The 135,922-nt window shown below is 33.6% G+C and overlaps 10 protein-coding genes, 1 long non-coding RNA gene and 1 pseudogene across 13 annotated transcripts; 7 read left to right on the forward strand and 5 right to left on the reverse strand.

Annotated features, from left to right (window-relative positions):
* The first annotated feature begins 585 nt into the window (after positions 1-585).
* Positions 586-1,817, forward strand: LOC125576434 (annotated as a pseudogene).
* An 841-nt stretch (positions 1,818-2,658) lies between these two features.
* Positions 2,659-3,632, reverse strand: LOC125576374 (cysteine-rich repeat secretory protein 1-like). The gene is made up of 2 exons (XM_048736308.1): positions 3,628-3,632; positions 2,659-3,411 (listed from the first exon to the last, which is right to left on the reverse strand). The coding sequence occupies exons 1-2, from the start codon at positions 3,630-3,632 to the stop codon at positions 2,706-2,708; spliced, it is 711 nt and encodes a 236-aa protein (XP_048592265.1). The 3' UTR covers positions 2,659-2,705.
* A 9,341-nt stretch (positions 3,633-12,973) lies between these two features.
* On the reverse strand, positions 12,974-13,959 carry LOC106414008 (NDR1/HIN1-like protein 26). The gene has a single exon (XM_013854726.3). It carries the CDS (start codon positions 13,766-13,768, stop codon positions 13,097-13,099), a length of 672 nt encoding a protein of 223 aa, XP_013710180.2. The 5' UTR covers positions 13,769-13,959; the 3' UTR covers positions 12,974-13,096.
* Positions 13,960-19,772: 5,813 nt separating this feature from the next.
* Positions 19,773-22,126, forward strand: LOC106376868 (chaperone protein dnaJ 50). The gene is made up of 10 exons (XM_013817001.3): positions 19,773-19,983; positions 20,069-20,131; positions 20,196-20,262; positions 20,570-20,629; positions 20,719-20,769; positions 20,854-20,934; positions 21,177-21,289; positions 21,379-21,496; positions 21,586-21,712; positions 21,785-22,126. The coding sequence occupies exons 1-10, from the start codon at positions 19,865-19,867 to the stop codon at positions 21,886-21,888; spliced, it is 903 nt and encodes a 300-aa protein (XP_013672455.1). The 5' UTR covers positions 19,773-19,864; the 3' UTR covers positions 21,889-22,126.
* Positions 22,127-24,944: 2,818 nt separating this feature from the next.
* LOC106376870 (probable dolichyl-diphosphooligosaccharide--protein glycosyltransferase subunit 3B) lies at positions 24,945-26,237 on the forward strand. Its single transcript, XM_013817003.3, has one exon. The coding sequence runs from the start codon at positions 25,062-25,064 to the stop codon at positions 26,106-26,108; it is 1,047 nt and encodes a 348-aa protein (XP_013672457.2). The 5' UTR covers positions 24,945-25,061; the 3' UTR covers positions 26,109-26,237.
* An 11,488-nt stretch (positions 26,238-37,725) lies between these two features.
* LOC125576438 lies at positions 37,726-40,705 on the reverse strand. Its single transcript, XR_007314786.1, has 2 exons — positions 38,036-40,705; positions 37,726-37,943 (listed from the first exon to the last, which is right to left on the reverse strand). It is a non-coding gene; the product is annotated as an uncharacterized LOC125576438 (long non-coding RNA).
* Positions 40,706-45,937: 5,232 nt separating this feature from the next.
* On the forward strand, positions 45,938-59,410 carry LOC106376869 (probable dolichyl-diphosphooligosaccharide--protein glycosyltransferase subunit 3B). Of its 2 annotated transcripts, none has more exons than XM_048736528.1 (2): positions 45,938-47,096; positions 58,610-59,410. In XM_048736528.1, exon 1 carries the CDS (start codon positions 46,055-46,057, stop codon positions 47,093-47,095), a length of 1,041 nt encoding a protein of 346 aa, XP_048592485.1. In that variant the 5' UTR covers positions 45,938-46,054; the 3' UTR covers position 47,096; positions 58,610-59,410. The 2 variants fall into 2 exon arrangements, with proteins under 2 accessions (XP_048592485.1, XP_048592483.1); XM_048736526.1 differs by lacking the exon at positions 58,610-59,410 and adding an exon at positions 47,472-47,944.
* A 12,434-nt stretch (positions 59,411-71,844) lies between these two features.
* On the forward strand, positions 71,845-73,074 carry LOC106374844 (CRIB domain-containing protein RIC9-like). The gene is made up of 4 exons (XM_013814782.3): positions 71,845-72,195; positions 72,282-72,379; positions 72,502-72,562; positions 72,759-73,074. The coding sequence occupies exons 1-4, from the start codon at positions 72,135-72,137 to the stop codon at positions 72,920-72,922; spliced, it is 384 nt and encodes a 127-aa protein (XP_013670236.2). The 5' UTR covers positions 71,845-72,134; the 3' UTR covers positions 72,923-73,074.
* Positions 73,075-73,493: 419 nt separating this feature from the next.
* On the reverse strand, positions 73,494-75,466 carry LOC125576439 (putative nuclease HARBI1). Its single transcript, XM_048736536.1, has 2 exons — positions 75,310-75,466; positions 73,494-75,116 (listed from the first exon to the last, which is right to left on the reverse strand). Exon 2 carries the CDS (start codon positions 74,627-74,629, stop codon positions 73,712-73,714), a length of 918 nt encoding a protein of 305 aa, XP_048592493.1. The 5' UTR covers positions 74,630-75,116; positions 75,310-75,466; the 3' UTR covers positions 73,494-73,711.
* A 45-nt stretch (positions 75,467-75,511) lies between these two features.
* LOC111215232 lies at positions 75,512-77,082 on the reverse strand. 2 transcript variants are annotated; one of them, XM_048736541.1, is made up of 4 exons: positions 76,754-77,082; positions 76,367-76,561; positions 76,148-76,285; positions 75,512-76,042 (listed from the first exon to the last, which is right to left on the reverse strand). In XM_048736541.1, the coding sequence occupies exons 2-4, from the start codon at positions 76,559-76,561 to the stop codon at positions 75,983-75,985; spliced, it is 393 nt and encodes a 130-aa protein (XP_048592498.1). In that variant the 5' UTR covers positions 76,754-77,082; the 3' UTR covers positions 75,512-75,982. The 2 variants fall into 2 exon arrangements, with proteins under 2 accessions (XP_048592498.1, XP_048592496.1); XM_048736539.1 differs by having other exon boundaries at positions 75,512-76,285.
* An 18,849-nt stretch (positions 77,083-95,931) lies between these two features.
* LOC111215868 (glucose-6-phosphate/phosphate translocator 2, chloroplastic-like) lies at positions 95,932-97,871 on the forward strand. The gene is made up of 5 exons (XM_022720068.2): positions 95,932-96,534; positions 96,635-96,860; positions 96,952-97,174; positions 97,265-97,478; positions 97,598-97,871. Exons 1-5 carry the CDS (start codon positions 96,046-96,048, stop codon positions 97,607-97,609), a joined length of 1,164 nt encoding a protein of 387 aa, XP_022575789.2. The 5' UTR covers positions 95,932-96,045; the 3' UTR covers positions 97,610-97,871.
* An 11,728-nt stretch (positions 97,872-109,599) lies between these two features.
* Positions 109,600-113,793, forward strand: LOC111215871 (beta-glucosidase 46). The gene is made up of 12 exons (XM_022720073.2): positions 109,600-109,809; positions 109,908-109,977; positions 110,661-110,719; positions 110,844-110,919; positions 111,425-111,499; positions 111,891-111,978; positions 112,049-112,301; positions 112,382-112,497; positions 112,591-112,849; positions 112,956-113,058; positions 113,139-113,247; positions 113,392-113,793. Exons 1-12 carry the CDS (start codon positions 109,663-109,665, stop codon positions 113,588-113,590), a joined length of 1,554 nt encoding a protein of 517 aa, XP_022575794.2. The 5' UTR covers positions 109,600-109,662; the 3' UTR covers positions 113,591-113,793.
* The last annotated feature ends 22,129 nt before the right edge of the window (positions 113,794-135,922 follow it).

Consider the following 135,922-nt stretch of genomic DNA (forward strand, 5'->3'; position numbering starts at 1 on the left):
TTATATCTAAAAGGAAATGATAATTCAATTACCACTTTCCAAATAATCTACATAATATTAAAAATAATTATTTATGGTAACTAAATGTTGAAACTATGAAAGAGTAATAATGCGATCAATTTTTTTATATATTTATAAATTACATAAAATAATAAACAAAAATGTTTACTTGACTTGATATAATGATTTTATATTCATATAGAAAGAATTATATTTGTATATAAAGTATCATAATAACTATTAATGTCTAATAATTCAATGCATGCTTTATAAATCATTTATAAAATTATAAATACATTTATAAAATTATTTATACTGGCTTATCAGATGTTTTAAATTATTATAAGAGGTTCTAAGTCATTTATAGAAGCTTATACATTAATTTATAAAATGTATTTTGAAAATTTATCCTCCTATTACAATATTTTGAATTTTTTCATTTTTAATGGTAAAATTTCTCAACTATGTTTACTTAGTATAGAAACCCCTAAACTAAAGATTTAATGGTAGTAATGGTAATTATGACATGTTAGAGTTTAATTCATTAAATAAAGTTAGTTTAGGGGGTTTTTCGTTAAATACTTAGTTTGAGGTTTTTTACCAAAACAAACTTAATTGAGGGGTTTTAACGTTAAAATTTCTTATTCTTTCTCTTTTATATTTCATGGCTGATTTTTTTATTGGAGTTATGCGTGAAATACTTGTTTTTTTCTCAATTATATTTTTCTGATGTTTTAAGATTAGTGTTAAATATGATCGTTTGAAGCATAATGCATTCTCAGAACACACCTCCATGATAAACACTTCTATGTAAATTGTGACAATTATGTTAGTGATTTTGCATCTGAGTATTGTGACTGATGTTCCAAGAGAGAAAGTGTATCATCTCAAACCGAGATTGTTGGGAAAGGTAATTAGTTTATAGATGTAATTGGATAATTGACATCTAAAGGATATATTTTATTAGATAGTACCAAATAGTCCTTTTAAACTTTTTGATCTCTAACTTTTTGAACTAACAGAATAATCATGCTTAACTTATAAGCAGTTCAAAGAGTTATGTATCTAAAGTATACTATTTATCAGATATAAATGATATATTTTATTAGATAGTACCAATCAGTCCTTTTAAACTCAAACAATGTCATGTTCTGAGTTGTACACATTGTATTGACCTTTTTTTTCCTTGCGGTGTGTCTTCAGATAGCAGTAGTGAAGTGCAGATACGAAGTAATATCAACCAAAATTAACAAAAGTCTTTTAAAAGCAGAGATAATCACATGGGTCTCTCTTGAACATGGCAAACAATCAGCAGTTTTGCCAGACCCGAATTTCTTAAACAAGTTTTCTACTTTTTTTTTCTTTTTTTTTTAATTTTACCTGATGAGAAGTTTGAATCACAAACTCTTGACATTTTAAAATTTATATTATTTGTTTGTGTAATGGTGCAGAGGTTTCAATGAGACCGGCTTATCGTTCTTCCAAGAAAGTAAAGGACTATGAGAAGCTTGAAGCTGAAGTGAAGAAGAATATAAGGATGATAAGTTTGAAGGAGACGCTGCTTTGAACAAGTTCTTCCGTGAGATATATTTGAATTCTGATCATGAGGATATGAGGAGTGCTAGAGCAAATCATTTGTGAGTATCTATCTATATTCTTATTTAGTCTTTCTTCTCTCATGGAGATTACAATGTTTTTGGCATTTTGATTGACTCTTTTGCAGTTTTGCACAATCAACAGACTGGAAAGATGTTGGTGCTAAGAAAATCGAGAGCACTTTTCATGATGATATGGCGCTCAAGACATGGAAAATATGATCTTATATGATGTGTAGGTTTTACCTTAATCTAGACAGAACTCGAAGCCTTGGTCTTAAGGTCTGTTTTTTCTACGTTATGGACTTAAGGTACTTTGTATTTTCTATAATTCATATTGTTTATATGAAACACTTAAATTTTTAATCTAAACGTTTTAATGTATTTTTTGTTCATATGAACATAGTATCAATATTAATATGTAACATCGAATCTTTCATATTAACCACATACATGTAACATAAGTATTTTATAGTTGTAAATATGTAATTATCAATTTAATTTTAATGTTAATGCCCGCACATGCGTGCGGAAGGTCCACCTAGTAGATGTTATGTTTAAAGTTACAAAATTTTAAAATATTTTTTTTCTAACATATCATTAAAACTATAAATTAAAATAATTTAATCAGTCATAAAAAGACACTAAAATATAATTTGTTGAAATTTTTTCAATAAATTATAGTTAACACAAAATATCAGAACATCTTAATTACATTATGAAACAATAAAAACTTTCTAAGACATCATAACAGTGCTGTCTCTTACCCATAGTAACATGGGCATTTGCCATAGGTCCATAATTTTTTTTTGTATTGCTTTAAAGGTCCATAAATTATCAAAAAAGACTCATAATTTAAATAAATCTAATTTATTGACTAAAAAACAAAACAAGAAGAAATTTGTACTTTCATCATTAGTTTTGAGATATTTTTTTCTATTTGTTTCAGGTCTTAGAGTCAAATTAAAAGAAATGCAGTAAAAAAAGAATAAAAAATATTTATAGAAGGGTCTATATTCCGTGTTTCGCCAAGGGCTATTATATTGGTTAAAGATGGCACTGCATCATAATATCATATATTATGAAATGGAAGAGTATATAGTTATATATTTAGTTCTCACCTTTAAACTTAAACGAAAATGAATCGTCGGAATCGGGGCTATTATTTCCGCGAGAATGACGCAATGGCGGTGGCGGAGGTGGAGGAGGGGGTGGGGGCGCCAAGAAACTGGCTTTATACGTCAACATACATTTAGTAGTATAAACCAATGCAAAACTGTTTCCATAACAACACTTCTCTGTCTCATTATATGCCCATTTCAAGCATCTATAGCAATCGTACTGATCTAGATCGGGTGTGCACTGCACCAACCCGTGCAGATCGTAAACCTCTCCAAGATAATTCACTTGATGTGTCTCTTCTGAGAAATACGAAGAGCTCGAGTAGGCTTCTCGTATCAGCAGGTCCATACGGTATTCCACAGTATTAGTGAAATAAGATTGATACATGGCATACGTATACGTCGTCTGTCTAATGGACGGTCTAAAATCAGAAATGGAGAGAGTCTGACGGTTGGTGTATGCAAGGAAACACTCTTCATACCATATGATAGCTTCTTTTTGGACAGGACATGCTATAAGAACGTTTCTCGACGCTCTTGTAATGCATGTTTCACATGTTGAGGATGAGACGTCTCCGCGACATAGATAGTTTCCATACACGGTTGCTGTCGAGGAAGAACCCGAGACGTAGCTGTGGAAACCTTTTGTGTATGATTGAGAACGGAGAACAGATATGAGAGACTCTAGATTGGATCTGTAAAGACCGTTTGCCGTGTAATTACCAGATTTGTAGCAGTAGCTGTTAAACTATAATCTAATCTCTCCTTGATACATTTACATAAGTTAGTTATTTATGTTATTACACAAAGAGTTGTAACTCTTCATGTTGTGTCCTTTAGTATAAAGAGTTGTGTCTCTTATACTTGTATTGATTCGATCTCTATATAAAGATCAATCATCTGTTGTAAACATCATTACCGAATCTCAATAATACAAAAGTATTTTCAGAAAAGTTTATAAGCCTGAAACGTCTATCTTATTCTTTCTCTCAAACTCGTGTGTAACACATTGTGATCGTTGTGTAACACAAGCGGTTGGTAAAAGATTAACATGGTATCAGAGCTTTACGTTTGAGAGGACAAAGAAAAAATCACTAGTAAGAGAAACACTTGGCGTGGAGAAAAGGAGGCTAGAGGATTTTGTCATACGATTTCGGAATCACTCGAAACGATGAAGAATCAAGTAATCCCCATATTTGATGGAGAGAAGTACGACTTCTGGAGCATCAAGATGACAACCATTCTCAAGACCAGGAAGTTATGGTCTGTGGTTGAAGAAGGCGTAGCAGCCCCACCAGCACAAATGGATGAAACCCCTGAAACAGCAAGGGCAAGATCGCTTAGAGAAGAAGCGATGATGAACGATACATTGGCTTTGCAAATCTTGCAAACTGCTGTATCGGATCATATATTCTCACGGATTGCAGCAGCATCAACATCCAAAGAGGCGTGGGATGCATTGAAGGAGGAGTATGAAGGCTCTCCTCAAGTTCGTTTGATTAAACTTCAAACATTGCGAAGGGAGTATGAGAATCTGAAGATGTATGAGAATGAAGACATTAAGGTCTTCACAGATAAGATAGTTGAATTGGCAAATCAATTAACTTATCATGGTGAACAGAAGTCAGATGTTCAACTCATACAAAAGATACTCATCTCTCTCCCAGCCAAGTTCGATAGCATAGTCAGTGTGTTGGAGCAAACAAGCGATTTGACTTCAACAAAGATGACAGAGTTGATCGGGATCTTGAAGGCTCATGAAGCAAGGCTGGCTGCAAGAGAAGAAAGCACCAGTGAAGGAGCATTCGATGCTCGTGTTAAACACAAAAATTCTGGTGTTACACAAGACAACTCAAAGCGCCAAGGAGGCAAGAAGTGGTGCGGTTTCTGCAAGAGAAACAACCACAATGAGAGCGAGTGTTGGAGGAAACAGAAGAAGGAAGATCCAAAGAAGGATCACAGAAGTAACAAGGAGTGTTACAATTGTGGCAAGTTAGGCCACTTTGCAAATCAGTGCTACTCAAAGAAGAAAGAGAAGGCACATGTGAGTCTCGAAGAAGACTCAAATGAAGATCACATGTTGTTCAGTGCGAGCGAAGCAGCAACAACAGTGATGGAAGATGTCTGGTTAGTAGACAGTGGAGCAACTAATCATATGACAAAGGAGGAGAGTTACTTCTCAAAGCTTGATAGGAGTATCAAGGTTCCAATAAAGATTGGAAATGGAAGCACAGTCATGACAGCCGGTAAAGGAGACATTACCGTCATGACTAAAGGTGGCAAGAAGACCATCAGAAATGTATTCTTGGTTCCGGGTTTGGCGAAAAATTTGTTGAGTGTTCCACAAATTGTTTCAAGCGGATACCGGGTGAGTTTCCAAGAGAAGAGATGCATCATAGATGATGCAAAAGGAAGGAGGATAATGGATATCCCAATGACTCACAAAAGCTATCGAATCAGGATGAGTTCGGCTCAGGTAGAAGAAGCCTTGAGCGCTAGTGAGCAAGGAAAGATGGAGACATGGCACAAGAGACTTGGTCATGTAGGCGACAAAAGGTTGCAACAAATGCAAGACAAAGACTTGGTAAAGGGATTACCAAAGTTTAAAGTCAAGAAGGAAGCATGTGAGGCGTGTAGACTTGGAAAGCAATCACGCAAAAGCTTCCCAAAGGAATCTCAAACTAAGACAAGAGAGAAGCTTGAGATTGTACATACGGATGTATGTGGGCCGATGCAGCACCAGTCTGTTGATGGAAGCCGATACTTTTTGCTATTCTTGGATGATCATACTCACATGTGTTGGGTATACTTCATGAAGCAAAAGTCAGAGACATTCTTACTGTTCAAGAAGTTCAAAGCAATGGTGATGAAGCAGTCGGATTGTACCATCAAGACACTGAGATCAGATGGAGGTGGTGAGTTCACCTCACGAGAATTCAACCGGTTCTGTGAAGAAGAAGGAATCAATAAGCAAGTCACCTTGCCTTATTCACCACAACAAAATGGTGCAGCGGAGCGCATGAATAGGACCTTGGTGGAGATGGCTAGATCGATGTTGGCAGAGCAAGACTTACCGCTCAAGTTATGGGCAGAAGCGGTATACACTGCCTCATATCTTCAAAACCGTCTGCCATCAAAGGCAATAGAAGAAGATGTCACTCCTATAGAGAAGTGGTGTGGACACAAGCCAGATGTGTCACACATGAGAATGTTTGGTAGCATATGCTACATACATATCCCAAATCAAAAGAGGAGGAAGCTAGACGTCAAGGCAAAGCGTGGAGTCTTTGTTGGATATAGCAACCAATCCAAAGGCTATAGAGTTCTCATTTTGGAGAATGAGAAGATTGAAGTATCAAGAGATGTCGAGTTTGAAGAAGGAAAGAAGTGGGATTGGAAAAGGCAAGAAGAAGTGAGGAAGACATTGGAGTTGTCTATGGAAGACTCTCACTCGCCTGAGGATCAAACCGAAGGTGCATCCAGTCCTGAGGAACAAACCGAAGGTGCATCCAGTCCTGAGGAACAATTTGGAGGTACTTTCAGTCCTATTTCTTTTCAAAATGATGATCATGATACTAGTAGTGGAGATGAAGAAACTTCTGAGGCACCAAGGAAGTTCAAGTCCATGGTTGATATCATGGAAAGGGCACCGAGAGTAGAGCTTGATGAAGCGGCTCAAGCTATAGAAGCTTGTCTTCATGCAAATGAAGAACCATACACTTATGATGAAGCGTGTGGTACCAAGGAATGGAGAGAAGCAATGAATGAGGAGATAGCCATGATTGAGAAGAACAAGACGTGGGAACTAGTGGACAAGCCAAAGAAGAAGAATGTGATAAGTGTGAAGTGGATCTACAAGATCAAGACCGATGCAAACGGCAATCACATCAAGCACAAGGCGCGGCTAGTTGCAAGAGGGTTCTCTCAAGAGTATGGTGTTGACTACCTTGAGACGTTTGCCCCTGTCTCAAGACATGATACAATACGAGCCATACTTGCCTATGCGGCTCAGATGAAGTGGCAATTGTATCAGATGGATGTGAAGTCAGCTTTTCTCAATGGCGACCTCAAGGAAGAAGTGTATGTCACACAACCGCCTGGGTATGTGACACACGGGAAGGAACACAAGGTGTTAAGGCTACACAAAGCTTTATATGGTTTAAAGCAAGCCCCAAGGGCATGGTATGGAAGGATAGATTCATACTTTCTTCAAAACGGTTTTGAGAGGAGTATGAATGATGCGGCCTTATACATCAAGAAGCAAGGAGGAGATGTGTTGATCGTGAGTCTATATGTGGATGATATAATCATCACAGGAAGCAACATCCAGAGCATCAACACATTCAAGGAGAACATGAAGAAAGAATTCGAGATGGTGGATCTTGGATTGTTGAACTACTTTCTTGGAATGGAAGTAATTCAAGATAATGGAGGCATATTTCTTTCACAAGAAAAGTATGCAAACAAACTTGTAGACAAGTTTGGGATGCGAGACAGCAAGAGTGTAAGCAACCCACTTACACCACAAGGAAAAGGAGTTGAGGATGACAAGGAGTATGGAGATCCGACTAAGTATAGAAGCATCGTTGGAGGGCTTTTGTACTTGTGTGCATCAAGACCTGATGTGATGTATGCAAGCGCTTATCTCTCAAGATACATGTCATCACCTCGCATGAAGCACTACCAAGAAGCCAAGAGGGTGTTAAGATATGTCAAAGGAACATCAAACTTTGGAGTGTACTTCACAAGCGTGAAAGAACCAAGACTTCTAGGCTACACAGACAGCGATTGGGGTGGTTCTAAGGAAGACAAGAAAAGCACTTCCGGTTATGTGTTTACTCTTGGATCAGCCATGTTCTGTTGGCAGTCAAGCAAGCAACAAACAGTGGCGCAATCAACAGCTGAAGCGGAGTACATAGCCGTGTGTGCAGCAGCAAATCAAGCAGTGTGGTTACAAAGACTATTTGAAGACTTTGGTCAAAAGTTTGAAGGAGGCATTCCGATCTTATGTGACAACAAATCAGCAATAGCAATTGGGAAGAATCCAGTGCAACACAGAAGGACGAAGCACATAGAGATCAAGTACCATTTCGTGAGGGAAGCTGAGCAAAAGGGAATCATTGAACTGAAGTATTGCAAAGGGGATGATCAACTCGCAGACATTCTCACAAAGGCATTGGGCGGTTCAAGATTTGAAGATCTAAGGAAGCAGCTTGGAGTCAAGTCGAGATATGATTAAGGAGGAGTGTTAAACTATAATCTAATCTCTCCTTGATACATTTACATAAGTTAGTTATTTATGTTATTACACAAAGAGTTGTAACTCTTCATGTTGTGTCCTTTAGTATAAAGAGTTGTGTCTCTTATACTTGTATTGATTCGATCTCTATATAAAGATCAATCATCTGTTGTAAACATCATTACCGAATCTCAATAATACAAAAGTATTTTCAGAAAAGTTTATAAGCCTGAAACGTCTATCTTATTCTTTCTCTCGAACTCGTGTGTAACACATTGTGATCGTTGTGTAACACAAGCGGTTGGTAAAAGATTAACAGTAGCTATAGATATGCGTTGGTTGTGCATTTAGGGTTTTGATGAGAACGAAGAAGAACAGAAAGGAGATGAATTTTGATTGATGAAGGAGGGAGATCAACATCTTTCAAATAACCTTGTTTTTGATCATCAACTAAGATCGAGCCTTTCTCTCAAAAGGAAAGAACAATTATTGAAAACACTGCGATTGAGCCATATATTGTTTGTACCGACTCTTCTTATAACCTATCGATAGGTACTATTTTGGTTGACATATTCTCATTTTAATATATATATATATATATATATATATCCATAGTTTTGTAACCTATGTTTCTCTAAGTCAACTTTGGGCCAGGCTGTCTGATTTGACATGTATGATTACGAAAATTTATGTTACGAACTTAAACTATAATAGCATATTAGTACAAAGTTAGTTGTGGTACCAAACCTCTAAAAAATATTTAGGGTATGATTGGCAAATTCAAAGTAAATGGAAGTAATTAAAATAGAGTAACTGAAAGGAAAATGATGGAGTAAATAAAATGAAAATGACAGAATAATAAATAATAAAAAATAAAAAATCAAGAAAAAGTCATAAAAGTAAATCAGGTACCCTAAGTTAAACAGTATTGCACGTAAAACTAATAAAATATAATTAGATGCTAGCTAAACCGAGCGAAAACATTTTCTCGCCATAAAATTCTAGCTATTAGAGCATCTGTAACGCAGTTGCTTATCATGGGATTTAAGTGTAGGTCCTACAAAACAATATAAGCCACGATGCTTCCAACTCCAAAATAAGCAGCGTTGTTTTTCGGATGTTTGTACTGTTGGCGGGTTCCACTGACACGTGACGGGCCGCGATTGATTAACCTTTTTAATTTTTTTTATTTTTCTCAGACAAAAAAATGAAAAAATAAAAAAATAAAATAAATAAGCACCCCACATTAGGGGTTGTGCGTTAATGGTTCTCTTAGTACCTCACAGCCAGAACTTTAGTAGAAAAAGTAATAGTGAGAACTACAAAATATTGAAAAATTGTGCAAGGAGATAAATGATCTTTGATGTTTTCAGTATCATTAATTGTTATCACTTTTGTGATTAACCATAAAAAGAATACTATAAAAATAAAGGAGGATTTACCAAATATGACTAAAAACTTGATTTTGATTGCAAAAGTATACCAAAACTTGAATCAAATGTAAAAGTTATCCAAAATTTTTGTGAAATCACCGTCAGTCCCTTGTGACCAAACAAATAAAACAGAACTCATTTTTACGAATATAGCTCCACTAAATCTTCTGAGTCTTCTGAGATTCTGTTAGTCTCTCTCTAATCTCTTTGAACTTATAAAATCCAAACTTTATATCAATTTATTGCTTTTGTCTCATGTCTTTCTCACTAGTTTATCTTGTTTTTCATCACATGGTCCTCATGTTCCACTCATTTAAAGGTAGATTTATTAATTTTAGATATGTATTTTTGTGTGTTCTATAAAGGTAGATCTATCCAATCTTTCACTCATTTGAACGTTTTTGGAGATGCAGGTTTTTCAGATCTGGATTTGGATATGTAGGTTTTTCAGATGTGGAAGACTTCCAGGCTAGAAGACTTCCAGACAACTTCCAGGAAGTCTTCCAGACGACTTCCATGAAGTCTTCTGACAGAGTCTTCTCCCATGTCTCCCTTTCATAATAGATCTGAGTGTTTTGGTAAGTTTTTATGTCTGATTTTTCTTCATTTGGTAGCCTCATGTTGCATAAAGTTCATACCTTTTTCCCAGACTAAAACTTTCCAAACCCACTCTAATCTCTTTGACTTGAAAACACTAAACTCTATACGAATTTTTAATTTTTTGTCTCATGTCTTTCTTACTAATCTATCTTTCTGTTGCAGGTTTTTAATCAGATGGTTCTGAACCATCTTCCACTTGGATATGTACTTTGTGTGTTCTATAAAAGTATGTCTATCTAATTTTCCATTCATTTTCTCTGTTTTTAAGCTATTTGAACGTTTTTTGATATGATATGCAGGTTTTTCAGATCTCGGTTTAATATACATGTTTTTCAGATTTAGATCAGACTTTGGAAGACCTATGGGAAGTCTTCTTGGAAGTCTTCTAAAATATAATACAGTAGAAGACTTCCAAAAGTCCTTCAGACGACTTCACAAAGTCTTCCAGACGACTTCCAGGAAGTCTTCTGATGGGGTCTTCTTCCATATCAAGTGGAGTCTAAGCTTGTCTTTGTAAAGGAATGATCTATAATAGTTTTTGTTTGTGGTCTGTTTTGTGATTTGCATGTGTACTTCTTTAGTTGTGACTTTTTTTTTGTAAATTTTAAGAGATATTAACGAAAAAGTTTGGTAAATATGTTCATTTTCCATAATATTATCTTGCCAAAATTACTTGACATAATTGAAGTTATTGATACAACTTCAATAGAAAAACACAATAACACAAAAAAAATTAATCAAATTTATTACAACTAAGGGAGAATAATTCTCAAGAAAACTTAGTCAAATTCACAAAAGATAAAACATTACATAAGTTCAAAGCTGGAACACTTTCATTAGATACATAAATAAAAAAGTATATCTTATGATCTAAGAAGACACATTAAACGATGTTACTTGATATTCGTGAAGTTACTTAATATTTTTGAAAATTAAATAAAAATATCTTAAAGTTACTTAACAGATTTACAAAAACTAGCATAGAAGACTTCCACAAAAGTCTTCTCAATTAGCTAGAAACTTTACTAAGCATGAATGTTGGTAACCTCATAAATATCACCAATTAACTTATAAATTTAATTCAGTAACTCCAATATTGACTAATATACATGAATTAACAAAAAACTATTAAAAAGTCTTTATAGTTTTAGAGAAAATGAAAATTTATTAAACATTGATGCATACGACTTCCATGGAGGTCGTCAGGTAGACTTCTACGAAGTCGTTAATTTAGGTTAGTTTTGCAATTGATTTTTAACCTAGACGACTTACATGGAAGTCATGTCCATCTTTGTCTGTTAAAAAATATTTTTTTGTTTAATATTTCAATTGCAAAACTAACCTGAGACGACTTACATGTAAGTCGTCTAGGAGAAAAATAATAGTTTTTTTAATTTAATACTCGACGACTAACTTGTAAGTCGTCCAGGAAAAGTTAAATTTCTAACACATTCCGGTCAAATACAAAACTAACCCGTTTTTCCGAGATGGCTTACATGTAGCGCGTCTCAATTTTTTATCAAACAAAGGTGGACGACTAACCTGTAAGTCGTCTAGAAAAAATATATTAAAATTCAATTGCAAAACTAATCTCTGCATTGACCAGACGACTTCCAGGTAAATCGTCTACAGCCAGAAGACTTACCTGTTAGTCGACTGGACGAATAGATCTGGAAAAAATCTCAATTTCATAGTTTCAACCAGTGAGATAACTTGTTTAGCACACATAAGTCTTTTCCAAGCACCCAGAATCTTAAACAAAAGTGAGCCACCAAGAATCACAAGCTTTAATGGCTCTATGAACCATAAAAAAAATTAGAATCAAAATCTTGAGATTTTTTTGATTGATTATGGAGAGAAAGTAACAGAAATGTTGTTTTTAGTTGATAAGAATTGAGAAAGAAAAGTGTAAATCGATTTAAGGTTCATGAAGAGTTTCAAATTGGTTGTTCATGGTGGTTGATGTATTGATGGCAATGACAATCTTATAAATACGTGAAGATTATCAGGTTGAGAGAGTAAAAGTTTCATTTTGAAAAAAAAAAAAAACTAATGGCATTTTCGTAAATAACGTGAACTTGTGGGGTGAATAGAGCAAAAAGTTCAAAAAAACATAGGTTAGTTTTGTGGTTGACTTCATGTTTTGAGTCTATTTTAACCAGTCCAATAAAAATGGTTACTCAAAATTTATATTTGTTGCATGTTTCCTTACATATACTAATTTAGTTTAATTTTTCAAAATTTCACATCAGATGTATTTTGTCACATTTTCTATACCAAATATCACAATTCTAACGTTACCAGTCAGTCTATTTTATATATTTTCTGTTATTTAATTTGTTAGTAGTTTTAGTTTCGCATTATTTTGATTTGATGAATACAAAAAAATATTAATTTAATTTATAACAATAAAAGTATAATGAAAATTATTTTAATTTTGAAATATTTTAGACACCTTGTATGGAAAACTAAAAATTATAACCATCAGACTCGTTTGACCAGTTGTTTTTAGCGCATGCGTTGGTGTTGTTGCGCTCTGGTTTGAAATCTAGTGAAAAAGAGACTTATACTATGTTTTGGGATAAGAAATTATTCATTTCCCTGGCGTAGGGGATCATGTCCAGAAAACCTCTAGATAACAAAAAGAAAAAAAAAATCTAAAAATTAGAGTTTTTTTTTGTCACAACCAATATAAATTTATATATTCGTTCATATTACTTATTTAAGTTAGTCGCTGTCAGTTGAATATTTCAACGTTTGTAAAAAAAAAAAATTCAATCTTGTAAAATACACATAATTAAATTTAATTATGTCAAACAACATGACACACATAAACATAAATATAAGCACGCAAATAGTTAGGTACGGATAATTATGTAAACCTTGACGTTTAATTATAGGATTACTAAAAACAATTATACGGGTCATCATGTGCCAATCAAATTGTGACACTGAAATTAAATACACATGAAAACATCACTTTTATGATAATTTTTGGAATAATTTAAAAAAAAAATGTTTAGAATACAGCCGATATGTTGAACTAATCAAATTGGAATCACATTATAGAAAAGAAAATGGTTCACATCATAAATGCGACAAATTGAGTCAAGTGAAATAAACCGGACATCTCTTGTCTTTGGTCCTGCTCAACAACATGCCATCCCAGCCGACTTCGATATAACAGTTTGCGTGCATCCTATGCATCTTACTGTGCCACGAGTACACCTTAAACCGTATCACGGAAACCACATCCAAACGAAACACAACCTTCCCTTGATTCCTGTCTCGTCCCATCTCCTTCCAACGGTCCTTATTCACCGCCATTGTGGGCCCACGTAAGTCTCCTTCGACCAAGCTTGTGTTCTTTGGGTCCTGGTATAATGGGTGAGTGAGTTTAGTCGACCCGACCCGTTTTTCTTTGTAGTAAACGGATCCTTCCATGGAGTCGTAGTAAACACCAACTTTTTGGTTTGGGTTATGAACCGTTATTTTGAAGCTTATATGAGAGGTTTCAAACCCGTCGGTTTTTCCCAAACCGGGGAGAGAGAACTCGCGCATGTGGACACGGGGTCGGTGAGGACGTAGACTGATCCATAATATGAAAAAAACAATGCCTAAACATAACAAAAGAGATAAGAAAATGGCACATATGAATTTGGAGACTCTTGTTGTGAGGCTTTCTTTGACCCTATCAATGTAACTCGTTGAGTGGTGACGGGATATGGGTCGGGCTGATGGTTCGGATCTGACCGGTAGAGAGCCAATCTTGTTATGCATTTTAGTGGAATTAATAGGCAAGTAATGTGATTTGTGTTGTGGCTTGTGAGGTTTATGTAGTAAACTAAAAGTAAAAAACGTATGTGGTAGCTAAGTACAAAGCAAAAGATACCTTGGAAAATTTAATGGGTATTTCACTTTGGGAAGAAAAGAATTGACACTAAAGTATCTAATTGTGTACTTCTTTTCTTTATATGCATGTGCAAAGATTTCAAATTTGACCACCAAGTTAGAATTTGTAGATATTGAGGTACCTGACTTTGGTATGACATGCTACAATGCTTTATGTAGTGTTTGATGTGGTTTATTAGTTCAAATAGACATGGGTAAATACTATGCTATGGTTTGATCCTAAACCATGGCTCTTATATAATAGTAATGCAGATGAATTATTTCTTTGAGGGAATTTTTTAAATTGGTATAGACTGGTTAGGAGGATTTGAGGTTTCTTCCTGCAAAAGTGTATGTATTAAACAGATTTTTGTAATAAAATTTTAAAATAAACTGATTGTTAACTACACGAACAATACATTACATATCTGGTCAAAATAATATATTAAAAACTATACGAACTATATGAATCACATGATAACATCCCTGAACTATTGTGTGTAATCTTGTAAATCATCAGCATAATTTTGACAGCCATAAAAGTCAATTGAATAACTTGAGAATTTTTCATGATGCTTAACATATTTTAACATGTTTGAACATGTTATCTCATATTTTATTGATGTGTAAAATTATATTATCATTCGTTTCTCAAAAAAATTTGCACTGGTGATGCCAAAATCCAATTCTGACACATTTTTCAGATATCAAAATTATATTTATGATATTAACAATATAACATATACTCCATATGTTCCACAAAGATATACTTTTTAGTATTTTCACACACATTAAGAAAACACATTAAACTACCATAATAAATATATTTTTTTCTGTAATTTTCAATTTTCAATAACTTTTAACCAATAGTAATTCAATAAAGTCAATTAATTTTCTTGAAGTTTACAATTTTTCATAGAGAACACAAAAAAATACATCTTTCTCAAACAATTTTTTTTCCTAAAAAATCTATCATTAAGGAACGGATGGAGTATTATTTTAGAGATGTCATGTGATTACATCGTTCTTGTAGTTTTCGATACATTATTTACATCTAGATGTGTGGTTATTTGGTGGTGTATTATTCATGTTGAAAATCAATTTTCATAAAATAAAAGAAGTGCAAGAAATGTTTGAGACAAGAAACAAAGCTAAAAAGACAAGAACCGGCAAACTAAACAAAGCCTTTCCCTAAAAGAAAGAAGCTCTAACCTCTATCTTCACAACGGCAAAACCCTAACTTTGGCCCGGCTATTCGGGCGCCTGAGGCATCTCCCTTTCCCTCATCTTAATTTCCTTTTACTTTCCTAACCTTCGTTCTGACCTAGCCGACATGCTTGCCACTATGGGTTCGGGGAGCCCACCCGAGGTTTCATCTCGAGACTGACAGTAGTGAATCCAGCGATGCTTTGGAGTTGCGGCCAGGCCATCAAGATGATGGGGGTGAAGAAAGTCGGCTTTTAGGGTTTGGAGAAGCCATATCTGATTTTCCTTTTTAAGATCTCCGGGAAGTTTGGTTCGACGGCGGCACATGACTCTGGGAGACGACTCCTTCCTCATAGATCTAAGCCCCTGTGCGGTGGTGAGATCTGAAAAAGATTTTTTAATGGCAAGTGGAAAGATTTTGGGTCCCGGTTATCTGGATCCACACGAACCTTAGGCTACGCCGACAAAGCGGTCAAACAGGGAAGATATATAATCTAACGGCGGTTTGTGGCAGAGGAGCTACTACCCAGAGCCATAACAGAATTGATTTTTCCAAAGAGGTGGTATGAACTCTGCTTCTCGGGAAACTTAGATTCACTACACCGGATACGCTCGATCATTGAGACCCGTCTTTCATTTGGATCTAGGTATCCGGTTTAGGCTGAGGGGCGCAGCCTTGAGCACCAGCAGGATAACGCTAGTTCGATGTTGCGCCTTTGGTGAAGGTGTTGACGGGTCAAGCACGTTAAGGATTATTTATTTAGATTCATTATCTAGTTTAAGACTGATCTCGGATGTAGTTGTTAGTCTGTTATGTTAGTAGAGGTTGTTGGTACCATTTGGTCGAATGTAGGTGGTTTAAGAGGTGGTCCCTCTGAGTAGTGGGGGTGATTCATTCTCATTGTGGTTCAAAAATGTATTGAGTTAAAGACTAGGTTGCGTTGGATCCATTTAAGTAATTCAAGGTGTTACTAAATCAACTTAATGTATTAGTTGTATAAGTCTCGTGCGGTCAAGTCTTTGTATCAATGGCATTGGTGAAATGAATGTTTGAAGTTGAGTTAAAAAAAAGAAAAAAAAAAGATAAGAACCGGCTAGAAAGCTCAAACTCGAAAATGTAAACCCCATTTTATCAGAGTTTTGAAAAAGCCCTTGAATCCATATTGGATCAATTAAAAACTGTTTGAATAAAGCCCCCAAAAAAATTAAATAATCTTTTATATCTTATTAAAGCATTTTATAATTTTAATTAAGATTTAGTGTATATCTTATTTTTTCAAAATCCTTTGACTGTTAAATTTATTATTATAGTCTTTATTGAGGTCCGTGAAAATGTTTTAACTTTCATCTTTTAAATCTTTTGGTAAACGGTTGTGAAGATTCAAAATTTAAAATTCAATATTTTCAGTATTAAACGATATAATATTATAGGTTTTTAGATACCATTTATTAATTTTCAAAAATGCAAGAAAAAAGTACAATATATAAACAGAAGAAATGAAATAAAAGCAACAGCAAAAGATAATAGTGGGACAAAAGGAAATCATTTGCTTGTGATTTGCTAGGTAGGAAGAATTCACTGTCATGATTGGCGGGTATTGAAGATGAGGCTCGAGATGAGAGGACACGATCAATGCCTAAGAGCTTTTGCTCGAAGGATGGTTCTAATTAATTTGACATTGACTTCTGCTGACTGAGAGAGGAGTTCGAATGTAATCTTTAATTTGTTTCTTACCGTCTAAATTTTATATGCCACTGATTGAAAGATAAGTTTGACAATGATGTTCAGCTTTTTACGCGGAGCTAGTGACCTCAGCCAGCGAATTACATCCTCAAAAACGACATGCGCAGAGAAGAGATTATGATTGAAGAAAGCAGTCCATATGTCTTTTGAAAGTTCACATTCGAAGAGCATGTGTTTTCTACTCTCTAGATTTTATCAAACAAAGGAGACAATCATGAGGGACATACATACCTCACTTCTTATTGTTCCCAAGTAGTTAGTCAATTTCGAAGAACAAGCCAAACGAATAATGAATGTTAAGGAATTCATTCTTTGAACCAAACAACTTTAAACCAGTCAACTAACAAACCGAGTCAACTTAAAGGGTGCAAAGAATCCTAAGTTTTTGATATTGAGAATAACCTAAGTGGATGATTTAATGAGTTTCTCCAAAGGTAATAATCATATGAATTTGAGTCCAGTAGCGTTGGAAATGAGTGGATACACTCACTTAGCAGCTTAACTAGAGGATGTTTGAGCTTCTATCACCCAAAATTCTATGCCACAAAAAAATGTTCCTATAAATCCATGCCACCTGAAGAGAGCTGTTTCTAGAGAATATAAGCCATATTAACTTCAGTCCAAACACCTGATCGAGTCTTCCAATTTTATGATGCATAAGCCTCCCTCCTTTTCGCGCAGATGGAGTCCCAAGAAACCTTCGCTCATTTATCTGAATGTGAAACTCCATCCCTAAAACGGCGTTACAAATTCTCTCTCAAGCTCTTGAAAGTAGCACTTAGGTAGCAAAAGTTAGAATTACTGATTGTATCAATTGAAGTCTTTATGTGAAGGAGAGGCGTCTAACCGTCCAAGATGAAATACGATTTCGGACCTTATCAATCAAAGGTTGGTAATCACTAATATCTAAGCCCTACTTCTGAAAAAATAGAGGAAGTCCAAGATATTTTTTTCAGAAGAGCACCTTGTTTAAACTGAACCGAGTTGCAATCTCAGGAGAGGCTATATGGTCATTCTCATCTAAAAATAGATATATGTTTTAGAAAGACTAAGAGCAAGACCCGAACGTTTTCAAATTCTTTCAACAGTTGCAATAAGGGCTGGCATAAAATCCAGAACCCGCGATTCGGACTGAACCCAAACCGAAAAACCCAACACGTTATCCAATCCGAAATATAAAAATATCTGAATGGGTCTTGTAGGGTGGTAAGTGTTATTAACCAAACCCGAATAGGTAACCTAAAAAATCCAAAATTAATAGTCAATATAAATTTTTGAAACATATAAGCATTTCAAATACTCAATTCAATGTTCATGTTGATATGCTATATAAAAATAAGTATTAAAATTAAATAAATACCTTAAATACTCAATTAGTCATAGATAAATACTTCAAAAATTTGCTCGTTTAAATAACAAGTCTACTCTATCTATAAGTGAATGGATATTGTTTATAAATGATGTTTGATTTAACATTTTATTATTATTATATCAATTTGATGTGAGATGGATTAGTTTCTGTTCAATTTAAGTAGTTTTTTTTATGTCGTGCTTTCAAAATTTGTCTTTTACTTTGGATATATCCGAACCAAACCGATATAACTCGAATCCGAATGATATATAGTTACTTTATGGGTTTTATGATATGTATAACTAATTCAAACCGAAGCTGATCCATACTTATAGAATATTAGAATAAGACCTAGGATGATGAACCTGAAATACCCGATCCAAATCTGAACGGATGTCGAAACATCCAAGCCTAGTTGCAATATGCCTTGAAGCGATCTCTCTCTGTTCCGTCAAAAGATGATAATGATATCATAAAAAAGGACAAGTGTGTAATTAAAGGATCCTTACACATGGATGAGGAGTGAAGACGTCAAAGTTGGCTGCCAAATCGTGATCCCTAAAAGAATATCCAAAGCTAAGACGAGTTTAACGAAGATGAGATAGAATATATCCTGTCAAATCTGGAAAGAAACTTACAGCTCTCAGTTCAGTGCAATCGAATAGTCAAAGGGAAAAAAAATACATATATCCTGAACAAAACAAGGCAGCAAATTAAAAGCTTCAAAAATGTTTACATATGAAAATGGAATAAAATGCAAATTCGTTGTAAATATATAATATCTTAATTTATGAAAAAAATTAAATTAAGAAAAGTAAAAACTAAACTAAGAGCCTGACTGGTTCAAACGCAGCGGTTGCGGTTGCGGGAGTTTGTGGATGCGGACGGTTGCGGTTTCTAGCGGTTTTAAAAGTTTTGTACGACTGGTACTGTAGTTAAAAATTGGTGCGTTTGCGGGTGACTTATGACTGGTTAACTACCTAATACGGTAACAGTCAAAGAATAAATTAACAATATTTACATTAATATAATTATAAAAATATCAAAAATCAGAAAATTATAATAAATATAAAATTATATTTAGAAAGCTATAATTTTAATTTTTGAAAATTTATTGAAATTGTTTTTATTATAAAATTTTATAATATTAATTAAAATATAATAGATATATTTTAATATTTCTATAATTTCAATTTTAAAATTTTTATTAAATATCTTTACTTTTGTATATATATTGTTTAAAAAAAAAGAAATTTTGTTTGCCCTCCCGCAACCGTCCGCAACCGCAAACGCTAACTGAAGCCCGCTTTTGAATTTATGAGATTTAGAATGGTTTGAAGTAGTTTAGAGCGATTTGAGTGATTGTTGCAAACCGCTGACAACCGCTACCAACCGTAAAAGCTGCGTTTGCTGGTGGTAGCGGAAAAAACAGTTGCCTCTCCTAAATAAAGAGAACTTCCAAATTTAAGTCAAAGTAAATAAATAACGCAAACTTGTAGTAATTTTGAACGTTTCATCAACTCGTCGAAAAGGAAAAAAAAATGTAAGTAAATAGCTTACAGTATTAAATTATATATTAAAATAATCCTATTATTTAGCACGATACTCTACAGTAATGAAGACTATATAATAATATAACCCTCTCTCCATTTCAGTTTCCCAATTCGCAGCGAGAGAGAGAGAGATGGCGCCGCCGGCAACGGAGCGGTGGTTCTGGGCATTGATAATCGTTTTGCTTTCTCTGTTCGTCCGATCGTCTACGGCCATTTATTGCGGCGAAGATGATTGCTATGCTCTCCTCGGGTTCACCTTCTTTTCTTCAAATTCAGATTTTGATTTGAATCTTATCTCTCTCTCTCTATCTATCTTAATCTGTGTGCATTTTCAGAGTGGCTCAAGATGCAAACGCATCGGATATAAAGAGATCTTACTACAAGCTTTCTCTCGAACAGTAAGTATTTGATTTTGGATTTGATTCATTCGATTCGGTCTAATTGTGCGTTTTGGTGGATTAGTCATCCAGATAAGAATCCAGATCCTGAATCCAAGAAGCTCTTTGTTAAGATCGCCACTGCTTACGAGGTACTTACCAAATCCTTAATCGATGAATAGATTTTGTAAATATCTCATTATACATTATCTTATGGATTTAGCAAATTCATGATCATTATATCAGAAAATAGATTTGATAGTCTTCTGTGAGGAAATGTTATTTGGATCTATGAGATTGTTGTGGTGGTTTTCGTTCTAAATTACCAATTAAAGATACGATTTAGTGGATAAACTACAAATCAGAGGTTGATCTTGATTTGTGAAGCCTAGAGGCATACTAGTTACTATTTCTCAAAAGGGTAGTTTTTGAATTGTTTGTAATCTCTTCTTGTTGCAGATTTTGAAAGATAACGAGACTCGTGCACAGTATGATTATGCAATTGAGCATCCAAGTGAGGTCTGTCTGTCCAACATTTTCTGCGAAATGTCATTCTTTGTTTTCTACATCTCTTAAAACCAATCACCTTGTGTTTCTTGTGTGTTTAGGTATTTTACAACACTGCTCAATACTACCGAGCCAAATATGGACATAAGTCGGTAAGATGTTGTTGGATGTTACTGATTACTTCTCTTGCAAAAGTGGCATTTTGAATTTTACACAACTGCCTAATGTGTTTCCAGGATCCTCGTGCTGTTCTTGTTGGTCTGCTGGTAGTTTTGTCTGCGTTTCAGTATCTGAACAACGTTGCAAGGTATAATGAGGTACGTATCATAGACAGGGGGTTTCTCTCACATTGCTAAGCCTATCTTATTATATACTAAGCCTCTCTTGAACAACAGAACTACTCATCTGCGTAACTGTATCATAACATGTCATTAAACGTACGAAATGTGATCTGTCTTAATGTTATTCATATACTTTTATGCTTGCAAACAACATAAGAAAATCTACGGACTCTGGGCACTTTTTCTTAATGGGACCTGCGCCTTTCGTTTTGATGCAGGCTTTGGCAACAGTTAAGCGAACTCCTGCTTACAAAAACAGGCTCAAGGCCTTAGAACTCGAACGCACTGGTGGAGTGTCTAGCAAGAAGAAGGGTCCGAAGCAGATCGACCAGTATGCTCTTCTATTACTCTTTTGTTAGCTCTGAGAATGAGTCTCTTTAGGGACTGTTACTGTATCATATTCGTTTCTTCTTTTGGCAGGAAACTACAGGAAGAGCTAAGCAATGAACTCGACCTACAAATCAAAGGAGCTGAAAAACCGTCCGTCTGGGATCTTCTCGGTGTTCGATTTGTTCTCCTACCTTACACTATCATCAAGGTTTCATGCTTTGAATAATGTCCACGTTTTTTTCAGACTCCCGTTTCAGTTTCTCAAGATCACTGATTCAACTTTCTATCTCCTTGCAGCTTCTAGTTTGGTACAGCAGTTGGGTATGGAGGTATAAGGTTAAGAAAGCTCCTTATTCATTTGAAGACGCATCTTACCTAACCCGAAGATCACTTGGGGTGCCTCTCGACGCATGGACTAATCTCGGTATCCTTCTATTCACCTGAACCAACACATGAATAAAAGATTTGATTCTAATGCAATGTGTTGATTTATCAGATGAATATAAGAAGGAAGATCTGGTGCAGAGAAGGCTATGGGAGAAGCAGAACCTTGAGAACTACTATGCAGAGATGCGTAAAGAATCAAAGCGGAGAAGATAGGTCCACTTACCACTTATCACTTACCATGCAAGGAGGGGGATACACATGAGAAGTCAAGTTTCGAAGCACTTTTGTTACCATTATTACTTTTAATGTTGCTAAGATATCTGAACAAACAAACCAGTTACAAGGAGAGACAGTATAATTGTATGGTACACGGAACCAAATCTCAATTTAGCATATACAAGTTGGATCATGTCTGATAATGGGCTATGGGCATGGTCCGGTTTTGACTCAACTTTTGTTTAACCAAGTTTTCTGTGTGGTATGTTCAAAACTATCTTTCGTACTGAAAATTGGATGGTAACAGAGGAAGGTGATAACTTCGTGTTCACCCAAGAACATAGAGAAACAGCATGATTAGGAAGATGTTAACTTCCTGGTGTTCGGCTTCCGGTCAAGCGATTCTTCTTGCCTAAAAAATAAATGAAAATCTTCTTTAGAACATTTTTAATCCCATTAAAAGAAATACTCCAACCCATTCTATTTTTCTTGGCAGATTTTGCTGAACAAAAGTCTCTTCATCTGTTCAAATACCTTATTTATGGGAAGGCGTATCATTCCTAACTTAAAGATCACTTTGGATGCCTCTCGATTCATGGACTAATTAATACCAGTATTAAGCCTGGGCAAAAAAAAAACTGAAATCGAAGAATCGAACCAAAATACCCGAAACTCGGAGCAGACAAAAACCCTCAAATACCCGAACAATTATTATATTTGTTATATTCTAAATAACTGAACCGAACTGGGAACCGTATCGAGAACCGAATGAATACCCAAATATATAAATATATTAATTATATATAAATAACATAATTAAATATATATATATCTATAATTGAAAAATCTATTTAATGTATCTGAAAAAATTTAAGGAAAACTAAATTATTATAAAGTATACTAACTAGTCGAAAGTATCCGAAAATATCCAGATAGTTTTCTTCAAAATATCTAAAATAATTTGAAATATCTGAGATTTTATCTAAATCATCCTAATTATTCGATATTTTATCCAAAATATCCGAGATTTTACCTGAATTACCCGAACTACCCGCAATAACCAAACCATAACTGAAACAAAATGAGAACAAATTTTTTTTCTGAATATTTTCCGGTTCCTAGTTATACTATCCAAACCGAATCCAAAACTATATGAACCGGACCTGAACCAAAAATAGGTCAGGTAGTAAATGAATCTTCTAGTCCCTTACGAACTACGCGATACCAGGAATACCCAAACCAAACCGAAATCAAAATACCCAATCTTAATCGGTATCATTCTATTCACCTGAACCAATGCATGAATAAAAGAGTAATTAATATAATGTGTTGCTTTATCAAATGAATATAAGAACGAAGATCTGATGCAAAGAAGGCTATGGGAGAAGCCGAACTTCGAGAATTACTATGCAGAAATGCATAAAGAATTAAAGCGGAGAAGATAGGTGCACATAGGCCTGGACACATTTATTTAGAACCGAAGAACTGAACCGAATTGAACTAAATCGAATAGAAAAACGAAGTTTAGTTTGAATTTGGATATTATAATTATCGGAGCGGAACATGTAGGTACACTTAGGGTTGGACACATTTATTTAGAACCAAAGAACTGAACCGAATCGAACAAAAAAAGAAAAACGAAGTTTAGTTCAGATTTGGATATTATGAATTATCGGAGCAGATCATATTCCTAAAACCAAAAACTATAAGATATCTACACAAATGGACCAGTTACAAGAAATACAGTATTACAAGTTGGATCCTGTCCGATAATGGGCATGGTCCGTTTTTTACTCAATCTTTGTTTAACAAATTTTATCCGTGGCTTCAAATCTATCTCTGATTAAAATTCGAATTCTAACAAGCAGGCGCACAACATCATTAATACGAACGATAAAGACTTCTTCATGATCACCTCATGACCTCAAGGGAGGGTAACTTTTTTTTTTTGTTATTACTAGAAAAGGAAGAGACAGGTACAGAGAAGGAAGCTCAGGCTAACACGAGATAATTCGTCCTGATTATGCAAGCTGACATCAAAGTGATTGAAACTAAAATGTGAATGACGGCTATCAGGTTTTGGTTATACATTGCTTTGCTTATACATCTTGGTATCTAATACTTGCTTCCCACACATGGCACACAATCCTGCACAACAGATAGGTAGAAGTATTTACTACTGTATGACTATCTAATTAGAAGTGTTATAACAGATAGGTAGATGTGATTACTATATTTACCTTTGCTATAGGCACATGTGTGACAATGTTTACCATCTTGATGCACTTGCTGCTTGCAGATCATACACTTTGTCGTAGCGGTACCGTAAGGTGAGCATCTATAAACGAAGAAACATCATAAGACAAGATCAGAAGCAGCAAGGAAAAGACAAAAAGAAAAAAAAACCGAAGAAGAGAAAAATAACAATGAGAACGCTAATCCTCTAACTCGTCCTTATAGATAGTTGTAATCAGTTCTCCGATTACGAGTACTATAACTCTACACCGCAATCAGATATTAGAGTATTAAAATGTCGTTAACATTTTCAATGCATTTATTTATTTAATTTATTTAAAAAATATTATTAATTAACAAAATCAAACAAGATACTAAATTAAAATTAGAATAATAAATTTAATTATATAATATATGTAAAGAAATTGAATGGCATGTTCGATGAAAACTTAGGAATATGATTTAGTATAAATGGATTAAAACTAAAAAAATGACTAGCATTCACAGTAGACTATAGAGTTTAATGGGTTTGAAGATCTTTGTAATATTTTCCGAGATGTTAAAATGAATTTTGAGCCAAAAGTTGGTAATGAATTCGTCGTAAAAAAGAAAAGGTTAGTAATGAACAGCAGATATTTTTACTAGAAATGCACACGATGTAAATTAACAGCAGATATTGGCAGATGAATTAAACTTGACCACGAGGTGAATTAACATGAGAAAGCTCTTAAGCTGCAGACTCTAACCACGAATCAAAATAGCCCACGTGGATTCAGTAGCCAATAAAAACCTTCCATCGTGGATAACCAGCGAGATGGCAAAATGAAGAGCTTCGTAGACCTTCTTCTCCAACTAGAGGCTCTCCGGTAAACGGGCAATACCCTCGTCTTTCACCTTTCTCTTCTCCTTCCGAATTTGAACTCACCCACCTGGACATGACAATGGCGATCAATAAAAAACTCTTATCTCTTGTACTCCTCGTATCCTCCCTATCATCAATCGCATCAGCATCCTTCTCAGATCCAGATTCCGATTCAGATCTCACCAACGAGCTCGTTTCCCTCAGATCAAACTCCGAATCAGGCGTAATCCATCTCGACGACCATGGAATCTCCAAATTCCTCATCTCCTCTCCCACACCTCGTCCTTACTCAATCCTCGTCTTCTTCGACGCCACTCAGCTCCACAGCAAAACGGAGCTCCGTCTCCAAGAGCTCCGCCGCGAGTTCGGCCTCGTCTCCGCCACCTTCCTCGCCAACAACAACGGATCCGATCTGAACAAGCTTTTCTTCTGCGAGATCGAGTTCTCGCGGTCCCAGTCTTCCTTCCAGCGATTCGGCGTCAACGCTCTCCCTCACATCCGTCTCGTAACCGCTTCAACAGCGAAACTAAGCGACGAATCTGGTCAAATGGATCAGTCTGATTTCGCGAGGTTAGCCGAATCCATGGCTGAGTTCGTCGAGCAGCGAACCAAGCTCACCGTCGGTCCGATCCAACGTCCGCCGTTTCTTTCCAAGGCGCAGATCAGCGTCATCGTGGCGATGATCGTAATCGCGACTCCGTTTGTCATCAAACGGATTCTGAGAGGAGAGACTCTTCTCCATGACCATAGGCTTTGGTTATCAGGCGCTATCTTCATCTACTTCTTCAGCGTCGCGGGAACGATGCACAACATTATCAGGAAGATGCCTATGTTTCTTCAGGATCGTAACGATCCGAACAAGCTTGTTTTCTTCTACCAAGGATCTGGGATGCAGCTTGGAGCTGAGGGGTTCGCTGTGGGGTTCTTGTACACTGTCGTTGGGTTGCTCTTGGCGTTTGTTACTAATGTGCTTGTTCGGGTTAGGAACCTTAATGTTCAGAGACTGGTGATGCTTGTGGCTCTGGTTGTGTCCTCCTGGGCTGTGAAGCAAGTTGTTTACTTGGATAATTGGAAGACTGGTTATGGGATTCATCCCTATTGGCCATCGAGTTGGCAGTGAGGTGATGGGGGTTTAGTTTTCAAGACATTTTCTGGAACTGAGTTATTATGATATGTTGGACTTTTTGTGTTTTGAATCAGTGTAGTACAATTTCAGATGGTTTTAAACTCATTACTGCTTTGCTACTTCCTTGTTACTCTATATAGTCAGTGTCAACCATTGCCCACTCTTCTGTAGGCTCTGTATAGGAGGAGCCATACTCAGAAATTCAGATACTTTTGGGCTCTCTATCTGCATATTGCCAAATTGTTAGGATAAGTGAATTTAGAGTCTGGAGATCACTCTAAGATAGTTTTTATAACATTCTACTTATCGTTCCCGATTGTTTGTGTGCATTGTGCGTTTCCATGTTATAATATTTTACTTATCATAACACTAAAACGTACAGCAGGCCCCTTACATAACCACGTAGAGTTTATATGTGCATCTAGTCTTTCGTAGAAAAAAATGATTTTGCTTAGAAGATGATGTAGCATTATGGGATCTTTTGGCTATGTTTTTTGATCTTCCTTGGTTTCATTTCTCTGAAAATGTATTTCCATCTCATTCTCATGTTTCTATCTGTTTGAAGAATCAGTCTGAGTCGAGATTTGTTTGCTGAGTATGAATTCTTTGTACAATTTAATATGATAGAGATAAAACTTTCGGTTTGTGTGCGTGGGCACCATGCTCTTCTCGTAAAAATTGAGAAAGGGCTTTGCTTTATTGACACTCGCTGTTTATCTGCTTCTAACACAGACCTTGACCAATTTGGTACATTAGAATAATATCAAAGAGTCGCAAATTAGTAAGCACATAGCTTGTCTGGCGATGAGATCAGCCATTTTCTTTGTTTCCCTTAGGTTCTATTGATGATCAGCAATGCCAATATCAAAACCAGAATGATATACCTCAAGAAAGCAGCTTCTGCAGATTAAGCCAGACATCCGGATCAGCTTCTTCACATCTACCTTCATGACAACCATCGTATATCCCACATTCTTTTGATACTCTACATAGCCCACCATAGCCCACATTCTTTTCCTTCGGTTCTATTGATGATCAGCAATGACAAAATCAAAACCAGAATGATATACCTCAAGAAAGAAGCTTCTGCAGATTAAGCCAGACATCCGGATCAGCTTCTTCACATCTACCTTCATGACAACCGTCGTATATCCCACATTCTTTTGTTACTCTACATAGCCCACCATAAACCAATACTTTCTGTGGTAAGTTGAGAAATCTGTCTTGGGACTGTTCTCAATCCAAAACAGATTGCATTAATTACCCTTCTCTTGCCTTTTATTTCTTTTCTTTTTGAAACACCCTTTTCTTGCCTTTAAATCCAGCAAACACCACTTGTGTTCTGTACTTAAATCTCCGTATGTGATGAATTAGGTTCAACAATACCTTGAATTCTTGATGGGAGATGGCGAAAAATTGGTCCCAATAGTTTGTTGTTTAGTACACATGTTCAGTAAAATATTGAACACAAACAAGTTGTCTTTTGATTTGTAATTTGCAATGTAATTTCTTTTTTCTTGTGGAAAACTTAAAATCTTTCATATTAAAAACGGAAGATTCTGTTTTTCTGAAGCCAGACATTGAAACTAATGTTTGAAACAATTGAAGCCTACTTTTTTGAAAAGAACTTATGATTAGGTTTTTGTCCAATCAAATGATTGGTAAATATTCCCTTTTCGCTTTGGAATGGGTTGCATAGTCGACTTACTTCATTTAATCCGTATCCATTTTTCCAGCATACATTTTTTTTCTGCCATTTCCAGCATACATTAAACAAATGTTTTTGAAAAAAAACTTCTTGTCACTTTATCCAGATGAACTTCTCCTTATAATTTAGAACACTATTTACTATTTTGAGGTTTCCTCTATCTGGACCTCGAGTTTTGCATATACTCAATAAACTGTGTATTAAAAATTATAAGATTAATTTTTTTTATATAAAACTTCAATTTGAATTACTTAATATGAGAAAACTTATTCAAATAATTATGTAATTTTTATATATGTATGTTGATGTGGGATTTTCAACATATTTTGCCAAATCGATTTCATGGGTTGAGGTTGGTTACTTTCATTATGGATTGGATCGACTTGTGTCTGTCTCAACATCAAATTCATGTAATGATTTTAACTCAAAATTAATGTATATCAATCCAGATTTCAAATATTTCAGATTTTCCTATGTAGACTCCAGTGTTTGTGGTAACAAGTTGGGAAGCCTAAGGCAAACTTTATAAGCATTTTTTTAAAACTTAATATAAAATAAATGTATTTGTATCAGAATATGAGTTTTTTTAACAATTGTATTTTATGAGATTAAAGATATACTAAATAACATCTATCATTTTTCTTCTAAAATAATCTATTAATATTTTTAAGTTATGCAATAAAATTACTATAAATGGTCTACATGCAACTACATTGCACTAAAATAAATACTGTAAAATTCAAATAACAAAACCAATATAAAATAAAAAGAAGAAGACATGAATACTGAACAAGTAGAAGAAAAAATAAAAATCAAAACTCAATGAAAAATATCTCTCAGATAAGCAAAACCCCACTATATATTGATATAAAACATGAAAATCTCACATAAATCATTAATTCTTGTGACCTGAAATATAAACATATATTTTTTGAATTAGGGGCTCTCAAATTATCACAATATATAGGGGGCTTAAGGCAATTTCCTTTTTACTCTAACGGTAAGCACGACTCTGGTGGATTTTATTTTTTCCACAATAAAATTTATCTATCCGATTTTTACTATTTTTGGTAAAATTTTCAAATCTAAATTACCTCTGAAAACTCATATTACCTAGTTCCCACCTCCGACTCTCGTCCTCCGTCCAAATTCTCCCTGCCTCTAGACGCCGACCCTCTCGCTCGGAGCTCCTTATATCCCCTCACCCCTCCTATTGAATAAAATGGTGGTCTAGGTGTTGATGACTAAGCGGTTTCTCCTACTGGTATCTCTTTCTTAAACTGTTTGTACATCCTCCTTCTAGTATGCTTATTGTTGATCTTCAGAGAATCCCTAACTTGGTCTTGTACTTTGTAGTGAAATTTTCTTCGTTTTCATACATTGCATACCGGTTATATGCTCTTCAGTGGTATTTTCTCTTGGTTGATACTTTATGTTTGAAGTTATCTTGCTTTCAAAATTTTGCTGCGCCTTAAGTGCTTACTACAATGAGTCATTGTTACACCAGAAAAAAAAAGAGAAATGGAGTGAGGCTCCCAACCAGCCCAGACGAAAAGCACCAGTCTGTATCCCAAAATCACACTGCTGCTCAACTAGAAAAGAAAAACAAATTTACCCTTATTGGAAGAGTTACAAACCTAGTAGTCCAAAACACTAAGGCTCTTGTTGAGCTCTTTCTACAACATTATAACGTCACAAGGAGATTCACATGAAGAGATTTGGAGCCCTACTTCTCTCAGTTCCGTTTTGATAATGAAAAGGACCTCCGTACCATTCTAAAAAAGCTCTCTTCCATTTTAAGAAATGGATGCTAGATCATCTAGCAATGGAAGGCAGTAATCTCAAAAACGTTCCCAGCCTACTTATTTGTTTAGAAACAAATCTATGGAATTCCCCTCCACTAACGATTAAGGCAATAAGAAATGAACTAGGTCTGGTATAGGATTGTGTCCTAAACCATGCGCGAGTCCAAGTGTCTATTAATGTCCTTAATTCATTGGAGATGATCGAGTATATCCACCTTCCATCAGAAGAAATAAAACAAGTGAACTTTAAGTATAAATGATCGTAAATGTTGTTTCAAGTGCATATCCTTGTCGAATGAAGAGAAGGACTGAATTTTAACAGTTAGCTTACGAGAAGCCTGAAGGAATCCTAAACATTTGGGAATCACTCAAAACAATATTCTATCTCGACTGGAAGAGGGATAGAAGAAATATGAAGAAAGACGAATAAAACCCCTAAGAACAAGACTTATAAGCTCTACTGAGAAGACATGTGAATACTATCTCATTTCATTGAGTAATCCTTAAAAAGAGAAGAATTACACATTCACAGAATTTTCCAAGGAGAAAACTCCAAGTGGGTACAAGCAGCAATCCATCAATGCATTCAAGGGTTTAGAAACTTTCGATGATACCAGCAATAATAAAGGAAGGAAATTTTTTTTGGGTGACTGCAAATGCTCTTCCTAAGCGCTGAAACGGCAGAAATTTCAAAGGATTCGGAGCACCCTGACACACTAGCGTACAAGAAGAATTAATTATTTTCATGGAAATGATGAACAAGGATGAAGTGGTGCTCCGACTATTCTAGCATACAAAATATACAAATCACTTTATAGTACCCTCAAATGGAACCGGCGAAGGTGTCTATTTATCATGAAAATAAAGTGTTCAGCTGGATATTTTATCTTCCTCCCCCAATATTATTGACAATTTTATTACACTGGAACATATGTCTATGTATATCTCTTTCATCTATGGAGCACCTCGATCGGACGATATAACCAGATTTTGGAACTTGTTAACTTCGATTGGTCTAGGAAGAGATGAAGAAGATTTGTTTCTTTTGGGAGACTTTAACAATCTCCTAGGTAATTCGAAAAAGTTAGAGGTCCTCTAAGGTGGGAAAAATCTTTTCTAGCGCTAAAAGCTTCGTTTCGCAGATGTGATTGTGGGATCTCCAACATTCTGGTAATTCTCCCTATTGGCGAGGAAACTGTTACAGTCATTTCATTCAGTCTTCCCTTGATTGAGCTATGATCAACTATAAATGGCTGAATCTTTCCCAGCCGTAACCTGTGAATACTTGAATTTTGAAGGATCGAACCACCGATAGTCCTAGTCCATTCAACCATACAAAAATAAGAAACAAGGACTCTTTCATTTTGCAAAATACTTGAAGAAAAATCAGATATCAAGAAACTAGATGAATAACATTGGACTTCAATTGTCATAAGAAACTGTTCTTTCCAAAATCTGTCAAATCTGTCGAAAAATCATGGAAAGGACCAATTCTCATAATACCAATAATAAGGATCAAATTCTGGATTCTCAAGAAAAATTGGAAGAAGAACTTAGTAGTAATACTCCTGGTCGAACTCTCCAATGACCATCTCACACGGAAAGTAGAAGAAGCATATATGGAAGATGAGTTTTTGTAAGCAGGGGAGTAGAATCCAATGACTTCATATTGGAAACCGGAACTCCGAATTCTTCCATGCAGGGACTAGGGAGAGGAAAATTATCAATAAGATTTCAGTGATTGAAAATCCCAGAGACAAGCTACTTTTGTGGAACAGCAAATTGCTAACACCATTGCTGATTATTATAGGGATCATTTCTTGTCCAAAAACCTTAATAACTTGCATGTGGTCGATAATTCTATTTCCCCTATGATCACCTTGGAGATGAATGCTGAGCTAACACAATTCTGGAGAATGGTGAAATCAAGAAGGCAGTCTTTACCATCCATCCGGTTAAAGCTTCAGGACTAGTCAGTTTCTCTGCTAGTTTTTACTAAAGCTGTGGGGATATTATAGGAAACAATATGACATCAGACAATGTAAGCTTCTTTACTTCCAACAACCTCTACGGGCGATATAATGAGACACACATCAGGTTCATACCAAAGACGAGGATAAAAAAAGTCCATCGACTATCGGGCCATTTTCTTGTCTAGTATCCACTACAAAGGTTATTGCAAAATTTCTCACAAACCATATTCAACCGATGGTCCAATCAATAATCTCGAGGAACCAGTCCGCGTTCGTCAAAGGAAGAACCATATATGATAACGTCTTGATATCAGGAGAAAAGGTTATATTCCAGTGGCGGTTAAAACGGATATGAGAGAAACATACGGCATGATGAATTGAAATTTTTAGAGAGAGCCTTATCCAAACTTGGTTTCCATGATAAATGAAATTATTGGATCATGGAATGTGTGTGCTCAATATCTTACTTCCTCCACATTAACAAAACAACTAAGGTAAAGTATTTCCAATGCGTGGGATAAGACAAGGAGATCCTTTTTCTCCTTACCTATTTGATCCTATACACAAAAGTTTATCAACTCTAATCACAAAATCGACGCAAGAAGGAAAAATGGCAGGCATAAAAGTGGCCATGTTGTGTGCCTATTAATCATCTTCTCTTTGCAAATGATATGATGTTCTTCAAGAAGATGAAAGTAATGAGCTGTGAGTCTCTTAAGAGAATTCTTACCACACACAAATCTGGCTCGATTGAAGTATCAACTTGGATAAATCAGCTATCACCTTTCCAGCAAAGTCTCAGCGAGAAGTAAAATGTGTGTCAAGAACTTCTTCAATATTAAAAAAAAAGGAGGCTTGGCAAAATATTTGGGACTCCTAGAGAATTTTGGAAGGAAAAAATGCAACATTTTTATAGCCTTGTTGACAAGATCCGTCAAAGATCAATTAGCTGGTACACGCGCTTCATGTCGTGGGCAGGAAAGCAAAATCTCTTACAAGCTGTCCTAGCAGCCGTTCCAACATGCACGATGTCATGCATCAAGCCCCCACTTTCTTTATGCAAATAGATCTAAAGCATCTTACCCGCTTCTGATGGAATTAAAAATTGGAGGCAAACTCTGCTGGATTTCATTGTTTAAACTCACAATACCCGAAAGTTTTGGAGATTGAAGTTTCAGATAGATAGAGCAGTTTAACTGTGAGATGTTGGAAAAGATGATATGAAGAACCATTAAAGAACCTCAATCACTCATTTATCAAACCTTACTGGGAAAATACTGATGTAAATCTAATTTCCTGGATAGCCTTGTCCTAGTATCTGCTTCTCATGGATGGAGGAGCGTCTTTGCCGGTAGGGAAGTACTGAGACATGGACTAGAATGGGTTGTCGGTAATGGTTTTTTTTTTTTTGAATGAATGTAAAATTATATTCAACCAAAAAACTGTGTTACATCTAGTGCTTCTGTTTTTATTTATGTACTCATAAGACTATAAAAATAAAGATTCTATACAGCCATTATGCGGGTGTTGGATCATCTCTTGTGCCAAACCAAATACGCAGACTTTTCTCCAGATAGGCGTGGCCTCTTGCTTTGACTGCAAGCAGATGTAACCGGATCGTTTTATCAACGAGTTTGCACAGCGTAATGGCATCCTTTGGTTCTTCACCATGCCTCCTCGAGTTTCTTTCTCTCCAGATACTGTGAACTGCAGCCTGCAAGGAGTATCTGATAAGGAACATTTTCTGTGGCAGGATAGCTCGAGCCAGAGATTATGGTGATAATGGTGTTCCAGTCTGTGGTGAAGCGGTCCTTGAGAAGCCCTTTTACCAATGATTTCCAAACTGTAGATGAGTAGGAACATTGGAAGAAGAGGTGATGGCAAGTCTCTTGCACTTCATGACATAGAACACACTCTGCGTTTATGGTAGCATTCCAAGCTTGCATTTTATCTCCTGTTTGCAACCTGTTCTTTATTGCAATCCATATCATAAATGAGTATTTCGGGGTGGACTCGGGAAACCATATGGCTCTGCTCCAAGGACAGATAGTGTGCCTCGTCCTCAGCTGTAACCATGTCTTCTTAGTGGAGAATCTGTTCCCAAATTTTCCTTCTTCGCTTCTCCATAACGGGACATCATCCATGTCACTTAACCCTCCAATACGCAGTTTATCTATCTCTTCCTCAATATCATTTAGAATGCTCACTCTATGTCTTCGCCTCCTGTGATTTGAGAGGACATCTGCCATCGAAGCATTCTCCGCAATACCAAGCGCTATTTTGCCTCTATCACCAACAACTTCCTTTAGACAACCAATCTGCGACCAGACTTCATACCAAAAGGAGGTGTGATTCCCATTTCTGACATCTACACGCAGAAACTGCCTTGCTACATCTCTCATTCGTAGAATCTTCTTCCACATCCAAGACCCCAAATTTGTGTTAACTGAGATCGACCAGAAAGACCCTTTCCTTATCAAATAACAATGTATCCACTTGACCCACAATGATGATCTTGCAGATGCTATTCTCCAGATTAGCTTCAAGCAGTGGACTTTGTTTATTTCCTTTAAAGACCTGATTCCCAAGCCCCCTTCATTCTTTGGTAAGCAAATGTCTTGCCAACTTACTTTTGCTTTTGTGGTTTTTAAGTCAGGGCCTGACCAGAGAAAGGCTGCACACAGACTCTCTATTTCCTTCAAACAACTGCCTGGGAGTCTAAACGCCGCTAGCCAGAAGTTTGCTAGGCTCATGATTACTGAGTTGATTAGCTGAAGCCGTCCTGCATGGGAAAGGAAACGACCAGTCCACGAGCATGTGGATTGACCAATGCTTATGTTTTGATAAGCCAACATTCCCATCGAACTCTACACGGGAAAACATGAATCTCCGAGTTAAAGACTTCAGATTGACTTCATCTTTCCTGTGAAATTTTTCTACTATTAAGGAATATTTATCTATGAGAATATAATTAAGGAGATCATTCCTAGTGATAGCGAAATGAGCAGTGAACTTGTTTTGTTAAGACACAAGTCAAGAGTCTATATGACTAAATCCGGTTATGCCATTGGAACGATCAACTCAGACTCTGAGGAAAATTACCAGTTCAATTGGAAGAAGCGAATCTGGCAGGTGAATACTAAGAACGCCAAAGTAGTGTATTTACAAGATAATGTACATAGGAAGCCACATTCTTTTTTTGTATTTTCAAGATAGAGTATCAAATTTAGCATACGAGTTCTTTTCAAAACGATGGTTCGTCCTCTAGGCTCTTATATGAGAGGTCTTAGCATTAAAAGCTATAATTTTGGCAGTAGCTCTCTATAGCGTCTTATCCATCTAATTTTTTTCTTAATGGAAAATGCTCATTAACCTTCTTTCAGTTTTTGACCCAAAAAACCCTTCTTTTAGCAAAAGTAGATTCATGTTTAAATTCAAAGAATTTTCTTTGTCATCTGGTATATTTCTATTTCTTTTAATTTTGTGTCTTTTCATTTTGTTCCACATTAGAAAATAGGGACATTAGCCACCATAACCTTACAAATATATAAAATTTCTAAAATAACCTATAAATTTTTTGTTAAGATTTTTGAAAGATACATTCCTATATTGCCCTTGATCACATGATTGAATCAAGATTAAAAATCATTTTAAAAAGGAAAGAAATCATTAATATACAGTAAATTTAAAACAAAATTAATAATAATTAAATAAAAGGAAACAGGTATTTAAAAAAAGGAAATATTAGGTTATGGAAAAACACACCATTGTTGACACATCCATCTTCTTTTTCACAAGCCATATATGAGAAGTTCAAAATTTAATATAGAGATAAGGACAAGAGTTAGTGATAACGATATACTTTGATGTTGTAGTTATCCATATTTACTTATACCTAGTACTATTAGGAGATGATACCATGTATATATACGTAGTCATGAACATCAATACAAACAACACTTTCACATTATTTTATGGTATCAGAGCAGAAACGATTCTTGACCTAAATTTCTCAATTTTTTGCTTCCGCATTAAGATTCTTTCTAAAACGTGATTGATAAAATAACAGACATGGCTACTACTCCTTCTTCTACTTCATCTCCTACGTCTTCAACAATTATTCCATCTACTACCCCTACTTCTACTACTGAAAGTAGTTCTGTAAACCCTTATTTTCTACACCCCTCTGACAATCCAGGCGCGTTAATCACGCCAGTAATACTTAAAGGCGAAAACTATTCAGAATGGGCAACAAAATTCTGGAATTCTCTCCAGGCTAAACAGAAGATTGGTTTCCTCGATGGTACTACACCTAAACCCTCGATGAACCCTGATCTAGCTCGATGGACGTCAGCCAACTCGATGATCGTTGGATGGATACGCACGACGATTGATCCCCTTGTGCGATCTACTGTTGGTCATATTCCTGATGCCGGTTTTGACTCTCAACTTTTGTTTAACCAAGTTTTCTGTGTGGTATGTTCAAAACTATCTTTCGTACTGAAAATTGGATGGTAACAGAGGAAGGTGATAACTTCGTGTTCACCCAAGAACATAGAGAAACAGCATGATTAGGAAGATGTTAACTTCCTGGTGTTCGGCTTCCGGTCAAGCGATTCTTCTTGCCTAAAAAATAAATGAATATCTTCTTTAGAACATTTTTAATCCCATTAAAAGAAATACTCCAACCCATTCTATTTTTCTTGGCAGATTTTGCTGAACAAAAGTCTCTTCATCTGTTCAAATACCTTATTTATGGGAAGACGTATCATTCCTAACTTAAAGATCACTTTGGATGCCTCTCGATTCATGGACTAATACCAGTATTAAGCCTGGGCAAAAAAAAAAACCAAAATCGAAGAATCGAACCAAAATACCCGAAACTCGGAGCAGACAAAAACCCTCAAATACCCGAATAATTATTATATTTGTTATATCCTAAATAACTGAACCGAACTGGAACTGTACCGAGAACCGAATGAATACCCAAATATATAAATATATTAATTATATATAAATAACATAATTAAATATATATATATATCTATAACTGAAAAATCTATTTAATGTATCTGAAAAAATTTAAGGAAAACTAAATTATTATAAAGTATATGAACTAGTCGAAAGTATCCGAAAGTATCCAGATAGTTTTCTTCAAAATATCTAAAATAATCTGAAATATCCGAGATTTATCTAAATCATCCTAATTATTCGATATTTTATCCAAAATATCCGAGATTTTACCTGAATTACCCGAACTACCCGAAATAACCAAACCATAACTGAAACAAAATGAGAACGGATTTTTTTCTGGATATTTTCCTGTTCCTAGTTATACTATCCAAACCGAATCCAAAACTATATGAACCGGACCTGAACCAAAAATAGGTCAGGTAGTAAATGAATCTTCTAGTCCCCTACGAACTACGCGATACCAGGAATACCCAAACCAAACCGAAATAAAAATACCCAATCTTAATCGGTATCATTCTATTCACCTGAACCAATGCATGAATAAAAGAGTAATTCTAATATAATGTGTTGCTTTATCAAATGAATATCAGAACGAAGATCTGATGCAAAGAAGGCTATGGGAGAAGCCGAACTTTGAGAATTACTATGCAGAAATGCATAAAGTAAAGCGGAGAAGATAGGTGCACATAGGCCTGGACACATTTATTTAGAACCGAAGAACTGAACCGAATAGAAAAACGAAGTTTAGTTTGAATTTGGATATTATAATTATCGGAGCGGAACATGTAGGTACACTTAGGGTTGGACACATTTATTTAGAACCAAAGAACTTAACAGAATCGAACAAAAAAAAGAAAAACGAAGTTTAGTTCAGATTTGGATATTATGAATTATCGGAGCAGATCATATTCCTAAAACCAAAAACTATAAGATATCTACACAAATGGACCAGTTACAAGAAAGACAGTATTACAAGTTGGATCTTGTCCGATAATGGGCATGGTCCGATTTTGACTCAATCTTTGTTTTAACAAATTTTCTCGGTGGCTTCAAATCTATCTCTGATTAAAATTCGAATTCTAACAAGCAGGCGCACAACATCATCAATACGAACGATAAAGACTTCTTCATGATCACCTCATGACCTCAAGGGAGGGTAACTTTTTTTTTTTGTTATAACTAGAAAAGAAAAGACAGGTTCAGAGAAGGAAGCTCAGGCTAACACGAGATAATTCGTCCTGATTATGCAAGTTGACATCAAAGGGATTGAAACTAAAATGTGAATGACGGCTATCAGGTTTTGGTTATACATTGCTTTGCTTATACATCTTGGTGTCTAATACTTGCTTCCCGCACATGGCACACAATCCTGCACAACAGATAGGTAGAAGTATTTACTACTGTATGACTATCTAATTAGAGGTGTTATAACATATAGGTAGATGTGATTACTATATTTACCTTTGCTATAGGCACATGTGTGACAATATTTACCATCTTGATGCACTTGCTGCTTGCAGATCATACACTTTGTCGTAGCGGTACCGTAAGGTGACCATCTATAAACGAAGAAACATCATAAGACAAGATCAGAAGCAGCAAGGAAAATACAAAAAGAAAAAAAAGCAGAAGAAAGAGAAAAATAACAATGAGAACGCTAATCCTCTAACTCGTCCTTATAGATAGTTGTAATCAGTTCTCCGATTACGAGTACTATAAGTCTACACCGCATAAAGATATTAGAGTTTAACAATCAAATATTCTTTTACTAAACCTATATAAATGTATTTTAAAACGGGAAGAGTATTAAAATGTCGTTAACATTTTCAATGCATTTATTTATTTAATAATTTTGTTTATTTTTAAAACTATTATTAATTAACAAAATAAAAAAATACTAAATTAGAATTATAATATTAAATTTAATTATTTAATATATGTAAAGAAATTGAAGGGCATGTTCGATGAAAACTTAGGAATATGATTTAGTACAAATGGATTAAGACTAAAAAAATGACTATCATTCACAGTAGACTATAGAATTTAATGGGTTTGAAGATCTTTGTAATATTTTCCGAGATGTTAAAATGAATTTTGAGCTAAAAGTTGGTAATGAATTCGTCTGTAAAAAAGAAAAGGTTAGTAATGAACAGCAGATAATTTTTACTAGAAATGCACACATATCAGAAACCATGCTAACTTTTATTTGAACCGGAGTCAGTGTTATGTTAAGATTTATGAGAATAAGAGATATTTAATGAGAGTTTATTGTTAAATAATGAAAAACAAAAGAGAGAAAAGGAGAGAATAATTTTCTTTAGAACTAAAAAGTGTCATTACAATGGGTTATCAAGAGACATAATCAGAATAGAACATGCTTACTCTAGTAGCCAAACACCCTTGGCTTACTAGGAAAGCTAAAATAAAATATCTGTCTGTTTTTACTGTAGTTCCGCGGGTACTGTTCATTCTGGCAAGCCTTACTTAATTTCCTTTGGCAAGTCTTGCTAACTTTATTTCTTCATGTCAATACTCCCCCTCAAGCTTTAACATATGGTTAAGCTTGGAACCCATGAAAACATCCCTCATTAAAACCTTTTGTGTGAAAAATCCAATGGGACAAAAACACACAAAGGAAAAAGAGTAGATGCTTCATGGCTTAAGGGGATCATGATCTAGTCATGTCTATGAGTCCCAATTTCGGATGAATGAACTCGCAGACCTTAGTACTTGCTCCTTTGGTGAAGATATCAGCTAGCTGGTCTTCACTTCTAGTGTAGCAAGGTAGAATAATCTTCTGCTCCACAGCCTGTCTCACTTTGTGACAGTCCACTTCAATGTGCTTTGTCCTTTCATGAAACACTGAGTTTGAAGCTATATGAATGGCCGCCTGATTATCACAGTGCATGGTAATTGGTGTTGATGTCTCTATTCCCAAGTCTCTTAGCAAGTTTCTGATCCAAATGAGCTCACTAGTCAGCTTCCTCATTGCTCTATACTCTGCCTCATCACTCGAACATGATACCACTTTTTGCTTCTTGCTTTTCCACGTAACTAGATTGCTTCCAATGAAGGTGCAATAACCTGTAGTAGACCTCCTATCTACTCTATCACCAGCCCAATCTGCATCACAATATCCCACAATCTCTGTGCTCTTGTTGCAGCCCATCCAAACACCTTGACCCGGGGCCTCCCTTAGGTATCTCATGATCCTTTCTACCATATTCCAATGATGAACCTTAGGTGCTTGCATATGCTGGCTGACTTGGTTCACAGCAAAACAGATGTCTGGTCATGTAATGGTGAGATAGATCAGCTTCCCAACCATCCTCCTATAGAGTTTGAAGTCTCCAAATGGTTTGTCTTCAAACTCCCCCTCACGCAAGACTTTATAGCCTTCTTCAAGTGGTGTTTTAGCTACTCTTTCTCCAAGCTTTCCTGCCTCATTTAAAATATCAAGTGTGTACTTTCTTTGGGATAAGAAAAGCCCCTCCTTATAGCGGCATATTTCTATCCCTAGAAAGTACTTTAGCTCACCCAAATCTTTAATATCAAAGGTGGATTTAAGAAAAGCTTTAGTAGAGATGATACTTTCCTTGTCACTCCCTGTGATGATAATATCACCACAATTCCTTGCTTGCTTGTGAGAGTGAAGAGTGTATGATCAGCTTCTGATTTTACAAACCCTTTTCCATTGAGAGTTGTACTCAGTTTGTGATATCAAGCTCTTGGTGACTGTTTTAATCCATAGATTGCTTTCTTTAACCTTAGAACATTCCCTGGCTTGACCATATCTTCCATACCTGGAGGTGGCCTCATGTAAACTTTATCCTCCATCTCTCCTTGAAGAAAAGCGTTATTGACATCCATCTGCCATAAATTCCATTCTAGGTTCACTGCCAAGGAGAGTAGAATCCTTATGGTGTGGAGTTTAGCTACTGGTGCAAAGGTATCCAAATAGTCTTCTCCATAGACTTGAGTGTATCCTCTTGCAACCAGCCTTGTCTTCTTCCTTTCTGGTTTTCCATTGGCAAGATACTTGATGGTGAAAAGCAGGCGGCTTGTAACAGCTTTCTTTCCTTTGGGAAGCTCGGTTTCATACCAAGTATCATTCTTGATCATGGCACCAACTTCATCTCCAACTGATTATCTCCACTCTTCATGCTCCATGGCTTTTTCATAAGTCTTTGGAACATACTCTTGATCCAGATTGTTGATGAAGACTACATGCTCTTGAGGATAACTCGCCAAAGAACAAGTTGCTTGGATAGGGTTAGCTACTGCATTGCTGTTCAAATACACTCTGGTGTCAACCCATTTGGATGGTTTCTTTACTCTTGTATTCCTTCTCAATGGTTGATTCTCTTGACCTTCTACCACTGCATCTTCATGTCTTTAGTCTCCATTAAAATGATCTTCACTAGGCTGATCAGATTCATCTCCATCTTGATCATGTGTGCTTGCTGAATCATCTCCTTTTTGCGGTTGTGATTCATGTTCATTGCCCCCCTCAGGATTTGGATGGAATGTTTCAATAACTGGTGTTGCTTCTTCATTGTTTCCAGCAGTTGGTGGTGAGGGAGAAGTCCTTAGCACCTCACTGCTCTGAGGCTGATTGATGCTTAGCCTTTCTAGAATGATTCTCAAGTTGTTTGCCCTATCTGAAGGTCCTTGTGAGAGATCTTGAAGGCTTTCCCAACTCTTCTCCTCATAGTACCCCTTAGATTCCACAAACTTAACATCCCTTGAAATCAAGACCCTTCTTGATATTGGATCATAGCACTTATACCCTTTTTGTGTTGGAGAATACCCAATGAATATAGCTTTTGAGCTTTTAGCATATAGCTTGTTCCGCTGCTGTCCTGGTATCATCACAAAGCAGAGACACCCAAACACACGCAAGTGGTCCAAAGGTGGCTTGGTCTGGTTAAGAACCTCAAATGGAGACAGGTCGTTGAGGACTTTAGTTGGAGTCCTATTGATCAGATAGCTAGCACATACCACAACATCACTCCAGAACCTTTTTGGAACATTGGTGTGAAACATCATTGATCTTGCTACTTCTATTAAGTGCCGGTTCTTCCTTTCAGCAACTCCATTCTGCTGAGGAGTGTAAGGAAAACTTGTCTGGTGAATAATCCCATGCTGAGTAAGGTATTGTTTACATGCCAGACTTGTGTACTCTCCACCATTGTCTGACCTGAGGATTTTCACCTTGGCATTAAAGTGATTGGAGACATGGGCCTGAAAATTCTTGAAAGCCTCTAACACCCTGTCTTTAAACGAAAGCAATGTCACCCAAGTGTATTTGGACTTCTCATCAATAAAGGTAACAAAGTATTTGTGATTCTCCCTTGACAGACACGGTGCAGTCCATACATCAGAGTGAACCAAGTCAAAACATTTCTCATAAATTGTACCAGACCTTGGAAAGACTGTCCTACAATGCTTCCCCAATATACATGCTTCACACTCATCATTCTTGAACACCACCCCAGGAAGTATCAAGTTTAAAGCTCTAGTATGGGGATGCCCGAGTCTAGCATGCCAAATGTTGCTGTCAACCCCATTCGATATACTGGCCAGACACTGAGATGAAGATGTTCCGAACACCTCTGTCTTCTGAAGATGATATAGTTCATTGTGAGTGTGCCCTTTTCCAATCACATGGCCTGTCTTTAAGTCTTGATATTCAACTTCATCTGGTCTGAAGACAACCTGACAGCTAAGATCAACCGTAGTCTTCCTCACAGATAACATATTTGATGTAAACTGAGACATATACAAAGCAGTTGATTATCTATCAAACAACCTAAGGTTCCCTATCCCTTCTATCTTAACCTTATCACCATTTGCTATAAGAACATTCCCTAAGGCTGGCTGGATATCACTAATCAAGTTCCTATCACTAATCATGTGATGGCTTACTCCTGAATCTATAATGATAGGTTTAAAGTCAAGAGAGTGTGTACCAGCCTTCTTGGATGATATAAAGGCTTCGATAAAGTGATGAAGGTCACTCACGGTCGCTGGACCATCGGTGGTAGCTGTACTATCAGTACTTCTCCACGTTCATCCTTTATTACAACCACCAGTGAAAGAAGAATACATGGTTTTTCCTTGTATCGCTGGATGCTCAAACTCCTTAAGCTTAAATATATTTGGCTGGCTTCTCAAGGAACAAACATCTTCTAAATCTGGAATTTTCCTTTCTCTAAGGAAATAATTTATCAGATGGTTGTAGGGTGAATTCAGGTTTAGGAGTAAGCTGAAAAACTTGTCTTGCTCATAAACCGTTTGAAGACTCTCCCATAGATTCCCATAAACAGTTTGAAGATTTTCCCATAGATTTGTGGCTGTTTTACAGTGGGAATGAGCATCCAAGATTGGCTTAGACAGAGATTTGTGTATGATTTCTAGTGCTTGCTGGTCTTCTTGAACCCACTTGTTGTCATGCTTCAGGCAAGTAGCCTGACTATCCTCTTGAGCCATCCTCTTTAAAGTTTCAGCCTCCATTATATGGCTGTCTCAAAGTCCATGACTTCCCAAAGTAACTCTGGCCACTCTTGACCATAAAAGATAGTTAGGACCTTCAAGGGTCACTGAAATAAGGTTCTTCTTCTCCATTTCCATGGTTAGAATTCTCTTACCCAATGGGTAAAACAATAGACCAGAGAATAAAGATTGAAGAACACAAAGATTTTGAAAAGAAAAAGATTGATTTGCGGAATGATATGAGCTTATTGCTCTGATACCATGTTAGATTTATGAGAACATGAGATGTTTAATGAGAGTTTATTGCTGGATAATGAAGAACAAGAGAGAAAGAGAAGGAGAGAATAATTTTCCTTAGATCTAAAAAGTGTCATTACAATGGGTTATCAAGAGACATAATCAGAATAGAACATACTTACTCTAGTAGCTAAACACCTTTGATTTACTAGAAAAGTTAAAATAAAATATCTGTCTGTTTTTAGTGTAGCTCCGCGGGTACTTTTCATTCTGGCAAGCCTTGCTTAATTTTTTTTGGCAAGTCTTGCTAACTTTATTTTTTCATGTCAATACTCCCCCTCAAGCTTTAACATATGGTTAAGCTTGGAACCCATGAAAACATCCCTCATTAAAACCTTTTGTGTGAAAAATCCAATGGGACAAAAACACACAAAGGAAAAAGAGTAGATGCTTCATGGCTTAAGGGAATCATGATCTAGTCATGTCTATGAGTCCCAATCTCGGATGAATGAACTCGCAGACCTTAGTACTTGCTCCTTTGGTGAAGATATCAGCTAGCTGGTCTTTAGATAGTTGTAATCAGTTCTCCGATTACGAGTACTATAATTCTACACCGCATAAAGATATTAGAGTTTAACAATCAAATATTCTTTTACTAAACCTATATAAATGTATTTTGAAACGGGAAGAGTATTAAAATGTCGTTATCAATGCATTTATTTATTTAATAATCTTGTTTATTTTTAAAACTATTATTAGTTAACAAAATCAAAAAATAATAAATTAGAATTAGAATATTAAATTTAATTATTTAATATATGTAAAGAAATCGAAGGGCATGTTCGATGAAAACTTAGGAATATGATTCAGTACAAATGGATGAAAACTAAAAGAAAATGACTAGCATTCACAGTAGACTATAGAGTTTAATGGGTTTGAAGATCTTTGTAATATTTTCCGAGATGTTAAAATGAATTTTGAGCCAAAAGTTGGTAATGAATACGTCGTAGAAAAGAAAAGGTTAATAATGAACAGCAGATATTTTTACCAGAAATGCAAAATAGTTAATATTAATTTTAACTATATTACATTTAATTATTTAATTTAATATATTTACATTAGAATTATTTCAAAATTAACGAGTTTTCTTTTTTGCGGTTTGGGCGGGAAAACAAGATTTTTCGGTTCTGGCGAGAAAACGAGATTTTTCGGTTTTGGCGGAGAAATACAAATTTTTCGGTTTTGGCGAGAAAACGGGTTTTTGCGGTTTTGTCGGGAAACACGTTTTTGGCGAGAACACGTTTTTGCGGTTTGGAGGGAACCACGTTTTTGCGGTTTGGAGGGAAAGCGCATTTTTGCGGTTTTGGCGGGAAAACGTGTTTTTGCGGTTTTGGCGGAAAAACGCGTTTTTGCGGTTTTGGCAGGAAAACATGTTTTTGGCGGGAAAACGCATTTTTGCGATTTTGGCGGGAAAACGTGATTTTGCTGTTTTGGCGAGAAAATGTGGTTTTGCGGTTTTGGCGAGAAAACACAGTTTTGGCGGGAAAGCACGTTTTTGCGGTTTTGGCGAGAAAACGTGTTTTTGCGTTTTTAGCGGGAAAACAAGTGTTTGCGATTTTGGCGGAAAACGCATTTTTGCGATTTTTCCGGGAAAACACGTTTTTGGCGGGAACACTTTTTTACAGATTTCGCGGGAAAACAAGATTTTTTGGTTTTGGCGGGAAAATACAAATTTTCGGTTTTGGCGAGAAAACACGTTTTTTGGTTTTGGCGGGAAAACACGTTTTTTTTGGTTTTGGCGGGAAAGTACGTTTTTGCAATTTTGGCGGGAAAGTACGTTTTTGCAATTTTGGCGGGAAAACACGTTTTGCGACTTTGGCGGGAAAACATGTTTTTTTGTGTTTTGGCGAAAAAATGTATTTTGGGGTGTTGGCGTGAAAACATTTTTTTTGTGATTTGTGCATGAAAACATGCTTTTCGGTTTTTGCAGGAAAACACATTTTTGCAATTTTGACGAGAAAATATTTTTTTGCAATTTTAGCGGAAAAATGCGTTTTGGGGTTTTGGCGTGAAAAAATAGTTTTTAGTACGGGAAAAAGTGTTTGTAGTTTTGTCAGTTTTCGTTTGTGACAAAAATGATTTTATTTTTAGGTTTGTAATTTGTGAATTACATTAGGGGCATAATAGATTTTATACCATTTTGAATGAACTATCTCCATTCAAATGATCCAAATTGGTTCAGCTGAATGGACTTTAAAATTAAGCTTAAATTTCCAAAAGTCATCTGGATGATCTATTTGAATGAATTGCACTTTTAGTGTCTAAACAAACAAAACTCTCATCTTCATCCAGATGATCTATCCAAATGGAGAAACAAACAGCAGATATTTTTACTAGAAATGCACACGATATCAGAAACCATGACTTTTATTTGAACCGGAGTCGGTGTTATACAGGTAACTGAGGTAAGATGTAGAAAATCAAATGGCAGATGAATTAAACTTGACCACGAGGTGAATTAACATGAGAAAGCTCTGAAGCTGCAGACTCTAACCACGAATCAAAATAGCCCACGTGGATTCAGTAGCCAATAAAAACCTTCCATCGTGGATAACCAGCGAGATGGCAAAATGAAGAGCTTCGTAGACCTTCTTCTCCAACTAGAGGCTCTCCGGTAAACGGGCAATACCCTCGTCTTTCACCTTTCTCTTCTCCTCCCGAATTTGAACTCACCTGGTGGACAAGACAATGGCGATCGATAAAAAACTCTTATCTCTTCTACTCCTCGTATCCTCCTTATCATCAATCGCATCAGCATCCTTCTCAGATCCAGATTCCGATTCAGATCTCACCAACGAGCTCGCTTCCCTGAGATCAAACTCCGAATCAGGCGTAATCCATCTCGACGACCATGGAATCTCCAAATTCCTCATCTCCTCTCCCACTCCACGTCCTTACTCAATCCTCGTCTTCTTCGACGCCACTCAGCTCCACAGCAAAACGGAGCTCCGTCTCCAAGAGCTCCGCCGCGAGTTCGGCCTCGTCTCCGCCACCTTCCTCGCCAACAACAACGGATCCGATCTGAACAAGCTTTTCTTCTGCGAGATCGAGTTCTCGCGGTCCCAGTCTTCCTTCCAGCGATTCGGCGTCAACGCTCTCCCTCACATCCGTCTCGTAACCGCTTCAACAGCGAAACTAAGCGACGAATCTGGTCAAATGGACCAGTCTGATTTCGCGAGGTTAGCCGAATCCATGGCTGAGTTCGTCGAGCAGCGAACCAAGCTCACCGTCGGTCCGATCCAACGTCCGCCGTTTCTTTCCAAGGCGCAGATCAGCGTCATCGTGGCGATGATCGTAATCGCGACTCCGTTTGTCATCAAACGGATTCTGAGAGGAGAGACTCTTCTCCATGACCATAGGCTTTGGTTATCAGGCGCTATCTTCATCTACTTCTTCAGCGTCGCGGGAACGATGCACAACATTATCAGGAAAATGCCTATGTTTCTCCAGGATCGTAACGATCCGAACAAGCTTGTTTTCTTCTACCAAGGATCTGGGATGCAGCTTGGAGCTGAGGGGTTCGCTGTGGGGTTCTTGTACACTGTCGTTGGGTTGCTCTTGGCGTTTGTTACTAATGTGCTTGTTCGGGTTAGGAACCTTAATGTTCAGAGACTGGTGATGCTTGTGGCTCTGGTTGTGTCCTCCTGGGCTGTGAAGCAAGTTGTTTACTTGGATAATTGGAAGACTGGTTATGGGATTCATCCCTATTGGCCATCGAGTTGGCAGTGAGGTGATGGGGGTTTAGTTTTCAAGACATTTTCTGGAACTGAGTTATTATGATATGTTGGACTTTTTGTGTTTTGAATCATTGTAGTACAATTTCAGATGGTTTTAAACTCATTACTGCTTTGCTACTTCCTTGTTACTCTATATAGTCAGTGTCAACCATTGCTCACTGTTCTGTAGGCTCTGTATAGGAGGAGCCATACTCAGAAATTCAGATTCTTTTGGGCTCTCTATCTGCATATTGCCAAATTGTTAGGATAAGTGAATTTAGAGTCTGGAGATCACTCTAAGATAGTTTTTATAACATTCTCCTTATCGTTCCCGATTGTTTGTTTGCATTGTGCGTTTCCATGTTATAATATTTTACTTATCATTGTAGAGGATGGATTTAATCATCTCACAAGGCCCAAGGAATAGAAGGCCTGGCCCAGACCAAGGAAAGCGATGGCTCGAATAGTCGGCTTAAACCGGTTGATTACTCGGCTTGCCTCTACAGTATCTCGAGTCGAGCGACGCCGACTAAGAGGCACACAGCTCGGCGACCGCTCGGACGAATGCGGGCCTCTCGGCCCAATAAAGAAGGCCCACGAAGACGACTTAAGCTAGGTCAAGAACGACACATCAGAGGACTATATAAGGAGAAGGAAGAGAAACGAGAAGGGGATCCGAAATCATCTGACTAACATCTGGCGGCTAGATTAGGGTTTTCACCTTTGCTTCATCTTGCCGTTATTTGTATTTTTCCGGTAGCTCATCGAGTTGCCGGCTTCTCTTCTGTCGCATTCTCTTTACTTCTCTTGTAACCGACTGAACATCTCTTCCGACCGTAATAAGACGTCTTTGTTAAACCCACATCCTTTTATCACCGTTTTCCGATCAAACGCCTGGCGCCCACCGTGGGTCCTTTTTAGCAAAGTAACGTTAGTACTATGGTTGTCAGCAACGACAGTTCTTCGTCTGGCGAGGAGCGCGAAGCCCTCGAGGTGATGCCGGCTCCCGAGGTAACACCTACGCCTACACCAGTAACTCCGCTACCCCCTCCTGCGTCCATGGAAACCATCTTGGCACGCCTCGCCCTGCAAGAAGCGGCGCAGAAGGCGGCGGTCGACCAAATCACAGCGATAGCAAAAATACTCGCTCCTATCGCTGCAAACGCCGAAGCTTCAACGGCGCAATACCGTCGACACCTGTTCGCCACTGAACGAACCACCAACGTAGCACCTGCGCGGGATAACAACAACCAGAGCGCCGGTAACAGCAACCAGAGCGCTGGTAACGACATCAACGCAGACACCGCAAGCGAGCTAGCCGCGTTGAAACAGTCGGTCCTCGACATCAACTCAAAGATCCACCAGGTGACGACCTCGGCGCCCCAAATCGAGCACGTACTCGCGGAATCTCTTCGCACACCCTTTACGCAAAGGGTCACCGGCGTACGGCTCCAGAAGATGGAGAAACTTCGTCTTCCAACCTTCAAGGGTCTCTCCGACCCTTCTACTCATGTCACGTCCTTCAACATAGCGATGCGACGCGCAAATCTGACCGACGAAGACAAAGACGCCGGCTTTTGCCAACTCTTTGTCGAAACCCTAGAGGGACCGGCCCTTACTTGGTTCACAGGCCTCAGAGAAAACTCCGTCGATTGTTTCCACGACCTCTCGACGGCCTTCCTGAAGAATTATATCATGTTCACCAACCAAGAAACGACCGTGTCCGACCTGTGGAACCTCACTCATACCAGCGGCCAAAGCCTCCGCGACTTCATGGAGAAGTTCAAAGCTATCGTCTCGAAAGTGGATATTCCTGATCCTATCGCTGTCGAGTCTCTGATGAACACTTTGCACGTTGACTCCACGTTCCGTCAGGATCTCTACCGATACCCGACGAAATCTGTGTCTGACGCCATCGCTCGCTCAAACAACTTCATCCGCATGGAAGAAGACACAAGAGCAAAGTTTGCGAAAGAAGCAGCAGCGAAACAGCGACCCGCCCGAACAAACGACACCCGCCCTGAGCCCCGCCAGCACTCATCCGGTGGGAACACCACTCAGAAGCGAGGCTACGTTAGCTCGGTCGACGACGAGGAATCGCCAAAAACAGCAGCCGTCACGCGAGAGAAAGCCTGGAACCACTGGGATCGAGACTCCGCCTCGAAGCAATCAAAGTCGTCCGAACCAGCGAGTTCAAACTCCGAGGAGCCAAAGAAATGGTGCCTCTACCACAAAAGGGATTCCCATGATACGAAAGAATGCAAAGTCCTCATCGGGCAATTTTTCGACGGGATCACTAACGGGACAATTCAAATGCCCACCTCTCCAACGACACCGAAAAACACCAAAAGTTGGAGTAAGAACAAGGAGAAGAAGGCACAGAAGTCTCAGCAGAACACGGCCCCTAGCGAGGAAAGAGCGAGCCCTGAGCACACTCCTGTCAACAACGTCGGCCCCGCCAACGACTCATCAGAAGACGAACATCCGCGTCGCCGGCGACGAGTGGAAGTCATACTCTCTCACCCTTGTGACTCCTCTGACGACGACTCCTCGACAACGCAACCAGATTTACGCGACAAACTGAACAGCAAAGTCGAGCAATCTCTCACTTCCCCGACAACAGACAAAGATCTGCGCACCCTATTGAAGCGAAAGAACGCTACGAACGAACACGTCGGAAGCGCCGACCTCCGCGCGACCATCTCAAAATCCAGCGCCAGGAGAATAGGTCAACACGGCGACCTTCGCGACCAGCTCAATTCAAAGGCCGATGACCTGCGAATCCAACTCAACCGTTCAAAAGGGTCCGATCTGCGACGACGTCTCGAATCAAAAAAGAAAAAGCCCGCAGAAACTCTTCAATTCGAGAACACAACCGATGACTTAAGGAAGCAACTCGAATCAATGCGAGCTACCCGCAATCCGCACATTAGCGTAATCATGGGAGGATCACCTCCTTGCGGCGACTCAGTTCGAGCTGTCAAAGACTACAAACGACAAGCCACCACCTCCAAGAACTGCCCGCCTCCAGTCGAAAATGATCACCAGATCACTTTTTCGGCACTGGATACCAAGGGCATCCATACGCCACACAACGATCCCCTCCTCGTCGACCTCGACATCGGAGAATGCCTAGTCGCAAAAGTCCTTATCGACACCGGCAGCTCGGTCGATCTCATCTTTCGCGACACACTGGACAAAATGGGAGTCGATTTGAGAGATATGAAGCCTTCCTCTCGCACGCTCACTGGCTTCAACGGGGCCTCGGAGCAAATGATCGGAACAATTCGTCTTCCAGTATACGCAGGTGGTATAACCCGTACCGTCAAGTTCTCCGTCATCCGAGCCAAAGCACCCTACAATGCCATCCTCGGAACACCATGGTTGCATTCCATGAAAGCCGTTCCCTCGACGTACCATCAATGCGTCAAGTTTCCCGGCAAAGACGGAAAAACACAGACGATTCGGGGAGATCAACAAGCCGCGAGAGAACTGCTGATTGCAACCGTAAAGATGCAGCAACAGGCTTCCCTCGTCAACTCCGTCAGTAAACCACTCAGCAAGATATACCCCCAGAAGGAGGAAGTTCGCGAAGTCGCAATCGATGAATCCGACCCAACGAAAATCATCCGAGTTGGCGTCTACCTGTCCGACGACATATGTTCAAAGATCATCTCTTTCATCAAAGACAACGCTTCAACGTTCGCCTGGAAGACCTCCGACATGAAAGGGATCGACCCCGCAGTTACCTCCCATGAACTGCACGTCGACCCGACTTTCAAACCCATCCGACAGAAGCGACGCAAACTCGGTCCAGAAAGATCCAAGGCAGTGAACGACGAAGTCGACCGGCTCCTCGACGCGGGTTTTATTACCGAAGTTCGATACCCTGAATGGTTAGCCAACCCGGTCGTCGTCAAGAAGAAGAACGGCAAATGGCGCATATGCGTCGATTTCACGGACCTCAACAAGGCATGCCCAAAGGATAGTTACCCACTCCCTCACATCGATCGTCTCGTCGAATCAACTGCCGGTAACGAACTCCTAACCTTCATGGACGCTTTCTCGGGCTACAACCAGATCTTGATGCATCCCGATGATCGCGAGAAGACAGCATTCATCACCGACAGAGGGACTTATTGCTACAAGGTGATGCCCTTCGGGCTAAAAAACGCCGGTGCGACTTATCAGCGACTCGTTAACCGAATGTTCGCTGATCAGCTTGGCAACACCATGGAAGTGTACATCGACGATATGTTGGTGAAATCGCTCAAGGCCGACGACCACCTAAATAACTTACGCGACTGCTTCAAGATCTTGAACGACTATGGGATGAAACTTAACCCGGCCAAATGTACCTTCGGTGTCACCTCTGGGGAATTCCTCGGCTACATCGTCACTCAGCGAGGAATCGAAGCTAACCCCAAGCAGATCTCGGCGATTCTCGACCTTCCAAGCCCGAAAAACAGCCGCGAAGTGCAGCGACTAACGGGACGCATAGCAGCTCTCAACAGGTTCATCTCGCGATCGACCGACAAGTGTCTTCCCTTCTACGAGCTACTAAGGGGAAACAAGAGGTTCGTCTGGGATGAAAAATGCGAAGAGGCATTCAATCAACTCAAGCATTATCTCACGACCCCACCCGTGCTATCGAAGCCAGAAGCCGGCGACACACTGTCTCTCTACATCGCCGTCACATCCTCCGCCGTCAGCAGCGTATTGATTCGAGAAGATAGGGGAGAACAGAAACCAATCTTTTACACAAGTAAAAGAATGACGGAGCCTGAGACGAGATATCCAACACTCGAAAAGATGGCCCTAGCTGTCGTCACCTCGGCAAGAAAACTGCGACCCTACTTCCAGTCGCACACGATCGAAGTACTGTCCAACCAACCACTCAGAACGGTTATGCAAAATACTAACCAATCGGGGCGGTTGACCAAATGGGCGATGGAGCTGAGCGAACATGACATCGTATACAAGAATCGCACAGCAGCAAAGTCACAAGTCCTTGCCGACTTCTTGATCGAGTTGACGCCAGAGCTGGAACAAGACCTCATCCTACCAAGCGTAAACTGGATCCTCCACGTCGACGGTTCATCCACGAGTAAAGGATCAGGAGCAGGAGTGCAATTGCAATCACCAACAGGAGAACTCATCCGACAGTCATTCAGTTTCGGTTTCGCGGCATCAAACAACGAAGCTGAGTACGAATCCCTCATCGCGGGACTCCGTCTCGCCAAAGCGGTGAAAGCCAAACGAATCAGCGCTTACTGCGACTCTCAACTCGTCGTAAGCCAGTACCTCGGTGATTACGACGTCCGCAACGACAGGATGGACGCCTACCTCAAACTCGTCCAAGACCTCACGCGAGACTTCGAGTTCTTCGAACTCACGAAGGTTCCTCGCGGAGAAAATGTTTGTGCCGACGCCCTCGCCGCTCTGGGAAGCAAGCTACATGACCAGGTCAAAAGGACAATCCCGATCCATAAAATCGAGAAACCAAGCATCGATACGAAGGCAGAACAGGCCGCGATTATAGCAGCGATCAACGACGCGATGGACATTGACGAAGTGGAATCCCCCTCGCCAGATGATCACTCAACAGATTGGCGTAAGGAACTCATTGATTACCTCGCGGAAGGTTTACTGCCCGTCGAAAAATGGGATGCCCGGCGACTGAAACGACGCAGCACGCACTACGTCGTCATGGACGGGGAACTACACCGATGGACTGCAACAAAGGTACTACTCAAGTGTATCGCCGGCGAAGAAACGAGACTCGTCATGGCCGAAACACACGAAGGAGCAGCAGGCAACCACTCGGGCGGGCGAGCTCTCGCACTAAAAGTTAAAAACCTCGGATTCTACTGGCCAACAATGAACGCCGACTGCGAGACATACGCGCGCAAATGCGATAAGTGCCAGCGTCACGCCAAAACCATACACAGCCCAACGGAGTTTCTCCACACCTTGACTGCTCCATACCCATTTATGAGATGGGGAATGAACATCATTGGTCCGATGCCGGCATCCCGACAAAAGAAGTTCATCCTGGTCCTCACCGATTACTTCACCAAATGGGTTGAAGCCGAAGCCTACGCCAGCATAACCGACAAGGAGGTACAAAACTTCGTCTGGAAGAACATAATCTGCCGACACGGGCTCCCATACGAGATAATCACGGACAACGGTTCGCAATTCATCTCGCATCACTTCAAGGGCTTCTGCGACAGATGGCGCATTCGACTCAACATGTCGACACCGAGAAACCCGCAAAGTAATGGTCAAGCCGAATCGACGAACAAGACCATCATAGACGGTCTGAAGAAACGACTCGACTTAAAGAAAGGTTGCTGGGCAGACGAACTAGATGGTGTCCTGTGGTCTCATAGAACCACTCCTCGCGGAGCGACGAAGACTACACCCTTCTCAATGGCCTACGGCATCGAGGCAATGGCTCCTGCAGAAGTGAACGTGACGAGTCTACGCCGGTCACGAATGCCACAGAACACTGAACTCAACCGCGACATGCTCCTCGACGCACTCGACGATATCGAGGAAAAGCGCGACCAAGCGTTACTCCGTATCCAGAATTACCAGCATCAAATCGAGAGCTATTACAACAAAAAGGTCAAGTCGCGTCCTCTCGAAATGGGCAACCTTGTCTTAAGAAAGGTCTTCGAAAACACTAAGGAGTGGAAAGCCGGCAAGCTCGGAGCCAACTGGGAAGGACAATACAAGATAGTCGAAGTCATCAAGCCAGGAGTATACCGCCTCGAGACTTCGACAGGCGAAGCAGTACCGAGAGCCTGGAACTCCAAACATCTCCGCCTCTTCCATCCTTAGTCAAGGAAAATACCAACCCGAGTAAATGCGCCACAAAGGCCACTTTTACTCGCAATTTACTGATCGAGTAAACGCGCCACAAAGGCCGCTTTTACTCGCAAAAAAAAAAAAAAAAAAAAAAAAAAAAATCGAGTAAATGCGCCACAAAGGCCACTTTTACTCGCAATCTAAGAACTACGAATGGCTTGATTCCCGCAAAGGGATACGTAGGCAGCCCAAAGGAAAAGGGTCCAGCCGAAATAAAAAAAAAATATATAAACCCTCCCCGAGGAATCGATCTCCGAAGCAGACGATCACTTAAACGATGCCTACACGAGCACGCCCCGGCTCCTCGAACAAACGTATCGGCACTCGCATCCCACGTCGAATACGTCCTGATCAGACACATATTCACGGGAATCGACCGCGTTGCGACCTAAACCAACATGGCCGAGACAATGACTCCAATTCATCCTATAATTAACTAAGTAAGGTCTGGCCAACCAAACGCTTGAAAATTACATTAGGATCGACTCGGAACCGTCAAAGTCGAAAACTCTTAATTAACGACTTAAAGTGGCAAACGGTCGCGACTCAAAGAGGTCGATCGAGACAAAGTCATAACAAGTTTAAAATTATAATGATTCGACATCTCGAACAGCATTTACACCGAACGAACAGAGTCACTTCAAATCTTGAGAAATCACGATTTTGATAGACAAATCTAAGATAAGTAAATCAGTTCAAATCACCAAAAGAGTTCAAGATGGCGAGAAAACAACAAAATAAAAGCCTCGAGGGCAAAGGTTCGAAAAGTTACAACAATGAGTCATATAAGACTCGAAAGAAAACAACATACAAGAGACGCTAATCCTCTCGGTCGCTCTCACGATCGTTGAGGGCAGAAAGCTCCGAAGCCCTAACACTCGACTCGTGAGCAACCTCCTCGTTACCTCGACGAGATCCTTCAGCCGAAGTATCCGAGAGCACGAGGACAGGAGCACCGTCTTCAGCAGCGTTGGTCCCCCGATTAGGCGTCTCCCCCTCAAACGCAGCCGAAGAACCCTCTACAAAAGGCGTCGGCTCGTCACGACGTCCATCGATTGGATCAGAAGGCAGAGTAACAAGATTTGCTGCGGTCTCTGGGTCAATCAGACTGGCGTTGGACCCGTAAGGATCAAGACTCGCCAAAATACGAGCATCTACAAACTGGGAATCCAGTACAAGAGGAGAAAGCGTGAGATCCCCCTCGGGTATCTCGCCAACCTTGAGCTCCTCGGCCTCCTGCTCGTACTTCTTCTCTTGCTCCGCGAAAAGATCGATCGTGGCTTGCAAGATGTCGCTCCCAGCCCTCTTTAAGGCTTCAAGGCATTTCCTGGTCCCAAAAGCTTGGCTATGAAGCAACCGAGCCTTGTCGTAAAGACTTCGGCGTTCCTCTCGGGAGCGAATCTTGGCGAAGCGACGATTAGCCTTTGCAGACATCTCAGCTTCAACCCTTCCTCTTTCCTTCGTCACTTCCAAGATCCTGAAATCCCTAAGGCGCTTCATCTCTCTTTCATGAGATGCAGCGAGTGAAGCCTTCTCGCTCTCGAGCTCGGCATTCTTCTGCTCGAGCTCATGGATAACCCCGCGAGACGCCACCAAATCGGCCTTGAGTTCGTCTCTTCGAGCTATCGTGCGAGTGACCATCCCATTGAGCCTCTCAACGTTAGCCTTTGACGTACTTAGCCGACGAGCAGAAGCTTCCTCTTTCTCCGCGTGCTCCTTCTTGGCCAGCTCAAGTTCAGTCGAGACTCCTTTCAGGGCAGTGTCGTATTTGTCGATTACGACATTCATCGCGCCGTCTCCCTAAACGAACGAGGAGATGAAAATCGTAAGAAAGAATTAAGTAACGAAACACAAAAAAAAAGGGAGAGATCGAAACGTTTACCAGCAGCTTTGCCCTCGCAGCCTCCTCGTATTCACTCCCAAAGATGAGGTCCTTCACGGCAGGTAGAGGTTTCGCCCTCCCCCTGAGTTGGCGAAGAAACTCCCCGCACTTCTCGGGAACATACGCCAGAGGGGCCGGCCCCTCGTAGTGGAAGGAGACTTTGTCCGGAAAGTTAATCCCGGGAGCCCTCCTTAAGACAGCAGAGCCGCGAGGAGACGTGCCGATCTGAACGGCCCCAGTCCCAGTAATAGCTGGGATTCCCTCGCGAGGAGACGCCAAAGTAGGAGATCGTACTTCATCGTCGATCTCATCGTTGTGCCTCCTCATTAAAAGCGGCGACTCTCCGCTATCTTCATCAGAACCGTCCAGGACGGCGACGTTAAGGGAATCCTCAGATCCATCTGCTTCCCCCGCTTCGTCTCGCTCTCTCGAGACTTCAGCCTCAGAAACCTCCTCTTCAGGTTGGGTTTCTTCTTCTTCCTCCTCAGCTCCAGTTGGCTCCTCGGGATCCTCCGACTGAACCTCAACAGACCTCTTGGTCTTCTTCCTCCTTTTCTTCTTCTTCTGAGGATCACCGGAAAGAGGGACGCCACTCGCTTCCCCAGCACTCTCCTCGACACCCGAGTTACCCCTCTTCCTCTTCCTACCTTTTCCAGTATTTGCAGCATCGGAAGGAGGAACCTCGTCAGCACGAGGGACGGCCGTCGAGGGCCCGCCCCCGCTAGCCAGTCCCAGTTGAGCAGCTAGCATCGCGCTTAAGTCTGGAAGAGTCCCCATTCTCTTTGCCTCGGTGACTTGCTTCTGGATATCTCTCGGGAAAATTTCTAGTCTCTTCTTGCGAATAGGAAGAGCTGTCGGAAGATCTGATCTCCACCCTCCTGAAAACACAAGGCAAAGATGTCAGCACGCGGTAAGTAAACCATACGGCCAAAGAGAATACCAGAAACGGCGAGAGAACGCACTACGAGCAATTCGATCTTTAAACTCGTAGGTCTTCTCGACGGTGATCTCGGACCAACGGTAGATTCTAAGCAAAGCGACGGCTTGAACGCTTTTCAGGAAATCCTTGGGATAGACGGAAGACGTAGGATGGCCAACTGCAAACAAAAGAAAAGGAGAGTCTCATTAAGAACAACAAAGTCAGACGCAGTTCGCGACAAGATACTCTACCACAGGAACGGTTCCAAAGAACCCGATAGTCCTCCTGAGGAGGCTCCTCGAAAGCCGAGTCGTCGGATTTAAGAAAGAAGTAAGAGCGCTGCCAATTCTGCGTCTTGTTCGGATGGCCGGCGCATACGTTACAGTTTGGTCGCATCTTCACCGAGTAGGTCCCGTCCTTCATGTCGGTTATCGAGGTCATCTCCTCGAAAGATCTGACGCTCATCGGCATATCGATCTGCTCCGCTAAAACCGATAAGGTGACGGCCAGTCGCAGCGAGCCATTCAATAGTTGGCTAATCGCGATGTCTCGCCGCCTAGCGTACGCAGTGATTAATCGCGGGATCGGGAACCAACAGCGAGTGTCCTCCTGGAAGTAAGACTCATATACCGTCTGATATCCGATCGGAGGAGACCAAGGTCTCTGCTCCTTCGTAGGGATAAGGAAGGTTACGCCTGTAGCGCCCTTGGATCGAAGAATCTTCTTCACACTCCTCGGGGTCGATTTAGTCTCTTCTACACCCTCCCAGTCTTGACCAGCCACGAAGGCAGGGCGAAGCAGGTCGGGTAGAAGCCTCGGAAGCTCCTCGAAAATCCCGTCGGGATAGAAGGTCGTCGGGACTAACTCAGCTTCGGGATCGTCATTTTCAGGAGGATCGCCCTCCATAGGGCGAGCCCTCAAAGTAACCGAGTCGACAGGCATCGCCCCGCTCTGCCCGTCTCTCGCGCACTCCGTCGCGTCTCTAACAGCGACGTTCTCATTCCCTTCCCTCGCAAGCCTCGTAGCATCTGCGACCAGGAGCCTTTGGGAACGAGACAAATTGGCGGTATCCATCATCGCCGCATGGTGGGTAGATTCAAGATCCCCGAGACGACCTCCGTCGGGATTCCTTGCCGGCGTCGACGTCGCTGCAACCGATTTTCCCTTCTGTTGCCTCGATAATCTCGGAACCGATGACATAGTGAAGATCGCGTCGAACGAAGGCTACAACACTTAGAGAGATAAAGGAAGGAGAGAGAAAGTACCTTTGCTCGCGGAGGAAACTTAAAGAAATGAAAGGGGATCCGCATATTTATAAGGAGAAGAGAGGGAGGAGTTCGAGGCATCATCATTAGGTCTATTCGGGCCTAAATGGGCCTCGAAATTCCCCCTAAATACCCAGCGGACCCTCGCGGCGTTTCGACTCCCCGAGATACTCATGAAGGGAAAAAGGGGGAAAGATTCGAGGTATCATAATTAAGCCTAAATGGGCCTAAACGGGCCTCGAGTTTCCCCCAAAAACCCCATCGACTCCCGCGACTTTCCGGCTTCTTATCTTAATTAACCAAACGGTTATCCTAAGATCGGTTAAACCGGTAAATTAGCCAGGATTTGCCGATCAAAATCTGGGAGCCTGCGACTCAACGACTCCGAGGGAAGGCATTACCGCAGCCTTCCCCGCGACTCAACGACTCCGAGAGAAGGCATTGCCGCAGCCTTCCCCGCGACTCATCGACCTATCATTTCAATCTCCCGACAGGACTTCTGTTCCTTTGAACCTTCGAGTTCCAGAATCCATCATGAGCTTGTCGACTCTTCGCTCACTGATGGACTGGGGGGACTTACTGTAGAGGATGGATTTAATCATCCCACAAGGCCCAAGGAATAGAAGGCCTGGCCCAGACCAAGGAAAGCGATGGCTCGAATAGTCGGCTTAAACCGGTTGATTACTCGGCTTGCCTCTACAGTATCTCGAGTCGAGCGACGCCGACTAAGAGGCACACAGCTCGGCGACCGCTCGGACGAATGCGGGCCTCTCGGCCCAATAAAGAAGGCCCACGAAGACGACTTAAGCTAGGTCAAGAACGACACATCAGAGGACTATATAAGGAGAAGGAAGAGAAACGAGAAGGGGATCCGAAATCATCTGACTAACATCTGGCGGCTAGATTAGGGTTTTCACCTTTGCTTCATCTTGCCGTTATTTGTATTTTTCCGGTAGCTCATCGAGTTGCCGGCTTCTCTTCTGTCGCATTCTCTTTACTTCTCTTGTAACCGACTGAACATCTCTTCCGACCGTAATAAGACGTCTTTGTTAAACCCACATCCTTTTATCACCGTTTTCCGATCAAACAATCATAACACTAAAACGTACAGCAGTCCCCTTACATAACCACGTAGAGTTTACATGTGCATCTAGTCTTTCGTAGAAAAAAAATGATTTTGCTTAGAAGATGATGTAGCATTATGGGATCTTTTAGCTATGTTTTTTGATCTTCCTCCTCTCGTTTGTGGTTTCATTTCTCTGAAAATGTATTTCCATCTCATTCTCATGTTTCTTTCGGTTTGAAGAATCAGCCTGAGTCGAGATTTGTTTGCTGAGTATTGAGTTCTTTGTACAATTTAATATGACAGAGATAAAACTTTCGGTTTGTGTGCGTGGGCACCATGCTCTTCTCGTAAAAATTGAGAAAGGGCTTTGCATTATTGACACTCGCTGTTTATCTCTGCTTCTAACACAGACCTTGACCAATTTGGTACATTAGAATGATATCAAAGAGTCACAAATTAGTAAGCACATAGCTTGTCTAGCGATGAGATCAGCCATTTTCTTTGTTTTCCTTCGGTTCTATTGATGATCAGCAATGACAAAATCAAAACCAGAATGATATACCTCAAGAAAGAAGCTTCTGCAGATTAAGCCAGACATCCGGATCAGCTTCTTCACATCTACCTTCATGACAACCATCGTATATCCCACATTCTCTCTACATAGCCCACCATAAACCAATTCTTTCTGTCATAAGTTGAGAAATCTGTCTTGGGACTGTTCTCATTCCAAAACAGATTGCACTACCCTTCTCTTGCCTTTTTTTTTCTTTTCTTTTTGAAACACCCTTCTCGTGCCTTTAAATCCAGCAAACACCACTTGTGTTCTGTGCTTAAATCTCCGTATGTGATGGATTAGGTTCAACAATTCCTTGAATCCTTGATGGGAGATTGCGAAAAATTGGTCCCAATAGTTTGTTGTTTAGTACACATGTTCAGTAAAATGTTGAACACCAACAAGTTGTCTTTTGATTTGTAATTTGCAATGTAATTTCTTTTTTCTTGTGGAAAACTTAAAATCTTTCATATTAAAAACGGATGATTCTGTTTTTCTGAAGCCAGACATTGAAACTAATGTTTGAAACAATTGAAGCCTACTTTTCTGAAAAGAACTTTTGATTAGGTTTTTGTCCAATCAAATGATTGGTAAATATTCCCTTTTCGCTTTGGAATGGGTTGCATAGTCGACTTACTTCATTTAATCCGTATCCATTTTTCCAGCATACATTTTTTTCTGCCATTTCCAACATACATTAAACAAATGTTTTTGAAAAAAAAACTTCTTGTCACTTTATCCAGATGAACTTCTCCTTATAATTTAGAACACTATTTACTATTTTGAGGTTTCCTCTACCTGGACCTCGAGTTTTGCATATACTCTGTAATAAACTGTGTATTAAAAATTATAAGATTATTATTTTTATATAAAACTTCAATTTGAATTACTTAATATGAGAAAACTTATTCAAATAATTATGTAATTTTTATATATGTATATTGATGTGGGATTTTCAACATATTTTGCCAAATCGATTTCATGGGTTGAGGTTGGTTACTTTCATTATGGATTGGATCGACTTGTGTCTGTCTCAACATCAAATTCATGTAATGATTTTAACTCAAAATTAATGTATGTCAATCTAGATTTCAAATATTTCAGATTTTCCTATGTAGACTCCAGTGTTGTGGTAACAAGTTGGGAAGCCTAAGGCAAACTTTATAAGCATTTTTTTTAATGAAACTTAATATAAAATAAATATATTTGTATCAGAATATGAGTTTTTTAACAATTGTATTTTATGAGATTAAGGATATACTAAATAACATCTATCATTTTTTTAAAAAATAATCTATTAATATTTTTAAGTTATGCAATAGAATTACTATAAATGGTCTACATGCAACTACATTGCACTAAAATAAATACTGTAAAATTCAAATAACAAAACCAATATAAAATAAAAAGAAGAAGACATGAATACTGAACAAGTAGAAGAAAAAATAAAAATCAAAACTCAATGAAAAATATCTCTCAGATAAGCAAAACCCCACTATATATTGATATAAAACATGAAAATCTCACATAAATCATTAATTCTTGTGACCTGAAATATAAACTTTTTTGAATTAGGGGCCCTCAAATTATCTCAATATATAGGGGGCTTAAGGCAATTTCCTTTTTACTCTAACGGTAAGCACGACTCTGGTGGATTTTATTTTGTCCACAATAAAATTTATCTATCCGATTTTTACTATTTTTGGTAGAATTTTCATATTTAAATTACCTCTGAAAACTCATATTACCTGGTTCCCACCTCCGACTCTCGTCCTCCGTCCAAATTCTCCCTGCCTCTAGACGCCAACCCTCTCGCTCTGAGCTCCTTATATCCCCTCACCCCTCCTATTGAATAAAATGGTGGTCTAGGTGTTGATGACTAAGCGGTTTCTCCTACTGTTATCTCTTTCTTAAGTTGTTTGTACATCCTCCTTCTAGTATGCTTATTGTTGATCTTCAGTGAGATCACTAACTTGGTCTTGTACTTTGTAGTGAAATTTTCTTCGTTTTCGTACATTGCATACCGGTTATATGCTCTTTAGTGGTATTTTCTCTTGGTTGATACTTTATGTTTGAAGTTATCTTGCTTTCAAAATTTTGCTGCACCTTAAGTGCTTACTACAATGAATCATTGTTACACTAAAAAAAAGAAGAGAAATGGAGTGAGGCTCCCAACCAGCCCAGACGAAAACCACCAGTCTGTATCCCAAAATCACACTGCTTCTGAACTAGAAAAAAAAAACAAATTTACCCTTTTCGGAAGAGTTACAAACCTAGTAGTCCAAAACACTAAGGCTGTTGTTGAGCTCTTTCTACAACATCATAACGTCACAAAGAAGTTTACATGAAGAGATTTGGAGCCCTAATTCTCTCAGTTCCGTTTTGATAATGAAAAGGACCTCCTTACCATTCTAAAAAAAGCTCTCTTCCATTTTAAGAAATGGATGCTAGATCATCTAGCAATGGAAGGCAGTAATCTCAAAAAATTTCCCAGCCTACTTTTTTTCTTAGAAACAAATCTATGGAATTCCCCTCCACTAACGATTAAGGCAACAAGAAATGAACTAGGTCTGGTATAGGACTGTGTCCTAAACCATGCGCGAGTCCGAGTGTCTATTAATGTTCTTAATCCATTGGAGATGACCCAATTTATCCACCTTCCATCGGGAGAAATAAAAGAAGTGAACTTTAAGTATAAAATGATCGTAAATGTTGTTTCAAGTGCCTATCCTTGTCGAATGAAGAGAAGGACTGAATTTTAACAGTTAGCTTACGAGAAGCCTGAAGGAATCCTAAACATTTGGGAATCACTCAAAACAATATTTTATCTCGACTGGAAGAGGGATAGAAGAAATATGAAGAAAGACGAAGGAATAAAACCCCTAAGAACAAGACTTACAGATTCTCCTCTAAGCTCTACTGAGAAGATATGTGAATACTATCTCATTTCATTGAGTAATCCTTAAAAAGGGAAGAATTACACATTCACAGAATTTTCCAAGGAGAAAACTCCAAGTGGGTACAAGCAGCAATCCATCAACGTATTCAAGGGTTTTGAAACTTTCGATGATACCAGCAATAGTAAAGGAAGGAAAGAATTTTTGGGTGACTGCAAATGCTCTTCCTAAGCGCTGAAACGGCAGAACTTTCAAAGGATTGGGAGCACCCTGACACACTAGCGTACAAGAGAATTCAGAATTAATTCTTTTCATGGAAATGATGAACAAGGATGAAGTGGTGCTCCGACTATTCTAGCATACAAAATATACAAATCACTTTATAGTACCCTCAAATGGAACCGGCGAAGGTGTCTATTTATCATGAAAATAAAGTGTTCAGCTGGATATTTTATCTTCCTCCCCTAATATTATTGACAATTTTATTACACTGGAACATATGTCTATGTATATCTCTTTCATCTATGGAGCACCTCGATCGGACGATATAACCAGATTTTGGAACTTGTTAACTTCGATTGGTCTAGGAAGAGATGAAGAAGATTTGTTTGTTTTGGGAGACTTTAACAATCTCCTAGGTAATTCGAAAAAGTTAGAGGTCCTCTAAGGTGGAATTAAATATTTTCTAGCGCTAAAAGCTTCGTTTTGCAGATGTGATTGTGGGATCTCCAACATTCTGGTAATTCTCCCTATTGGCGAGGAAACTGTTACAATCATTTCATTCAGTCTTCCCTTGATTGAGCTATGATCAACTATAAATGGCTGAATCTTTCCCAGCCGTAACCTGTGAATACTTGAAGTTTGAAGGATCGAACCACCGATAGTCCTAGTCCATTCAACCATACAAAAATAAGAAACAAGGACTCTTTCATTTTGACAAAATACTTGAAGAAAAATCAGATATCAAGAAACTAGATGAATAACATTGGACTTCAATTGTCATAAGAAACTGTTCTTTCCAAAATCTGTCAAATCTGTCGAAAAATCATGGAATGGACCAATGCTCATAATACCAATAATAAGGATCAAATTCTGGATTCTCAAGAAAAATTGTAAGAAGAACTTAGTAGTAATACTCCTGGTCGAACTCTCCAATGACCATCTCACACGGAAACTAGAAGAAGCATATATGGATATATGGAAGATGAGTTTTTGTAAGCGGTGGAGTAGAATCCAATGACTTCATATTGGAAACCGGAACTCCGAATTCTTCCATGCAGGCACTAGGGAGAGGAAAATTATCAATAAGATTTCAGTGATTGAAAATCCCAGAGACAAGCTACTTTTGTTGAACAGCAAATTGCTAACACCATTGCTGATTATTATAGGGATCATTTCTTGTCCAAGAACCTTAATAACTTGCATGTGGTCGATAATTCTATTTCTCCTATGATCACCTTGGAGATGAATGCTGAGCTAACACAATTCTGGAGAATGGTGAAATCAAGAAGGCAGTCTTCACCATCCATCCGGTTAAAGCTTCAGGACTAGTCAGTTTCTCTGCTAGTTTTTACTAAAGCTGTGGAGATATTATAGGAAACGATATGACATCAGACAATGTAAGCTTCTTTACTTCCAACAACCTCTACGGGCGATATAATGAGACACACATCAGGTTCATACCAAAGACGAGGATAAAAAAAGTCCATCGACTATCGTCCCATTTTCTTGTCTAGTATCCACTACAAAGGTTATTGCAAAATTTCTCACAAACCATATTCAACCGATGGTCAAATCAATAATCTCGAGGAACCAGTCCGCGTTCGTCAAAGGAAGAACCATATATGATAACGTCTTGATATCAGGAGAAAAGTTTATATTCCAGTGGCGGTTAAAACGGATATGAGAGAAACATACGGCATGATTGAATTGAAATTTTTAGAGAGAGAGCCTTATCCAGACTTGGTTTCCATGATAAATAAAATTCTTGGATCATGGAATGTGTGTGCTCAATATCTTACTCCCTCCACATTAACGGAACTACTAAGGTAAAGTATTTCCAATGTGTGGGATAAGATAAGGAGATCCTTTTTCTCCTTATCTATTGACCCTATACACAAAAGTTTATCAACTCTAATCACAAAATCGACGCAAGAAGGAAAAATGGCAGGCATAAAAGTGGCCATGTTGTCTGCCTATTAATCATCTTCTCTTTGCAGATGATATGATCTTCTTCAAGAAGATGAAAGTAGCGAGCTGTGAGTCTCTTAAGAGAATTCTTACCGCACACAAAGCTGGCTCGATTGAAGTATCAACTTGGATAAATCAGCTATTACCTTTCCAGAAAAGTCTCAGCGAGAAGTAAAATGTGAGTCAAGAACTTCTTCAATATTTAAAACAAAGGAGGCTTGGCAAAATATTTGGGACTCCTAGAGAATTTTGGAAGGAAAAACGCGACATTTTTTTAGCCTTGTTGACAAGATCCGTCAAAGATCAATTAGCTGGTACACGCGCTTCATGTCGTGGGCAGGAAAGCAAAATCTCTTACAAGCTGTCCTAGCAGCCGTTCCAACATACACGATGTCATGCATCAAGCCCGCATTTTCTTTATGCAAATAGATCTAAAGCATTCTTACCCGCTTCTGATGGAATTAAAAATTGGAGGCAAACGCTGCTGGATTTCATTGTTTAAACTCACAAGACCCGAAAGTTTTGGAGGTTGAAGTTTCAGATAGATAGAGCAGTTTAACTGTGAGATGTTGGAAAAGATGATATGAAGAACCATTAAAGAACCTCAATCACTTATTTATCAAACCTTACTGGGAAAATACTGATGTAAATCTAATTTCCTTGATAGCCTTGTCCTAGTATCTGCTTCTCATGGATGGAGGGGCGTCTTTGCCGGTAGGGAAGTACTGAGACATGGACTAGAATGGGTTGTCGGTAATGTTTTAGACATTAACATGTGGATTAACCAATGCTTATGTTCTTATAAGCCAACATTCCCACCGAACTCTACATGGGAAAACATGAATCTCCGAGTTAAAGACTTCAGATTGACTTCATCTTTCATGTGAAATTTTTCTACTATTAAGGAATATTTATCTATGAGAATATAATTAAGGAGATCAAGTGATAGCGAAATGAGCAGTGAACTTGTTTTGTTAAGACACAAGTCAAGAGTCTATATGACTAAATCCGGTTATGCCATTGGAACGATCAACTCAGACTCTTAGGAAAGTTACCAGTTCAATTGGAAGAAGCGAATCTGGCAGGTTAATACTAGGAACACCAAAGTAGTGTATTTACAAGATAATGTACATAGGAAGCCACATTCTTTGTTTGTATTTTCAAGATAGAGTATCATATTTAGCATGCGAGTTCTTTTAAAAACGATGGTTCGTCGTCTAGGCCTAAAAAATTTTGGGGGCTTTTTTCTATGTAATTTTTTCCAATTTTTTTGGGGGCTTAAGGCCAATGTTTCGTTAGGCTTTGCCGAGGACCGGCCTTGGGTCTTAGCATTAAAAGCTGTAGTTTTGGCAGTAGCTCTCTATAGCGTCTTATCCATCTAATTTTTTTCTTAATGGAAAATGCTCATTAACCTTCTTTCAGTTTTTGACCCAAAAACCCCTTCTTTTAGCAAAGTAGATTCATGTTTAAATTCAAAGAATTTTCTTTGTCATCTGGTATATTTATATTTCTTTTAATTTTATGTCTTTTCATTTTGTTCCATATTAGAAAATACTCTAGCGGATACCTTGGCCAAAGAAAAATGTGAAGTAAGATTTGATTTATGAAAAATCAAGTAAAGTTTGAACAAAAATATCAATCTAGATTTCAACTGTTTTTTTTTTGGTTGAAAATTTCAACATTCTTTTCCTTTTTTATATTGGTTAATCTATACATTTATAGAATTTCTTTAACATCTCACTTTCAGTGTGAGATTCAAAACCTATGAAAAAAGAATTTGTATACTTAAATGAACAGAAGTGATAATATATTCTTGTTTTTTTCGCTGTCAAAGACAAATGTGATATAAATTAAAATGGCATATTATGTTCGCATTTGATTTCTTCTCTTGGGTACTAAACCAACAAAACAAAAACAATCCCTATACTACAAACATTCAGATTTGCAGCTTCTTTTAGCATACTTATTTACTAAAATTAGAAAATGAAATATTTAAAAATTAAAATCAATTTTCCACTGTGAAATTGATTGAACCTAAATGCAAGAGTTGTCTTGAAAATGACTAAGCCCAATTTTTAACCTATATAAACAAAAAAAAAAATGGCACAGCTGTGTCACCTAGTCACATTGTATGTTGTTACAAATTTATAGGGGTGGGCGTTCGGGTACCCGTTCGGGTTCGGGTCGGGTATTTCGGATTTTCGGGTATTTCGGTATAGAGGTGTAGAACCCGTTCGGGTATTTTTGTACTTCGGGTCGGGTTCGGGTATTTTTAGTTCGGATTCGGTTATTTCGGATCGGGTTCGGATATTTAGATTTTGAAAAAAAAATTAAATTTTCATTTCTTAAATTTCTTTTATTTAGAAATATAAATTTCACTTAACTTATTTTTTATTTTTAATAGATTGAATGGTTAATAGATTTGGACATAACATTTTAAAACTCAAAAAAGACATTAATTTAGTTATTGTTTTTAAAATTTTGATATAACTTTTTGTTAATTTTTGAAGTAAAAAACTTGACATGCATTTTAAGTGAGTAGCAAATCATTTTTTTCGTAATTGTATATATATCATATGAACTTAAAGTATATGTAGTATCAATATAAATGTTTTATATAAAATGAAAGATGTAAAGTAAAAATATAAGGTTAATTATACATATGTTCGGTTATCTTCGGATATCCATTCGGGTTCGGGTATTATCCGTTCGGGTTCGGATATCCAATCTCTCCTAATTCAATACCCGTTCGGGTATTTTGCTACTTCGGTTCGGATTTCGGTTCGGGTTTTTCGGATCGGGTTCGGGTGCCACTTCGGATATCGGGTAAAGTGCCCACCCCTACAAATTTACAATTCAAGACAATGACGATTGCATATATAAGACGTGAAGGCCACAATAAATCTCTCAACATGTGTAGCTTTCAAAATTTATAAATACAGTAAAATCTTAAGTCTAATCATTTGATTTTACCCCAATATATTTTCTTTTGCACCTTGCAAGGGCGAAGCCAGTGTATTGATTATGGTGGCACTTGCCGTCATAGAATTTTTAATATTAACAGTTAAGTATGTAAAAATATAAGGCAATTAGGTAGATAGTATGGTTTAATAGAGTTGTGCGCCCTTTGTTGTCTCATGTTCGAACCCTCATGGTTCAAGACTAACCCATGTTCGAGATTGCGGTAAGCGTGAGTCGAGCGGTCGACCCGGACCTAGCGGTTTAACAGAAAAGCAGAGATAAATCGGAGATTACTCGGAGATTTCTTTTCATAAGTTCTTATAGGTATTTAGTATATAGAATATCTAATTTCAATGATAGTAATAAAGATATAATAGTGTAGTGGTTGTGTCCACCTTTCTGGAGCAACATGCGCAGTTCGACTCCAGAATTTGAGTTTCCTAATTCCTTGTCTTTTAGACTGATATTTTTATTTTTATTTTTTAAAAGAGGGGTGTTTTAGTAATTTCATCTTCATCTCTTTTCTGCACATTCAAACCTAGCACAGTGTAGCCGCATATATTTTCCATTGTATATATCACTTTTAGCCATTTTCATCAAATCATCACTTAATTTTTATAAATCTAACATGAATTATTCGATTTACAATCAAGAAACAGCAAAAACTCAAGTTTTTCGAAATCAAATAAGTTTTTGACCGATTATGACGAAACCGGTACGGCTCGTCACCGTTGAGCGAGTATCCGCTGAAGACGCGGACGCCTAGAGCGCGTTTTGAACATGGGGACTAACACATCTTTTGTTAGATATGCGATTTTACACCCATTTAAAAATTATTCTAGCTCCATCGTATATTCACTTCATTTCGAAGGTAAAACATCTTTAAAATGAGAGTCTGAAGATGTGTAAGTCTTGCTCGAAAAAAAGAAAGGAAGATGTATAAGTCTAAATCAATTTTAAATTTATTTTTAAAAGAATTTTGTATTTATATTTTCAGTTTTCAATATTATTAATGATTAATAGTAGTCACTAAACTTCACAAACACTAAGCCCTTGATTGGCAGAACGGATGATAAACTATAGCAGTATGTTGCAAAATATTATATACTCTTATTAAACTATTTAATATAATAATCGGTATAGCAGTATGCACATGCTATTTAAAGTTATTATAAAAATTAGAATATAATATACAATATTTATTTCTATTGAATATATATATGTATAAATAAAATATATATAATTAATTTATTTTATTTAATAATACTAAAATTATTTTTATATCGACAGATGTTATTTAAAAAAATAAATATATATATATATTTTAAAAAATAATATTTCACATGTAAAATATAATTTAACTAATATAATTAAATTATATTTTAAATGTGAAATAATATTTAAAAAAAATATTTTCTTTGTAAATTTATTTTAAATTTTTATTTTCTGGATATAAAAATAATTTTATGATATTATTAAATAAAATTAATTTTTTATATATATATATATATATATATATTTATAAATTATAAGATTATTTGGTCAGCATTAGCATTTGGTCATTTCTTTTTATGTTTTTCTAATAAATGTTGATAGGATAATGTACATCATAATGCTCATGTTAATGCTCAATCAAGACCTTAGCGTTAACCGCGATAGCAATTTTCTGAACGGCTAATTCCAATGCAACACAGAGATAACATAATAGGAAAGTGGAGTAAAGTATTTCTCTGACAAATATAAGAGTAAATTTTTAGAGGGTTTTTCACTTTATTAACAGTACACAGAGTAAACATTCATGACGATGATTTTACCTGATTAGTAAATTGATAGCTGAACATGGAGTAAACTGAATTTCAGAGCAGTGGCGGACACATAAAGTAATTTTGTTGGAGACATCTATATTAAACTAAAATATTTAAAGTGGTGGCATACAGATTGAGAGTAATAACTTACACTAAATTCTTAAATTTTGTTGGGTTCAATGGCCTCCACCTTGTTCTATGTGGCTATTTCAGAGTAAAAATTTACTCTATAAATACCATTCAGTCACATCTATATTATTCAAACTGAAGTACATTTTGGTACTGTTTGGAAACATGGATAATACTATAAATGAGAATTGTTTGGAAATATAAAAAATAATATAAAAAGAAGTATAATATTTTTAGTGAATTAATTAATATAATTAGATTAATTGTCTTTCCATATTTCAGTCAGTTTAACAATTTTATTAATTATATTATTTTAACAATACATCACATCATTAATTATATTACTATAATAATAATAGTGCAAATTTTATTTATTAGTTAATCAACATTAACTTTGTGGCATTTATATAATCAAAATCTAAAATAACTGAGTTTTAAATATGGTTAAATGTTTTGTTTAGTTTGTTTAACTAATATTTTTTTAATTTTAATTTCAATCGGTGAAAAATTACGTAGCCAAAAACATAATTCAAAGACACGTTTTTGTGAATAAATTAATAACTTAAATAAAAATAATAAAAATGTATTACATTTATTATCACTTAATTTTTCACTCCATATAGTTATTTTACTAAATAAAACATTTTTCTATTTCACTTAATTTAGCCAAACACATAGAAAGAGTTCTTTTTATTAGTTTATAAAATCAGGTAGGCATAAACATTGGTTAACCATTTAAATATGTGTTGTTCTTTTCGGGTATCATTTGTTTTTTTTTGAAACTAGGCCCCGCTTTAATATTATAAATTTATGTGTGGGTTTTGAGTTGAATTCTTCTGAGCCTGGATGAGTTTTGTTCTGATGTATAAGAAGAACCTAAAAATATCTACACAACAAATGTATCTAAAACGGGTTCGGATATATGTAGCAAAAATAACCATATTATTCTATTCAGTCCAGGTCTTTTGAATACAATTAGTTATATTACGACTCATCTAAAATATATAACACTAATTATGAAAAACAAATATCAATGTATAAAAATGTAAGAACTAATATCTGCGCAGATGCACGGGTCTATCTCTAGTTCTATATTATGTTACGAGCCTTCTTGTGACCCAAAAGAAGCCATGAATACAAAAATAAAAATACGGTAACTGTTATAAGGATTATATGTCGTATAACCTATAACTGTTATGCGTTTTTTGAATGTCTTCCAGCACTTTAGGCTTGGGCTCTCTCAAAGATACCATTAAATTCAGCTATTTTTCCAACAAGCTCTCTCTTCACAAACATAGATCATCTCTTCTGGAGAGTTTTCCCGCAGATGGATGATCATCAGTTTGCATGGATACTATGGTATATTTGGAAATAAAGGAATAATAGAGTTGTTAGTAATCTGGACATTGATCATAGGGACACACTTAATTTGGCAGAAACAGAATCAGCACTTTGAGTTGAGACACAGATATTGAACAAACAGAGGAATGTATAACACATAGAGGTTATGACTCTACCGTCAATTCCAGAAAGATGGTGTTTCACAGATGGTTCCTGGAAAGAGAATGATATTTTCTCCGGACAGGGATGGTTCAGTACTCTAGAAAGATTTGATGGGCTGTTAGGGGTGGGGAATGTTCGGGCTAGTTTTTCTCCTCTTCATGCAGAGATGAAAGCACTACTCTCGACAATGGATTGCTCTCAATTGGTGAAGATGATTTCGGAACCAGAAGAATGACCAGCTTTTCCAAATTATTTATAAGATATTAAGGCTCTGAAAGGAAGTTTCCTTCCTTCAGAGATTATTTATGTACCAAGGATGCAAAATACAAAGGCAGATGACCTAGCACCCAGTGTCAAGAAGCAATCGTCTTTCGTCGTTCACATGGATCAAAATCTCCCGATTTAATCCACATAGTCAATATGAGTATGTATAAGTCGATGACAAAAAAAACCTATATCAACAGTAAAATATTTACAATTAAGGATTTAAGCCTTTGTATGTGACGAAATTATGTTTCAAAAACTTAAATTATGTAATTGAGTGGATGAAAATTAGTTTTTTGAAGTGGATGAAAAATTAGTTATCGGGTGGAATTATTAGTTGAACTAAAACTCGTGGAACGGACTACCTAACCTTTAATTATTTTAACATATTACATAACATCTTTAAAAAAATTTAAACATTATTCGCCTTGTCCTTATTGGAGATATTCGTTTTTAGTTTTCCGTAATATACAAATGTTATATCTTAGTTGATTAATAATATACTTATTTAACAGCACCACCACCACTATTTCATGTCTCCTGCCAGTTTTCATTTTTTTTCTTAAATATCATTCCAACCTCGAACAAAGGAGAATTTTGTCTCTTTTCTGTTTCTTCTTTCATCTTCATTTTCAGCTTCATTCATTTCTGGTTATTTTCTGCTTAAGGCAATTCTTTCGTAAACCAAATGTTATTTGTTCTTTTCTAACACCATCGTCGTCGAAGTGTCTCGGAATTGAGCATGGCTACAAGATTCAAAGGGCTTTATCAGAAGAGATTCAATTGTTTCTCCGACGTTTTCGGTAAACACATTGAAATTATCTTGCTTTGCTAAACTAAAACGGGCATAAATAATCATTGTTAATGATTACAAAATGGATTAACGTAGATGAGAAAGAGGATGAGATGGAAATTGGATATCCTACAGATGTTCGACACGTATCGCATATCGGTTGGGATAGTTCACCGAGTAGTGCACCGAGTTGGGTAAGAAAATTTCATTTTCTTGCAAGTCGCAACCATCGACATTTATGTTTTTCCTTTCAATTACAAGTTTACAACGTTCATCGATCCTGGTTAAGTCTAAACCGGTTAACTAAATTTTGTAGCTACATGAATTCAAGAAGAGCAACAACATGTTAGAGCCAACTTCATCGTGGCCGTTTCAAGGCAAGGTTTTTAAAATGAATAATTTATATATATTTTGGTATAATTTTTGTGTGGGCCTATATGTCAATGATCAAACGATTTCTAGACAATAATACTATTAGTTGAAAATTCTATCAAGAAATAAATTATTTAAGCCGGCCAATAATATATATGTATAATTACATAAATTCTAAGTGTTTATTTTGAACAAATATAGAGTTAAAATCAACGAGGGAAGTATTTGGAGAAGTTGAGAGCAGCAAAGAATTGGAAAGAGAATCGACACAACAAAACCTGAGGAAGAAGCTCTGTTCAAAAGCCTATCTATTGTGTAATCCATGGTCACCAAGATTCTCAAGATCACGCAAGGTCCTTGCTTGAATATTTTTCATTTTAATTTTCCAGTCCATTGTTTATAAGATATTATAGATCGAATATATCAATCTTTAATATGTTTCCATTTGAGATATGTCTTTTCAGAAGTGTGTACAAATTAATATTCAAAGTATATTGGAATCGTTTTACCAAGTGCATTTGTTTGGTAAATTGAGGTTTGATATTTCTTAAGTTGCTAAAAAAAGATGTTTTTAAAACCACACAGAGTTTTGCCTTTGCCTGAAATTAGTATCAGTTTATAGTTGTTCTACAAAATAAAATTCCTTAATATTTGGATAGTAAACTAATTAATTTTGAAAAATATTCAAAAATTATTTTTAGTAAACCCTTTCACGATTATTAGCTAACATAAACTAATTTTATCTAAAAATGGTTTAGACATGAATTTTCATACGTCTTTTCGGATATTTGGGTTTGCATTATAATTTTAACTCTGTAACTAAAACTTTTGTCAAAATAAGAACTTGTAGTTGCAAATGTTAGAGCATGAGCATTGGTGAACTCCTCTTTGGGGTTCACCAACATTTTTTATTATTTTTTCGTGGGTCCATGAACAGTTATGAACTCGGATATGCTGTTTTCTGCATTAGTGAACCCGAAGAAGGAGTTCATAGGAATAAAATAATAATATTAATTTTTTAAAAAAAAATTTAAAATATTCAGAAAAGATGAATGAAATATTAAAACATATTATTAAAATTATGAAAACATTTTATTCAATACATTAAAAGTACATTACATAAATGAGAAATTTTTCTAACATACATAACTTATTTATTCATTTTCGTCACCGAACTTTTGCCATATATTTTCCATTAAATCAGCTTTCAAACGAGCATGCTTCTCTGGATCTCGAACTTCTCTGCGCATGCCTAACATATCACCGACATGAATACTTTCTCTCCTAGTCACCGTCGAACTTCTGCTTGATTCTCCTGACTCGAACTCAGAAGTATCAATTTGAGCGTATCCGTGTCGTTCGTTCTCTACTATCATATTGTGCAATATGACACAAGTTCTCATGATCTTTCCTATCTTCTCCTTGTCCCATTGTAGAGCTGGGTTTTTAACAATTGCAAACCTCGATTGCAATACTCCAAAAGCCCGTTCGACATCTTTTCTGGCGGATTCTTGCTTTTCTGCAAATTTCTCGGCTTTAGGACCTTGAGGAAGTGGGATGGATTGGATAAATGTTGACCAGTTTGGATAAATTCCGTCAGTAAGATAGTAGGCCATACGATAAGTGTGGTTGTTGACCTTGAACTTAACTTTAGGTGCTCGACCATGTAAGATGTCATCAAAAACAGGTGACCGATCAAGAACATTGATATCGTTGAGGGTACCTGGTAAGCCGAAAAATGCGTGCCATATCCAAAGATCTTGTGATGCCACGGCTTCTAAGACAATTGTCGGCTTTCCTGAACCACGTGTGAACTGACCTTTCCAAGCCGTTGGGCAGTTTTTCCACTCCCAATGCATGCAGTCGATGCTGCCTATCATCCCCGGAAACCCCCGTACCTCTCCAACATCGAGTAAGCGTTGAAGATCCTCGGCTGTAGGTTTTCGTAGATACTCTTCTCCAAACAATTGTATTATTGCATCAGTGAAATTTGCCAAACACAAACGTGATGTACTGTCACCAAGTCGGAGATATTCGTCATATGTATCTCCCGATTGACCATATGCCAGCATACGTATAGCTGCCGTACACTTTTGCCAGCATACGTATAGCTGCGTCTTTACTGAGATGGAGATGGAGATGGAGAGCGTCTTTACTGAGATGGAGATGGAGCGCGTCTTTACTGAGATGGAGATGGAGATGGCTTCATCGTTTGACTGAGTGATAGAGGAGAAGAGAAGAGGTTTATCTTTTTAGATACATAAATAGAGAGGTGCATAGAAAGCGAGGTGCATAGAAAGCTATTCTTAGAGAGGTGCATAGAAAGAGAGTTCATACATCGACATTATATAGAGAGTTTAGAAAATGAGATAAGAGCATCCGTGATACAAGTTCAGAACATATTACATCGGTGATACATATTATGTGTACCCAGAAACAAAATGGTACACTTTCCCGTGACTAAAGTCAAACTACCCGTGAAACAAACAGCCAGCAAACATCCAACACCCGTGAGCTCCAACACCCGTGACCTCCAAACCGTCACCTGCACTCCCTGTCCTGCAAAAGAAAAGCAAACAGATTCAAGCAAGTACACTAAAAGAGATTCAATAAAGCTTAACATGTTAACAAGCTCAATTATTCAATCAAGTAAAGAAAAGAGATTAAAGATATAGAACATATTCACAACCTAAGCCAATCAACCTAAACAGAATCTAGACCTCTAATATTCAAGCAAATTCAAGGCACTCACCAAATCATATCATTTCCGAGATTAGTTTTTTCTTAAGACACACTTCTTCATCAGAAAGTGTGTCTTCATTCTTGCCAAGGAGACGCTCAAGTATCTTCTGTTTGGAAATGCTATTTTTCATAGCTAGCATACTCTGAACTTGATCATAAGCGTGTTCATTCCCGTGCTTCTTGCGTTTCGCCGTGGTTTAGGTTGGGTTTGTTGTTTATATGTTTCTGTGTTTGGAGTGGCGGATTTGCTATGTTTATAAACTAGTTTGTGAACAATTAAACAAACTCTACCTACCAAACATTCATTACAAAAGCCATTAGAAGTTGTTACAAGCAGTAACTACACATCAAATCACTCACCAAAATTAACTACAGCTTAGTACTATCGAACATTCATAACAGCAACCAACAACCAGAATATAATTAATGATACCTACTTTTAAGTTCTACTTAGACATCTAGTTATCGTTGTAGTTTAAGGTTTGGTTACGTGTTAATATGTTTGTGTGTTCAAGTTGGTTTTTTCCACGGTTAAACAAGTTAGCTTCGTATTTTAAAATTCTACTTCTAGTTCTACTTTTAAATATACATTAACAATTTCGAACAGACATAAAGCAATCAAGTTTTTCAAACAGGCAATTGCAAACAACCTCTACAGTTATGTCGACTCTTACCTTTGCTTTTCATTCGAAGCAAACCTTCTCCAGGTCAGCCACCTGTCCAGAGAGGATTTGTACCTGTTCCTGGACATGGAAACATAAAAAAAAAAGTGTTAGTCACGCTTAAAGAAGTACATAACTAAAATCAAACATGTAAGAGGAATGAAACAGAAAAGAAAGTTCACTAACCTCCAGAGTCTCAATCTGTTTAGTGACTTTCCACATCCCCCTCATGACGTCTTCAGCCTCCACCACCCGCTTAGTCAACCTCTCGATCTCCTCCTGCACACCTATCACCCAAGGCTGACGATAATGGAACCCATCAGCCTTGGTTACAACATTAAAAAATATCAGAGACTTGTACTTGATGAAACCCATAAACGATAATCAAACCGGAAAAAAGATAACCTCGTGGTTTATGCAGGTGAAGAACCGCTTCCCCGGATTAGTGTCGTAATCGTCCTTCCGTCTAACCTCATCAATAATTCTCCCACCACATGGACACTTTCTTGGAATCCCGTACTCTGAATCGGCCACGAACCCTAACATGTTGTTGTTATCGATTTGCCTCTTTGAATTTCTTTTCTCTTCACCCGGATCCATCTGTGCCACAAATCGATAGTATTAGCACATAATAATGATGGAATATGATTAAACGAACTCTCAATCGAACTCCCTTATCGATTAAGAACCCTAAGAAAAAAAACCCCAAATCGATTTTGAATCACACAATTCGCAATTCGAAAAAAACCCCCAAATCAACTCTAATCCATATTTAATCAACTATATATTAACCTTACAGCGTCGAGAACAGAGACCGTCGTCGATTTGATGGCCAAAAGCTACGGAATTCGCCGTCGCACCGAAGATCGCCGCAGGGATGAAACCCTAGCTTTTTTGAGAGAGGAGAGAAATGAATGGAATCACGCGAGATCCCGTCTTTCCACAACGTCAACGCGGAAACGACCAGCCAATCCGTGCGTGACGCGTGGCTTGACCTCGCCCCTTACGGGTTCATAACTAAGGCCCGGTTCAGCGATATATACCCATTTTACATTTTTTTTAATTGATCGGGCCTAAGATCCCGAGCCCATGACCCCCTCTTAAACCGCTGATGCGGATGGTCTTAGGTTTCTTTTTGGATTCCATCAAATGTATACAGTCACTCTAAATTTATTTAACTCCATTAATGAATTTATTTAAAAACAATTTCGTACTAGGGGGATCCTCACGTTTTTGCGAATGTAAATATTTTATAAAAATATAGATTCAATTTTAATCACATGTATTATATATTTACTGAAAACATATTTTTATATTTATTTTACTACTTTAATATTTTTTGAAATACATATTTTTATAATAGTATGTATTACGCTAAAAAGTGAATTTAATAGTATTATTTATTGAGGATTACACCTTATGGTATACCTCATTACATATGTTTTATTTACTTAAAAAATTAAGGTCATAAGGTGTACAATGTTGATATTTTAATTTCTAAACAAATTGTAGCTAAAAGTGGACTTTTGATTAATAACTAAATGTTACTATATAATCTAAAATTATAAAAAAAATTAATTAATAGATTAATAGTTATTACAATGTCCTATATACGTATATTATAACTTATTATATAGGAAATGAAGTTATTTTTAATGCTGATTTACAATAGAAAAATAAAGTTATTATATTGGCTTTTATATATACCATCTTATCTCTATACTTCATATAGTTTTTAAAAAAATAAAATAATGAAGCATTACATAAACTTCCATAATTTTTAAAATAAGTTACTGGAAGTGATTATTTGTATTATTAAATGGATTGTTGGGAAAATAATATTAATTAGTTCTATAATTTCCTTTACAAAATATGATTAAAATAAATTAAAATTATAAATAAACCAATAAAATTATAACAATTTTTCTTAAACTTCACATATGATTGACACCTGAAAAAAAGTCAATTAAATGACTACGCATTTAATATATAGCATGAAGTAGGATGAGAGAACACCACAAACTTACTAGATATGTATCCGTACCGTCTCAAATTATTTTTAGACCATGTTTAAAACAATGTTAACTGTATATTTAACCATGTCATGAAGTATTTTATAGATTAATAATTTTGTTTATATATAGTTAACATTTGTTTTGAAATTATAAGCTAAGAATTTAGTAGTATATTTAAAAATATAAAGTATTAGACCATAATTTCTATTTTTATTTTAAAAACATGCATATATGTTTTCTTAAACTCGGACGTTGTTTGACTGCGCCACTTGCACATGCTATTAAACAGTTCGCTATGTATTCATTCGTAACAGTTTTTTTGATATTATAATGTTCTAAAAAGCGTTCTAAATGGTGCCCAAGTCGATAAACCTTTGTGATTATCTTCTAAACCTTTTAGACAATTATAACAATAAAAACAATTTAATATATAAATGATAATATATATATATATACATATATATATATTAGTATAAAATGTAATGAAAATAAAAGAAAATAAAATTTATCATTTATAAATAATAATATTTATATAAAATTTAAATATATTAAATATATTTTTATGATTTATAAACGTGTAAACATATTTCTTGAACCCTAGATATTCATGTCTGTAACTTTGTTTATGAATATACTAGATATTCATGTGTGTAAATTCTTCTATGGAAATTTATTATTTAGACTATGAATGATGACCAAAGAATGAAGAGAAACAATGCATTCTTTAATATTCTTAAGAATTTTTATCATTTATAAGGAATAGTTTTTCCTTTCTATTCTTTCTCATTTTTTTATTGTAGAGTAATATATAGACCAAATTTGTTAGTCACTAAATTTGATAAAAAATCATCATTTTTCATCATTCCAATAGTTTTAATATATTTGTTCTTTTCATATTCGTTCTTAGTGTTAATGTGATAGTTACCAGATAGAGTGCTAGACCCTTAATTATTTAACGCCAATTGTTAATTTGATATGTCTTCTTTTAAGAGATCTCAATTTTTCTGTTACCATTTTTGATATCTCATTTAAATAGAAGAGTACAAATGTAGTATAACATGGTTATGACTTATGACTTATGTGATGGAAAAATACTATGGAAAGTGTTGACTTAGACTGGAGCATATCAGATGAAGAAGCCTTGCAAATTGAACATTCTTTGTGAACTTTTACTTTAGAAGATCCTAAGAGATTATCCGGTTAAACTTGCACAAGAAGTTTTTAAAATGTTCTCTCTTTTCTTGGTGGAGATCATGGACGTAAAAGTGGATGGAGGAGGTCATGGCTAAGCCCCATAGTCCCTTTCATCAAATCATTATTAGTTATTGATTACTACGTTTTATTACAGGTCAATTAACATAATGTACACGCTACCACAATCGAAAGGTATATCGATCCATCACTTTAGGATTGAATCCACAAAGAACTAGTGATCTATAACAATAAAAATACACAAACTTTCATAGTCTAAACAAATAAGAAGATGAATAATTGGTAACAAGCCAAAATCCTAGAAATATAAAGAAGTTGATCTCAAATTCAGTCAAGAAATAAGTGCAAGAACTAAGCTTCCAATCAAATGCTAAGGATAGATCCATGGGCAAGGATATTTGATATAATGTGATCAATGTTCAATCAAGAATGTTCAAAGAAAACAATCAACAATCCTATAGGTCCAGATCTCATTCAAATAGATTAATCCACTCCCGTGATAATAATCCTTATGCTAATCATGCATTAAACATCAACTCTCGTTGGCCTAACACATTCAAGCATACGTTGTGTTCAAGTCTACTAACCATTTAGCAATCCTAACATCAAATCCTTTTGGTTATTCAAGCTAGAGTAATACTAAGTTCATTCAAGCATTTTAACACCTTTCGGGCATAAAATAGTTTAACGTCTAGATGAGAGTGATCAAGTCTAATCTAACATTAAGAACACTTAGAAAGCATATAAAAATGTTAATCAAGAAAAAAACATCCTAAATATACATCTAATCACCCTAATCCACCTAACCAATGAATCACAAGGTCACTACTCACTAATCTCAATGAGAAACCTTAAATCCATGTAAGGATCAAGACTAATCAGATTAATGAGCAAGAGAAACATAAATATAATATGAAGTACTTCCTTAAATGATCAAAATGTTCAAGACTTTGCAATATTAGACAAATTCTTGAGAGAAAATGAGATAAGATCCATGTTTTAGGTCTAAAACTATTTATAGTAGTTTAAAAACTCAAACTGGGTCAACCCGACAAACCCAGGTTTGACCCAAAAACAAATGGGTAAGTTGGTCTAGGTGTCGACCGCGAACGGGCTCAGTCGGCGGATGTGGTCCGCGGTTCATCCATGTAAAAACTCGACTTCACTGCCTTGATTCCGCAGACTTCCTTCACCCGTGGCCATCGTCTGTGGATCGCTCACTCAAAACTCGACCTCTCCGACCCGAATCCACAGACGGGGTTGGTCCGCGAGATCAACCCACGGCCGACCACATTCTTTAATCTTTGCTATTTCATTTACCCAAATCTCAATCTTCACTTTTTTGGCCCAAGATGGCTCCAAACACCTCCAAAAACTCCAAAAGGATACTACAACACCTAATAGGAACATGTGAATGAAAACGCAACCTAATGATGCGTAAATGCTAATCTAAATGATCAATATGCATACTAAATGGATGGTTAATTCAATGAAAAACACAAGATATCAGTTATGTATACTACATTAGTAACCCTATAAATTAATACTCAATAAATAAATATGCGGCATTGATTAGCTTGCAAAAGTGTTGAGACCATGTCATCCCAGTCGAGCGTAATGGCTAAACTGCACCAAGTAACCTTCCTGCAATGTTCATCCATTCCGTAGATGAATAGGTATAGGGAAAGAACAGATGGTCCCTGGTTTCATTTCTTTCACCAGATAACATACCAAATGAGAAATAATGCAAAAGCACGGGATGTTTCTCGTATCCTATGAATCCCATTATCCTTCTTCTTTAGGGTAGTAGAGCTCTGCCCAAGAAACTTTCGCCTTGTGATTAATAGTTTGAGATCCAGACCATAAGAAAGTGCTCAACATGCTCTCTTTAGTATCAAGTCAAATCTTAGGTAGGATAAACCCAAACTCCAAAAACTAACAGTGCTAGTAATAACATACTTAATTAGCTAATGACGGCCTGCAAAGACAGAGCACTAGGCATTCAAGACAAGAATTTGCTTATGAGCTGATCAATCAAAGGCTCATTAGTCTGTTTTACTCCATACCTTTGATGTTAAAGGCATGCCCAAATATCTTATAGGCAGTGAGGCTACGGTTAATTCTCTCATCTCGGCAGCTTGCTTTAGACTTTGGCTATTCTTTTTTCCTGCAAAATATACGATTTGGATCCGTTTATGTGGAGTCCCAACGTATTTTCAAACTGATATTTAATTTGGTTCAGATATATATTAGCTAGATTTGATCATTGATTTTTGTATAAATATATACATGATTCATATAATTATTATGTTACTACAATTTTTAAAAACTTTATGAAAGGAAAATTTATAAAAATGAAGTATAAATATCTTTAGAAATTTATTTAGTCTCCTTAACTTCAAATACTTTGTTTCTATAAATATATCTCGATATCAAATATTATAATGGTAAACTGATATTTAATTTCAACTAATAACAATATATCACAAACATTGCAATTATTTTTAAAAATTATGCAAATATAAATATAAAACAACAAAATTCCCATATAAAATTTTTAATTGAGTAATGGTAAATTGATATTTAATATCATCTAATAACAATATAGCACCAAGCACTATACATATTTTTAAAACTTATGGAAGTATAAATATAAATACAAAAAAATCTCTAAATATAATTTTTAATCGACCAAAATAGGTTTCACTTAAGGGTTAAATGAAAATATTATTATTATTTATATTTTAATTAATTAATTATTAAATATATTAAAAATAAATAAATATTCAGAAATTAAAAAAAAAGGCAAAACTTTATTTTGGAAAACTATTTTCTTAAAAAACATTTTGGAAGTCATTCTTGAACGTTTATGATATCTTTTTAATTTGTAAAAGAAATTCCATATTCAGGAATGTCATCATACATGTGTAAATAGATTTTTTGAATGTAACTTGTATGTATATTTAGGCAAATCTTCCCTAAATGTGTATGTCTTTTTTTTTTTTTTGTCATCATACCTGTGTATAATCTTACCTGTGTAATATTTTTTTGTCTGTGTAAATAGAATTTTTATGTCATTTTCCTGAATTTTATTTAATGCATATTTAAGAAACTATTATTCAATATGTATAATTTTAAAAAATTTACAAAGATGATTTTTAATACATATAATATTTTATAAAATTTAGATATCAAATTTAAGAATATCATACCAAATTTACATAAAATCAAAATTCAATAATATATTCGGAAATATATATTCATGAAGGGTTTTATAAATAAACATTTATTAACGTATTTTTAAATATACATTTATGAAAGCTTCATAAATTTTATGAAAATATCATACATTTTAATCAAAATATTCAAAAAAATTAAGAAGATAATATAGTTATTTAGGAATGTCTTCCTAAACTCGAATTCATGAAGATATTATACGCATTAAGAAATGTTTTCCTAAACGTAATTTCAGGAAAATATCATACATATTTAGGATGGTATTCATAGTGTTTTTAAAGAAAAAAGAGTTTTTCTTAAATCAATTTTCATTAAAATTTGAAAATTTTCAAATAGTTTTTCGAAAATAAAAATTCTTTACTTTTATTAAAAATCATTTATTTTAATATATATTTAATTTTATATATATATATATAGAATAAAGGTATAATTATCATTTAACTCTTTAATAGAACAAGTTTTGGTCAATTTGACCTTGGGAAATTGTCACAAATAGCACATTCATAGTACCACTTTTCATGTTTACACTAACCATTTTTACCCTCACTTTTAATGAAGGTTAAAAGACAATTATACCCTTAGGGTTAACTAATCTAGACTTAGGGTTTAGAGTTGAGGGGTGGGGTAGGATTTTTGGAATGTGAAATTTAGGATTCTAATAAATATATAAATAAATACTTAAAAAATATATAAATAAATACTTAAAAAATATATAAATTTTTAAAAAAAAATAGTTTCAAACATAACTTTCGTTTTTCAAAAAGAAATTTGAAGAAAAAAAAATCGATTTTTTTTTCTTTTAAAAAATTTCTAAAAAAGTTCGAATTTGAAAAAGTATAATTCGAAAACATAAAAAAAAAGTTAATTTTTTTAATTTTTTTAATTTTTTATTTAAATAATGATTTATTATACATATAAATAACAAGGGCATAAGAGTCTTTTGCCACTCAATGAAGAATGTATTTTTGAAAATGTCTCCTTAGTGGTGGTAAAAATGAAAAGTGGTACCATGAAAGTGGTAAACATGTAATTTCCCCTTTGACCTTTGTGTTATTTTGTGATAATTTGTTTTGTGCTATCCTAAGATATTCCTTTAATTCTATGTTGCTCAAATTTAAATATTAATTTCTTCAGATAACACAATTAATTATTTTCTTTAACTTTTACATACTTTGTTATTAAAATCAATATCACCCGTTTGAACGTGCAATCCGATTCTAGTATATCTTATTAAAACAGAAACATTATGTTGGACTTAACATTTATTTTGTAAGTTTTAAAATTAAATACATCTTTCTACTTTATAGTTAAACCTACATTAAATCACTAATATTCTTTTCTTTATACTACAATCTATGTTTCCAAACAATAGACTCATTTCTTTATACTACTATCCATGTTTCCAAATAACACTATAATTAATCTTGTGTCCAAACAATATAAAATAGGAGAAATTTTAATTGTACCACAAGTTTGATACCACTTTTCAAATTTATCATTTTCTCTATCAAAATTTTGTAGAAACGTCATTTCTTTTGCAAAACAATGAACTTTAAAATTTGGATTAAAAGGTAACAAATTATGAAACTATAACAATTTAAATCAAATTGGATTACATATCGGTCATCTATCGGTTCAATCGGTTAGTCTAGAGTTTTAGTGATTTTTTAAAATATGGATATTTTTAAAAATCTAAATCGAATTATCGGATCACCGGGTTAACCGGTTTGACCGCGAGTTCGGGTCGAATTTAAAAGCACTGATTTAAATGCAAAATATTTTAAATACACAAAATCTTACAAATTAACAAAATATTTGTTAAGTTATTAATGAAATTTTTTATCATAAAATATTATGCGTTTGCAAAGCGCAGGTGAAGATCTAGTTATGTTTTAAAACTTAAAACATGAAAAGATCCATATCAAAGCTTTTAGTCATATGGTTTTTGACTACAAAAAGAAAAATGTTAACGCTTCTAATAAACTGGAATAAAAGAATATGGACAATTAACTGGAAAATATTAAGAAGCATTTTTGTGAAACAAAATAAATTTCTTTCTGGTGCGCAATTTCCAACAGATTCAGTTAAAAAAAAACGATTGTAAGATCAATTTTGGGGCAAAATCAGCCATTTCATTTTTCGGACGAAACGGTTTTAAATTGGATTGGTCCAGCCATTTGCACATTGGATTGATTTTGATCAGAGTCGGACTAGTTTGTATTTGAACTCTAAGCTAATTAGAAAGGAAATGGATATGAATGGATCGATCTGTGTTTGTAATAAGATTCAGTCTCAGAGGTCAACAACTACATATGTGCTTATGTTGATACTTGAATGGGCATATAAAATGAACGAAGCTTCGACGCTTCGTTCGCATGGGCTAAACCTTTGTTTAAAATTATATTGTTCCGTCCCATTTCTACTACTACTAGTATCTACACTTTAAGGAAGTAACGAACTTGGAAACCAGTGTTAGGAACTATTTTTTGAACATTATGAATAATGTATTCATATATCAAAAAATAAGTTTTATTTGAATGAGAAATGGAGGTCTAATGTGTGTGATTTGAAAAACTTGTATAAAGTAGCAAATACACATATTGGATATTTGAACTTGGATTTGGGTTTTTTGATTTGTTAGTTGGACTTCATGTTCATTGACTTAATCTTATAAACCAAATATATATTGATCTTTTATATTGATAAATATAAAAAAGAAATCCATTTTAAAGTATATTATTTTGTTTGAATTGGTCAAAACAATAACAATTTTATTCTTTAATTTCTTGGTCAAAATGTGGAATAAATTCACATAATAATGACAAGAATTAAAAACTCCATTAGTGCACCATGGAGGTTTCATTTTTATGTTGAAAAATGAAACTTGTGCTTCTCATTATATTTCTATATAAAGGCTTGTGAGCCATTTAAAAAACACATACACCAACACATTCCTCTACTCAGAATAGTTATGCTAGTATATTTTTTATTTTGAGTCTGAGAGTACATCACAGAAAAAAGGTTCGATAGATTCTGTTTTTCGGTGATGGTAAACAGAAACAATGCTGCAGTTGTATCTTGGGAATCTGAGCGCTATAAAACCGTCACACTACGGGGCGTTTAAAGATTTAAGGAAAGAGATTAACTATCTCGACTCTGCAATTCTTCTTTATTTTTTATATTTCGGTATTGAAATTTTTAGTTTATGTTCTTATTATTTTTTACAAATATCAGTTGTCCTATGATAGTAAAATAAGGTTTCTACACTCTTAAATCTTTAAATATTGTTTATGCTTTGCACTAACAATACTGATATTTGTTAAAAGTTTTTTTTTGAGAACAGGTTATGAAAAACAAGAATTAGAGAATTCTTGGTGTTGGGAAATTATCTCTTCTGATTTCTGAAACTTGATTATTTGAGATTTTGTTGTTAGATTCATTAAAATAATTAATATTTTGGAGTTAATGAATTTGATATCTTTTATGCTTCATAAGAACAGGTTTCATCTTTCGGTCAAACCGAAAAAGGAATTGAAACATAAGCGATCATATCATCAAGACCTTTAATGGCGACAGTGAAAACCATTTTCCAAACGTCTTTGGTAACGTTTTGGAATGGGGTTTGTGAACTCTTAATTTCATAATAATTAATTGATTGAATGGTTATTTAATCAGTTTTTTATTTTTTAATATTGGTCAAAATGTGTTACTGCTTTGACTGGGTTGATGGTGTTAATTTGCTTTAATTATAAAGAATGCTTAACGTTTTGATTTCTTGTTTCAGATTTCTTTTCTTGGAATAACTTAATTTAATTATTAAGTAAATGTGTGATCATGAGAAAAGAAAAAGAATTCAAGTTTCAAGAATGGTGATACCATAGTTATAAAAAGCATCTTGATCTTTGAGAGATCAAGTTGTATGGATGGAAATGGATTTTGTGAGTCGACGCCCCAAATTAAGTTTGGGAGAGGTCTGCCACATATAAATCATTTGCCATAGGAAATAAAATGTTTGTTGATATTGGTCAAAAACATTTATATTTCATCAATGCTTAAATGCAAGTTACAAGAAGATTGACCATGCAAAAACAATGATAATTTTCAGACCAATATGACTGAAAGTGACATGTGTATTGTAGTTTATAAAGTCAATATGGTTGAGAATAATCATATAATGGTCTTGATGGAAAAAATAATATCTTGAAATGATATGTGTATTTGCTAAAAAGTAAAATATGTGTTTGGAAAGATCCAAAACATACAACTTGAATTTATAAATCAGTTTGAGAGAACTATGAAAATAGTTGTATGTAAAATGTGAATTTCTAAGAATGAAATACATTTTTCGAAGTTGCTTTATATTCATTTAAATCTAAAAGAATTGTAAATCAATCCTTCTAAACTCTTAAGAGATGTTGAATGCAAATATGCATATTTTTGAGTTATCTCAAGAAATGTGGGGGAAGCTTTGCTTACCATATAAAGTTATTGGCAAGATGCCAAATGAACTTAGTGATAGTTATCACAATATTATTTTTTAAGAAAAAAAAACTAGTGTCATACACTGAGTTTTGTGTATAATAATTAATTGTATCTTGAAAAAAGATGACAAAAAACATTAGACAATTGATCTCGACTAATCTCAAAAGATTATGTTCAATATGATGATAACCTAGGATCCTTTTATTAACGGTGTGTCATGAGATCAAGTTGTTATATCATCTAAAGGAATGGGTAGCCTGTGAATTAAGATGAGGTTTGGCGGTAACTCTACCTAACTGACTGGAGATCCCAAGAAATAGGTTCAAGGAGACAACTAAGTCAAACTAAATCTACCCAAAGCACTGTAAGACTTCGGTCTATACCCAGTTCCTATGATGATTAAACAGTGCTACATGTAAGGATTATAGGATAAGCATTTGCTTTTAATGATTTGTGTCCATAGCTTTGAGATATGAATGGAGTAGTACATGATACTCCTCTAAACAAAACTAATGGCAAATCACCTTGTGAGTGTGAAATGGGGCCGTTTCTAGGAGAATGAAGGAAATGCTATATTATCCAAGTTCACTCATGATTACCAGGACTGTTCACGGCCAAAATGAACACAATAGAGAACCTAGTTCTGTGAGAGAATGAAGCTGTGTTATAGCTATTGTCTAGGTTTACACCAAAGCCCGGGAGGTTCAAGACATCATGGCCACCTCCTGGCCGAGTAAATCCGATAGCTATTAACAATGACTGGTTCAAGGCTGAAAAATTGCTACCAACTCATCATGCAGTGGATTTTTCGTTTGTACTCTCAAAAGTCTTTAGATCGAGTCTTGTCTAGGAAGTCAAGTTTGTCGAGTCGTCTAGTGTCTAGAGTCATTTCTATTCATGTGGGGGATTGTTGGAACTATTTTTTGAACATTATGAATAATGTATTCATATGTCAAAAAATAAGTTTTATTTGAATGAGAAATGGAGGTCTAATGTGTGTGATTTGAAAAACTTGTATAAAGTAGCAAATACACACATTGGATATTTGAACTTGGATTTGGGTTTTTTGATTTGTTAGTTGGACTTCATGTTCACTGACTTAATCTTATAAACCAAATATATGTTGATCTTTTATATTGATAAATATAAAAAAGAAATTCATTTTAAAGTATATTATTTTGTTTGAATTGGTCAAAACAATAACAATTTTATTCTTTAATTTCTTGGCCAAATGTGGAATAAATTCACATAATAATGACAAGAATTAAAAACTCCATTAGTGCACCATGGAGGTTTCATTTTTATGTTGAAAAATGAAACTTGTGCTTCTCATTATATTTCTATATAAAGGCTTGTGAGCCATTTAGAAAACACACACACCAACACATTCCTCTACTCAGAATAGTTATGCTAGTATATTTTTTATTTTGAGTCTGAGAGTACATCACAGAAAAAAGGTTCGATAGATTCTGTTTTTCGGTGATGGTAAACAGAAACAATGCTGCAGTTGTATCTTGGGAATCTGAGCGCCATAAAACCGTCACACTATGGGGCGTTTAAAGATTTAAGGAAAGAGATTAACTATCTCGACTCTGCAATTCTTCTTTATTTTTTATATTTCGGTATTGAAATTTTTAGTTTATGTTCTTATTATTTTTTACAAATATCAGTTGTCCTATGGTAGTAAAATAAAGTTCCTACAACCAGTACCGAGTTCCCAAAATATTATAAAATATCATAATGGCCAATGAAATTTTTTTTTTTTCAAAAAGTTTCTCAGCCTCGGGGACAACGAGAAAAGAACAAGTTGTAGGATATTAACAAAATAATTTAACAAAATGAAAATCAAATAACTTATATAAAAATGTGAACAGTTCAAAACGAAAACGACTTGAGATTCAATATCAATCGTTAGTGTTGTTCAGGACCCATGAGGTTCGTTTACGATTGAACATTTTCTTTTACTGTTTTAGGTTCGATCATAGTAAACCTCAAAATATTACGGTGGCCAAGAAAAGTCCATCCATAGAAACAATTCAATGATATTAAAATTTAAAACATCTGTACTATTAAAAGGAAAGGAGTCCTCAAAAAAATCTACTTATAAAAGGTTGTTGCACCTACTCATTAATATTTGTTTGGTCTTACCCTTATTTTCTCTAACAATACCATATCTATTGAGATAATTTGCTAACGTGTTGTTTAATTTAATTTTCTAGCTTTTTTTTTGTCAACTATTTAATTTTCTAGCTTAACATGTAGAATATTTGATTTCCTTAAATACATTTCCTCATTTATTTTCTAGTGTATATAAAATATTACAAATTTAATTTTTAAGAAATATGAATATAAAAGTCTGCAACTTAAAAAATACTAACAAACTTTTTCAAACCTTTAGAATATGGATATACACCTCAAAATATATTGTCAAAAAATATTATTTCTATTTTTTTCTCTAATAAAATGATTTCTTGAATATAAAATTTGGATGCAGTTTATTTTTCAAATTTGTATTTTAATAAAATATTGCAAATATAAAAACGCAAGGAACAAATATCATTATTTTTGTTAAAGTAAAATTTTGTCAAAACATATTTCCGCGCTTTAAAATTGCGGATCAAATAGTTGATTCGGTTTTATATACTATTATAATGTATATCTGAAATTAAATCAAAATTTTGAAAATATTATAAGATTATTATGGGTCTTTGTCAGGTCAACCGGTGTCGGTTCACGGGTTAATAAAAAGTTTTTGGATTTTGTCAAAATTTGAATATATAAATAGGTTTTAATTAATCCAATATTTTTAAGTATATTATTTGAATTTTTAAAATTCAGGTATATCTGTTTGGTTTTCGGTTCGGTTTATTTTTTTATTCCAGAGATATATGATTTGTTAGGTTATTTATGAAATTCAGTTCAATTGGTTTCGTTGTTTTTAGGTTGGTATGGCTCGATTCCAGTTCCGAATAAATATGCTCAAACTATATATTATCTATAAAAAATGATTTCAAAAGAATTTATTTGATTTCGAAAACAAACCTGCGCTTTTTAAGCGTGGGTCAAAATCTAGTCAATACTATTAAAAGGGAAGGAGTCTAAAAAAATCTACCTATAAAAATTGTTTGGACCCTTTCATTTAATTCATTATTTTTTTGTCTTACCTTAAATTTATACTAACAATATGTTACCATATATTTCTCTAACAATAATTTAGTCAATTCTTTTATTTATTTAAATCTCACTCCTAAATCCTAATCATTACTATTACTATATTTATCATTTTGATTTTTAATCGTAAAAGCATTGAAACTAATGTTTTATATTATCACTTTTATCATATAATATATGATTTAAAGCAAAATAAATTACAAGACATATATGTGTACATTCTAACTTCCTCTTTTGTTTATAATAAAATAATCATATCATATATAAACTTTCCCACTAAAATCTCATATCATATACTAAACTTTCAACCGTTTATAGTTTGATAATATTTTCATATTTAAAAATGATTTTTCTGAATATTCATGTTATCTTCACAAAAAAGAAGAAATTCATTAGTTTTATTAAAGCTAACCTGACTTCACGATATCAGTATTGATTGTTCAAGATTTTGAAAATTATTTATTTAGATATTATACTTTTATATACTTTTCACTTAAAACGAATCAATACTATTAAAAAGGAAAGAGTTTTAAAAAATCTAATATAAAAAAGTTGTTGGAGTTATGTATAACTATTTATTATTTTTCTGATAATAGATTAATCATTCTAAACATACAATATTTTAAATATTTTTAACAGATCTTAATATTATTTCTTATGATACCTTTACTCAGAAAAATATTTCATCAACCATGTTTTTGTACAATAACGTTAAAAATTTATATCAAAAGGTTGTTGGACCTGATATGGACGTAATGGGTCCACATCTGTTCGAGTATTTAAGATTCTAAAAGAATTTGAAATATATGAAAAATCTGAAAAATATCCGAAACACGAAAAGTATTTGAAACTCCAAACAAATACCAAAAAAATTCAAAAACCTAAAATTTTAAAATCTTATTCAAAATCTGACACGATGAACTGAAAAATACCCAAAATTTTATCCAAACACCCAATTTTTTTTTTTAATTTGAAAAATTTACCTGAATTCAAAACTCTAATCGTAAACCAAAAACTTAAAAACAATATCCATAATACCGGAAGCATATTCGGAATATCCAAATATACCTAATAAACACATATTTATGATCGGGTCTAGGGTAGGACCCGGACTCAAACAAAGACCTGCGGGTCAAAAAAAACCCAATATGTTATCTTCTCTGGACCTGAACTAAACCTATAATTTTGGGTCGGTTCGGTTTGTTTTTTTGATCCGGATATAATTCTCATGTCAAAAAGAAACTTACGTAAAAATGTACATATAAAATCTCAAATAAACTAATTTGTAGATTATATAGCTGTTAAAAATTATGTTTTTCGATATAATAAAACTTTGTATTATAATATAATCCAATAACCTCGTCCGAAATCTAGTATGTAGTTATAAATATTGAATGGTAAACCATCGTCCGAAAAATCCCATTGTAAGATCAATTTTGGGGCAAAAAAATAACTTATTCGGACGAAACGGTTTAGTAGATACGTATTTATGTCTCAAGACTTAAATAGTTTAGTATTTTTTTTTGATAAATAACTTAGATTTACTGTTAATGTTTATTTTCAACATAGATTACTATTAATGTTATTAGAAGAAAATAACTTAGAGACAGTGTTTTCTCGTCCAGGCTTTCTTTTAGCTTTGAGAACATCGGGTAGAGCTAGGGTTAGAGTATCTATACTGGCGGTAGAAGCGAGCCGGCTAAGCCGTTTATAAAGCTGTAAACTGGGTTTGTCAACTCCATTAGCTCATATCCATTTATCCATATATTGTTTGTGAACATAGAGTAACCATGTTTATTAACGACAAACCCACTAAAATTCATGTTTATATGGTCTGCCATGAGGTTCATAATAGACCATATAAAAAAAAATTTAAATTTCAATCTATGAGTCTACAAATATAAATATAAGTTCATAAGACTAAAACTCATCCATAAATACAACAATACATAAGTTCAAAAGACCACATAAGTAGCATAAGTTCATACATAATTTCTTAATTTACATTTTGCGGGAAATTATGTTTTGTGGTTCCATGGAAAAATAAGTTTTTGCAGAAAATTTTGTTTTTACCGTTTAGGCGGGAAGTTTGTTTTGTAGTTTTGGCGGGAAATTCAGTATTTGAATTTTAGTGGAAAAACTCAATTTTTCGATTTTAATGGGAAAACTCGATATTAAGATTTTAGCAGGAAAACTCGATATTTCGATTTTGACGTAAAAATTCGATTTTGTGGTTTTGACGAAAAACTCGATATTAAGATTTTAGCGGAAAAACTCGATTTTTCGATTTTGACGGAAAAACTCGATTTTGCGGTTTTGACGAAAAAACTCAATTTTCTAATTTTGGCGGGAAAATTCGATATTAAGATTGTAGCGGGAAAATTTGGTTTTCCGATTTTGACGGAAAAACTCGATTTTGCGGTTTTAGCGGAAAAAAAATAATTTGACGGTTTTGGCGGAAAACTCGATATTATGATTTTAGCGAAAAAATCTATTTGGATCTAGCTGTATTGTAAAAAAAAATTAAATACAAAAGCATTTTTAAAAAAAAAACACTAAGAGTTAGTGTTTACGATTGTGTAATTTAGGGTTTGAAGTTTGTTTTTACTCTTTTCATTTGTTTTATTTTGACTGGTCCCTAGATTCACCTTTGATTCTGTTGTGTAACCAATTCATAATAATTTAATATCTAATTGTTAAAAAAAAAAAATCAACGACTCATATTTCAACGGAGTAAACGCGAAGAAAGATCAATCAAGTGAGCTATTTGGAAATCAAATTTTCTGATTACGAACTTTCCTTGGAACATTTCTAGCCGTCGAAAACAAACCAAGTTTACCTGACCTATAAACACACACATACATGCAAAGGACACATGTGTTGTAGGAACCGTGTTGGTGAGGAGAGAGTTTGTCGTCTAATTGAGAGTTGCATGTGTTCAACAACTTTGTTATGTTTTGTAGTTTTCCTTTGAGATATTTTCTGCGGTGATAATTCAATTTGCAGTTACATCAATGTTGAAGCTGTACATCGCACATGTGGCCAGATACTCTTTCATTTCAACGGTCCAAATTAATGTTTCATAAACACACGTACACACGTATATATGAAATACGTATATCACACGAACAACACATATTTTCAAGACTTGTCTGCGCATATATGAACCACTATATGCTATAGGTCTAATGAGTTTCTTACATACAACCTTCTTAAATTGATTATATACTACTCGATGACCAAATCAAAACTAATGAGTGTAGTATGATGGTTTAGGTTTTATACCTCTATCTTTTGGTTTCTCAAATCTGTAGCACAAGTTGCAAAAACAATGTATTTTTTCTTTTGAGTAAATTTAACATATATTCAAAAAAATGTGAGGTCTGTTAATTGTTCATATATTTTATTTTAAGGTGAAAGTGTCGCCACCCATTAATGTGATTCCACTTGAATGGCAAGAAAACTCATTTATTTTACAGTTTTTGTTATTATTCTGGATTCCGGTAGATGATATTTCTGGTTACTAGTTTATGGCCCATGTTATGCATGGGAAAAATGATTATAAAAGTGTCTTTAATTATAAGAGAATAAAATTTGCTTCTTTTTTTTTTTTTTTTTTTTAACGACAAACGGCCATTCTATTACTCAAGCTTGAGGTGGTCTGGGTAACCAGACCGGAATAGAACAACCAATGAAAAGTAATTCCCTATGAAAGCTCCTAGCAGTCTTAGCTAAAAAATCAGGAAACTGATTGCGCAGACATGGTACATGGGTGATTTTAAAGTCCGGAAAACAAATCTACAGCGTCTCTATCTTCTCCAGCTCTGTCGCAAATCTTGGCCACTTCTGGGGTTCATTTATCATTGCGATCAACTCTTTGCAGTCCGTTCCAAAGCTCTGGCACGGGGAGTGTTGAAGCATGTTCTCCATCGCCCATCGCAGCGCTTCTACCTCCGAATGCAACGCTGATTCACATCGAGTAAAATTTCGTGTTCCCATAAGTTGTATGTCCTCCCTACTATCCATCCAGACCCATCCACATCCACTAAAGCGATCAGAAGCTGTCCAAGATCCATCTAACAAGCAGATATTACCCAAGCTTAAGACTTGGTTTACATCATTATTGCTGGCCCGGACTTGTTGCGGTATCATCTCATTTGCGTTAAACCAGGCTTGACATTCACTCTCTGCGTATCGAACGAGTTCCAAAGGGTCTCTATCTATACCCCTGAAAAGCTTATCATTGCGAGCCTTCCAAACATACCATATTATCCAGGGATAAGGATCTCTGTCTTGGTCTGGCACAATGATATTATTTTTCTTCCAGAAAAGATAGTCCATGTTTGTGTAGACGCTCGCCACTGGGAATATACCTGGACTTGTAGGAGTTACCGATAAAGATCATACTGGTGTTCAAACTAAGATTAAAAACATAACATTATTATAAATCCATATAGAAGACCAAATACAGTTTAAAACCTGCTGATTTTATAATAAATAAAATGTATGTCATTTTCCCTAAAACAACAAAAAGATTTTAAAAAAATCTCCAAATATGTTAAAATTTGAAAATTTTCTTCAAAACATTTAGCAAAGAAAAATATGTTGAAATGGTTACCTGATATGGTTGTTGTATCCTTCTAACATTGACCAAATAACATATCCAAAGGACGACTGATAACATTTGGCCGAACACGAAATAAAAGGAGTGTTAGACATTTGATGTTAGACATGAGGCGTCAGAATTTTCTTGTTCGCATCAGCTATTGTTTAAACTCAAAGTTATCAGTTTTTGTAGAAGAAAAAGTGAATTGAATATCGTGAGAGATTTAAGAAGTGGGGACGGTTGTGCTAAAAACTGTTTTTATTAATTTTTTATGTTTAACAAAAACAAAATAATTAATTTTATTTTAAAACAGTGAATAACATGTACCATTCACAGAATTGCAAACTGATTTCTTTTTTATATTGTATAAAAGATAAAAAAAATTATTTTAGTTCATTAAATATCTTTACTTACATTTACATATTGATTGATATTTGGTCACGTTACCTCTGAGCCTTGACAACTATAGACGGCAAGAAAATAAAAATCATGGTCGAAAACCTTTTCTAGTCCACAAAGGAGGAGAAAATAATTTCAGTACAATATATAATGAAAAATAAATAGCAGAATTTCTCTATTGATATCCAAAACTTAAAACAAGGGTTCAAATTTTTCATTTTTACATATATAGAGTTAGTAAATGCCCATACACATATTTTTATCGGTCGATTGGAAAACTACATATGTGATCAGTTCATATGTAAATGAAAAAGAATGGTTTAATGTAAAAAATATACACTCAGATTGTATCATGGTGGCTGTAATCTAGATAAGAAGTTCAATACTGTTGTAAAAAAAAGAGAGATTGTATTGGTCTGTGAACATATGAGGCAAGAAAAAGATGAACGTTTAATATCCCATTTAAAAATTCGGATAAGTACAATATATGGGTATACCGTGCAAGAAAGTTATGCTATTTCAAAGTTGATATTTGCTTCCTTAATCGTAACTCGTAAGACGCAAAGACTAAAAAGACTTGGTTTCGTCTTGGTCTCACAGATTTTAGATTCTGTGAAGACATCATTGAAACAACGTTATGGAAACTCAACGTTTCAACGGAAAAAGCTCACGCACTTTCTCTTTAGTAGTTCGAGGGAAATACCCATACCATACTTTTAACACTTAAATCGTCCACATTAAAGGCTAGTTTCGTCATTTAAGAAAATATCTGAATTCTGTTTTGTCGTTACCTTTCCCTCCTCTGTTCTTAAACCTCCTCAAAATCTCCTATAAATTCTCTTCTTCTACCTCTTCCATTAACCCCAAGAAATCAAACGGCTCTACTCTCTCTCTCTCTCTCTCTCTCTCTCTCTCTCTCTTGAACCCACCTCGGGAACATCTTCTCCACTCTACAAAAAACAATGATCTCTTCAGTTAAACCAACTCCATCTTCCTTCTCCGCCACCTCCACCGGCGCCAGACGGTCAATTCCGACGAAGCTCCATTTTTCTCCTTTACACATCATAAAAAGCTGCCGTAACCAAAGCTCCAATGTCTCCTATCAAAAGCCTCTCCACATTTCATCTGCCCAGAACTTTTCTAGCTTCAAGCGCGAGGTGAGAGTGGAAGCCTACGAGGCAGATCGATCTCGTCCGCTCGACATCAACATCGAGCTTCCCGACGAACAATCAGCGCAGAAGCTGAAGATCGGAATCTATTTCGCGACTTGGTGGGCACTCAACGTTGTCTTCAACATCTACAACAAGAAAGTCCTCAACGCTTTTCCTTACCCCTGGCTAACTTCGACCTTGTCTCTCGCTTGTGGTTCTCTCATGATGCTCGTTTCTTGGGCCTCTAGAATCGCCGAAGCTCCTAAAACTGATCTCGATTTCTGGAAAACTCTGTTCCCGGTAAGAAAAATCCAAGGTTTTAAGACAGAACAAATCTTGATTTATAATTGTTGGTTGTCTGATTAAGACATGTGTGTTTAATGTTTCTTCGCTTCATCAGGTGGCTGTGGCGCACACAATCGGACATGTGGCAGCAACAGTGAGTATGTCGAAAGTAGCAGTGTCCTTCACGCACATCATCAAAAGTGGTGAACCAGCTTTCAGTGTCTTGGTCTCAAGATTCTTCTTGGGAGAGACTTTCCCTCTTCCAGTTTATCTCTCTCTCTTACCCATCATTGGAGGCTGCGCTCTCGCCGCTGTCACCGAGCTTAACTTCAACATGATTGGTAAAGCATTAAACTCACAAACTGGTTTTGTAACCAATGGATGTTACATTATGATGACACTTATCTGACGTTTTGTGGGTTTTTTTGGCAGGGTTTATGGGAGCGATGATATCGAATTTAGCATTTGTGTTTAGGAACATATTTTCAAAGAAAGGGATGAAAGGGAAGTCAGTGAGCGGAATGAATTACTACGCTTGCTTATCGATGATGTCTCTTTTGATCCTCACGCCATTTGCAATCGCTGTAGAAGGTCCTAAAATGTGGGCTGCTGGTTGGGAAAACGCAGTTTCTCAAATTGGACCGAACTTTGTCTGGTATGAACTAAAACCTAATTAGTAATCTCTTTTTGAATTTTAATTCCATATTGAGGATCTGAACTTTGATGTTCTTGTGTGTGGTTACAGGTGGGTAGTTGCACAGAGTGTGTTCTACCATTTGTATAATCAGGTTTCATACATGTCCTTAGACCAGATTTCGCCGTTGACATTCAGTATCGGTAATACAATGAAGAGGATTTCGGTCATTGTGGCTTCGATCATCATTTTTCATACCCCAGTGCAACCAGTCAATGCTCTTGGAGCTGCCATTGCCATTCTTGGAACTTTCCTATACTCACAGGTTAGCATACAATCTTTGGTTGTCTAGCAAAAAATTGCCCATTTCTCGGTTTCTATGTAGTTGTAATGAACTTTTCATTATTAATGTTGTTTCTCTGTTACCTTGTAATCCTTGAGCAGGCTAAGATATGAGGATGGTTTAGGAAGCTGGATTTTTTCGATGGATTTCGATAAGAACTATTAACAAGAAATAAATTTTGAGGTGAGATCAACATCGGAAATAGCTTTGCCCTGTCAATGGATTTGAAGAAACTGTAGCGTGAAGTTGATGATCTCACAAGAGTGCTTGCTTATTTATTTATTTTTTTTTGACATTTTGTGTATCATTTCAGATTTTGCATAAGACCAAGTAGATATTCTATATCATAATATAAAGCAGTAATATTCACCAAAATGAAAACACCATCACGGAAAAAAGACATCAAAAAACAGTAATACAACCTAGAGGGAAACTATATCTGCTACAAAAATCTCAAGCTCGAAAGTCTAGTTAAATACTATCACACATAAGCTTAACGTCTTGATCAATTAAAACATAAGCATCATTAAACTCAATATAGAACCGAATCAAGCTCAACTTAGAACCATCACTCACAGTAAGAAGTAAAAAACAAAAAAGGCAATTTGTTGTTAATGATGAATTGACAAGATCCTAGAGCCAAACTAGCTGTAAGCTGCAAGGTCCTGGTTAAAACACTAGCATAAGCTTCACGTCCTTTAAATGGTCTAGAATTATTTCAACTACAAAAGTATCTTTAAACTCTATGATGGTTAGCCATTACTATTTCCTCTGCATCTCCAAGGCAGTTTGTTATAATTGTATGTTATTAACATAGAAAAGTTTCACGTCCTCTACATGGTTTAGAAAAGGGGCAAATGTAACTTTAAGCACTGTCCTTCAATCCTTGGATTTCAAGTTTTGTGAATGTGTTTATTATTGGATATAGTCTGGTTTACTCAGAGTCTAGAGTCTGGTTTAGTTAGATTAATTATGGTCTAGTCTGGTTAAGTCTCCTTGAACTTAAGTATATATATGTGTTAGTCGTGATGTAACTGACACTTGAACTGTATTACAGACTTTTCTTATCTTCTTCATCATTTTGAGCTCTCATCTCGAATTTCCATGGATCGATCTTGAAGGTTAGAACAAGTATTAATTTGGTATCAAAGCACTCAACATCGTCTTCCGCTTCTTCTGTTTCAGTATGAGTTTCCCGATCTCTATTTACTTATGCTTTGTTCGTCTTCTCTGTGTTGTGATCGGTGATCTCATGTTTTAGTTTGCTCTTTGTTATTCTCTTCTTGTTCTGTTTGATTGATCATTGGGATATCTGATTGTGTGATATGAGTTTTCTTGATCTTCATTTCTTCATGGCGAATCCAACTTCAAGTCAACCGGCGGAACGATTTCAGATTGATTAATATGATAATCCGTATCATCTTCATCATAATGATCATGCTGGTCTTGTTCTGGCTACTGATCGTCTAACTGTTCCTTCGAAGTTTCACTCATGGAGGCGATCTATTCGAATGGTTCTAAACGTACGCAATAAACTTGGCTTTATTGATGATACGATCTCTAAACCTGATTCCACACAGAGATTATGGTGCTTGGTCTAGATGCAATGATATGGTGGCTACGTGGTTGATGAATTCTGTGTCTAAGAATATTGGCCAGAGCTTACTTTTCATCAATACTGCGGAATGGATATGAAAAAATCTATTGACTAGGTTTAAGCAAGATGATGTGCCTAGAGTCATTGATATTGAGCAGAAGTTGAGCAAGATTAAGCAAGGTTCTATGGATGTGTCAGCTTATTATACAAAATTTGTTACATTGTGGGAAGAACACACGAATTCTCTTGAACTTCTGGTTTGTACGTGTGGGAAGTGTGAATGTGATGCAGCTCTTCTTTGGGAAAAGTTGAAGGAAAGAGGTTGTGTGACTAAGTTTTTGATGGGGTTGAATGAATTTTATGATCAGATTTGTCGGCATGTACTTATGTTGAAGCTGATTCCCACCATTGAGGAGACATTTAACATAGTCACACAGGATGAAATGCAACGTTTGATCAAGCCAGTCTCTCGGATTGATAATGTTGTGTTTCAGAGTTCTACTCATGTTACCCTCGTTCCGGAAAATCCTTATGTTTGTGCTTATAATACTGCTTGCAATGCACAAAGACCAGTATGTACACATTGTGGCAAGTCTGGATATACTATCCAAAAGTGTTTGAAGTTGCATGGATACAAGAACCAGTCTTAGTCCAGGATGCAACAATCCCAACCACCATTACCAGTACAAACGCCTACTGTCAATCAGTCTCACACAGCGAATGTGATAGCAAATGTGTTTCTCAAACTGGTTCTCCTCTGTATTTTCAAGCTAATATTGTACCGTCGTCTCCTCAAATCACTACGGGGGGTGCAAACTTAACTTTGCAGAACTTTACTCCACAACAAATTCAGAATCTCATTGCTCAGTTTAATTCTCGAGCTCGACTTCAAGAGCATTTAGTTTCTTCCTCATCCGGTTCTCATTCTGGTAAAACTACTGTCACTGATCATGGTGTCATGGCCTCAACTTCAACTTCTGGTATATTTCCTTTTCCATCAACTAGTCTCACCAATGTCAATAGTGTTTTGCGCTTTTAAAACCAATGTATTTCTTCCATACAATATTTTCTACCTCATGATGCTTGGATAATAGATAGTGGTGCTTCTAGCCATGTATGCTTTGACTTAGCTATGTTTACCTCTTTGTCTCATGTCTTTAGTGTCTCAGTGTCACTTCCAAATGGATTACAAGTTCCAATAACAGACACATGCACAATTCACATTACCTCTTCTTTAATATTATATGATGTTTTTCATGTTCCTGATTTTCGTTTCAACTTGATCAGTGTTAGTTGTCTTGTAAAATATTTGAATTGTGAGGCTTATTTCTTTCCTACTGGTTGTTTGATTAGGCACTTTCTTAGGACTTGATGATTTGGAAGGGTAACATGTATAACAATCTATACATTCTTGAGCATACATCACCATCACCATATGCATCACTTTCATCCTCTTTATCTACTTCATCGACTTTACATGATACTTTTTGTGGATCTTTGTTGGCTGGTGAACAATTATGGCATCATCGCTTAGGCCATCCTTCATCAAGTGTTTTAAAGAAATTATCTTCTGTTTTGCTTGCTTTCAAGCCTGCTGTTGAAGATTCACATTGTTCGATTTTTCGTTTCGCCAAACAAAAACGTTTAGCTTTTATTTTGCATAATAACTTGGCTTCTCAGCCGTTTGATTTGATTCATATGGATACTTGGGGTTCTTTCAGTGTTGATTCAGTTGAAAGTTTCAGATATTTCCTTACACTTGTAGATGATTGTACTTGGTTTACTTGGGTGTATATGCTTAAATATAAAAGCGATGTTTCAAAAGTATTTCTAGCTTTTCTCACAATGATACAAACACAATTTCAAAAATAAATTAAAGTTATACGATCTGATAATGCACCTGAATTGGCTTTTCCAGATCTTATGACTAAGCATGGCATGTTGCATTACTTTTCGTATGCTTACACTCCTCAACAAAACTCTGTTGTAGAACACAAACATCATCATCTTCTTAATGTGGCTAGAGCATTGCTTTACCAGTCTAACATTCATTTGCCATATTGGAGTGATTGTCTCATTACAACTACTTTCTTAATCAATCGCTTGCCATCATCATTACTTGATCATGTTTCACCATTTGAGAAATTAGAAGGGAAGTCTCCGGATTATACTCAGTTTAAAACTTTTAGATCTCTTTGTTATGCTTTAATATTGCTGAAAGATAAAACTAAGTTTTCTCCAAGAGTCATTCTTTGTATCTTCTTAGGCTATTCTGTTGGTTATAAAGGGTATACGCTTATAGACTTAGAATCTCAAAATGTTTTTATCTCACGCAATGTATTCTTCTAGGAATCTGATTTTCCTTTTAAAACTTCTGAGCTTTTGCGTGATTCAGTGAACATGTTTCCTAATTCTGTGTTACCTTTACCTGCTTTTTTACATTTTGTAGAATCTATGCCTTTATCTGAATTTCATTCAGACATTGCATCATCATCTACTGCAACACAACCTTCATCTTTAGGTTCTGACACTGAGACACATGATTCGGTAAATAATGAGGTTCATGTAGCTCGGTCTAAGTGTCCTACTAGAGCTCCTAGTTATTTTTCTGAGTATCATTGTTCCCTTATTCCTTTTACAACACTTACTCGTCTTTCTTGTCCTGATCCTCAACCTGTTTTCCCTACACCTTACATATATCCTCTATTTTATCATATAACCATTTAGCTCCACGTTTTCAATCCTATACTCTTGCCTACACTCTAGAACGTGAACCTAAAAACTTCAAACAGGCCATGACATCTAAAGTGTGGGATACTGCAGTGAATGTGGAACTTTGTGCTCTTGGGAAAATGGAACTTGGAATATTGTATATTTGCCTTTGGAAAAGAATGTTGTTGGTTTTCGATGGATATTTACCATCAAATACAATGCAAACAGGACAATAGAGAGATATAAAGCTCGGTTAGTAGCACAGGTTTTCACATAACAAGGAATTGATTATATGGATACCTTTTCGCTTGTCGCCAAGCTTACTAGTGTGAAGCTTTTAGTTGGTCTTGCTGCTGCTAAGGGCTAGAGTCTTACTCAAATGGATGTCTCCAATTTCTTCTTACATGGTGATCTTGATGAGGAAATTTATATGAATTTACCTCAAGGTTATATGCCTAGTGATGGAACCTGCTTGCCTCTTAATCCTGTGTGTAGACTGCGCAAGTCTTTATACAACTTGAAACAGACTTCTAAGCAATGGTATAAGTCATATTCTTCAGTCTTATTGGGATGCAACTTTGTTCAATCTCCAGCTGACAATATTCTTTTGTGAAGAAGATTAATGACTTTTTTTGTCGTCTTGGTCTATGTGGATGATATCATGATCGCAAGCAATTTTGACCTTGATGTTCCACACTTAAAAGAGTTACTAAGTTCTGAGATTAAGATCTAGGATCTTGGTCCTGCTCGTTTCTTCATTGGCTTAGAGATTGCACGATCCTTAAATGGTGTACTGAGGCACAATACCACACTCCTCTAGGTATATGGAAAATGGTCATGGACGTTGTTCACCTGAATGATCATACCGACCATATTATTCACCTCCACGATCAGATCTGACAGACTTCATCCTTCGGTCGAGTTGGTTCTCAACCTCAGCCTTAAACCTTTTGAATACGTCAAGAGATTCTGATTTCTCATAAGAAATATGTATGCATATCAAGAATAATCGTCAATGAATGATATAAACTATTGTTGACCATTCCAGCAAGCCGTAGGGAATGGTCCACAAATATTTGTATGTATCAACTCAAGGACTTCTGTAGCTCTATATGCACATATTCTCTTATGCTTGGTATGTTTTACTTTAATGCAATACACAAATATATCAGAATTTGTGAACTTTATGGAACTATACCTTCTGGCACAAGACGCTCAACTCTATTTCTAGAGTTGTGACCTAGGCGTTGGTGCTTAAGAGTTCCTGAATTTGCATCTTCGAACTTTTGTTTAGTACCTCTTGATTCAACATTTAAACTTTCATCCTTAAAACTTATAATGTCAAGCATGTAAGGACTGTAATTTTTCAAAAGTTTACTGGTCCCAATAAATACTGAATTTAAAGACAAAGTATGGTTCCTTTCTCAGTTAGACAAGAATAACCAGAGTTATCAAACAAAAAACCAGAAACCAAATTACGTCTAAAAGACAGTACAACAAAAGTGTCTTTAAAATTCAGAAAATGACATGAACTAAAAACAGTCTAAAATGTGTGATTGCCTCTACATGCACCTGACTCCCATTAGCCACATGAATGCGTCTTTCAGCATCAGTTGGGTTTTGGTAACTAGGCATCCCTAAAGCGAAACACTGATGCTAGTGGTAACACCGGAATACAGATGTTAGTGGTAACACCGGAGTCTAACCACCAAGTGCTTCTAGGTACTTCAACCATGTTTATTTCCGACAGACTAAAGCCAGGAACATACCTTTCTTAGCACACCAATCATGATACTTAGGGCAGTCCTTCTTTATGTGTCCACCCTTCATGCAAAAGAAACTTGTATCATCAACCTTTGCATGTTTCTTTTGGGTAGGACCCTTAGCAGCATCATCCTTAACGGCTCAAATTTTTTTCTTTTGCTCTGTCCCTTAGAGGTGTAAACCTATGAGAATTTTCAGCCCTCTCTTGTTTCATTCTCTCTTCCTCTTGCACAAAATACGCAATGATCTCGTTAAGAGACCATTGCTCCTTATGTGTGATATAACTTTATTTCAGCTGACTGAACTAAGGAGGAAGAGAATTCAAGACAAAGTATATGAGCAATTCAGCCGGAAGCTCAGTCTTAAGTTCCTTGAGTCTTAAAACAATGTTGGACATTTCCAAAATATGCTCCCTTATATTTTCATTGTCGTGATACCTCATCGTGGTAAAGTGATGCAAAGGCATGCTTATTTATGCCTTATTGCTTCTTGCGAAGTGTGAATCCATATCGGCAAGAAACTGTTTGAGGTCATTGACCTCCTCATTACCTCTAAAGGTTTCTGGAATGGTGTCCTTAGCGATCATCAACCCATGTGGTTTGAACGCTCCCACTTCTCATGCACATCCTTCCGGAGTGATGTCATCCGTAGGAGAAACAGGTTTGTATATCCTAAGCGCAAGGTCGAGATCCATACACCCAAGAACAATCTTAACTTTACTTTTCTATTCGGGGAAATTAGAACCTGTAAGTGTTGAAATGGATCCTAAGTTGGCAGATAAAGTAGCTGAAAAGAGAACAAAATCCAAATTAATTACTCACTATCCGAAAAAATCAATAATAAATTATAACTGATTATACTTCTCATCCAAGATACCAAATGTATCATCAATATGAAGACTTTGGACAGTAATATCGATTACTAGCGGTACTCCTGTTGTAACGATCAAATATTGACAAACAATAAACCTTTATCATTCACATGTTAAAATCCATATAATCATCACGTATTCATCATTACATGTGTATTACAGTTCGGCCAAATATAAAACTTTCCTTTGGGTTGATTTGACATCCGCATGAATATTGCACATATGTATATACGTAAACCAGGCCAAATACAATATTCTTTTGGGGCGATTAAACATTCGCATGAACTTACATACATACTTATTTTAATGATTCTCTTAAAAATTGTCATTAATTGAATAACTAAAAATGCATAATCAAATTTATTAATTGATTTAAAACTGAATTTTATTCTTGCACAGACAGATAACTAGAAGTCCATCGGCTATTTAAGCAAGAATATTGAAGCAACAGTAGTTGGAGATACCACAGGGGTGCCAGCCTTTACCACGTAGCTTTGGTTCAAATTTCAGCATATGCACCTTTTAACTTAATAAAGGCTAGACATGCATAAATTAAAGTTTTTTACAAACTGGCCCAGAATAATTAATTAAATCAGAAAATAATTAATTAAAGCATGTGATTTTAGTTTTCTATTGATTGAATATAAAGTATTTTTTATTTTCGGCTAGGGTTGCCTTGAGAACCATAACTCTTTTTAGATAGAGAATTAATTTATAGTTCATCCTTTCATTAAACTAGATAATATTTAAGATATCCACATATAAATATTTTATGCACTTATGCTCAAATCTTTACCTTATTCACAATATTAACCACTTAAATAAGCTAATTAATTAATAGTCCTATCACATTTATTCGTAACATATGTGTCCCTTCAAATGATCTTACACTCGATTCTCTCTCTCCTCTGCTCTCTCTCTCTCTCTCTCTCTCTCTCTCTCTCTCTCTCTCTCTCTCTCTCTCTCTCTCTCTCTCTCTCTCTCTCTCTCTCTCTCTCTCTCTCTCTCTCTCTCTCTCTCTCTCTGTCTAAGTGGTTTTTAAATATTTGTTATAATAACCATGGAATCTCAAAATTTTATAACTCATCCAAAATTTGTGATTTGCTTTAGTTTTCAAAACATTTATAATTATAAGACTACAGCATGCATTTTTGGATTAATATATAAAATTTACTGTATCAACTACGAATTATCATTTACAGAGTTGGTACGAAAATACCGAAGATGGAGAAAATAACAATTAGATGAAATGACAATTATTGCACCACGTTGCATACTTTTATGCATTATAAATATTCAATAATAAATCTGAACAGATAATTACCTACTGAATATCTAATTAATTATTTAGATACAACTTTATGTTATAAACTACCTATTTTATTGGTCTTGATTGTTTATGCTAATAGAGTTTCAAATCCGCAAATTTATTTGTTTTTTATATAATATTTGAAATACCATTTTGTTAATTGCTTTCGTATTTTAAACATTTGAAATTACAAGACTAAATCATGCATTTTTGGCTAAAATATAAAATTTACTGTATCAATAAATAAATATTATATATAGAGTTGGTAAAAGGAAAATACTGAAGAATGAAAATAGTAACAATTAGGTAAAATGTCAATTATTGCACCACCTTGCATAATGTTTTATGCATTATAAATATTCAAATATCAAATCTAAATAAGCCATTGCCTACTTAATTTCTAATCGATTATTTAGATCGAAAACTTTATACTATATTTATTAGTCATCGTAGCTTTTACTAATTTTAAGATTCAAAACCGTATATTGCATGCATACTGTATTGTTTTTAATACAAATGTTTATTTAAAAAATTAATTATGAGTAGGATTGGGGTACCTAAAGTTTTAAAATTAATCATTCAATTTTTATTTACATTTAAAAAAAATAAATCTGTTTGCGGACTTTTGTGGTAGTGTTTGTTGTACTATTTTGGCGATCTTATATTATTATTTCACCGGTCTCTTATCAGTATGATCGTTTCCAATCCAATTCTAAATATAGATCTCTATTGTAGAAGAAAATATAGGAATAGAGATTTTGTTCAAATATATTCCTAATAGATGAATATTATATTTTCTTCTATTTATAGAGAAATTCTATTTTTCTGTTGATATAGAGATATTAAATAGCATTCTTACATAAATAAAGAAAATGTAGTATTTTTATTATAGGAGCACACTGAAGTAAAATATAAACTTCTATTTTGTAATTGAAATCTCTATTTTTTTAGATGTGTTAGAAATGTTTTAAGAGTATCCCAAAAACGAATTTGTTTTAAGATTTGTCAAAACTTAAAATTTAAGGTTTGATGGTATCTTTCTCTAAAAGCAAAATCTTATATTGAACCTTGAATTTTTTTTTTTACACTTCCATTCTTATTATTGATCAAACTAGTCAAATATAAAATATATGATAAAATGTCGTTTATAATATTTCTCATAAAACTATTCAATCTAAAGATGACATAATTATATGGAGAATTTATTAACAACTCTAACCGGAAACCATAAAAGAATATAAGGAATAGGAAGGAAATGAATGAAGAGGAATAAAACAAGAAGAAAATGCATTCCTCTTCTAATTTGATAAGGAATAATTGTAGTCTATTATTTCTTAAAGTTTAAAGAATGTTAAGGAATCATAAGGAATAAATATTCCTTGTAAATGGTGTAAATTGTAAGGAATGATAATGAATTTACTATTCTCACTCATTCCCTTGGTCACCATTTAGACCATGGCTTTCCATTAAACCAAAATTATTTATATGGATGGCTTTTGGGAGATTTTGGATATTTTAAATAAAATTTACATAAATTATTTTAATATTTTAACTTTATATCTGATAGTAAAATTATACAATATATGTAAAATTTTATGAAATGTGAAATTATAAGGATTTAATTGATAAAATAAAAAGATTGATAAGATTATTTGCAAGAGATAAAGTGTAAGGACTTAAAAGTATGTAATCTCGAATATAAGGATTTAAATAACGAAACGATATATTCGAAGTTTCACTACTCAAAACTAGAAAATTTAAAGTTTTAAAGTTGCTTTTGGAGTACAAAAAATCTTATATTTGGATTTATAACATTGTTTTGGAGATGTTTTAAAGATGCACTGGTTAGTCTCTTTTAAAGTTTATTTCTAATTAACAATAAAATGAAGAAAAAAGAAGAAGAAGTAAAAGTAAAGGAGGAAAGAGAAGGAGAAAGTCTCTACAATGAGCTTTTGATAAACTGGTTTAATACATTTCAACATTTTAGCTAATGACATTTTTTAATATGTTAAACTTTATCACTAATTAAGAAATTCAGAGAATCTCTCAGCATTGCTGATACTCTTATGTTCTCGGAAATTTAAAATTCATGGAAAAAATAAGGTATATAACTATATAAGGGGTGTATTTTAGACTAAACATGAGTATCTTAAGATAATTAAGCGATGGTGAGATATTGATAAGAGTTAGTACATTACAACCAGATAACACCAGAAGTTATTTTACTAATTCATAATAAGTCATTAAACAATCTAAGGAAAAAGACACACGAACAAATGATTAAATAAATACTATATCAACAAACGGGGTCGGGCTCAACAATTACATATAGAAATGATTGCCTTGTTGATGATTTCCTTTCGTATGTCCACGGAAAAGACCGTTTCTAGGTAAGTCCGTAAGTAGAAGTCAACTTCTTTGCCATAAAACTATCATATAAGTTTTTGTGTTTACAAAACTCACTTTGATGATTTAAGTAACGTGAACAGAATGTTCAAGGGGCAGAAATTGCCCTTTAATAGAGCATGCCACATAATTGGTTAAACGTGTGGAATAACTCAAAACGAAATCAAGTGAACGAAGCAGATCGTCAATGGCAAGGATGTCATAGGCATGAAAAATTCATGCTTATTTATCAACTTCACAATTTCAATTTTTTTAATATGATTTTATTTTTAAATTATCGTATGGACTCCTTCGCTGATGTCTCTTAATTAATCTCTACAATTTATAAATTCCTGGACAAGTAAACAGAAATTGAGGATTGAATAACAAAAAAGCTAAAGCGAGGGTTGAAAAAGAGGAAGAAGATGCTTTTAACCAAATCTATTAGTATCATCAATTTTTCTCTCGTTATCATCTTTCTTGCAGTATACGTAACGTTGTTCTACAGCGTTTGTTCAGACACTGGAAACATCAAAAGAAGTAAGTTCAGATACGAAAGTTACGACGATAGCTATGAAGCTAGAAGCAGCCAGGTCACTAATCCTATCCTCAGCCGCCGTAACACCAACCCCTTTACCAAACCGGTCAAAGTTCTCTGCCGCACCACCACTTCGTGTTCAAAATCGTAAGTCGTATTTATACTCTATTTATCTTTGAATTATATTTAGATTTCTCTAATCTTAGCATGTTTCAAAGAAATTCAGATGAAGTATACGACATGTGTTGATATGATTAGTTGTTAATTTAATTATGGACTTTTAAATATCCAATTCCGTAGAATCGGGCTGGTCAAATGAAATTAGTGGCCTGAATTAATAAACAAAATTATGGTCCCTTCCCTTCCATATTTTTAAATTGCATTTAACAATAAGAAATGAATATACAATTGTTATAAAAGAGTGGCTACATTAATTAAGTGCGCACTTATATACCGTTAAAATGAAAAAAAAATGTCTTAAGTTTGGTGGGAGATTTTTTAACTATACTTGTTTTCCTTGTGACGTCCATCCTTTGACATTTTCTTTCTAAATAAATCACATATCGAAATTAATACATTAGGAAAACGAGTAAGAGATTAACGGAGGTTATAGGCGTACAAGTTCATATTTTAAAAATCGATGATTTTCTTTGGAACTTTATGATAATGCATGTAGACATACCTTTTTAGTTATAATATGTAAAAGTATGAGAGGATGTTGACAAAAAAAAGTAAAAGGAAAATGATATATAATATTTAGTATTATATGTTTGTAAATAAATTGATGTGTAGCCTATGATAAGTAATAGTTTCGAATATATTCAGTAGGTCGAAATTGGAGACTTTTTGAATATTTTAGATAAGAGTACACCAAATCTCAATCATGCAGCCAAAATATTCTATAATTTTCTTATAAATATAGACACATATAGATAAGCGTACACTACAACAAATCGCAGAATATAAACAAACACACAAGAGAAGAAAAAAATGAAATTTTTTGCCAACGTAACTCTACTTTTATTACAAAGCTTCTTGTTTCCTCTTTACAGTTCATCTCTTCATCAAACTTCTCCAGATGATTCATCTCCATTTCCTTCTGATTTCCTCTTTGGCACATCATCTTCTGCTTATCAGGTACTTCCCTTTTCTTCTTTTCGTATTTTCCAATTTTGAAAATTCTTTTATTTTTTGCTTTATACTTTTGTGATGTTTTTTATCTTGTATGTATTCAGTATGAAGGTGCGTACTTAACCGATGGAAAAGGTTTGAACAATTGGGATGTCTTTAGCCATGAAAACCCTGGTATGCATGTGCTTATTTGGAATCGTTTTGCATATATTCGATCTAAAGAAAAGTAGGAACTAAACTAATTTTTTTCACAAAAAAATAATTTTTATAGGAAAAAGAAAGAAACTAAACTACCTAGTCCTTCGATTTTGATTTAGTTTTTTTTTTTTTGGCAAATATGTTTTGGTTTAAATTAGCTACACGAACCATTTCTAAAATAAAATAGTGATGGGGTTCAAATTTTGTTCGATTTCTCATGTGTTGTTTATATGTTATTTTGTATCTTCGACGGTCCGTAGAAAATATGGACGGAAGCAAATTATAATTATGGACCTGTTAATTAAAAATATAACACACATAAACTAATTTTAAAAAGGTTTGAACCGCTCTCACCTTTCATTAGCAGTATATCATGTTTCACCAACTATGCTACTGAAGATTTTATGCAAAACATGGCCGAAATTTTCGTTATTATAAACCGGCCGGAAGTATGTTTCTGCCGCTTCTGCCCAGGGCCGCCATATACGTTTACGTATGGACGCATAGCATATTTAAATTTACTGATAGTTACAATTATATTATAATTTCTGTCGGCGTTATCGTTTTTTTAAATCAGGTGTCTATTCCTTTTTTGTGCACCTTTTTGTGTGCACTAACCCGTGTTTCTTCCATTGACAATATTTTATGGTAAAATGCAGGGGATATATTGGATGGGGGCAATGGAGATATAGCTGTTGATCAATATAATCGATTCATGGTTAATTAACTTTCTTATAATAATTCGAGAACAAAATATATATATATTACGGAAAATAATAACTGGAGAACAAAGTGTATATATATATTGCGAAAACGTATTGAACTTAGTTTAATGCTTACAGGAGGATATCCAATCAATGAATTATCTTGGCGTCAACAGTTACAGATTTTCAATATCTTGGTCTAGAGTCTTACCTAGTAAGTCTTTAGTTTCTAAATAATGGTTTTAATAATTAAACTCAAGTTAAAATTATTTGTTTACCATCAAACGACATTCATACACGAGATATCAGTAAGGCCGGTTTTATTTTGGTTAGAAATATCGAGATTTCTAACAAACGAGGAACATGATTTTTGGTCTGAAATTCCTCAATTAAAGAAAAAAAAATTGTTAGACTTGTTATTTTCGACATCTAATTATATTATAAACCGTGAGAAGATACAATTTCATGATATACTGCGGGTGATAACCATATTGGAGGAAAAATACAGCTCAAATAAAAATGAATGTTCTTTTTGGACAAAATAGATCGTATTATTCATTGAGCCTCATTTTAGCAAGGTAATGAGCTAGTCAACTGAATCACGGGTTACATGTGAAAAAAAGAGAGAAATGTTTATATTTTTGATTGGTATTACTATTATATAAAAAGCTTGTTATCTTAGTTAACAAGAAACAAACCTTTTGCATTTATAAATACAGAAGGGAGACTTGGAAGCATAAACCATTTGGGCATAAAGCATTACAACAGGTTGATCGACGCTCTCATTAGAAATGGTAATAATTACCCTATTTTTAATATACATATATATTATTGATAAATTAAATATAATATATTCTTTTTATTCAAAAAATAAGTTGTTTTCGAAAATTTTGTATGTTTTTAAAATGAAAAATATTTTGACGTTTTGTGATAACCTTAATTTTAAAAATGTTTGACGAATTATATTTTATATGTTTTTAACTTTATTAAAAAATGTTTGGCTAATTATATTTTATAAAAATATTATGATAGATTGAATCATTTTAGTAATATTTTTGAAGAAGTATTTTTAATCTTAAACCTATATATCATATATTTTGAAATAGGGTGACTAATATTCTATAGAATTTTTTTACAAAAAAAATTATATTCTATAGAACTGATTTTTCATGTAAACGTTTCCAGGGATTACACCATTTGTGACGTTGAACCATTTCGACTATCCTCAAGAACTTGAGAACCGATTTAAAAGTTGGTTAAGCCCTGAGATGCAGTGAGTAACTATAGTCTCTAGTCGATTAAACCATAGTACCTAAAACTAATTCTTCAATTATTTTTACTAGGAAAGAATTCGGGTACTTGGCTGATACATGTTTCAAATATTTTGGAGACCGAGTTAAACACTGGATCACGATAAACGAACCAAATCAACAAATCATCTTAAGCTATCTAAAGGGCATATTTCCACCAAACCGGTGCTCCATGCCGTTTGGAAATTGTAGTCAGGGGAATTCGGAAACTGAGCCTTTTATAGCTGCGCATAACACAATCCTCGCACACGCAAAGGCGGTTCAAATATACCAAACCAAATATAAGGTAATAAAACAATCCAATATGTATATATTTTAGCTATTTTGCATGTGTTATATCAACATACATTCATGATGTGTTTGTAGAAAGAACAAAAGGGAAGCATTGGCATTGTGGTACAAACATCATGGTTTGAACCCATAAGCGATTCCACTGCAGATAAAAATGCTGCAGAGAGAGCTCAGTCATTTTATTCGAACTGGTATGTTGTTTGATTAGATGACAAAAAAAATCATAAAAATATGTATTATTCACATACTTATGTTTCCTTATATATTGTGCACTAAAATAACAGGATTCTAGATCCCGTTGTGTATGGGAAATATCCTGAAGAAATGGTGAATCTACTTGGATCAGCTTTACCGAAATTTTCCATAAAGGAAATGAAGAACCTTAAAAGATATAAATCAGATTTTTTGGGTATTAATCACTATACAAGTTACTTCATCCAAGATTGTTTGATTTCTGCTTGTAATTCTGGAGATGGAGCTTCTAGAAGTGAAGGATTCGCACTGAAATTAATCCAGAAAGGCAATGTTTCAGTCGGAGAAGTTGTAAGTACATTTGTATTTATACTTCCAAAATCAATTATTGGACTTCCTAGTATATACAATGTTTTATAACACTAGTTTTGATTCTTTCATTTTTTGCGATTAATAGACCGACGTAAGTTGGTTGAACATTGATCCTGAAGGATTCAGGAAGATGTTGAATTATCTAACAGATAGATACCCAAACATACCAATGTTCATCACCGAAAACGGTACAATAGATAAGGATTTTCAATTATATTCATTCATGTTTTTGGAATGTATTTTAAGCAATTATCATCATGTTGTACAGGTCTCGGAGAGTTACAAAAACCAGAGACAACTGTAAAAGAACTACTAAATGATACAAAAAGGGTACGCTATTTGAGTGGATATTTGGATGCTTTGCAGACAGCAATGAGGTACCCTCACTATAGTTAGTCAGTCCTTTAAGCCAAGTCTGACATTCTCAAGGGAACTTAATTTAATATATAGATACTGAAATAAAAAAATAAAATATTACCAATTACTAATTAATTATAAGTTAACTGTAAACTCTTTTGTAGGGATGGAGCAAATGTGAAAGGATATTTTGCATGGTCACTATTAGATAATTTTGAATGGTTGTACGGATACAAGCTTCGCTTTGGGATATTCCACGTTGATTACACAACTCTTAAAAGAACACCGAAGCAATCAGCTTATTGGTACAAGAACTTCATTGAAAACCACATGGGTACAAGAGATCTCGCAGATAAAAAATGAAGATGTCAAAACTAGGAAAGATTTAGTAAAATCTTATGATTATTAATTCTTTTGGAATCTTGCACTACAATTTTATTACAACGATTATTGTACATGAATATGTGGGTATCCCCTATATATTATTTGAAGATCTTTTAAAAAGTTATAACTTCAATTTTGTATTAATTACAAAATGAACTTGCTGATGTGTCATCTCCAAACTTCTTCTAATGATTATGTGACACTCTTATAATGATTTTGGAAAAACCTTAGTTTAATTTTTTTCTCCCCAAAGAATTTCATTAATACTACATCAAAACAGTCCCTATGTTGTACATTGTTATACATATCCCTTATATATTAAAGGAGAAACATTGTAATAAATGCGTTCACATTAAACTGGATACATGTTACGTGGAAAAATATTGTAATAAATACGTTCACACTAAACTGGACACATGTCACGTGTAGAAGCATTGTAATAAATACGTTCACACTAAAATGGATACATGTCATAGAGAGCTTCTCAGCCAAACTCTACATAAATATGTTCACACTATATACTTTATGTTTTTCAATATAAAACTCACATGCATAGTTCTTCTTTACGTTATTTTTATTGTTTACGAATAGAGCTGGACAAATTATTCATAAATTTTGATTTGAACCGAGATATTCGGATATCCGTTAGTCTACGAAGCAAATCAAATACTAAAATACAATATTCGTAAAAAAAGCAAATCACAAATATCAATATTTATAGGAACGGATATCAAAATTTGATCCGTTATATGCATATATATATATATATATATACTAGGTGATGTTCTCGTGCTCATGCACGGATATAAATATTTATAAAATGAATATACAATAATCATTGATTGATATTTATTTTCTAATTTTAAATTAATTTATAATTTGTATTTATAATTTATATTAATAATATTATTTTACTTTAATTAGACATATAATATTAGATATGTTATATCTAGTCGGCTTTGTTATTTTTACGGTCAGTTTAGTTATTTTTTAGATATATTGGATTGCATCAATTTCTTTGAATTTAACTATAAAATTTATTCTAAATATATTAAAATTTTGATTAATTTTATTATTTGCATTTAAGTTGGTTGTTGTCTTAGATATGTAAATATATTTAAGGAAGATTATGACTTAAGATATATTATGCTTCGAATGAAATAAATATAAAATAAATATAAAAACAAATAATTTTAATAATGATAAAATATAATACATATACCTTGTTAAAGTATATAGTGTTATGCTATTTTGAAATATTTTGTAATACAACCTATTGATGAAAAATTTCCAAAAATAATAGTTTCTCAGAAAATTATTTAAAAATACAACCTATTGATGAAAAACAGAAATAATAGTCAACTATCCACAAATATTTTTTGATCTTAATTTATAAATCACAAAAGCCAAATCTACAATATTTCTCAAAATATGAAATCTTTCCAAAATAGCAGTTTTTAAAGAAATTATTTTAAAATATAACCTATTGATAAAAATTCAAAAAAATACTCATCTATCCACAAATATTCTTGTTATCCTAATTTTTAAATCACAAACCCTAATCTACAATATTTCTCAAAAATATGAAAACTTTCCAAAAATAGGAGTTTTTAAGAAAATTATTTAAAAATACAACCTGTTGATGAAAAACTCAAAATAATACTCATCAATCCCCAAATATTCTTGTTAACCTAATTTCTAAATCACAAACCCTAATCTACAGTATTTCTCTTAAAAATGAAAATTTTCCAAAAATATCAGTTTTTAAGAAAATTATTTAAAAATACAGCTTATTGATGAAAAACTCTGAAAGAATACTCATCTATGCAACTTGTTATCCTAATTTCTAAATCACAAATCCTAATCTATAGTATATCTCTAAAAAATGAAAACTTTCCAAAAATAGCAGTTTTTAAGAAAATTATTTAAAAATACAGCTTATTGATGAAAAACTCAGAAAGAATACTCATCTATGCACAAATATTCTTGTTATCCTAATTTTTAAATCACAAACCCTAATCTACAGTAATTCTCTAAAAAATAAAAACTTTTCAAAAATAGCAGTTTTTAAGAAAATTTATTTTAAATACTGTAGAATTGAATAATTTTTTTTAAGTATACTAATCTATCCAAAAATATTCTTGTTATCCTAATTTCCAAATCACAAACCCTAATCTACAATATTTCTCTGAAAAATGAAAACTTTCCAAATATAGCAGCTTTTAAGAAAATTATTTAAAAATACAACCTATTGATGAAAAACTCAGAAAAAATACTCATCTATCCACAAATATTCTTGTTATCCTAATTTTTAAATCACAAACCCTAATCTACAGTATTTTTCTAAAAAAATGAAAACGTTCCAAAAATAGCAAATTTTTAGAAAATTATTTAAAATACTGTAGAATTGATGAAAAATTCTTTAAGTATACTAATCTATCCAAATATATTCTTGTTATCCTAATTTCCAAATCATAAACCAAAATCTAGAGTATTTCTCTGAAAAATGAAAACTTTTAAAAAATAGCAGCTTTTAAGAAAATTATTTAAAAATACAACCTATTGATGAAAAACTCAGAAAAAATACTCATCTAACCACAAATATTCTTGTTATCCTAATTTTTAAATCACAAACCCTATTCTACAGTATTTCTCTAAAAAAATGAAAACTTTAAAAAAATAGCAGTTTTTTAGAAAATTATTTAAAATACTGTAGAATTGATGAAATTTTTTTTTAAGTATACGAATCTATCCAAAAATATTATTGTTATCCTAATTTCCAAATCACAAACCCTAATCTACAGTATATCTCTAAAAAATGAAAACTTTCCAAATATAGCAGCTTTTAAGAAAATTATTTAAAAATACAACCTATTGATTGAAAAACTAAGAAACAATACTTATCTATCCACAAATATTCTTGTAATCCTAATTTATAAATCACAAACCCTAATCTACAGTAATTCTCTAAAAAATGAAAACTTTCCAAAAATAGCAGTTTTTAAGAAAATTTATTTTAAATACTGTAGAATTGATGAAATTTTTTTTAAGTATACTAATCTATCCAAAAATATTCTTGTTATCCTAATTTCCAAATCACAAACCCTAATCTACAGTATTTCTCTAAAAAATGAAAACTTTCCAAATATAGCAGCTTTTAAGAAAATTATTTAAAAATACAACATATTGATGAAAAACTCAGAAAAAATACTCATCTATCCACAAATATTCTTATTATCCTAATTTTTAAATCACAAACCCTAATATACAGTATTTTTCTAAAAAAATGAAAACATTCCAAAAATAGCAAATTTTTAGAAAATAATTTAAAATACTGTAGAATTGATGAAAAATTCTTTAAGTATATTAATCTATCCAAAAATATTCATGTTATCCTTATTTCCAAATCACAAACCCTAATCTATTGTATTTCTCTAAAAAATGAAAACTTTTCAAAAATAGCAGCTTTTAAGAAAATTATTTAAAAATACAACCTATTGATGAAAAACTAAGAAACAATACTCATATATCCACAAATATTCTTGTTATCCTAATTTCTAAATCACAAACCCTAATCTACAGTAATTCTCTAAAAAATGAAAACTTTCCAAAAATAGCAGTTTTTAAGAAAATTTATTTTAAATACTGTAGAATTGATGAAATTTTTTTTAAGTAGACTAATCTATCCAAAAATATTCTTGTTATCCTAATTTCCAAATCACAAACCCTAATCTACAGTATATCTCTAAAAAATAAAAACTTTCCAAATATAGCAGCTTTTAAGAAAATTATTTAAAAATACAACCTATTGATTGAAAAACTAAGAAACAATACTTATCTATCCACAAATATTCTTGTTATCCTAATTTCTAAATCACAAACCCTAATCTACAGTAATTCTCTAAAAAATGAAAACTTTCCAAAAATAGCAGTTTTTAAGAAAATTTATTTTAAATACTGTAGAATTGATGAAATTTTTTTTAAGTATAATAATCTATCCAAAAATATTCTTGTTATCCTAATTTCCAAATCACAAGCCCTAATCTACAGTATTTCTCTAAAAAATGAAAACTTTCAAAATATAGCAGCTTTTAAGAAAATTATTTAAAAATACAACATATTGATGAAAAACTCAGAAAAAAATACTCATCTATCCACAAATATTCTTGTTATCCTAATTTTTAAATCACAAACCCTAATCTACAGTATTTTTCTAAAAAAATGAAAACATTCCAAAAATAGCAAATTTTTAGAAAATAATTTAAAATACTGTAGAATTGATGAAAAATTCTTTAAGTATATTAATCTATCCAAAAATATTCATGTTATCCTTATTTCCAAATCACAAACCCTAATCTATAGTATTTCTCTAAAAAATGAAAACTTTTCAAAAATAGCAGCTTTTAAGAAAATTATTTAAAAATACAACCTATTGATGAAAAATTAAGAAACAATACTCATATATCCACAAATATTTTTGTTATCCTAATTTATAAATCACAAACCCTAATCTACAGTAATTCTCTAAAAAATGAAAACTTTCCAAAAATAGCAGTTTTATTTTAAATACTGTAGAATTGATGAAATTTTTTTTAAGTAGACTACTCTATCCAAAAATATTCTTGTTATCCTAATTTCCAAATCACAAACCCTAATCTACAGTATTTCTCTAAAAAATGAAAACTATCCAAATATAGCAGCTTTTAAGAAAATTATTTAAAAATACAACATATTGATGAAAAACTCAGAAAAAAATACTCATCTATCCACAAATATTCTTGTTATCCTAATTTTTAAATCACAAACCCTAATCTACAGTATTTTTCTAAAAAAATGAAAACGTTCCAAAAATAGCAAATTTTTAGAAAATTATTTAAAATACTGTAGAATTGATGAAAAATTCTTTAAGTATATTAATCTATCCAAAAATATTCATGTTATCCTTATTTCCAAATCACAAACCCTAATCTACAGTATTTCTCTAAAAAATGAAAACTTTTCAAAAATAGCAATTTTTAAGAAAATTATTTAAAAATACAACCTATTGATGAAAAACTCAGAAAAAATACTCATCAATCCATAAATATTCTTGTTATCCTAATTTTTAAATCACAAACCCTATTCTACAATATTTCTCTAAAAAAATGAAAACTTTAAAAAAATAGCAGTTTTTTAGGAAATTATTTAAAATACTGTAGAACTGATGAAATTTTTTTTAAGTATACGAATCTATCCAAAAATATTCTTGTTATCCTAATTTCCAAATCACAAACCCTAATCTACAGTATTTCTCTAAAAAATGAAAACTTTCCAAATATAGCAGCTTTTAAGAAAATTATTTAAAAATACAACCTATTGATTGAAAAACTAAGAAACAATACTCATCTATCCACAAATATTCTTGTTATCTTAATTTCTAAATCACAAACCCTAATCTACAGTAATTCTCTAAAAAATGAAAACTTTCCAAAAATAGCAGTTTTTTAGAATATTATTTTAAAAACAACCTATTGTTGAAAACTCAGAAAAAAAATACTCATCTATCCACAAATATTCTTGTTATCCTAATATTTAAATCACAAACTCTAATCTACAGTATTTCTCTAAAAATGAAAACATTTCAAAAATAGCAATTTTTAAGAAAATTATTTAAAAATACAACATATTGATGAAAAACTCAGAAAAAAATACTCATCTATCCACAAATATTCTTATTATCCTAATTTTTAAATCACAAACCCTAATCTACAGTATTTTTCTAAAACAATGAAAACGTTATAAAAATAGCAAATTTTTAGAAAATTATTTAAAATACTGTAGAATTGATGAAAAATTCTTTAAGTATATTAATCTATCCAAAAATATTCTTGTTATCCTTATTTCCAAATCACAAACCCTAATCTACAGTATTTCTCTAAAAAATAAAAACTTTCCAAATATAGCAGCTTTTAAGAAAATTATTTAAAAATACAACTTATTGATTGAAAAACTAAGAAACAATACTCATCTATCCACAAATATTCTTGTTATCCTAATTTCTAAATCACAAACCCTAATTACAGTATTTCTCTAAAAAAATAATATAGCAGCTTTTAAGAAAATTATTTCAAAATACAACCTATTGATTGAAAAAGTCAGAAAAAATACTCATTTACCCACAAATATTCTTGTTATCCTAATTTCTAGTTTTTAAGATATTTAAAAATACAGCTTATTGATGAAAAACTTAGAAAAAATACTCATCTATGCACAAATATTCTTGTTATCCTAATTTCTAAATCACAAACCCTAATCTACAGCATTTCTCTAAAAAGTGAAAAGTTTCCAAAATAGCAGTTTTTTAGAAAATTATTTTAAATATTGTAGAACTGATGAAAAATTCTTTAAGTATAACGAATCTATCCACAAATATTCTTGTTATCCTAATTTTTAAATCACAAACCCTAATCTACACTATTTCTCTAAAAAATGAAAACTTTTCAAAAATAGCAACTTTTAAGAAAATTATTTAAAAATACAGCTTATTGATGAAAAACATAGAAAAAATACTCATCTATGCACAAATATTCTTGTTATCCTAATCTCTAAATCACAAACCCTAATCTATAGTATTTCTCTAAAAAATGAAAACTTTCCAAATATAGCAGTTTTTAAGAAAATTATTTAAAAATACAACCTATTGATTGAAAAACTAAGAAACAATACTCATCTATCCATAAATATTCTTGTTGTCCTAATTTCTAAATCACAAACCCTAATTACAGTATTTCTCTAAAAAATAATATAGCAGCTTTTAAGAAAATTATTAAAAAATACAACCTATTGATTAAAAAACTCAGAAAAATACTCATCCATTCACAAATATTCTTGTTATCCTAATTTATAAATCACAAACCCTAATCTATAGTATTTTCCTAAAAAATGAAAACTTTCCAAAAATAGCAGTTTTTAAGAAAATTATTTAAAAATACAGCTTATTGATGAAAACTTTTAAAAAAAATACTCATCTATGCACAAATATTCTTGTTATCCTAATTTCTAAATCAAAAACCCTAATCTACAGTATTTCTCTAAAAAATGAAATCTTTCCAAAAATATGAGTTTTTAAGAAAATTATTTTAAATAATGTAGAATTGATGAAAATTTCTTTAAGTATACTAATCTATCCACAAATATTCATGTTATCCTAAGTTTTAAATCACAAACCCTAATCTACAGTATTTCTCTAAAAAATGAAAACTTTTCAAAAATAGCAGCTTTTAAGAAATTTATTTAAAAATACAACCTATTGATTGAAAAACTCAGAAACAATACTCATCTATCCACAAATATTCTTGTTATCCTAATTTCTAAATCACAAACCCTAATCTATAGTATTTCTCTAAAAAATGAAAACATCCAAAAATAGCAGTTTTTTATAAAATTATTTAAAAATACAACCTATTGATGAAAAACTCAGAACAAATACTCATCTATACACAAATATTTTTGTTATCCTAATTTTTAAATTACAAACCCTAATCTACATTATTTCTAAAAAAATGAAAACTTTCCAAAAATAGCAGTTTTTAATATATTTAAAAATACAGCTTATTGATGAAAAACTTAGAAAAAATACTCATCTATGCACAAATATTCTTGTTATCCTAATTTCTAAATCACAAACCCTAATCTACAGCATTTCTCTAAAAAGTGAAAAGTTTCCAAAATAGCAGTTTTTTTGAAAATTATTTTAAATACTGTAGAACTGATGAAAAATTCTTTAAGTATAACGAATCTATCCACAAATATTCTTGTTATCCTAATTATTAAATCACAAACCCTAATCTACACTATTTCTCTAAAAAATGAAAACTTTTCAAAAATAGCAACTTTTAAGAAAATTATTTAAAAATACAGCTTATTGATGAAAAATTTAGAAAAAATACTCATCTATGCACAAATATTCTTGTTATCCTAATCTCTAAATCACAAACCCTAATCTACAGTATTTCTCTAAAAAATGAAAACTTTCCAAATATAGCAGTTTTTAAGAAAATTATTTAAAAATACAACCTATTGATTGAAAAACTAAGAAACAATACTCATCTATCCATAAATATTCTTGTTGTCCTAATTTCTAAATCACAAACCCTAATTACAGTATTTCTCTAAAAAATAATATAGAAGCTTTTAAGAAAATTATTAACAAATACAACCTATTGATTAAAAAACTCAGAAAAATACTCATCCATTCACAAATATTCTTGTTATCCTAATTTATAAATCACAAACCCTAATCTATAGTATTTTCCTAAAAAATGAAAACTTTCCAAAAATAGCAGTTTTTAAGAAAATTATTTAAAAATACAGCTTATTGATGAAAACTTTTAAAAAAATACTCATCTATGCACAAATATTCTTGTTATCCTAATTTCTAAATCAAAAACCCTAATCTACAGTATTTCTCTAAAAAATGAAATCTTTCCAAAAATATGAGTTTTTAAGAAAATTATTTTAAATACTGTAGAATTGATGAAAATTTAGTATACTAATCTATGCACAAATATTCTTGTTATACTAATTTCTAAATCACATACCCTAATCTACAGTATTTCTCTAAAAAATGAAAACTTTCCAGATATAGCAGCTTTTAAGAAAATTATTTAAAAATACAACCTATTGATTGAAAAACTCAGAAACAATACTCATCTATCCACAAATATTCTTGTTATCCTAATTTCTAAATCACAAACCCTAATCTATAGTATTTCTCTAAAAAATGAAAACATCCAAAAATAGCAGTTTTTTAGAAAATTATTTAAAAATACAACCTATTGATGAAAAACTCAGAACAAATACTCATCTATACACAAATATTTTTGTTATCCTAATTTTTAAATTACAAACCCTAATCTACATTATTTCTAAAAAAATGAAAACTTTCCAAAAATAGCAGTTTTTAAGATATTTAAAAATACAGCTTATTGATGAAAAACTTAGAAAAAATACTCATCTATGCACAAATATTCTTGTTATCCTAATTTCTAAATCACAAACCCTATTCTACAAACCCTAATCTACAGCATTTCTCTAAATCACAAACCCTATTCTTGATATCATAAATTTTTAAACCACAAACCCTAATCTACAGCATTTCTCTAAAAATGAAAACTTTTCAAAAATAGCAACTTTTAAGAAAATTATTTAAAAATACAGCTTATTGATGAAAAACTTAGAAAAAATACTCATCTATGCACAAATATTCTTGTTATCCTAATTTCTATGAAAACTTTTCAAAAAGAGCAGTTTTTTAGAAAATTATTTAAAAATACAACCTATTGATGAAAAACTCAGAAAAAATACTCATCTATCCACAAATATTCTTGTTATCCCAATTTCTAAATCACAAACCTTAATCTACAGTATATTTCCAAGGAATGAAAACTTTTCAAAAATAGCAACTTTTAAGAAAATTATTTTAAAATACAGCTTATTGATGAAAAACTTAGAATAAATACTCATCTATGCACAAATATTCTTGTTATCCTAATTTCTAAATCACAAACCCTAATCTACACTATTTCTCTAAAAAATGAAAACTTTCCAAAAATAACAGTTTTTTAGAAAATTATTTTAAATACTGTAGAACTGATGAAAAATTCTTTAAGTATACTAATCTATCAACAAATATTCTTGTTATCCTAATTTCCAAATCACAAACCCTAATCTAGAGTATTTTTCTAAAAAATGAAAACTTTTCAAAGATAGCAGCTTTTGAGAAAATTATTTAAAAATACAACCTATTGATGAAAAACTAAGAAAAAATACTCATCTATCCACAAATATTCTTGTTATCATAATTTCTAAATCACAAACCCTAATCTACAGTATTTCTATAAAAAAATGAAATCTTTCCAAATACAGCAGCTTTTAAGAATACAACCTATTGATTGAAAAACTCAGATATTCTTGTTATTTGACAATACTCATCTATCCACAAATATTCTTGTTATCCTAATTTCCAAATCACAAACCCTAATCTAGAGTATTTCTCTAAAAAATGAAAACTTTTCAGAAATAGCAGCTTTTAGGAAAATTATTTAAAAATACAGCTTATTGATGAAAAACTTAGAAAAAATACTCATCTATCCACAAATATTCTTGTTATCCTAATTTCTAAATCACAAACCCTAATCTACAGTATTTCTCTAAAGAATGAAAACTTTCCAAAAATAGCAGTTTTTTAGAATATTATTTTAAAAACAACCTATTGTTGAAAACTCAGAAAAAAAATACTCATCTATCCACAAATATTCTTGTTATCCTAATATTTAAATCACAAACTCTAATCTACAGTATTTCTCTAAAAATGAAAACATTTCAAAAATAGCAATTTTTAAGAAAATTATTTAAAAATACAATCTATTGATGAAAAACTCAGATATTCTTGTTATTTAACGATACTCATCTATCCACAAATATTCTTGTTATCCTAATTTCCAAATCACAAACCCTAATCTAGAGTATTTCTCTAAAAAATGAAAACTTTTCAAAAATAGCAGCTTTTGAGAAATTATTTAAAAGTACAACCAATTGATGAAAAACTCAGAAAAAATACTCATCTATCCACAAATATTCTTGTTATCCTAATTTTTAAATCACAAACCCTAATCTACAGTATTTCTCTAAAAAATAATATAGCAGCTTTTAAGAAAATTATTTCAAAATACAACCTATTGATTGAAAAACTCAGAAAAAATACTCATCTATCCACAAATATTCTTTTCATCCTAATTTCTAAATCACAAACCCTAATCTACAGTATTTTTCTAAAAAATGAAAACTTTCCAAAAATAGTAGTTTTTAAGAAAACTATTTAAAAATATAGCTTATTGATGAAAAACTTTAAAAAAAATACTCATCTATGCACAAATATTCTTGTTATCCTAATTTCTAAATCAAAAATCCTAATCTACAGTATTTCTCTAAAAAATGAAAACTTTCCAAATATAGCAGCTTTTAAGAAAATTATTTAAAAATACAACCTATTGATTGAAAAACTCAGATATTCTTGTTATTTAATAACATTCATCTATGCACAAATATTCTTGTTATCCTAATTTCTAAATCAAAAACCCTAATCTACAGTATTTCTCTAAAAAATGAAAACTTTCCAAATATAGCAGCTTTTAAGAAAATTATTTAAAAATACAACCTATTGATGAAAAACTCACAAAAAATACTCATCTATCCACAAATATTCTTGATATCATAAATTTTTAAATCACAAACCCTAATCTGCAGTATTTCTCTAAAAAATGAAAACTTTTCAAAAATAGCAACTTTTAAGAAAATTATTTAAAAATACAGCTTATTGATGAAAAATTTAGAAAAATACTAATCTATCCACAAATATTCTTGTTATCCTAATTTTTAAATCTCAAACCCTAATCTACAGTATTTCTCTAAAAAATGAAAACTTTCCAAAAATAGCAGTTTTTTAGAAAATTATTTAAAAATACAACCTATTGATGAAAAACTCAGAAAAAATACTCATCTATCCACAAATATTCTTGTTATCCCAATTTCTAAATCAAAAACCCTAATCTACAGTATTTCTCTAAAGAATGAAAACTTTTCAAAAATAGCAATTTTTAAGAAAATTATTTAAAAATACAGCTTATTGATGAAAAACTTAGAAAAAATACTCATCTATCCACAAATATTCTTGTTATCCTAATTTCTAAATCACAAACCCTAATCTATAGTATTTCTCTAAAAAATGAAAACTTTCCAAAACGAGCAGTTTTTTAGAAAATTATTTAAAAATACAACCTATTGATGAAAAACTCAGAAAAAATACTCATCTATCCACAAATATTCTTGTTATCCCAATTTCTAAATCACAAACCCTAATCTACAGTATTTTTCCAAAGAATGAAAACTTTTCAAAAATAGCAACTTTTAAGAAAATTATTTTAAAATACAGCTTATTGATGAAAAACTTAGAATAAATACTCATCTAAATATTCTTGTTATCCTAATTTCTAAATCACAAACCCTAAACTACAGTATTTCTCTAAAAAATGAAAATTTTCCAAAAATAGCAGTTTTTTAGAAAATTATTTTAAATACTGTAGAACTGATGAAAAATTCTTTAAGTATACTAATCTATCCACAAATATTCTTGTTATCCTAATTTTAAATCACAAACCCTAATCTACAGTATTTTTCCAAAGAATGAAAACTTTTCAAAAATAGCAACTTTTAAGAAAATTATTTAAAATTACAGCTTATTGATGAAAAACTTAGAAAAAATACTCATCTATGCACAAATATTCTTGTTATCATAATTTCTAAATCACAAACCATAATCTACAGTATTTTTCTAAAAAATGAAAACTTTCCAAAAATAGCAGTTTTTTAGAAAATTATTTTAAATACTGTAGAACTGATGAAAAATTCTTAAAGTATACTAATCTATCCACAAATATTCTTGTTATCCTAATTTCTAAATCACAAACCCTAATCTATAGTATTTCTCTAAAAAATGAAAACTTTCCAAAAATAGCAGTGTTTTAGAAAATTATTTAAAAATACAACCTATTGATGAAAAACTCAGAAAAAATACTCATCTATCCACAAATATTCTTGTTATCCTAATTTCTAAATCACAAACCCTAATCTACAGTATTTTTCTAAAGAATGAAACTTTTCAAAAATAGCAACTTTTAAGAAAATTATTTAAAAATACAACCTATTGATTGAAAAACTCAGATATTCTTGTTATTTAATAACATTCATCTATGCACAAATATTTTTGTTATCCTAATTTCTAAATCAAAAACCCTAATCTACAGTATTTCTCTAAAAAATGAAAACTTTCCAAATATAGCAGCTTTTAAGAAAATTATTTAAAAATACAACCTATTGATGAAAAACTCAGAAAAAATACTCATCTATCCACAAATATTCTTGATATCATAAATTTCCAAATCACAAACCCTAATCTACAGTATTTCTCTAAAAAATGAAAACTTTTCAAAAATAGCAACTTTTAAGAAAATTATTTAAAAATACAACCTATTGATGAAAAACTCAGAAAAAAATACTCATCTATCCACAAATATTCTTTTTATCCTAATTTTTAAATCACAAACCCTAATCTACAGTATTTTTCTAAAAAAATGAAAACGTTCCAAAAATAGCAAATTTTTAGAAAATTATTTAAAATACTGTAGAATTGATGAAAAATTCTTTAAGTATATTAATCTATCCAAAAATATTCTTGTTATCCTTATTTCCAAATCACAAACCCTAATCTACAGTATTTCTCTAAAAAATGAAAACTTTCCAAATATAGCAGCTTTTAAGAAAATTATTTAAAAATACAACTTATTGATTGAAAAACTAAGAAACAATAATCATCTATCCACAAATATTCTTGTTATCCTAATTTCTAAATCACAAACCCTAATTACAGTATTTCTCTAAAAAAATAATATAGCAGCTTTTAAGAAAATTATTTCAAAATACAACCTATTGATTGAAAAAGTCAGAAAAATACTCATTTATCCACAAATATTCTTGTTATCCTAATTTCTAAATCACAAACCCTAATCTACAGTATTTCTATAAAAAATGAAATCTTTCCAAATATAGCAGCTTTTAAGAAAATTATTTAAAAATACAACATATTGATGAAAAACTCAGAAAAAATACTCATCTATCCACAAATATTCTTGTTATCCTAATTTTTAAATCATAAACCCTAATCTACAGTATTTTTCTAAAAAAATGAAAACGTTCTAAAAATAGCAAATTTTTAGAAAATTATTTAAAATACTGTAGAATTGATGAAAAATTCTTTAAGTATATTAATCTATCCAAAAATATTCTTGTTATCCTTATTTCTAAATCACAAACCCTAATCTACAGTATTTCTCTAAAAAATGAAAACTTTCCAAATATAGCAGCTTTTAAGAAAATTATTTAAAAATACAACTTATTGATTGAAAAACTAAGAAACAATACTCATCTATCCACAAATATTCTTGTTATCCTAATTTCTAAATCACAAACCCTAATTACAGTATTTCTCTAAAAAAATAATATAGCAGCTTTTAAGAAAATTATTTCAATATACAACCTATTGATTGAAAAAGTCAGAAAAATACTCATTTATCCACAAATTTTCTTGTTATCCTAATTTCTAAATCAAAAACCGTAATCTACAGTATTTTTCTAAAAAATGTAAACTTTCCAAAAATAGCAGTTTTTAAGAAAATTATTTAAAAATGCAGCTTATTGATGAAAAACTTTAAAAAAAATACTCATCTATGCACAAATATTCTTGTTATCCTAATTTCTAAATCAAAAACACTAATCTACAGTATTTCTCTAAAAAATGAAAACTTTCCAAAAATAGCAAATTTTTAGAAAATTATTTAAAATACTGTAGAATTGATGAAAAATTCTTTAAGTATATTAATCTATCCAAAAATATTCTTGTTATCCTTATTTCCAAATCACAAACCCTAATCTACAGTATTTCTCTAAAAAATGAAAACTTTCCAAATATAGCAGCTTTTAAGAAAATTATTTAAAATACAACTTATTGATTGAAAAACTAAGAAACAATAATCATCTATCCACAAATATTCTTGTTATCCTAATTTCTAAATCACAAACCCTAATTACAGTATTTCTCTAAAAAAATAATATAGCAGCTTTTAAGAAAATTATTTCAAAATACAACCTATTGATTGAAAAAGTCAGAAAAATACTCATTTATCCACAAATATTCTTGTTATCCTAATTTCTAAATCACAAACCCTAATCTACAGTATTTCTATAAAAAATGAAATCTTTCCAAATATAGCAGCTTTTAAGAAAATTATTTAAAAATACAACATATTGATGAAAAACTCAGAAAAAAATACTCATCTATCCACAAATATTCTTGTTATCCTAATTTTTAAATCATAAACCCTAATCTACAGTATTTTTCTAAAAAAATGAAAACGTTCTAAAAATAGCAAATTTTTAGAAAATTATTTAAAATACTGTAGAATTGATGAAAATTCTTTAAGTATATTAATCTATCCAAATATATTCTTGTTATCCTTATTTCTAAATCACAAACCCTAATCTACAGTATTTCTCTAAAAAATGAAAACTTTCCAAATATAGCAGCTTTTAAGAAAATTATTTAAAAATACAACTTATTGATTGAAAAACTAAGAAACAATACTCATCTATCCACAAATATTCTTGTTATCCTAATTTCTAAATCACAAACCCTAATTACAGTATTTCTCTAAAAAATAATATAGCAGCTTTTAAGAAAATTATTTCAATATACAACCTATTGATTGAAAAAGTCAGAAAAATACTCATTTATCCACAAATTTTCTTGTTATCCTAATTTCTAAATCACAAACCGTAATCTACAGTATTTTTCTAAAAAATGTAAACTTTCCAAAAATAGCAGTTTTTAAGAAAATTATTTAAAAATGCAGCTTATTGATGAAAAACTTTAAAAAAAATACTCATCTATGCACAAATATTCTTGTTATCCTAATTTCTAAATCAAAAACACTAATCTACAGTATTTCTCTAAAAAATGAAAACTTTCCAAAATAGCAAATTTTTAGAAAATTATTTAAAATACTGTAGAATTGATGAAAAATTCTTTAAGTATATTAATCTATCCAAAATATTCTTGTTATCCTTATTTCCAAATCACAAACCCTAATCTACAGTATTTCTCTAAAAAATGAAAACTTTCCAAATATAGCAGCTTTTAAGAAAATTATTTAAAAATACAACTTATTGATTGAAAAACTAAGAAACAATAATCATCTATCCACAAATATTCTTGTTATCCTAATTTCTAAATCACAAACCCTAATTACAGTATTTCTCTAAAAAAATAATATAGCAGCTTTTAAGAAAATTATTTCAAAATACAACCTATTGATTGAAAAAGTCAGAAAAATACTCATTTATCCACAAATATTCTTGTTATCCTAATTTCTAAATCACAAACCCTAATCTACAGTATTTCTATAAAAAATGAAATCTTTCCAAATATAGCAGCTTTTAAGAAAATTATTTAAAAATACAACATATTGATGAAAAACTCAGAAAAAAATACTCATCTATCCACAAATATTCTTGTTATCCTAATTTTTAAATCATAAACCCTAATCTACAGTATTTTTCTAAAAAAATGAAAACGTTCTAAAAATAGCAAATTTTTAGAAAATTATTTAAAATACTGTAGAATTGATGAAAAATTCTTTAAGTATATTAATCTATCCAAAAATATTCTTGTTATCCTTATTTCTAAATCACAAACCCTAATCTACAGTATTTCTCTAAAAAATGAAAACTTTCCAAATATAGCAGCTTTTAAGAAAATTATTTAAAATACAACTTATTGATTGAAAAACTAAGAAACAATACTCATCTATCCACAAATATTCTTGTTATCCTAATTTCTAAATCACAAACCCTAATTACAGTATTTCTCTAAAAAAATAATATAGCAGCTTTTAAGAAAATTATTTCAATATACAACCTATTGATTGAAAAAGTCAGAAAAATACTCATTTATCCACAAATTTTCTTGTTATCCTAATTTCTAAATCACAAACCGTAATCTACAGTATTTTTCTAAAAAATGTAAACTTTCCAAAAATAGCAGTTTTTAAGAAAATTATTTAAAAATGCAGCTTATTGATGAAAAACTTTAAAAAAAATACTCATCTATGCACAAATATTCTTGTTATCCTAATTTCTAAATCAAAAACACTAATCTACAGTATTTCTCTAAAAAATGAAAACTTTCCAAAAATAGCAAATTTTTAGAAAATTATTTAAAATACTGTAGAATTGATGAAAAATTCTTTAAGTATACTAATCTATCCAAAAATATTCTTGTTATCCTAATTTCCAAATCACAAACCCTAATCTAGAGTATTTCTCTAAAAAATGAAAACTTTTCAAAAATAGCAGCTTTTATAATAATTATTTAAAAATACAAACTACTGATGAAAAACTCAGAAAAAAATACTCATCTATCCACAAATATTCTTGTTATCCTAATGTTTAAATCACAAACCCTAATCTACAGTATTTCTCTAAAAAAATGAAAAATTTCAAAAAATAGAAGTTTTTTAGAAAATTATTTAAAATACTGTAGAATTGATGAAAATTTTTTTTAAGTATACGAATCTATCCAAAAATATTTTTGTTATCCTAATTTCCAAATCACAAACCCTAATCTACAGTATTTCTTTAAAAAATGAAAACTTTCCTAATATAGCAGCTTTTAAGAAAATTATTTAAAAATACAACCTATTGATTGAAAAGCTAAGAAACAATACTCATCTATCCACAAATATTCTTGTTGTCCTAATTTCTAAATCACAAACCCTAATTATAGTACTTCTCTAAAAAATAATATAGCAGCTTTTAAGAAAATTATTTAAAAATACAACCTATTGATTGAAAAACTCAGAAAATATACTCATCTATCCACAAATATTCTTGTTATCCTAATTTCCAAATCACAAACCCTAATCTACAGTATTTATCCAAAAAATGAAAACTTTCCAAATATAGCAGCTTTTAAGAAAATTATTTAAAAATACAACCTATTGATTGAAAAACTAAGAAACAATACTCATCTATCCATAAATATTCTTGTTGTCCTAATTTCTAAATCACAAACCCTAATTACAGTATTTCTCTAAAAAATAATATAGCAGCTTTTAAGAAAATTATTAAAAAATATAACCTATTGATTGAAAAACTCAGAAAAAATACTCATCTATTCACAATATTCTTGTTATCCTAATTATAAATCACAAACCCTAATCTATAGTATTTTCTAAAAAATGAAAACTTTCCAAAATAGCAGTTTTTTAAGAAAATTATTTAAAATACAGCTTATTAATGAAAACTTTTTAAAAAATACTCATCTATGCACAAATATTTTGTTATCCTAATTTCTAAATCAAAAACCCTAATCTACAGTATTTCTCTAAAAAATGAAAACTTTTCAAAAATAGCAGCTTTTAAGAAATTTATTTAAAAATACAACCTATTAATGAAAAACTCAGAAACAATACTCATCTATCCAAAAATATTCTTGTTATCCTAATTCTAAATCACAAACCCTAATCTATAGTATTTCTCTAAAAAATGAAAACTTCCAAAATAGCAGTTTTTTAGAAAATTATTTAAAAAATACAACCTATTGATGAAAAACTCAGAAAAATACCCATCTATCCACAAATATTTTTTGTTATCCTAATTTTTAAATCACAACCCTAATTACATTATTTCTAAAAAAATGAAAACTTTCCAAAAATAGCAGTTTTTAAGATATTTAAAATACAGCTTATTGATGAAAACTTAGAAAAGATACTCATCTATGCACAAATATTCTTGTTATCCTAATTTCTAAATCACAAACCCTAATCTACAGCATTTCTCTAAAAAATGAAAACTTTCCAAAATAGCAGTTTTTTAGAAAATTATTTTAAATACTGTAGAATTGATGAAAAATTCTTTAAGTATACTAATCTATCCACAAATATTCTTGTTATCCTAATTTTTAAATCACAAACCCTAATCTACAGTATTTCTCTAAAAAATGAAAACTTTCAAAAATAGCAACTTTTAAGAAAATTATTTTAAAATACAGCTTATTGATGAAAAACATAGAAAAAATACTCATCTATGCACAAATATTCTTGTTATACTAATTTCTAAATCACATACCCTAATCTACAGTATTTCTTTAAAAAATGAAAACTTTCCAGATATAGCAGCTTTTAAGAAAATTATTTAAAAATACAACCTATTGATTGAAAAACTCAGAAACAATACTCATCTATCCACAATATTCTTGTTATCCTAATTTCTAAAACACAAACCCTAATCTTAGTATTTCTCTAAAAATGAAAACATCCAAAATAGCAGTTTTTTAGAAAATTATTTAAAATACAACCTATCGATGAAAAACTCAGAACAAATACTCATCTATACACAAATATTTTTGTTATCCTAATTTTTAAATTACAAACCCTAATCTACAGTATTTCTAAAAAAAATGAAAACTTTCCAAAAATAGCAGTTTTTAAGATATTTAAAAATACAGCTTATTGATGAAAAACTTAGAAAAATACTCATCTATGCACAAATATTCTTGTTATCCTAATTTCTAAATCACAAACCCTAATCTACAGCATTTCTCTAAAAGTGAAAAGTTTCCAAAATAGCAGTTTTTTAGAAAATTATTTTAAATACTGTAGAACTGATGAAAAATTCTTTAAGTATAACGAATCTATCCACAAATATTCTTGTTATCCTAATTTTTAAATCACAAACCCTAATCTACAGTATTTCTCTAAAAAATGAAAACTTTTCAAAAATAGCAACTTTTAAGAAAATTATTTAAAAATACAGCTTATTGATGAAAAACTTAGAAAAAATACTCATCTATGCACAAATATTCTTGTTATCCTAATTTCTAAATCACAAACCCTAATCTACAGTATTTCTCTAAAAATGAAAACTTTCCAAATATAGCAGTTTTTAAGAAATTATTTAAAATACAACCTATTGATTGAAAAACTAAGAAACAATACTCATCTATCCATAAATATTTTTGTTGTCCTAATTTCTAAATCACAAACCCTAATTACAGTATTTCTCTAAAAAAATATTAGAAGCTTTTAGAAAATTATTTAAAAATACAACATATTGATAAAAAACTCAGAAAAATACTCATCCATTCACAAATATTCTTGTTATCCTAATTTATAAATCACAAACCCTAATCTATAGTATTTTCCTAAAAAATGAAAACTTTCCAAAAATAGCAGTTTTTAAGAAAATTATTTAAAAATACAGCTATTGATGAAAACTTTTAAAAAAATACTCATCTATGCACAAATATTCTTGTTATCCTAATTTCTAAATCAAAAACCCTAATCTACAGTATTTCTCTAAAAATGAAATCTTTCCAAAATATGAGTTTTTAAGAAATTATTTTAAAATACTGTAGATTGATGAAATTTAGTATACTATCTATGCACAAATATTCTTGTTATACTATTTCTAAATCACAAACCCTAATCTACAGTATTTCTCTAAAAAATGAAAACTTTCCAGATATAGCAGCTTTTAAGAAAATTATTTAAAAATACAACCTATTGATTGAAAAACTCAGAAACAATACTCATCTATCCACAAATATTCTTGTTATCCTAATTTCTAAATCACAAACCCTAATCTATAGTATTTCTCTAAAAAATGAAAACTTCCAAAAATAGCAGTTTTTTAGAAAATTATTTAAAAATACAACCTATTGATGAAAAACTCAGAACAAATACTCATCTATACACAATATTTTGTTATCCTAATTTTTAAATTACAAACCCTAATCTACATTATTTCTAAAAAAATGAAAACTTTCCAAAAATAGCAGTTTTTAAGATATTTAAAAATACAGCTTATTGATGAAAAACTTAGAAAAAATACTCATCTATGCACAAATATTCTTGTTATCCTAATTTCTAAATCACAAACCTAATCTACAGCATTTCTCTAAAAAATGAAAAGTTTCCAAATATCAGTTTTTTAGAAATTATTTTAATACTGTAGAACTGATGAAAAAATTCTTTAAGTATAAACTAATCTATCCACAAATATCTTGTTATCCTAATCATTAAAATCACAAACCCTAATCTACACTATTTCTCTAAAAAATGAAAACTTTTCAAAAATAGCACTTTTAAAGAAATTATTTAAAAATACACTTATTGATGAAAAACATAGAAAAATACTCATCTATGCACAAATATTCTTGTTATCCTAATCTCTAAATCACAACCCTAATCTACAGTATTTCTCTAAAAATGAAAACTTTCAAATATAGCAGCTTTCTAATAAAATTATTTTAAAATCCAATCTATTGATGAAAACAAGAAAAATACTCATCTATCGACAATATTCTTGTTATCTCCTAATTTCTAAATCACAAACCCTAATTACAGTATTTCTCTAAAAAATGAATAAAGCAGCTTTTAAGAAAATTATTTAAAAATACAACCTATTGATTGAAAACTCAGAAAAATACTCATCTATCCACAAATATTCTTGTTATCCTAATTTCTAAATCACAAACCCTAATCTACAGTATTTCTCTAAAAAAAGAAAACTTTCCAAAATAGCAGTTTTGTAGAAAATTATTTTAAAATGTAGACTGATGAAAAATGCTTTAGTATACTCATCTATCCACAAATATTCTTGTTATCCTAATTTATAAATCACAACCCAATCTACGTATTTCTCTAAAAATGAAACTTTTCAAAAATAGCACTTTTAAGAAAATTATTTAAAAATACAGCTTATTGATGAAAAATTAGAAAAATACTCATCTATCCACAATATTCTTGTTATCCTAATTTCTAAATCACAAACCCTAATCTACAGTATTTTTCTAAAAAATGAAAACTTTCCAAAAATAGCAGTTTTTAAAAAATTATTTAAAAATACAACATATTGATAAAAAACTCAGAAAAATACTCATCTATTCCCAAATATTTCTTGTTATCCTAATTTCTAAATCACAAATCCTAATCTACAGTATTTTCCTAAAAAATGAAAACTTTTCAAAAATAGCAGTTTTTTAAGAAAATTATTTAAAATACAGCTTATTTGAAAACTTCAGAAAAAAACTCATCTATCCACAAATATTCTTGTTATCCTAATTTCTAAATCAAAAACCCTATCTACAGTATTTCTCTAAAAAATGAAAACTTTCCAAAAATAGCAGTTTTTAAAGAAATTATTTTAAATACTGTCGATTGATGAAACTCTTTAAGTATAACTCTCTATCCACAAATATTCTTGTTATCCTAATTTTAAATCACAACCCTAATCTACAGTATTTCTCTCTCAAAAATGAAACTTTTTCAAAATAGTCAGTTTTTAGAAAATTATTTAAAATACAAACTATTGATGAAAAACTCAGAAAAATACTCATCTATCCACAATATTCTTGTTATCCTAATTTCTAAATCACAAACCCTAATCTACAGTATTTCTCTAAAAATGAAAACTTTCCAAAATAGCAGTTTTTTAGAAAATTATTTAAAAATACAACCTATTGAATGAAAACTCAGAAAAATACTCATCTATCCCAATATTTTTGTTTCCGAATTTCTAAATCACAAAACCCTAATCCTACTACATTATTTCTAAAAATGAAAACTTTCAAAAATAGCAGTTTTTACCGATTATTAAAAA

The sequence above is a fragment of the Brassica napus genome, chromosome A1, assembly GCF_020379485.1.
Source record: "Brassica napus cultivar Da-Ae chromosome A1, Da-Ae, whole genome shotgun sequence".
NCBI classification, from domain to species: domain Eukaryota; kingdom Viridiplantae; phylum Streptophyta; class Magnoliopsida; order Brassicales; family Brassicaceae; genus Brassica; species Brassica napus.

Coding starts and splice junctions, on each gene's coding strand:
- LOC106414008 (XM_013854726.3), bottom strand. CDS start 13,768: ATGCATAACAAGATTGGCTCTCTACCGGTCAGATCCGAACCATCAGCC.
- LOC106376868 (XM_013817001.3), top strand. CDS start 19,865: ATGGCGCCGCCGGCAACGGAGCGGTGGTTCTGGGCATTGATAATCGTT. Junction 20,132..20,195: donor TACAAGCTTTCTCTCGAACA/GTAAGTATTTGA, acceptor TTGGTGGATTAG/TCATCCAGATAAGAATCCAG. Junction 21,497..21,585: donor TACCTTACACTATCATCAAG/GTTTCATGCTTT, acceptor ATCTCCTTGCAG/CTTCTAGTTTGGTACAGCAG.
- LOC106376870 (XM_013817003.3), top strand. CDS start 25,062: ATGACAATGGCGATCAATAAAAAACTCTTATCTCTTGTACTCCTCGTA.
- LOC106376869 (XM_048736528.1), top strand. CDS start 46,055: ATGGCGATCGATAAAAAACTCTTATCTCTTCTACTCCTCGTATCCTCC.
- LOC106374844 (XM_013814782.3), top strand. CDS start 72,135: ATGGCTACAAGATTCAAAGGGCTTTATCAGAAGAGATTCAATTGTTTC. Junction 72,380..72,501: donor CGAGTAGTGCACCGAGTTGG/GTAAGAAAATTT, acceptor TAAATTTTGTAG/CTACATGAATTCAAGAAGAG. Junction 72,563..72,758: donor TTCATCGTGGCCGTTTCAAG/GCAAGGTTTTTA, acceptor GAACAAATATAG/AGTTAAAATCAACGAGGGAA.
- LOC125576439 (XM_048736536.1), bottom strand. CDS start 74,629: ATGCTGGCATATGGTCAATCGGGAGATACATATGACGAATATCTCCGA.
- LOC111215232 (XM_048736539.1), bottom strand. CDS start 76,561: ATGGATCCGGGTGAAGAGAAAAGAAATTCAAAGAGGCAAATCGATAAC. Junction 76,286..76,366: donor TCACCTGCATAAACCACGAG/GTTATCTTTTTT, acceptor GTTGTAACCAAG/GCTGATGGGTTCCATTATCG.
- LOC111215868 (XM_022720068.2), top strand. CDS start 96,046: ATGATCTCTTCAGTTAAACCAACTCCATCTTCCTTCTCCGCCACCTCC. Junction 96,535..96,634: donor TCTGGAAAACTCTGTTCCCG/GTAAGAAAAATC, acceptor TCGCTTCATCAG/GTGGCTGTGGCGCACACAAT. Junction 97,175..97,264: donor ATTGGACCGAACTTTGTCTG/GTATGAACTAAA, acceptor GTGTGGTTACAG/GTGGGTAGTTGCACAGAGTG.
- LOC111215871 (XM_022720073.2), top strand. CDS start 109,663: ATGAAATTTTTTGCCAACGTAACTCTACTTTTATTACAAAGCTTCTTG. Junction 110,720..110,843: donor ATCAATATAATCGATTCATG/GTTAATTAACTT, acceptor TAATGCTTACAG/GAGGATATCCAATCAATGAA. Junction 112,302..112,381: donor TATACCAAACCAAATATAAG/GTAATAAAACAA, acceptor ATGTGTTTGTAG/AAAGAACAAAAGGGAAGCAT.